The sequence below is a fragment of the Bos mutus genome, chromosome 11, assembly GCF_027580195.1.
Source record: "Bos mutus isolate GX-2022 chromosome 11, NWIPB_WYAK_1.1, whole genome shotgun sequence".
NCBI classification, from domain to species: Eukaryota; Metazoa; Chordata; class Mammalia; order Artiodactyla; family Bovidae; genus Bos; species Bos mutus.
The window spans coordinates 22,695,021-22,839,199 of NC_091627.1; the positions used below are offsets into that span (position 1 = coordinate 22,695,021).

The following is a 144,179-nucleotide window of genomic DNA, read 5'->3' on the forward strand; positions in this document are numbered from 1 at the left end:
CATCCAAACCAACAACAGTAATTTCAGCACCAATCCCAGTACGCCCACTAATGTAAAAACTGAGATTAGTGGTTCAAATAGCCATGGACCTCCCTGGGCCATTTCAAAGTACTTAGCAATCAATGCTTCAATACCAAAAGATATGGAAACACTCTCAAAAGTCTGACAAACAGCCTTGGTTTTCCCTTCTCTCTCTCCATTTTTCTCTTCTTTCTCTCCTTTTTTAAAAAATTTGAACTTTAAAAACCTTGGTAAAAGTCAATAAATCAAAAATAACAGGGGCTTCCCCGGTGGCTCAGTGGTGGAGAATCCGCCTCCCAATGCAGGGGCCACGGGTTCAATCCCTGGTCCGAGAAGATCCCACATGCTGCAGAGCAACTGAGCCCATGTGCCATAACTACTGAGCCCTAGAGCCTGTGCTCTGCAGCAGCAGAAGCCATGAGGACCTTCTCAACGCAATGAGAAGCCTGCATACCACAACTAGAAAGTCACCCCCATTGACCACAGCTAGAGAAAAGCCTGCGCAGCGACGAAGACCCAGCATAGCCAAATAAATTAATAAAATTATTAAAAAAATAAAAATAATAGAGGTCAAGAAAAATTTTAGGTCAAATTTTGAGCTGAACTATCCACAATTAAGATGCTCTCTAACTATAGGGTCTTCCGCTCCTACAGTGTTGACATAAACATATACATGAACAATAAGAAGAAATCCATCCATTGATTGGGTTCTTGCCTGAATCATTTACACAAGTGTCTATCTCATGGAGTGAGCTTCAGGATTCTTTAAGCCCAGAGCAAAGACTGGCATCTGGGCCTCTGGTGTGATCCATGATGGATGCTCGATTCTCAGAACCCATGGGGATGCTGAGCAGGCAGGGTAGAACTGACAGGAGTTTCACTGAGTGTTACCAACAAAGCATGGCAGATAAGGCACACATTCTACATCTTTACCTTTTCCAGAGTGGAGTGCTGTGTCACTGATGGCTGGGATCAGGGGAAAGAAATCAGATTAGCAGATGGTGGTGGCTCTATCAGTTACCATTATGGAGGCAATGCCCCTCTCATTCTTACTACTGTAGGAAAAAAAAATGCCCGGGGACCTTTAGCAATGCTAAAGGTCTAAATGCCTATAAGCTCTATGTATCTCCAGGAGCTAGCTTACACAGAGTCTGGTTTATGGTTAAGAATTAAATAAAAATGTGTTAAATGAATGATTATAAAGATCACAGTATGTTGATATCCTGACAATATATACTTTACATATTTAAGTATTTTTTGAATATTAGATATAATCAGTATGGTTGTAGAAAGATGAGGAATTGGCTATGAACATTATGTGTCCATGTATCCATTTAATCACATTACAGTTAATATTTTACAATCTGAAAAGAATTAGAGGTACCAGTGAATAAATTAATAATTATGAAGTTCTTTAGATGAGTGAGAAAGAAATGGAAAAGTATTGCTATTTTCAATATCTATTCTGTCTGGTCACTGCCCTAGATTAGCTCTTTTAGAGACTGCCATTCACTTAAACTTCATAATAGCCCATCAAGGTGAGGGTTATCAGTTGGCCAGGGCGGGCAAAGTCCCTCCTGAAGCTCTGCTTCCTACTATATACATACTTTTTTTTTTCTTGACTGCACTGCCAGGTACAGTCTTAACCACTGGACCACCAGGGAAGTCCCTATATATATTATTTTTAAAAATCATCCTCATTTTTATACCTTCGGCAATGCAAAGGAATTCTTTGTGGGTAATATATTCTTAGAAAGTATGTTCCGTCTTCCTATGACATTAGTAATGAAGTTGAATTCTAATTGCATGAAAATTTAAACTGTTTTAATTCACATAAGTCTTCTGAATAGGAATGTAGAATCTTAGTAGCTTTATAAGGTTGAAAAGCAAGAGGTCTTTTTTTCTAGTTTAAACTCTGGCTTGGAATGTCTCTAGATTTTTTTTAAAGCTAACTTTATCATTATTGCAGACAAAAGTATCTTAAATAAAATATATAATTGAACAGTTTTAGTGGGGCTAAGAATTCAAGTTTCTCAACTGTCAATCAAAACAGATGTGAGATGGATTGTTGGGATGCAACTGCATCAAATACACCCAATCTGTCCCACATATTTTTATGGGAGAAAGTGAAAAATAGTGCCGAGGATAGCAAGATACTCTATGGTAAGCTAGCTCTATAGACTGAATAGATTCTCCAAATTATGTTTAATTATTCAGAGAAAAGAACATTGTCCTGGGCATGAAGAAGTTGAGTTATTAAAACTACATCTACTACTCTCATGTTGCTCGGTGTCCACAGTGTCTTTTCTCCCTGAGTCTCAGTTATCTTCTCCACTGAACATTGCACATTAGCCCTGAGCTCTCTGAGTTCAGACTCCACATGCCTTTATGCTGGGCCCAGCACAGATGTTTTAAGGAGTGCCGTTGATTTGAACAGTCTAAAGATGAGACATATATATATGGAAACGTTAACTCCTCTAAGGCATACAATTAACTTAGATAAAGTTTAACTTATCTATGTTTACCATTGTTTCAGGTTGGGTATTACCACTTTAGAATATATCTTCCACAACACATATTTTGGGAAAAAAACAAAACAAAACATATTCAAAGGACTCTAATCAGACACATGAAACAGAATTCCAGGCAGAAAAGGAGAAGGAAAGAAAACAAGTGAGCAATAAATTCAGCAAAATACATGTATATGTGTTTGTATATAGAAGCTTCTCTGTCATTAGAAAGCTTTCATAAGCCTCTTATCCTTATCCCTCAGAGGGCTGACAGGATGAAAACTATAATCACAGAAAACTAATCAAACTGATCACAAGGGCCTCACCCTTGTCAATGAAACTATGAGCCATACCACATAAGGTCACCCAAGATGGACAGGTCATGGTGGAGAGTTCTGACAAAATGTGGTCCACTGGAGAAGAGAATGGCAAACCACTTCAGTATTCTTCCCTTGAGAACTTCATGAACAGTATGAAAAAATGAAAAAGATATGACACTGAAAGATGAACTCAGGTTGGTAGTTGCCCCATATGCTACTAGAGAAGAGTGGAGAAATAACTCCAGAAAGGATGAAGAGATGGAGCCAAAGCAAAAAAAAAAAAAAAAGCCCAGTTGTGGATGTGACTGGTAATGGAAGTCCAATGCAGTAAAGAACAATATTGCATAGGAATCTGGAATGTTAGGTTCGTGAATCAAGGTAAATTGGAAGTGATCAAACAGGAGATGGCAAGAGTGAACATCGATATTTTAGGAATCAGTGAACTAAAATGGAGTGGAAGGGGTGAATTTAACTCAGATGGCCATTATATCTACTACTGTGGGTAAGAATCCCTTAGAAGAAATAGAGTAGCCCTCATAGTCAACAGAAGAGTCCAAAATGCAGTGCTTGGGTGCAATCTCAAAAATGACAGAATGATCTCAGTTCGTTTCCAAGGCAAATCATTCAATATCACAGAAATCCAAGTCTATGCTCCAACCAGTAATGCTGAAGAAGCAGAAGTTGAACAATTTTATGAATACCTATAAGACCTTCTAGAACTAACACTTGAAAAAGATGTCATTTTCATCACAGGGGACTGAAATTCAAAAGTAGGAAGTCAAAAATACCTGGAGTAACAAGAAAATTTGGCCTTGGAGTACAAAATGAAGCAGGCCAAAAGCTAAGAGAGTTTTGCCAAGAGAATGCACTGGTCATAGCAAACACCCTTGTTCAACAACACAAGACAGGACTCTACACATGGACATCACCAGATGGTCAACACTGAAATCATATTGATTATATTCTTTGCAGCCAAAGATGGAGAAGCTCTACATAGTCAGCAAAAATAAGACCAGGAGTTGACTGTGACATAACTCCTTATTGCCAAATTCAGACTGAAATTGAAGAAAGTAGGGAAAACCACTAGATCATTCAGGTATGACCTAAATCAAATCCCTTACAATTACACAGTGGAAGTGACAAATAGATTCAAGGGATTAGATTTGATAGAGAGACTGCCTGACGAACTATGGACAGAGGTTCATGACATTCTACAGGAGGCAAGGATCAAGACCATCCCCAAGGAAAAGAAATGCAACAAAGCAAAATGGTTGCCAGAGGAGGCTTTACAAATAGCTGAGAAAAGAAAGAAGCTAAAGGAAAAGGAGAAAAGGAAAGACATAAGCATCTGAAGGCAGAGTTCCAAAGAATAGTAAGAAGATATAAGAAAACCTTCCTCAGTGATCAGTGTAAAGAAATAAAGGAAAACAACAGAATGGGAAAGACTAGAGATCTCTTCAAGAAAATTAGAGATACCAAGGGCACATTTCATGTAAAGATGGGCACAATAAAGGCCAGAAATGATATGGACCTAACAGAAGAAGAAAATATTAAGAAGAGGTGGCAAGAATACACAGAAGAACTATACAAAAAAAGATCTTCATGATCCAGATAGCCACAATGGTGTGATCACTCACCTAGAGTCAGACATCCTAGAATGTGAAGTCAAGCAGGCCTTAGGAAGCATCACTATGAACTAAAGTAGTGGAGGTGATGGAATTCCAGTTGGTCTATTTCAGATCCTAAAAGATGATGCTGTGAAAATGCTGCACTCAATATGCCTGCAAACTTGGAAAACTCAACAATGGCCACAGGACTGGAAAAGGTCAGTCTTCACTCAAATCACAAAGAAAGGCAGTGGCAAAGGGTGCTAAAACTACTACACAATTGCACTCATCTCACACGCTAGCAAAGTGATTGATGCTCAAAATTCTTCAAGCTGGGCTTTAACAATAGGTGAACTGTGAACTTCCAGATGTTCAAGCGGAATTTACAAAAGGCAAAGGAACAGAGATCAAAGAGCCAACATCCGTTGGATCATCGAAAAAGCAAGAGAGTTCCAGAAAAACATCTATTTCTGCTCTATTGACTATGCAAGAGCCTTTAACTATGTGGATCACAACAAACTGTGGAAAATTCTTCAAGAGATGGAAATACCAGACCACCTGACCTGCCTCCTGAGAAATCTGTATGCATGTCAGGAAGCAACAGTTAGAATTGGACATGGAAAAACGGACTGGTTCCAAATCAGGAAAGGAGTACATCAAGGCTATATATTGTCACCCTGCTTATTTAACTTATATGCAAAATACATCATGAGAAACACCAGGCTAGGTGAAGCCCAAGCTGGAATCAAGATTGCTGGGAGAAATAACAATAACCTCAGATATGCAGATGACACCACCCTTATGGCAGAAAGCAGAAAGAACTAAAGAGCCTCTTGATGAAAGTAAAAGAGGAGAGTGAAAAAGTTGGGTTAAAACTCAACATTCAGAAAACTAAGATCATTGCATCTAGTCCCATCACTTTAAGGCAAATAGATGGGAAACAGTGAAAACAGTGGCTGACTTTATTTTGGGGGGCTCCAAAATCACTACAGATGGTGACTGTAGCCATGAAATTAAAAGAGGCTTGCTCTTTGGAAGAAAAGCCATGACCAACCTAGACAGCATATTAAAAAGCAGAGATATTACTTTGTCAACAAAGATCCATCTAATCAAAGCTATGTTTTTTCCAGTAGTCATGTATGGATGTGAGAGTTGGACTATAAAGAAAGCTGAGTGCCAAAGAATTGATATTTTTGAACTGTGATGTTGGAAAAGACTCTTGAGAGTCCCTTGGACTGCAAGGAGATCCAACCAGTCAGTCCTAAAGATCACTCCTGGATGTTCATTGGAAGGACTGATGCTGAGGCTGAAACTCCAGTACTTTGGCCACTTGATGTGAAGAACTGACTCATTTGAAAAGACCCTGATGCTGGGAAAGATTGAAGGCAGGAGAAGGGGACATCAGAGGATGAGATGATTGGATGGTATCACTGACTTGATGGACATGAATTTGAGCAAGCTCCAGGTGTTGGTGATGGACATGGAAGCCTGGCATGCTGCAGTCCATGGGGTCACAAAGAGTCGATCATAACTGAACAACTGAACTGAACTGATACAGAAATATACGTAGACAAATATACACATAGATGCATGTATATAAAGGATTGATATATAATTTTTTATTTACCACTAGCTCATTTTTATGTAATTGATAAATAAATTCTGAGATGCTTTAAGTTCTTCAAGGGCAGGCATTTCGTGAAATGTCCTCACTGATGTATCTATATCACTTAGCATCATAACTTATGTCTAAGAGATATTCAACAAGTATCATAACACAGAAGAACAAAACATATCATCAAGATTTTCTATTAGTAGTCTGATTTATCTCAACAAAACCAAGAAGTTTATGTGATACCAAAACATTTCAAAAATCTAGTTTAGACTATTAGCATTACTGGTCTCTATTCTTCACATCCTTTTGTCTACATACCAATCATGGCCTCATTCTGTACAGAATATACTTTTCTTAATTACAAAAGAAACAATTCATCAAGAAGACACAATTACAAATGAATATGTGCCTAATATCAGACTCCAAAAATGTCTAAAGCAAAGCGATAATTTTAAGAAGTGGAATAAACAATTTCACAATCAGAGAAAGATATTTTAACACCCTCCTGTAAGCAATTGTTAAAACAACCAGACCAAAACCAAAAATGAAACATATCTGGACAACACTGTCAATCTCCTTGATTTAATTGATGTATGTAGAAGATTACATTCAACTTCAGGCAAATGCACATTATTTTCAATAGTTTATGGTACATTTGCCAAAAGAGACCATTTACTAAGCCAGAAAAAAAAATCAATACATTTAAAGATTGAAATATAGAGAATATATTATCTGACCAGAGTGGAACTAAATTATAAGTTCATTGAAACAAGCTAGGTAAGTCAGTCTCAACATTTTAAACTAAAATAATTGTAAGTAAGTCATGAATCAAAAAGTTATTAATAATTAGAAATATTTTTAACTGAATGATAGCACAAAACAATTTCTCTGGGATGCAGCTAAAACTCTGCATAGAAGGGAACATAATTTTACATTCTTACATTAGAAGAGAACATATATCTAAAACTAGTGGATTCAGTTTTCACATTTCGTAGACCACAGTGAAAAAAGAAAAGAAAAGTAAACCAAAGTGAGGCCAACGTAAATAAAAGATACTGAAATAAGATAATAAGTTTTTGAAAAAATTAGAATAAGGACAGAATTAAAAATTTAACAAATCCAAAAATTGGTTCTTTGAAATGATCAAATGAAATGACCAACTCCTAACTAACTTGATTAAACAAGAGAAAAGGTGAGAAGTGAGAGAAAGAAAAGGTAAAAGGAAGAAAAGGAGAGACCACATAAACATAAATCACAGTATCAGGAATTAAAGTGAGCTTATTAAATTCAGATTTCAGAGGTTTTAAAAGTATATGAGTAAGGAAGATCATGAGCAACTTTAGGCTGATCAGATCAGATCAGTCGTTCAGTCGTGTCCGACTCTTTGCGACTCCATGAATCAGCACGCCAGGCCTCCCTGTCCATCACCGACTCCCGGAGTTCACTCAGACTCACGTCCATCGAGACAGTGATGCCATCCAGCCATCTCATCCTCTGTCGTCCCATTCTCCTCTTGCCCCCAATCCCTCCCAGCATCAGAGTCTTTTCCAATGAGTCAACTCTTCCCATGAGGTGGCCAAAGTACTGGAGTTTCAGCTTTAGCATCATTCCTTCCAAAGAAATCCCAGGGCTGATCTCCTTCAGAATGGACTGGTTGGATCTCCTTGCAGTCCAAGGGACTCTCAAGAGTCTTCTCCAACACCACAGTTCAAAAGCATCAATTTTTCAGCGCTCAGTCTTCTTCACAGTCCAACTCTCACATCCGTACATGACCACAGGAAAAACCACAGCCTTGACTAGACGAACCTTTGTTGGCAAAGTAATGTCTCTGCTTTCGAATATGCTATTAGGGTGGTCATAACTTTCTTTCCAAGGAGTAAGCATCTTTTAATTTCATGGCTGCAGTCACCATCTGCAGTGATTTTGGAGCCCAGAAAAATAAAGTCTGACACTGTTTCCACTGTTTCCCCATCTATTTTCCATGAAGTGATGGGACCGGATGCCATGATCTTCATTTTCTCAATGTTGAGTTTTAGCCAATTTTTTCACTCTCCACTTTTACTTTCATCAAGAGGCTTTTGAGTTCCTCTTCACTTTCTGCCATAAGGGTGGTGTCATCTGCATATCTGAGGTTATTGATATTTCTCCCGGCAATCTTGATTCCAGCTTGTGCTTCTTCCAGTCCAGTGTTTCTCATGATGTACTCTGCATATAGGTTAAATAAACAGGGTGACAATATACAGCCTTGACGTACTCCTTTTCCTACTTGGAACCAGTCTGTTGTTCCATGTCCAGTTCTAACTGTTGCTTCCTGAGCTACATACAGATTTCTCAAGAGGCAGATCAGGTGGTCTGGTATTCCCATCTCTTTCAGAATTTTCCACAGTTTATTGTGATCCACACAGTCAAAGGCTTTGGCATAGTCAATAAAGCAGAAATAGATGTTTTTCTGGAACTCTCTTGCTTTTTTGATGATCCAACAGATGTTGGCAATTTGATCTCTGGTTCCTCTGCCTTTTCTAAAACCAGCTTGAACATCAGGAAGTTCACGGTTCACGTATTGCTGAAGCCTGGCTTGGAGAATTTTGAGCCTTACTTTACTAGCGTGTGAGATGAGTGCAATTGTGCGGTAGTTTGAGCCTTCTTTGGCATGGCCTTTCTTTGGGATTGGAATGAAAACTGACCTTTTCCAGTCCTGTGGCCACTGCTGAGTTTTCCAAATTTGCTGGCATATTGAATTCAGCACTTTCACAGCATCATCTTTCAGGATTTGGAATAGCTCAACTGGAATTCTATCACCTCCACTAGCTTTGTTCATAGTGATGCTTTCTAAGGCCCACTTGACTTCACATTCCAGGATGTCTGGCTCTAGGTGAGTGATCATACCATCGTGATTATCTGGGTCGTGAAGATCTTTTTTGTACAGTTCTTCTGTGTATTCTTGCCACCTCTTCTTAATATCTTCTGCTTCTGTTAGGTCCATACCATTTCTGTCCTTTATCTGTCCTTTGCATGAGATGTTCCTTTGGTATCTTTGATTTTCTTGAAGAGATCTCTAGTCTTTCCCATTCTGTTGTTTTCCTCTATTTCTTTACATTGATCCCTGAGGAAGGCTTTCTTATCTCTTCTTGCTATTCTTTGGAACTCTGCATTCAGATGTTTATATCTTTCCTTCTCTCCTTTGCTTTTTGCTTCTCTTCTTTTTACAGCTATTTGTAAGGCCTCCCCAGACAGCCATTTTGCTTTTTTGCATTTCTTTTCCATAGCAATGGTCTTGATCCCTGTCTCCTGTACAATGTCACAAACCTCATTCCACAGTTCATCAGGCACTCTATCTATCAGATCTAGGCCCTTAAATCTATTTCTCACTTCCACTGTATAATCATAAGGAATTTGAGTTAGGTCATACCTGAATGGTATAGTGGTTTTCCTATTTTCTTCAATTTAAGTCTGAATTTGGCAATAAGGAGTTCATGATCTGAACCACAGTCAGCTCCTGGTCTTGTTTTTGCTGACTGTATAAAGCTTCTCCATCTTTGGCTGCAAAGAATAATCAATCTGATTTCGGTGTTGACCATCTGGTGATGTCCATGAATAGAGTCTTCTCTTGTGTTGTTGGAAGAGGGTGTTTGCTATGACCAGTGCATTTTCTTGTCAAAACTCTATTAGTCTTTGCCCTGCTTCATTCCGTATTCCAAGACCAAATTTGCCTGTTACTCCAGGTGTTTCTTGACTTCCTACTTTTGCATTCCAGTCCCCTATAATGAAAAGGGCATCTTTGGGGGGTGTTAGTTCTAAAAGGTCTTGTAGGTCTTCATAGAACTGTTCAGCTTCTTCAGTGCTACTGGTTGGGGCATAGACTTGGATTACTGTGATATTGAATGGTTTGCCTTGGAAATGAACAGAGATCATTCTGTCGTTTTTGAGATTGCATCCAAGTACTGCATTTCAGACTCTTTTGTTGACCATGATGGCCACTCCATTTCTTCTGAGGGATTCCTGCCCGCAGTAGTAGATATAATGGTCATCTGAGTTAAATTCACCCATTCCAGTCCATTTCAGTTCGCTGATTCCTAGAATGTCGACATTCACTCTTGCCATCTCTTGTTTGACCACTTCCAATTTGCCTTGATTCATGGACCTGACATTCCAGGTTCCTATGCAATATTGCTCTTTACAGCATCGGATCTTGCTTCTATCACCAGTCACATCCACAGCTGGGTATTGTTTTTGTTTTGGCTCCATCCCTTCATTCTTTCTGGAGTTATTTCTCCGCTGATCTCCAGTAGCTTATTGGGCACCTACTGACCTGGGGAGTTTCTCTTTCAGTATCCTATTGTTTTGCCTTTTCATACCGTTCATGGGGTTCTGAAGGCAAGAATACTGAAGTGGTTTGCCATTCCCTTCTCCAGTGGACCACATTCTGTCAGATCTCTCCACCATGACTCACCCATCTAGGGTTGCCCCACAGGCATGGCTTAGTTTCATTGAGTTAGACAAGGCTGTGGTCCTAGTGTGGTTATATTGACTAATTTTCTGTGAGTATGGTTTCAGTGTGTCTGCCCTCTGATGCCCTCTTGCAACACCTACCATCTTACTTGGGTTTCTCTTACCTTGGGCATGGGGTATCTCTTCACGGCTACTCCAGCAAAGTGCAGCCATTGCTCCTTACCTTGGATGAGGGGTATCTCCTCACTGCCACCCTTCCTGACCTTCAACGTGGGATAGCTCCTCTAGGCCCTCCTGCGCCCGCAGAGCCACAGTTCCTTATGGCAAAATAAATTTTATCAAAATTCATGTAAGATGCAGCAAAATCTGGCTAGTCTTATAAATATTAAATAAATGAATTCAGAATCAGAAACTTTTCCAAAAAGAGTTCTCCAAGCTCATGTAATTTCATTGTTGGGTTACATCAAACTAGAGAAAATAACAATAATTTTATGCAAATATTTTAGCAAAAAAAGAAAGAAAAGAAAAGGAAGGAGATGGCATGATCCTAATACCAAACCTTGGCAAAGACATACCAGAGATAAAATTAGAATGAATATTCCTCAGATACACATTCAAATTTTTTTCAAATATAGAAAGCTATATCTTCAGATTATGTAATGTCATCATAAATTATAGTTTACCAGTAAAGAATGATAATCTGAAAAAAAAAAAAGAAAGCTATATCCAAAACTGTTCAGTGGATCAGAACTCAGTATTATACAAGAAGCTTTGTTTCTCTTTTATGTCATATATTGATATAATAGAAACTATCCAAATTAACAATTATTACTCTCTCATTTCTGTGGGTTGACCAAAATCTCTAGTTATCATTTGGTATATCTGGCTGCTGTCAGCTTTTGACTGGTGACTGCAGTCATCCAAAGGCTGTCCAGAGCATCCGCCAATACCAGTTGTCGTCTGGGACTGTTGATTAAAACACCTGCATAATATCTCCATTGGATTGTGCTTCTCACAATACTGAAACTGGGGTTCAGGTGAGGGATTCCAAGAGCAAATGTTCCACGATGCAGTATGCAGAACCCATGAAACCAAGGGCCATGGCTGAAAAGAATAGTGTCTTTCCAACATACTGCACTCTTCAGTGAAGTCACAGGTCTCGCCCAGATTCAAAAGGCAGAAGAAATAGACTCTCGTTCTTAATGGTGGAGAATCAAAGTAACTTGGTAAGTCAGCATGGTGGATAGGAGACACTGTTTCAACTATCTTGGGACAATACAGTCTGCCATAGTTTTGTGGTTCAGCTGGTAAAGAATCCGCCTGCAGTGTGGGAGCCCTGGGTTCGATCCCTGGGTTGGAAAGATCTCCTGGGGAAGGGAAAGGCTACGCACTCCATTATTCTGGTCTGGAGAATCCCAAGGACTACAGTCCACGGGGCCGCAAAGAGTCGGACATGACGAGCAATTTTCACTTTCATAGTTTACTCTGTGGGCACAAAAATCACATTCTTCTCATGTGCTAAATACACTCACCTTCTGCCCCTAAGAATTCTAGATTTCATCTTATCATGGTATAACCTCAAAGCCTAGTATCTCATCATTTAAGTCAAGTCCAGATGAAGATAGGTTCCCCAAGTGTGGTTCATCAGATGTAGTTCTCCACGTGTAGTTTCTTTTGATACCAAGACCTGCTAACTAAAGAGAAAAGACATACACTCTACCCTATGCCTTCAGTATAAAATGGTGACAAAATGATAACCACCAGTACTTCTGTTTAGAAGGGAGGGAATCGGAGGTGCCTAGTATTTACCATCTACAGCAAATCTGAAATTCAGGTGGACATATGATCACTTGCTCAATTTATCAGCAGCTCTGCTGCTTCATGGCTCATTGCTCCACCCTTTGGGCTCTAAGCTCTGCTCTCTGAGTCATCCTTTTTATCAATTAAAAATGAGCTAAAAACGTTCCATCTCCCTAGGAAATGAGCTGAAATGCAAATCAGATTGTAAAATGATATCCATACAAACCAAAGAATCTTACTGGTGTTATGGTTGAATTCTGTGACCCCAAACCCATATGTTGGAATCCTAATTTCCAGTACTTAAGAATGTCACCTTATTTGGAAATAGACTTATTGTAATTAGTTAAGACAAGGTCACATGTTAAGTGATTATTTTTCTTTTCCATTACAGTTTATTAGGACATCCCTGTAGCTCAAATGGTAAAGAATCTGCCTGCGATGCAGGAGACCAGAGTTCAATCCCTGGGTAGGGAAGATCCTCTGGAGAAGGGAATGGCAATCCACTCCAGTATTCTTGCCTAGAGAATTCCTTGGACAGAGAAGCCTGGCAGGCTACAGTTCATGGGGTCGCAAAGAGTCAGACACAACTGAGTGACTGACACACACACACAGTTTATTACAGGATATTGAATATAGTTCCTTGTGAACAATAGCACCTTGCTGTTTATCCATTCTACATATAATAGCTTGCATCTGCTAGTCGGAAACTCCCAATCCAACCCTCCCCACCTGCTTTCACTCTTTAGAACCACTAGTCTGTTCTCTATGTTGAGGTCACATAGTGTAGAATGAATGACTAGTGTCCACTAGGACTACTGTCCTTACAAAAGAAGAAATTTGGAGACAGTCACACACAGTGACAATGCTATTGAATTTGGAGGAAACAATCTGGGTGATGTATCTACAAGCGAGGGATTTCCAGCAAACCACCAGAAGGTAGGAGAGGTATAGATCATATTTTTCCCACATACCCCCAGCAGGAATCAAACTTGCCCACACCTCCATGAATAGACTACTAGCCTCCAGAATTGTAAGGCAATAAATTTCATTGTTTAAGCTACGCAGTTTTCGTTACTTCATTACGGCAGTTCTAACAAACTAATGGATCTGGAATCAAGCTTAGGCTTTCAGGAGTCTCAGAAAAAACAGAGATGACTGAAGACAACTCACCTAATGCCCCAGGTCCTTCCTTCTCTTGGCAGATATTCTCTGTCCCAGATTAACTGATGAGATCCCAAAGTGAAATTTTACAGGTTATTATCTCATACAACAGGGAGCATTTAAGTTATGGAATCTCTCTATTTTATAGTGCAAGTATAGAGCATATGAGACATTCTTCAAAAAGCATGACTCTCTGAGTCTGAATTTATTGACCATAGGTAATCCTTGCTTGAGGACATTCTAAGCAATCTTTCTCTTAGAAATTCATGCTAAGTAGCTCAGTCATGTCCAGCTTTTCTGTGAACCCATGGACTATAGCCTGCCAGGCTGCTCTGTCCATGGGATTCTCCAGGCAAGAATACAGGAGCAGGTTTCCATGATCTCCTGCAGGGGATCTTCCCAACCCAGGGGTTGAACTCATGTTTCCTGTGGTTCCTGCATTGCAGGCAGATTCTTTACTGCTGAGCCACCAGGGAAGCCCCTCTTAGAAAATATTATTAGTCAATTACCTTAAGTTCCAATTGGTCAGGGCTATTGGCTTAAAACTCAACATTCAGAAAACTAAGATCATGGCATCCAGTCCCATCACTTCATGGCAAACAGATGGGAAAACAATGGAAACAATGAGAGACTTTATTTTCTTGGGCTCCAAAGTCATTCCAGATGGGGACTGCAGCCATGAAATTAAAAGAGGCTTGCTCCTTGGAAGAAAAGCTATGACAACCTAGACAGCATATTAAAAAGCAGAGACATTACTTTGTCAAAAGAATGTCCATCTAGTCAAAGCTATGGTTTTTCCAGTAGTCATGGATGTGAGATGGGAGATATGGATGTGAGAGTTGGACTATAAAGAAAGCTGAGCACCAAAGAATTGATGCTTTTGGACTGTGTTGTTGGAGTAGACTCTTGAGAGTCCCTTGGACTGCAAGGAGATCCAGCCAGTTCCATTCTAAAGGAAATCAGTCCTGAATATTCATTGGAAGCACTGATGCTGAAGCTGAGACTCCAATCCTTTGGCCACCTGATGAGAAGAACTGATTTATTTGAAAAGGTGGATGCTTGGAAAGATTGAAGGCAGTAGGAGAAGGGGATGACAGAGGATGAGATGGTTGGATGGCATCACCGACTCGATGGCCATGAGTTTGAGCAAGATCTGGGAGTTAGTGATGGACAGGGAAGCCTGGCATCCTGCAGTCTATGGGGTCTCAAAGAATCAGACATGACTGAGCAACTGAACTGACTTAGACTGGATCACCTGCCTTTCTTCCCTCAAAGGTGACCCCCAATAAAGAAAGTGAATGTATGCAAAGCCCTCTGCCTTCTCTAGTTCCTCCTCAGGAAATGGCCCTTGTTGGCAGCTGTTTTCTCATTTGGTTTCCTGTCAGTAAAATGTGGGGTCCCTGGGGTTTCTTCTCATTTTAAATTACTCTTTGTCCATTTCATTCCAAGCGGGTGGTGCTTCAACCACTACAGTTCTATTAAATTGTTGATTGGTTTCTATGCATCTTAATGGTCCTTGCTTGATTAGACAGGGGCACACACACAAACAGACCTCACCTCAGAGACAAATCTCTTTATACCTTAGGCTAAGATGGATGGTACTTTCAGACAATACTCTGAAGTTGCTGAAAAGCGTTTTCGTCTAATTTGAAAAGAGTCTACAAAATAAAGCTTTAAGGTTCTTAGAAGTCATATTCCCTAAGAAAGAAGTCTTAAGAGCCACCCTTAATTATCTTAGAAGCCCTACCAGGTATGTGGTCTCAACACAGTATGTCAGAGAGGTATCTTGAGATTGCATTTTACTGGCAACATCCTGTTTTAAATAATTGTTCTCACCTTGTGGGTTTTCATAGGAGATACAGGGGGGTGAGAAACAATGTTATTTTTGAAACTCTCTAGTCCCAACTCCTTTATATTTTATACAAATTATAACTTAAAATGAACAATTTCTTTAGTTCCCTTCTCTACTTACTCTTACACAGGAAGATAGACATTACCAGTTGGCCCTTACAACATTATGCCTGGAAATCTCTTTAGCCAGATGGGCTAAATTTGGCGTTTGGTGACATTTTGATTGTGTCATTTTAGGGACATTTTCCCAGAATATTTCATCCACTTATTACACGTGTCACTCTTCTTCCAGCTTTCAGTAACAATTTCCTCCTTGCCTTCTAATTTCCAGTAACAGTCACCTTGAATCCCTTTCAGTTTTCAGTCTCCTCAAGACGTTTCGAGACTCTGACTACCCTCAGTTTCAAGGCCAAGGCCAAATGTTTTATGTATAGCAGAATCTCTGCTCCAGGAACCAGTTTCTAATCCAGGTACCTGTTTCTGCTTAAAAGCCAACCATAAATTTAGAAGAAACCAATAACTACTTTTTAAGCTCACAGTTTTGGTGGGAATTCAGAAAGGGTTTCGTAGTGACCGCTCATTTCCCTTCCACGGTTTCCAGAGCTTCAGTTCGGATGACTCTTATGGCAGAAAAATTATACAGCTATGCTTTAAAATAATAAATGCATATATATTTTACCCAAAACTTCCTGGAAATCTTTTTTTCAGGATATCTGTTTACTAAAAAATCTTTAAAAAGTTATTTTGGCAATCAACTGCACAAAATTCATGCTGGTTGAATAAATTATCTTAGCTCCACACTATAGAATATTATGCAGCTATTAAGTACCATGGAGTGGGAACTGTGCTAGTCATCCTGGAGAGATTTTCATAAGATAATATTGACAGAAAAATCATATTCATAGAACTATATTGAATGCCATTTAATTTTTTCCTAGCATACTACAAAGAATATTATATCTAACAAATGCATGTGTTATATGAATATGGAATAGAAGATAGATGCTAGACAGTTGACTTGGGTAAGAAGGGAGGTTATTTCATGAGTGGTGGGAAAGACTAGAGATAGTAACACAAGCAAAAAAGATAAACTAAAAATAAAAAAACATAATGCCCTAAACACACAACCATATAGACTGTGTATATTATATAGTCACATGTAGAACTCCATGTATTTAAACAAAATAAAATTAGAAAATTACCTATATTTACATTCCTGTATGTCATTACTTATTCTTAAGAAAAATATCCAGTTCTCATGTTTATTTCTAAGACATTTCTGTATATATATATATGTAAATGCTTTTATACACTTTTATACATGAGCACAGAGAAATATGTGCAAGATTTCTGAAAAGAAGGCAATAGAATTGAGGAGGAGATAGGATGAAATTTTATATATAAATATGTTATTGTTTCACTTGCCACACATACATATATAATAAGACAAGACATCCACAGTTCAGTTCAGTCACTCAGTCGTGTCCAACTCTTTGCGACCCCATGAACGCAGCACGCCAGGCCTCCCTGTCCATCACCAACTCCCGGAGTTCACTCAGACTCACGTCCATCGAGTCAGTGATGCCATCCAGCCATCTCATCCTCTGTCATCCCCTTCGCCTCCTGCCCCCAATCCCTCCCAGCATCAGAGTCTTTTCCAATGAGTCAACACTTCGCATGAGGTAACCAAAGTACTGGAGTTTCAGCTTTAGCATCAGTCCTTCCAAAGAAATCCCAGGGCTGATCTCCTTCAGAATGGACTGGTTGGATCTCCTTGCAGTCCAAGGGACTCTCAAGAGTCTTCTCCAACACCACAGTTCAAAAGCATCAATTTTTCAGCGCTCAGCCTTCTTCACAGTCCAACTCTCACATCCATACATGTGCACTGGAAAAACCATAGCCTTAACTAGACAGACCTTTGTTGGCAAAGTAATGTCTCTGCTTTTCAATATGCTATGTAGGTTGGTCATAACTTACCTTCCAAGGAATAAGCGTCTTTTAATTTCATGGCTGCAGTCACCATCTGTAGTGATTTTGGAGCCCAGAAAAATAAAGTCTGACACTGTTTCCACTGTTTGCCCATCTATTTCCCGTAAAGTGATGGGACCAGATGCCATGATCTTCGTTTTCTGAATGTTGAGTTTTAAGCCAACTTTTTCAGTCTCCTCTTTCATTTTCAAGAGACTTTTTAGTTCCTCTTCACTTTCTGCCATAAGGGTGGTGTCATCTGCATATCTGAGGTTATTGATATTTCTCCTGGCAATCTTGATTCCAGCTTGTGCTTCTTCCAGCCCAGCGTTTCTCATGATGTACTCTGCATATAAGTTAAATAAGCAGGGTGACAATATACAGACTTGATGTATTCCTTTTCCTATTTGGAACCAGTCTGTTGTTCCATGTCCAGTTCTAACTGACCACAAAGTCATTTAAAAAGGGAAATTCGTTGATACATATTGCTGAAATTTAGAAAGAAGTACTCAACTTCCTTCTACTATGAGATCAAAATTTTTAATATTTGAGCTTGTGTCTTTTCCAAACACATGCATGTGTGTGTGCATACATGCACACACGCGCTTGTGGGCGCACACACACACACGCATTTACTGTGACCCTTTGATTAGTTCATAATATTTAGATGTTATGGCCAGGAAGAATACTTAGCCTCTGTCTGCTGTGATTAAATGGATTGATAGATACTGTTTCTTAAAGATGTTTTGTTACTACTCTTAATACCAGACTAACAGGAATGAGCAATGTCTCACTTTAAAGATAGGTTGACATTTTAAAAATAGTCAGAAGTGGATAGCACTTAGATATGATTTAGTTGATAGGAAAATCATGATCATCTCTTAGATGATAACATTAGAACTGATGCAAATATTGGCCAATACTTTACAACTGAATTTGGTATACAATTCCACGACTTTGAGAGTAATTCTTTTCCTCCAACATATTAAATTTGGGAATAAATCTTTGAGAATAAGTTTTAGTAGAATGATTTCTTTTTCTGTGATAACCAAAACTATGCTTATAAAATTTGTAACAAGGATCATTTTCAACATGTCCATACCAATGGTTATACAACTCAATGAATATTCATTGTCAAGCCTATCAGTTTATTGAATATCTAGATGTGTTTGGCACCATGGTGAATTCAAAATATATAAATATTAGTGAGACATAACGCTTGTCTTTGTTCAATATCCCTTTTTATCCTCAAAACACCCCCATGAGGTAGGAAGTGCATTTCTTTTTGTTAACCTAATACAATAAGGCAACTGTGTCTAGACACATTAGTAATCTAAGTGAAGAGCTTAAAATCCTGCATCTCACCTCGTAACATGCAGAACTTGATACGAATCCTATTATTCTCTCAACTTGTACTTTATTTCTGTTATAACGAAAGTTGACATTCTTCAACATCCATTGACTGTAACTCTCAAATTGGGTTTCCATATTTCAGAAAGTATTCAGGATTCCCAGGCAATGGCAACAATGGCAGCAAAACCACTGAACTATTTGTAGTACAGGAATATATGGTAGATCTTCCTGTGATGATGAAAATATTCTGTATCTAAACTGTCAAGCACATATCCACTAGCCACATATGGATAATGAACACTGGAAATGCAGCTCATTCACTTGAGGAAATAAAATGTTAATTGCATTTGATTTGAATTATTTTATATGCAATTTTTTATTGCCACATGTGGCTAGGAGATGCCTTAATGGCAGCAGAGCCAGAGCACCACATTTACTTAAAGAATCATAGCAGAGGGGGAAATCACATAATTTTATACCAAACAAATGGATAGGTCATGAAATCAACTAAGCACATTGAATTAATGTTAAACTTTAAAAGCAGAACTGCTAAGCAAGTGCTCATTTGCTGCTGCTTGAAATAGTCCCCAGATCCCTGAGGACTCTCCTTTGATCGCTGGGAACTTGTATTGAAATATTGGAGAAAATTTGAATACAATAAGAATTAGAATTTTTATTTATGAATTTTAATCTCTGATACTCAACAATTAATAAAAAAACAGCAAGTGCAATCATAAATCATAGTACTAAAGGTTAATTCAGTCAAAATAAGTAGGGCCAGAGAAAATTTACCCATTATCTAGTTCCTTGACTTATTTTTGGAAGTAGAATGTCAAATTCAGAGAAGTTATTGACTTCCTCATGTCTAAATAGCTAGTAAGTTGCACAGTTGAAAGGTCAGGTTGAGAGGTCAGAGCTCCAAGATCTTGGGTCAGAATGTTTTAGATTATCCCCAGTACTTTACTGACATTCAGGCATGTCACACCCAGTTAAGCTTCTTGTCAACATTTCTTTCAAAAAAATAAAAGACATTTTCTTCTGTCATTTTTCCCTTATATATTGTGGCAGGTAAGCAGAGCAATGGGGAACATTTAAAATGTGGAAGAACAGATGAATTCAGTAAAATTGCAGGATACAAAAGCAACATAGAAAAGCCAGCTCCATTTCTATACACTAACAAAAAGCTACCCTAAAAAGAAATTAAGAAACCAATCCCATTTACAATAGTATCAAAAGAATGAAACACTTAGGAATAAACTAAACCAAAGAAATTATGGGTCTGTACTGAGAATTATAAAACTGTTGAAAGAAACTGAAAGAACAGACTTATGGACATGGGGAGAGGGTGAGATGTATGTACAGAGTAACATGGAAACTTACATTATCATATGTAAAATAGACAGCCAACAGGAATTTGCTGTATGTCTCAGGAAACTCAAACAGGGGCTCTGTATCAACCTAGAAGGGTGGGAAAGAGAAGGAGACAGGAGGGAGCTTCAAGAAGAAGGGCATATATGTATACCTATGGCTGATTCATGTTGAGGTTTGACAGAAAACAACAAAATTCTGTAAAGCAATTATCCTTCAATTAAAAAAAATAAATAATTTTTTAAAACAGAAAGAAACTGAAGAAAAGACAAATATATAGAAAGATGTCTGTGCTCATGGAGATGAAGAATAAATATTGTTGAAATGCCCATGCTACCAGAATTAGTCTACAGATTTAATGCAATCCCTATAAAAATCCCAATAACATTTTCATAGAAATAGAAAAAGCAACAACATAAAATTCATATGGAACCACAAAAGACCCCAAATAATCAATCATATTTGAGGAATAACAATGCTGATGGTATCATACTTCCTGACTTCAGAATACATTACAAAGATATAGTAAATAAAACTGTATAGTGCTGGCCTGGACAGACATATAGACCAATGGAACAGAATAGAGATCCAAGAAATAACTCACACATAAATGTTCAACTGAACTTTAACAAGGGTATGGAGAATATTCAATGCAGAAATGATAGTCTCTTCAATAAAGGGTGTTAAAAACTGGATACTTACATGCAGAAGATTAAATTTGATGTTTGTTGCTGCTGCTGCTAAGTCACTTCAGTCCGATTCTGTGCGACCCCATAGACGCCAGCGCACCAGGCTGCCCCGTCCCTGGGAGTCTCCAGGCAAGAACATTGGAGTGGGTTGCCATTTCCTTCTCCAATGCAGAAAAGTGAAAAGTGAAAGTGAAAGTGAAGTCGCTCAGTCGTGTCCGACTCTTAGGGACCCCATGGACTGCAGCCTACCAGGCTTTTCCATCCATGGGATTCTCCAGGCAACAGTACTGGAGTGGGGTGCCATTGCTTTCTCCAAATTTGATTTTTATTTCACATCATATACAAAAAACAAGCCAAAATGGATTAAAGATTTAAACGTAAGATATGAAACCGTACAACTCCTGACCTTTGTGTTGGCAGTGATTTCTCAGATCTGGCAGACCAGAAACTTATAGAAACATAGTAGAGTGGGATGGGAGAGGGGAAAAGGGGGAGTTGGTGATCAATGAGCAAAAGTTTCAGTTAAGCAAGATGAATGAGCTCTAGAGGTTTTCTGTGCAACACTGTGTCTCTAGTTAGCAATGGTGTACTGCACACTTAAAAATGTAAGATGGTTAAGGGTTCTTACCAGAACAAAAAATAAATAAATAAAATGTGAAAGAAAAGTTATATTTTATTTTATTTTTGTGGCACCACAGAGCTTGCAGGATCTTAGTTCCCGCATCAGAAATCGAACCCAGGTCCCCTGCAGTGGAAGCATGGAGTCCTAGCCATTGGACAGCTAGAGAATTCCCCAGAAAAGTGACATTTTAAAATGTACTCCTAGACACAGGGAAGAAAGATAACTGGTGTATTTAGCTCACCCAACCCTTAAATAGGAAACTCCCTGTTTCCATTTGTAACTGTGGTAAGTTTAGAAGTCTAGTTAGGACTCAGAGAAGACTTGTGATGATTTTATTGCAAATAGATTTTATGGTATCTCTGCAGACCCATTATGAAATAGAAACGATCATTAGCAGATGTGATTTAACTAATTTGGAAACAGGCATCAAATAATTTACGCTGTTCACATGGGTTAGCATGAGTCTCAGGGGCATTGCCTTGGATTTCTGAGTAAATAAGTCTTTTTAGGATTACCAAAGTAGCTGCTCCAGGAATTCAGGACACAAAGTGAAGGACATATTCCATTGAAGCTAGCTATATTTTTAAAAATAAGACTGTCACCCCCACAGATGTCCATAATGTTAATCTCATGAGAAAGAGATTAACAAATCTGTGCCCCTATGCTTTATTCCCCTTTGAAATATAAAAGTGTGTTGTGACATAAGAAAGCAGGGAATAGTATGGGCTAATATGCACAGGCTATTTATTCCTTTGACTTCTTTTACCTATCTGGGTACCAGTGTTTATATTCTATGACCATTGTTGTCCTTCAGTTGCTAAGTCATGGTCATTAGGATAAAATAAAATATTGTCCATGTCCCCATTCCCAAATCAGCTCTTTTAGCTGGCAAACCAAAATGCCCAAAATTACTCACTGCTATCAGAGTTAACAAAGTGATAGTTTTGTCAAGTCACGCTCAAAAACATCAGTGATCTTAATAGATAATATTAGCAGTATCAGACTTTACTTATAACCCCAAGGATACAGGCAATAAAAACACTCAGGCAAAGCAGAGAGGGGCTGAAATAACAAGGTAGCTTCCCAGATCTGTCTTTCTGTACCAGGCCTGTACTCTCTGGTTTAGAATAAGAGATGGGATCTCCAAGTGAGGATTAAAGGTTATCCTCCGAGTGAAGAATGTCTAAGTTATGAAGCATCTTCATTTTATACTCCAGAGAGTGGTACCACTTAGGTGACCTTCTCCAGGGAACTAAGTCTCATTGACTCTAAGTTTATTCACAATTAGTAATCCTTTAAACAGGGAAGATCCTGCTAAGGGCTTTTATTAGATATAAACTCTCCCACCAAGCAAATATTATTAGTCTTTTTAACTGAAGATCTATTGACAAGGAGACTAGATGCCATCATCTGCTTTTGTTTTTTTTTCTTTTACTTACTCAAGTAAGTTCTGACCTCAAAGAAAGAGAATGGGTCACATGAAAGCTGTTTAACACCTTCCTTCTAGACAGCAAGAACAACAAATTGTATCCAATAAGATAACTAGTATTTTTAAACATGTGTATATCTTATAATTGTATATTTTAGAATATATGTATTATATATATACACACATACAAGAATAATATATATTATACATTCTTATATATTATATTATATACTATAGACTATAATATATATGTGTATATATATATATATATACACACACACAGATATATATGAACTTGAGCAACTCTGGTCGATAGTGCAGGACAGGGAATCCTAGCGTGCCACAGTCCATAGTGTCACAAAGAGTCACACACGACTTAGCAACTGAACAACAACAACAACAACAAACACAGATTTACATGTATGTCTAACATCTGTCTATACAAATACAGATGTGTATATATATGTATGTGTGTCTAACATGCAGAGATTATGATTTGGTGGATCTCTGATGGGACACAGGTCGCTCAGCTGTGTCCAACTCTGTGACCCCATGGACTGCAGCATGCCAGGCTTCCCTGTCCTTCAGCATCTCCTGGAACTTGCTCAAACTCATGTCCATTGAGCTGGTGATGCCATCCAACCATCTCGTCATTTGTTGTCCCCTTCTCCTGCTGCCTTCAATCTTTCCCAGCATCAGGGTCTTTTTTAATCAATCAGCTCTTTGCATCAGGTGACCAAAGTATTGGAGTTCAGCATCAGCATCAGTACTTCTAATGAATATTCGGGACTGATTTCCTTTAGGATTGACTGGTTTGATCTCCTTGCATTCTGATGGGACTAGCTCTTTCTTTCTTTCTTTTCTTTTTTTTACATGTTGCTGCTACTGCTAAGTCGCTTCAGTCGTGTCTGACTCTGTACGACCCCACAGACAGCAGCCCACCAGGCTCCCCCATCCCTAGGATTCTCCAGGCAAGAACACTGGAGTGGGTTGCCATTTCCTTCTCCAATGCATGAAAGTGAAAAGTGAAAGTGAAGTCGCTCAGTCATGTCTGACTCTTATATATATATATATATATATATATATATATATATATATAAAGTCTCCTGTACTAGGTTCCTCTGAGAACCAGAACCAATAATATATGTGCATGGATTGACACCTAGATAGAGTTTAAGGAGTTGGCTTATGTGATTATGTAGGTTGGCAACAGGACTAGAAATTCCAGCAGGAACCATATAAAAATAGAATCCCTTCCTCTTTGGTGACCTCAGGTTTTTCTTTTAAGACCTTCAATTGATTGGATGAGTTTCACCCACATCGTTAAAGGTAATCTGCTTCACTCAAAGTCTACTGATTTAAATGTTTTTCACATTTAAAAATATGCCTTCACAGAAACATCTATGCTGGTATTTGACTACTCAAATGGGCACCGTAGCCTAGCCAAGTTAACACATAAAAGTAGCCATTGCCTGTATGCTCAGTCATGTCTGGCTCTGCAACCCCCAGGGACTGCAGCTCCCCTGCACCACCCCCCCTCAGGCTCCTGTGTCTATGGGATTTCCCAGGCATGAATACTGCAGTGGGTTGCCATGTCCTACTCTAAGGGATCTTCCTTGCTGCTGCTGCTGCTAAGTCACTTCAGTCGTGTCTGACTCTGTGTGACCCCATAGACGTCAGCCCACCAGGCTCTCCTGCCCCTGGGATTCTCCAGGCAAGAACACTGGAGTGGGGTGCCATTTCCTTCTCCAATGCATGAAAGTGAAAAAGTGAAAGTGAAGTCACTCAGTTGTGTCAGACTCTTAGCGACCCCATGGACTGCAGCCCACCAGGTTCCTCCGTCCATGGGATTTTCCAGGCAAGAGTGCTGGAGTGGGGTGCCATTGCCTTCTCCAAGGGATCTTCCTTACCCAGGGATTAAACCTGTGCTCCAGCACTGGCAGGTGGATTCTTTCCCTCTGAGCTACCCGGGAAGCAACGAAGTATTCATAAGGTTTGATGGCTCCTTAACCTGGCAAAAGCTGTCAGGATGCTTCACAGGTGAGATGGTACTGATTGAGTCTTAAATAACCAGAAGGAGCTCAACACAGAGAAATGGAACCCAGGTATTTTAGCTGAAGGGAACTGCTTCTGAGTCTGAAAGTGCTTGACGGTATGCTTTAGAAAGGTTAATATGTATTTCTATATACTAGCATATTGGGCATGTTTGGTGAGAAGAAAGTGGGGACAGAAAGGGAAATGAGGTTAAAAGGCAGAAGTCAGAATAAAGCATTTTAAGCGCCATGATGAATTTGCTAATTTTCTAAAGGAAAAGAAATGTCTATCGATGTCTCTTTAGAAAGGATGACTATTTGAAGGGGCAGCAGTAGCTTAAAAGACGTGGCAAGATTTATACATCAGGAATATCATGGTTGCTGTCATGGAGAGTTTGTAATTGAGAGAGAGAGAGACCAGGGTTGGGGAGATGAATTGAGGGGCTGTTGCAATACTCAAGATTTTTTTTTTTAATTTGTAAACCACAAAAGAATCAGAATGGCTGCAAGGTTTCTGCCATTATGTCTAGATATACGACAGGTCTCCATTTGGAGATCAAGTTTGCATAATGAGCTGAAGAACTTTGGAGGAAAGAAAAAGAAACACAGGTCATATTGAGCTTGAGTTGCCTCTTAGAAATCCATGAAGCATTTCACAGAGAGGTGAGGGAAATACCTGGGGTCTGGTGGTTAGGACTCCATACTTTCACTGCTGAGGGCCCCAGGTTCAATCCCTGGTCATGGAACTAAGATCTTGCAAGATTCATGGTATGACCAAGTATTAAAGAACAGGTTTTTAATAAACAGGTTTGTAACTCAAGAGTGAAATCTAGGCAATAAATACAGTCTGTAAACATATGACACAAGTGATGGAAGGGAATCAGTTTTTAAAACCTTGCTTTATAATGATGCCACCAGAAAACAGTAAAATCCTGCAGAAGTGAGTCAAGAACTGCTGAATTTACCATGGATGCACCAGCTCTGCATACCAATACTTTATGAGCTGCCACATCAGCTATGCTTTGTCTAGCAGGAGAATTAAGTCTTCAGTGACAGAAAAATAGGCTAATACAGTCAATTTCCCTTGACTCGTTTTAACCTTATTTGCTAACATATTTGCATTGTCTTTTTATCAAAACACCAGAACAGTTATCTGAAAGAGAAAAGAAAAAGAAAGTAATTTCTGGAGGTGAGGGGAGTACTAGCCATATAATCACAGAGTAAGAGGTTTAAAAAAAGCAATCAGAATAAGAGAAATAGTAAAGGTTATTAGAATATCCTGGGAGACCTTCATATTCCACATCATGAAACATTCCATGTTGTATGAATGTTCTAAGCTCTTTATCTCGAGTAAATCATCTACTCTTCACAGCGTCCACATGCTACAATTAGTGTGTTCCTTCCCATTTCACAGATAAGGGTGATGAGGCACAGAGAATTTAAATCTACCAAGTTCATCCAATTATTAACTTAAGGGGCAGGATGCTTTATCATGATATTTAACTGCCTCCTGGAGAAGAAACATGGTTTCTGGACTAATCCTACACTATCTCTTGATTAGCATTGGAGATGGTGAAATGGGAAAAAATGTGAAGGAAGAAAGTATTAATTGAGTCCCAACTGGCCTACGTCCTTGCTGCATGACAGAATTAATTTATTCCTTTGAGTCTCAAAGTTCTCATTTCTAAAATATACTGGAGTTTCTATGCTATGTTACATAAGAAGTGGCATATGGCATTAATGTAGTACTGCATACACATCCCTTCCTTTGCTTCTTAAAAAGGATCTCTGATCTGAGATCCCTGGATATATCTTGTATATCCCATCAAATTACATATAATAATGTATGTCTGCATCTATTTCCATGTATCTTACTAAAAGGACCATTCTTTGCCAAAATATTGTTTATTCATAAGATTACAAAGAGAAAGAAAGAAAATAAATACTACCCTAAAGTATTATACTAAAATTAAGACATGTGACACAGCACTCTGAAAATATTCTTTTTTCCATTATAGTTTATTATGAGATATTAAATATAGCTCCCTGTGCTGAAAATGTTTTAAAGAGCCAGAAAAAAAAAAAAAAACTCTTGAAATATTTTAATTTACCTTCATGGGAAATCATTTTAGATGTAAAATGTGTTACAGAGATAATGACATAATGGATTCTAACCTGTGGTTATTAATTTGGTAAAAATGTATGTAAGTTTGTGTGTATATGTGTCTGAATGAGAGAAAAAGAGAAAGAGAAAATGAGAGCCCCTCAAAAGTGTTTTCCAAGTTCTTGGACGCAAGGAAAAGTATTCAAGTTTAGACCTAATTGGTAGGGTCCTGTGCTGTTGAGGGAGTTTTAAGCTCTGTGTTTGATTCTGTGCATGTATGAAGAAATATAGCAATTGTCATTTCTATTATAAATCAAAAGTAATAAAAATGGTCCGGTTTTATGGGAAATGAGTGCAGTGTGTGCTGTTTCTTTATGGCTTTTATGTTTCTAGCTGGCCAAAAGCACCCCTTATTTCATGCTATACAGCTGTCAGCCCGGGAAGGGCTGAGCAGAAGAACCACAGAATAAATGTGCACTGCATCTGGCATTCGTGTCCTTTTGCTGGAAAAGGTGAAGCTGGGTTAAGATCTCTTCTTTGTGTGTGATGAAGAGCTCAGAATGAGGTCTTTTTGCAACAACAATACTCCAGACATCCTCTTCAAGAGAAGAGCCATTTCTTCCTGGGAGGCTCTTCCCTGAGAGGACGCAGAAAGGACTGGAAGAACTGGCTGTCAAAAATGAGTCAGGTTAAAAAAAAATGGAAATGGACCAGGTAAAACTGCGACCAAATTGAGAGGACAGGGAGACAGGTTGAAAAGTTTCTCTGCTCATCCATCCACCTGTTGTCTGATTCAGAGCATCACTGAACAGTAATCTGAAGGTCCAAGAGGCTTGAGAATTTATCTAATTCAGAAGCTCACAAACTTAAGCTGTAACATTATTTTACAAAATGTTTTTAAAGGGTTCCTTCTTCTTCCCTCTTGGAGTCTTATATTATTTCACAAAATAAAAAACAGGAATTAAAATTTTTGCACTGATTGAAAAAGAACATGGCATTCCAGGGGGGCATCCTCCATATTTGCCCCACTATCTGAGCCTCTAAGCCAACATTATATACTCTTTTGTTTTTATGAATATAGATTTAAAATCACTCATTTAGTCCAAAGTCTCTCAAGTTGTTTTTAAAGCCAATATGCTCATTGACAGAAGTCTACATTTCAGGATTCTCTTCCACAGCCTTCCTGATTAAAGACTTGTCATCCTATATTTTAATACCACTAACAGCACAATATTTGATATCTTTTCCATTACTATGAATTTTTAATCATCAGAAAGTTCTAACATTCAACTTAAATCATCATCCAAGTCACCAACTATAAATTCTCTCTACAGGGAAAAAATTTGCATGTTTGTTTTTAAAAAACTTGAAATCTTTTCAGTTTCAGAACTTTTTTATGTGGTTGCTAGAACCGTCTGTTTTGGCCACGCTCCTCTGAATTATCTTTATTTCTACATATTTAAAAATATGTCATGTCATCAAGAAATACAGAAATAGTGTCCTGTCAAAATTCATATAATTTTAAAGATGCTATCTGGGGCTATATCAATAATTAATTAAAATGTGAATAATTGAAAAACTTCAATATATTTGAATACCTAACATTATATCTTACACTGATATTATTACACATGCTCACATATGTTATTTCATTTACTTGTAATTGAATCCTTGGAGGACAGGTAATATCTACATTGGGCTAGTTAAAAAAAAAAAAAAGCCTGTTCAAAGGAGGCAGGTCACCATAGAAGCAATTAATTAGAATGTGACATGTCTAGAGATAAAACCTTAACTAATATCCCCCAAGTATATCAATTCTAGATAAGTGAATATAAAACCCAGGGATTGAACTTGAGCCTCCTGTGTCTCCTGCCTTAGCAGGTGGATTCTTTGCCACTAGTGCCAACTGGGAAGCCCATAAGAGGGCTGTTATTCACTAAATAACTATTATATTTTCACCACAACATGAAGTATCAAAGAGGGTGTTAGGAGACACAGAATAAAAAGTTGTGAAAAACCTACCTGTTGACCATCGGGGAGTTTCACTCTTGCCAAGACGACATGAGGAGCTGCATGAACCTGCTCTGCAGCAAAACAGGTAAATTAAAAAAAAAAAAATTAAAGTCTCTGAAATTGATCCCCCAAGCATACATTATGTAAAGAGATATTTGTTCAAGAAAATATAGAAATATGAGAAGTGAGAATATGAGACGTGGCATGTGAATTATGACCCATTCACTCCCTGTCTTCCCCACTCAGTGGGATGGAAGCAATACTTTCCACCAGTACAGGCAAATTACATAGCTATCTGTATCCCCCGGTCCCAATTGGAGAGCAGTAAAGAATCCACCTGCCAATGCAGGAGAGACAGGAGATGTGGGTTCCATCCCTGTGTTAGGAAGATGCCCTGGAGAAGGAAACAGCAACCCACTCCAGTATTCTTACTTGGGAAACTCCATGGAGAGAGGAGCCTGGTGAGCTACAGTCATCCTTGGGTGACTGTGAGCTTATTCAATGCCGTAACCCATCAGAAGCATCATCAGAGGCTTCACACCGCAGGAGTAGAGTGGAGCGGAGACTTTTCTAAAATAACAGAGTTACTTATTAACACTTTTGTTTTGTTTAGTCACTAAGTTGTGACCAATTCTTGTGAGCCCACAGGCTGTAGCCCTCCAGCTCCTCTGTCCATGGGATTTTCCAGGCAAAAATACTGGAGTGGGTTCTCATTTCCTTCTCCAGACGATCTTACCCATCCAGGAATTGAACCTGTATCTCTTGCACTGGAAGGCAGATTCTTTACCACTGAGCCAACCAGGGAACCTCTACTAAACATGCACACCTGAAAATAATATAAACAAGCTCAGCCATGTATACCTGTGTCCAGAGTTGCTACTGTATTGTCTAAAATATTCATTTTTAACAAAAATTAATGACACACAAAATGAGAAACACACAAAATACATCTGTACACACACACACACACACAATCAAATAGGTAATGGAAATGGCCTGTGATAATAACTAGATGTTAAATATAATAGACAAAGTTTTCAAAATAGCCAGTATAAATATATTAAGAACTTAAAGGAAACCATGATCAAAGAAGTAAAGGAAGAGATGATGAGAATGTTGAGTCAGATAGAAAATATAAATGAAAATAAATTTTTAAAAATTTGAATGAAGCTTCTAAAGTTGAAATGTATAGGATCTGAAATGAAAAATTTACCACAATGGCTCAACAATAGATTTGAACACCAAGAGGAAGAATTGTTGACCTGAATATATGTATTAATAGAGAGTACGTAATTTAAAGAACAGAAAAAAATGATAAAAATAGAGCTTCAGAGAAATATAGGTTGCCAGTAAGTGCACCAACAAATGCATGATAAATTGATGGAAAAAGATGAAACAGAGAAAGTACAAGGAAAAATATTTAGAGAAGTAGTGATTGAAAACCTGAATTTATTGGAAAACATTAATCTACTTATTAAGGAAGCTCAATAAACTCTAACTATTGATAGAATAAATATCATTGAATCCACAAAGGGGTTCATCATAACAAAAATACTGAGAGTCAAGAAAAGGAAAATATTAAAAGCTGGTAGGAAAAAAGGACTCACTATTTAGAAGGTTAATGAATAACACTGAAAATGTTCAAAAGGGAAAAAAACTGTTAACAGAGGGTCGATGTATAGCAGGACTATTTTTCAAAAATGATGGCAAAAGACTTTATCAAATAAAAATTGAGATTGAATCCTATTTGCTTATTTTTCTTTTGTTGCCTGTGCTTCTTTCAACTTCTTAGTCATTTAGTTGTGTCGGACTCTTTTTGACCCCATGGATTATACAGTCCATGGAATTCTCCAGGCCAGAATATGGAGTGAGTAGCCTTTCCCTTCTCCAGGGGATCTTGCCAACCCAGGGATCCAACCCAGGTCTTCTGCATTGCAGGTGAATTCTTTACCAGCTGAGCCACCAAGGAAGCCTCAAATTATGTGAACTAACAAATATAACAAAGAATTGTTGGGTTGGTGACATATATAAAATTAATATGAATAATAATATTACAACAAAAATATTGTGGGCACCCAGGCAAACTTTTCTATGAGAAACTTCTCTTGACCCTTTAGAATGAGCTTATGGCCCAGTAAAACCCCGAGCCTGCCTCTATGGTATCACTTACCATGTTAAATAGCTTTTGTCTTATTACATGTTTCATTTTTACTTGAACATACTTTTCCTTGTAAACTACAGATTGATAGATAGAATTATGATCTTTCTAGTGTGAAAGCCTAGAAAAGCATCAGAACTTCATAAAAAAGGTCAGCAAGCATTTATGGAATTAAACAGGCCAGTTTCTCAGACAAGCTCTTTTACATACTTAGTCTATAGTGCCAGAAGAGGATACTGTGTGTGTGTGTGTGTGTGTGTGTGTGTGTGTGTGTGGATGTATGTGTGTGTGCATACACAGGCTGTATTGACACAGGAATGACACTATATATTAATATAACTAACATAATTGAATCCACAATCTGTGTCCATTCTAATCTACTATCTACACTATTTCACACTTGTCACATTTCATCTCTCACCAGTCACTGTAATTTGAGCATAATTTGATAGAATTATTTTTAATCTCAAAAGGAAACAATTCTGACACACACAGTTCATTTCAATGCTTATGTTTTGACCCATTTGTTAGAAAAGCAGTCCCATTACATTGAAGCCACACTTCAAAGATATACACTGTAAGTCTGTCAGATGCAATTAGAAACTTTAGAAAAAAACAACTAAAAAGATCGTCAAGACAAAGCAGGGTAAACTCAAATTAGTCACACCAACTTTTTATAGGGGCATAGTACCCATCTGTGAAAAATTATGACCTATTCGAAATGGAAATGGATAAGTTACAGAAGAAAGGAGTACTAATCAAATATTCCAAAAGTGAAAGCAAAATCTCTGAGCATTAATTTATTTATGGCATGAATAATTTAATATCCACCTCAGATTTAATTACAAGCCATGGTCAATTAACTAATTTAGTAACAATGTGTAAATAATGAATAATTTCTATGCCCTAGATGAAACTTTTAAGAATTGCAGTAACATCAATAAGTGATGGGATTTTCTTTCCAAGCATTTCTGACAATAAAAAAGAAATTTTTAACTTTACAACTGGGATGAATGTAAATATTATCCACAGATCTTAATTCCACATTCAGGAAAAAGTTAAAAAGAAATCAATGTCTCCATTTATCTAAACTCTCTGTGGTGGATACCTATAAATATACACTTGAAAGCCAATATGCAGCTTAAAACATGAAAAGCATTGCTCTGACAGATTTTCATTTATAAATTCATTAAATTCCTATAACAAAACTACAAGGTAAATATCATTATAATCTGTAGTTTTCAGTTCAGAAACCTAGGCACAGACAGAATACAATTTTTCCACTTTCAGAGAATAAAAAATAGTAGAGCTGGGTAAACTCAGAAAATCTAGTCCCAGAACCTGGCCTCAAAAACTGTTGGACTTTACATGGAACAACAAATGTGCTTACTTAAAATTAAAAAAAAGATAAATAAAAATAAAGAAAGAAATGATGATATGCTGATCAACACTAAGAGATACTTTAAGTGAGGCAGTTACCAAAATGGGTAATTATCACTCTAACAGAAAATTAATCTATCAATTAGGAAGCTTCATTATTTCCCAAGTGGAACCCTGCACTCCTGGGAAAGATCTGTGCTTAGCAGAATATGAATCTCTGACCTCTAAGTCTCTTCTGGGCTAATTTCCTTCTTTCTTTATGCCCAGCAGAAATTAGCAATGTGACAATAGGAGCAAGTGATGCTTTAGAGAGGAGGGCATAGCTACCCACTCCAGTGTTCTTGCCTGGAGAATCCCCATGGACAGAGGAGCCTGGTGGGCTACAGTCTGTGGGGTCGCAAGTGACTAAGCACACAATGCTTTAGAAATTGGTGTCTTGGCTTTATCACTTGAAACTTTGGTGGAACTATTTCCTTGCTCTATGCTTCAATCTTATTCTGCTAAGTGGGGATAATGATCAGCAATTTATAGTTTGAAAATTACATGAATTGCATATGTAACTCTGCCAGGCATGGGGGATGGCTGAATACATTTCAGTTGGTGTCCAATATAATTTAGCTTCCTTCTCACATGGTAGAAATGTATAGGAAAGAAAAGTAGTAAATACTATTGCTTTGCTCTTTAAACCTTGCAGTTATGAGAAAGTAAAAAAAAAAATGCACTTATTTGCCATAACAGTACAGGGCAGTTGTAGTTGACTTTTTAACACTGTATTGATTTCTGATATAGTTTTTGTTGCATAGTTTACACAATAACTTAAAATGAATTTTAAAAAGAGTTTCTTACTGGTTGGTTTAGTTTTATCCTCTAAAAATATCCTTAATTACATTCCAGAAAAAAAAATCAACACATTGCTAGTGAAAAAAAGAAAATGTTTATTAAATGCTCATTTGAATCAAGGCATTGAACAGAGTTTAGTTAACTTACTAGTTAATCCCTTTTTTATCTATGTCACCCCACATAGCACGTTATAACCAGGACTCAGTATTTTGTAGAAATATTTGTTGTTTTTATAAGTAAATATATATCTTATGCCCTCAATATCATTGTAGCTAAGAAAAGTTTGCCCAACCATACCATTGAATAACTTGTGTCTGAATAAACTAACCCCAAAATGTCATCATTGAGATCCAGCAGATATCTTGTGAGGAATTCTGTTGAGAATACCTGCCTCCCCCAGAGAATAAAATTACAAGGCTTTCAAATAAATGTCCTGTATGTTAGATTGAATTTCTCCATCCATGTGCAGATACTAAACTGATGCTTCAGCCACAATGGTAAGGAGAAAATCAAATACCATGTATTTAGCCATAAAAACATTCTACCTTGGACAATGCCTTATATAGGGATGCTTGTTCAATCAAGTAAATTCACTTAGAAATTTACACACATATATACATATATAGTTATAGATGTAGATGCATAGAATGAAAATTAAAAGTATTACAAGTATTTGCTTCTAGAAAATGGGCTTCTAGCATTTGTCCTTTCTTAAACAGGACATGTCTAATATCTAACTCTAATATGTATCATTACATACAACAAGAATTCTAATTAGACTCTGGTACATGTTATTAAAGTGGTTCACAACAACAGAGAGAAGAAATATGCAATGCAGCTTAGAGTAGAATTTAAGAATATGGGATTTTTGAATAGGAACTAGTGGGTGTAAATCTTACTTTGTCATACAAAAATATTCAAACTCAGCAAATTATTCAACCAATATTAATCTCAACTTCATGATGAATAAAATGCACATAATAATAACCTGCAAAGGTCCATCTAGTCAAGGCTATGGTTTTTTCCAGTAGTCATGTATGGATGTGAGAGTTGGACTATAAAGAAAGCTGAGCACTGAAGAATTGATGCTTTTGAACTGTGGTGTTGGAGAAGACTCTTGAGAGTCCCTTGAACTACAAGGAGATCCAACCAGTCCATCCTAAAGGAAATCAGTCCTGAGTGTTCATTGGAAGGACTGATATTGAAGCTGAAACTCCAATCCTTTTTGGCCACCTGATGCAAAGAACTGAGTCATTGGAAAAGACTCTCATGCTTAGAGAGACTGAATGCAGGAGGAGAAGTGGATGACAGAGGATGAGATGGTTGAATGGCATCATTGACTCAATGAATATGGGTTTGAGCAAGCTACAGGAGTTGTTGATGGACAGGGAAGCCTGGCATGCTGCAGTGCATGAAGTTGCAAAGAATCTGACATGACTGAATGACCGAAATGAACTAAAGTAATTAGCATAGCACCTTTCACAGAATAAACATTTAGTAAATATTATCTATTCAATCTCAGAAGGAAGCTGCCTCTTCTTGAGAAATCTGTATGCAGGTCAGGAAGCAACAGTTAGAACTGGACATGGAACAACAGACTGGTTCCAAATATGAAAAGGAGTACGTCAAGGCTGTATATTGTCACCCTGCTTATTTAACTTATATACAGAGTACATCATGAGAAACACTGGACTGGAAGAAACACAAGCTGGAATCAAGATTGCCGGGAGAAATATCAATAACCTCAGATATGCAGATGACACTACCCTTATGGCAGAAAGTGAAGAGGAACTAAAAAACCTCTTGATGAAAGTGAAAGAGGAGAGTGAAAAAGTTGGCTTAAAGCTCAACATTCAGAAAACGAAGATCATGGCATCCAGTCCCATCACTTCATGGGAAATAGATGGGGAAACAGTGGAAACAGTGTCAGACTTTATTTTTCTGGGCTCCAAAATCACTACAGATGGTGACTGCAGCCATGAAATTAAAAGACGCTTACTCCTTGGAAGGAAAGTTATGACCAACCTAGATAGCATATTCAAAAGCAGAGACATTACTTTGCCAACAAAGGTCCGTCTAGTCAAGGCTATGGTTTTTCCTGTGGTCAGGTATGGATGTGAGAGTTGGACTGTGAAGAAGGCTGAGCGCTGAAGAATTGATGCTTTTGAACTGTGGTGTTGGAGAAGACTCTTGAGAGTCCCTTGGACTGCAAGGAGATCCAACCAGTCCATTCTGAAGGAGATCAACCCTGGGATTTCTTTGGAAGGACTGATGCTAAAGCTGAAACTCCAGTACTTTGGCCACCTCATGCGAAGAGTTGACTCATTGGAAAAGACTCTGATGCTGGGAGGGATTGGGGGCAAGAGGAAAAGGGGATGACAGAGGATGAGATAGCTGGATGGCATCACTGACTCGATGGACGTGAGTCTGAGTGAACTCCGGGAATTGGTGATGGACAGGGAGGCCTGGCGTGCTGCGATTCATGGGGTCACAAAGAGTCGGACACGACTGAGTGACTGAACTGAACTGAGCTGAAATATAATCTATTCAATCTCAGAAGGAAGCAGAACAAAAAATTTTGGAGGTTATAGCACTGTAACTCACTGGGCCAGAGTGAGCAAGTAATAATATTAAGAAGGGCATTTAAGAGAAACACACAGTATTTTAAAAGTCCAGAAGAAAGGTTTATGCTGAATTTATGCAATATATGCAGTCCATGGGGGTCTCAGAGTCGGACATGACTGAGCGAATGAACTGAACTGAACTGAACTGACGCAATATATGAAGTAGGCAATCAAGCTAGATAGCAAAGCTCCTAAATAGAGACAGAAAAAGCTTTAGAGCATATTATTCTATCAGCTACAAAAATCTCCATTAAAATATCCCCTATAATTATATATTTACCTATATCTCATTATATTTTTCATATTTTAGGTCATATTATTAGGAACATATATTTTAGTGTTTTAGATCCCCTTTGTTAAACTCATCATCATTATGATGTTATCTCAACCAGAAGAATACTTTGCAATTACTTTATCTTTTGTATATGTTAAACTACAAAATATGTTTTAATACATTTTAGAATAATTAAAATCATATGATATGTTCTCTAAAAACGTGGAGTTAAACTAGAAATCAGTTTTGGAAAGACAGATATCTGGAAAATTTCCAAATACTTAGAAAATAAACAGCATACTCTTAAGCCGGAGAAGGCAATGGCACCCCACTCCAATACTTTTGCCTGCAAAATCCCATGGATGGAGGAGCCTGGTAGGCTGCAGTCCATGGGGTCGTTAGAATCGGACACGACTGAGCGACTTCACTTTCACTTTTCACTTTCCTGCATTGGAGAAGGAAATGGCAGCCCACTCCAGTGTTCTTGCCTGGAGAATCCCAGGGATGTGGAAGCCTGGTGGGCTGCTGTCTATGGGGTCGCACAGAGTCAGACATGACTGAAGCGACTTAGCAGCTGCAGCAGCATTCTCTTAAGCAACTCATGGATCAAAGGTACAATTACAAATGTAAATTACAAAAGTCAATTATATTTCAATACATTAGCAAAGAAAAAATAAAAATTTGAATCCAATAAATAGTATAAAAGGAATGAAAAACAAGAACACATTAAACAACATATGTTTATGTTACATATAATGAAAATTACAAAAAATGCTGATACATCTTAATAAAACTATCAATATACTAAGTCCTTGGATCAGAAGGCACAATATTGGTCTGGGCAACCCTCCCTAAATTGATCTTTAAATTCTGTATGATCCCAGTCAAAATCTGAGCAGGCTTTGTAGAAATTGGTATGGATAAGCAAAGGACTTTGATGAACTAACACAAATTTTCTAAGATAAGAACAAAGTTGGAGGACACACACTACCTGATTTTAAGACATTATGAGTATCCAGTATTGACACAATTATTAGCATACAGATGAATGGAACTGGAAAACAGAATGCAGAAATAAATCTATACATATGAACTACTAATATTCAAAAATGTTACTAAGGTAGTTCAAAGTAGAAAGGATAGTTATTTCAACAAACGATGATGAGACAATGGTACATCCAATTTGAAATATGGATTTCAAAGAAATAAAATATTAAATAAAATATTCTCTGAAAATAATAAAACCACACTAAACTTTTTAGATTATAACTCAATGTTTGAAAATAAAAAGCATAATTTAAATAATTCCAGAGTCAAAAAATATTAATTGGAATTAAATTAATTTGAATGTTAATAGAAATCTTTTGATAATGATATAAGGAAATGTTTTAAAGGAAAACATTTTAAGAGAAGTCCAACTTGAGAAAAATAGGATCTTTCCTTAAGACTATATCCAACAAAAAGAATCTAATACATATAGATTCATAAATATATTAAATATTTCATATAACTGTTATGATTTTCTCTCAATTTATACTAAAAAATGAAGCCCCATTTTCTGGGGAAAAAAAACAAAAAACAAAAACAAGGGAGCTTAGTCTTTCAGTTTCAAAAGGAATTTGGTTGATGGATAAAAGCATTCTAGATCATCGTCTCTTTGGTAGATAATTAAGTATCTAGTGTGCTTAGTAGGGATTGAGACTCTTTTATACCTGCATATGTTGCTTACTGGAGCTTCCCTGGTGGCTCAGCTGTAAAGAAGCCAACTGCAATGCAAGAGATGTTGGTAGATCCCTGGGTGGGGAAGATCTCCTGGAAGAGGGCATGGCAATCCACTCCAATATTCTTGCCTGGAGAATCCCATGAACAGAGTCAGACATGACTTAGAACACACATATGTTGCTTACCAGGTAGCACTAGTGGTAAAGAATCTGCCAGCCAATGCAAGAAAAGCAAGAGACATGGTTTCAATTCCTGGATTGGGAAATTACTCTGGAGAAGAAAATGGCAACCCACTCCAGTATTCTTGCCTGCAAAATCCCAGGGACAGAAGAGCCTGGAGGGCTATAGTCCAAAGGGTCACAAGGAGTCAGACTTAACTGAGCAACTAATCACATGTTGCTTACTGGTTAACTTATAGCAAATCGCTTCATTCATCACTATTCCTGTTCCTTCTTCTCTCTAAAATTATGTTAATAGATCTCCAAGCTTTAGAAGTTAAATGACAACCTGGGTGTGAAGACTCAGAGTGCTTTGAGATATGGTATTATACACATGATAAGCCTTTGTATACAGGTGTCATATGAAAACAATGTGTAAATGCACATTTAAATAATTAGTTTTTGTTGTAAAAATACTACAAATGAATAGAAAGCAAAGCCACCCTGTTCCTATTCCTCCAATGCCATGAAAAGAATCCCAGGATGAAAAATAGGTCTGTTTTAATCTTATAAAGAGGGTAGTGAAGTTTGCCTGTTAAGGAGAATTACAAAATGTATATAGAAATTTTAAATTTTTATAGGAATCTTTAGAATGTACCTATTTTGTAAAATGTTTCTATATATCTACACTTTAATAAATATATATTTGCACATGATTTTATGTACAAAAACATTAATATTTGATGGAAACTAAAACAAAATTTGAAAAGTTGAATTTTCTCACTAGAAGAAAGACATCTCTGCAATATATTTATGCGGGACAGAGGCAGTGAGCTATAAGGGTTCATATTAAACTCAGTTGTTTTTTTTTTTATCATCTTTAGTGCCTCACTCAGTACCTGGTAGTTCATCAGTTCAGTTCAGTTCAGTCGCTCAGTCGTGTCCGACTCTTTTCGACCCCATGAATCGCAGCACGCCAGGCCTCCCTGTCCATCACCAACTCCCGGAGTTCATAGATGCTCAGTAATTACATGTTAAAGAGGGAATACCTGAGTAAACTCACTCTTATTATTAACAAAACAGTTGTTAACCGTAACTCTTATGACAAACTGAATTTCCAAAAATTCCATACAGAAAGCATGTACTTAATATATGGCATTTGGCTAAATGTCCTCTAGGTTTCCTAATTTAATGGTTAGATTTTATGATCCTATGTCAGGTGGGTATTCAAATAGGTAATCAAGTAAAGAGAGAAGAGTGGGGAGTCATGAACAGAAAAACTTGAATGGGTCCCCTGGAGTTAAGAGTCAAGAATATTCTGTAGACCAAGATCCTTAGAAAACATCATTATAGCTATTAATGCAAACCATTATATGTTCAGATTAACATTCAACAATGGATAAAAGTATAACTAAGTACCTGAGCTTAGAAAACAGTATGGGATACAGCCCTATTTCTTTTTGTTCTCTAAGTGAAATTCACTTATTTCTTGGAAGAATCATGCTGACAATGGAAACTTTCATTAGAACACTTGTAGTACTGTGTAAAAATACGTGCAGCAAAAATTGATAAATAAATCATGAAATAGAGTCTCTACATTTCCAATAACTGACATGCATAGGAAAAGAAACTTTGTTGCGTGAGAAATCTACATATTTTCAACATGATTCTCTTTCTTCTTATGATACCAGAACAAAAATTGGCAGAAGATTCTTTTAATCTGGCATACATTTCATTAGAAATTCTAACAGGCTTATACATGATTCACTGGAAATATTGAAAGTCAATGTGCAGAAGATTCTGACTTGGACTAATATGACCTCTGTTCCTTCTTCCAACAGAGATTTTCAAAAAATTCCATCCATACCTGTCATGAGGATACAACCGAAAATTGTCATTTGTTCGTATTTAGATGTCCTTGATTGGCTGCCAAAACACCTTTCTCAACACACATATAAAAATAATAATAAAAATAAAAATGATTAAATAAGACAACCACTGAATTTAATTCTCCTTTTCTTATTTGCTTTCCATAAAATGATAAACATGTATTCAAGAATTTTATCATGTGTACATCTTTACCAGTAAGCATAATCACACAATATCCTTCTTCAGAGAGACATTTCTAAGAACTCCCATCCCACTGATCATATTTCTGACCCCAGTTTATAAAAAATCACACTATGAAGCAAATTGATGTTTGTGTCCAAAAGGGGCTTACAGTTAGAATAACAACAGAGGCATCATTTCACTTTCTGATGGAAAAATGTGTGGGTTATTCCATAATTTAATCATTCTGTTCATAAGACCTACTTTATAAATATAGTTTGATTAATCATTTAATCATCAGGCTAGAAAAACAAATTGGAAAATTTGGAAATTATCTACTTTTCTTGTGAAGTTCATTTATTTAAAAGTGCATACTAGGTAATAGAACACTGCAAAAGCTACAATCTGGTTATAGCAATGCATAAAACATGGTCCCATCTTTAAGTATCTCACACAGTAGAAGAGAAGATATACCAGTAACTTATGAGAGTACTGTTAAGAATAAATTTACAGGAGTGGAAAAGCAGACAGCAAGTCCTATTAAAACTTCTGGGTTTGCCTGAATGTCAGAACATTTCACAAGTCATTTTGTTCACTCTAACATGTTTGCTGAATTAACTCTTTAATTATAAAAGTAAGATACATGTTTAGACTATATATCCTCTTCGTTAACATTTCACATAAGCTTTAAAAATTTATGTGAATTTATTACATTTCCTGGTGGTTCAGATGGTAAAGAGTCTGCCTGGAATACAGGAGACTCAAGTTCCATCCATGAGTTGGGAAGATCCACTAGAGAAGGAAATGGCAACCCACTCCAGTAGTCTAGCCTGGAAAATCCCATAGACAGAGGAACCTGACAGGCTACAATCCATAGGGTCACAAGGAGTCAGACATGACTGAGCAACTTCACTTAAAAATTTATAAATTAAAAACAAAAGATGTTATACACTTTACTTGTTGCCACTGTGATACTTATCTATATACTGAATCTTTATGTATGGGCATGTGTATGTGCTGTGAGTGGGCATATGTGAGTGTTCTATCCTTTCCTAGTTTTGAAGTTTAGATGGCATATAGAAATATAGTGAAATGAAAAATAAATGTTTTAGAAATAAATGTTTTAGAATATTGAATCAAGAGTAAAGACTGGTAGTGAAGTAAAGTAAGCTAAATGCAAATAAATGGATGTCATAAAAATCTTTATGGTACAAAGGTAGGGTAGACTTTAAATTCCCTAAGAGCCACATCAAAGTGTCATGTGATCATTTATAAGAACTGCTAAGCTCAAAAGGCAAATGAGACAGAAAAAAAAAATTCAGCTCAGAAAAATCATAAATGTACTTTTATAGTGCACATCAATTATTTGATATAAAAACCATATGATAAATCTTACAAACTTCTTACAAATTCATTGATATGACTATACTTGTGTATACTAACGAGAGCATTTCATCTCTCATGGCTTCTCCCGTAAACAAGAAATATGTTTGCATGTATTCAACCATTCATTTAAGAAATATTTAATGAACGACTACCACGAGGTCAGATGCTCTCTAAGCACTGAAGTTATCACAGCTATTTTTCTCACATGTGCTTTCAGACTAGTGGTAAAAATTAGGCAATAAACAGTCAAATCATTGTATGTTAGGTGATAAGAGAACCATGGGACTTCCCTGGCGGCTCAAATGGTAAAGAATCTGACCACAGTTCAGGAGACCAAGGTTTGATCCATGTGTTGGAAAGATCCCCTGGAGAAGGGAATGACTAGCTGTTCCAGTATTCTTACCTGGAAAATTCCATGGACAGAGGAGCCTGGTGGGCTATGGTCCCTGGGTCACAACTGAGTGGCTTAACACAAGAGAACTATAAAGCAGAATAATGCAGGTTAAGTAGAAGGAGAATAAAGGAGGAGGAAGCATGGGACTGAGCACAAGTATTACACCGTGTGTTTAGTAATGGTCTCAATGATAAGAGAACATGTACCCCAACAGGACAATTGAGAGACAAAAATCAAGACTTGGTATGTAAAGGCTAAATAAGATTAATGGCAGTGTGTGTGCTGGAGTGGATTTCTGCGAGCTGGTGTTTGCTGCTAAGGGCTGAACACTTTGAGTGTATTTCTCTCTTCCCAGCTCTGTTGTGGTCACTTGAAACAGGCCATAACAGGAGTTTCTATACCACAAACCTTGAAAACGCTGTAAGCTGAGATATTTTCTTTTCCTGGAGAGCTGTCGTTAGACGTTTACCAGTGCACCACTGAATCTGGACTAACCCCTTGTGCAGATCAGCAAGGGGGAGAGGAGTGTATATTCACAGAGGCAGAGGGCAAGAGAAAGCAAGTGGTGATTCAAGCGCAGTGTGTTGTCTGGGAGTCCTCTCAGGGATTATGCTGGTGCCCCAACATGTGGGTGTGAAACACTCTGCATAGCCTGGAAGATGTGGTTGGTGGAACAGGTAGCACCAGGGAGGTCGGTAGGCAGGGAGCCAGGTCCAAGGTGAGGATTGAAGACTCAGTTCCAAAGAAGGGGAGTTTGGAGGGTTATTGGGAAAGAGAAGAAAGACCTTAAGTTCTGGGCTTTAGAGAGACCCTCAGATACAGGAAGTCATTTAGAGATGTTGTTACCAGAACAACAGCTCTGTCTCTGCACGACATCCTTTTAAGAAGTTGAGGTTTCCAATTAAAATAAATTAATTTAAAAAAAAGAAAAAAGAAATTGAGGTTTGGTTTTAAGTGCCTTGTGAACTTCTTTATGACTCACTTCTGCAAAGTCTGCTTCATGATCCCAAGGAACTGAAGCTTCTTCCTTTTGCTTAAACAAATCACCTTGATTTGTAAATACATTCCCCAGAAGGGAAAGACTACCCACTCCAGTATTCTGGCCTAGAGAATTCCATAGACTGTATAGTCCATGGGGTTGCAAAGAGTCAGACAGGACTGAGCAAATTTCACTTTCACTTTTCCCAGACCTGGAGTTCCTCTAGGGCACTGACACTCCCTTCTGTTTCCCCAAAGCCTAGCACAGAATCAATTGTTCAGCAAGTACCTGTAGAACGAAAGCTCATTGAAAATCACTTGGCCCCATGAGAGAGCCAGTGGTCAACATCCCTCGTTGCTTCCTGTTTGTTTTCTCTCTCTTGGAGTTCTGTGATTCACAGGAGCCACAACCTTGATTGCTTTCTTTACTGATCCAGCCTTAATGCCCAGAGTAGTGTCTGGCATGTGGTAGGCATTAATACAAGCCTCAAGCTTCTTTTTTTCTTTTTTTCATTTTTATTTTATAGTGGAGTATAGTTGATTTGCAACATCGTATTAGCTTCAGGTTGACAGGAAAGTATATAACTACAATTATCTGTATTGTTGTTAAGCTACTAAATTGTGCCCAACTCTTAGAGACCCCACGTACTGCAGCACACCAGGCTCCTCTGTCCTGCACTGTCTCCCAGAGTTTGCTCAAATTCATGTCCATTGAGTCAGTGAGGTCATCTAACCCTCTCATCCCCTGCTGCCCTCTTCTTCTGTTGCCTTCAATATTTCCCAGCATCAGGGTCTTTTCCAATAGGTCAGCTGTTCACAGCAGGTGACCAATGTATTAGAGCCTCAACTTTAGCCTCAGGCCTTCCAATGAATATTGCAAGAGTTGATTTCTTTAAGATTGACTGGTTTGATCTCCTTACAGTCCCAGGCACTTTCAAGAGTCATCTCTAGCACATTTCACAAGCATCAATTCTTAGGCACTCAGTCTTCTTTATTGTCCAGATCTCACATCTGAACATGACTACTGGAAAAACTTCAGCTTTGACTATTAAGACCTTCATCAGCAAAGTGATGTTTCTGCTTTTTAATATGGTGTCTAGGTTTGTCTTAGTTTTCCTTCAAAGGAGAAAGCATCTTCCCCGCTACCGCTCCCCGCCAAGGGCTAGAACAAGATTTTCTTTAATTTCCAGTTAAGCAAGGACTTGTAAGTATAAATTCTATACAAATATACAAGAATCTTACCAGTGTCTTTGAGCCAGAGTAACCCACTCAATGTCTTTCAACTGAGCAAAATCTCCCCAATATTTTTATTTAATTTATTCATTTTTAATTGGAGGATAATTTCTTTACACTGTTATATTGGTTTCTATGTTACAGCAACATGAATCAGACATAGGTATACACGTGTCCCCTTACTCTTAACCTCAACTCATCCCATCCCTCTAGGCTGTCACAGAGTACCTCAAGCATCTTTTAATTTCACATTTGCAGTCAGTGTCCAAAGTGATTTTGGAGCTCAAAAAAAGTCTTGCAATATATATATTCTTTTTCAGATTCTTTTCCCATTTAGGTATTATTGCAGAATAATGGGTGGGCTCCCCTGGTGGCTTGGAGGTAAAGAATCTGCCTACAATGTAGGAGATCTAAGTTCAATCCCTAAGGGTAGGAAGATTCCCCTGGAGAAGGGCATGGCAACCCACTCCAGTATTCTTGCCTAGAGAATCCCATGGACAGAGGAGCCTGACAGGCTACAGTCCATGAGGTCACAAAGAGTCAGACACTACTGAGTGACTAAGCACATAGCACAGCTCAGAATACTGAGTAGAGTTCCATGTGCTATATAGTAGATTCTTGTTAATTACCTATTTTATATACAGCAGTGTCAATACAAACTTCTGAAGCAAACAAAACACAGTCATGGGCCACAAGGTCAGAGCTCTGATAGGTAGTCATGGGAATGCTACTAATTTTGACATGATGCACCTGAACTCCCTAAATTCCATTTGCTTGAAGGTGGAGGTAGTTTCAGACCCTTGGGAGACGCTGAACATGTGGACAGGAGCTAACAGCCCATTCCTACATGTAAAGAAAGTAGGCTTATTGGTCCAGTAACACGGTTGATCTTATTGTGCATAGTGCCCGTGCTAAATCACTTCAGTGGTGTCCAACTCTGTGTGACCCTAAGGATTGCAGCCTTCCAGACTCTCCAGGCAAGAATACTGGAGTGGGTTGCCATGCCCTCCTCCAGGGGATCTTTCTGAACCAGGGATCGAACATTATGTCTCTTACCTGAATTGGCAGGCAGGATCTTTACCATTAGAGCAACCTGGAAAGCCCCTGGATCTTCAAGTGTTAGTTCACAAACTTGAGTGTACAATCAACTCTTCTGGGGGAGGATTTGAAACACAAATTTGTGGCTGATGGGTGTTTGCATAAGACAGCTTGGCTGAATTTATCAACAGAAAATTATATCCCCCCCCATTTTTCCCCTTCATTGAGCTGTGTGTCATTCTGAAAGAAAATTTGCAGCATGCCTGGAAACAGGTGCCTACCCCCCTTGATAAGAAGACAAAAAACAATCAGTCCCAAATGAAATGATGCATTTGTTGCAATAAACTCGCCTCCAGGGATAATCAGGTGCCACCATTTCCACAAACCACCCGTCAGTTCTGACACTCCAGCCAAGAACTGTTCTACTTTCCTGACATTCTGAAGTTTAGCATTTTATGGTCTTCCTATAATAAGATCATCTTGTTTCAGAGTCATTTGTATTGTAATTGCTTTAAAATTTCAAAGAGCTCTGAATTTCTATACCTCATTAAATTGGATTATATGAGAAATGCTAGGTATTAAAAACAACAACAAAAAAGTGACCTTTATTTGTTCCATTGCCCCGCCATATAGATTTCTGTGGTCCTGTTTTCACTACTAGACCCTGCTGGGCTCTCATCCGTAGACTTCAGAAATTTCAGAGGATGCTATGTAACTCTCCTCCTAGATCTGCCACATTCTTTCTTGTCATCAGATTAAACACACACACACACACACGCACACAAGTCACCTGTGGGCTTGGTTCTGAACTCTATTAAGGGATTTCCCAGGTCTAACTAATTTATCTCATAATCAATCTTGGAAACAGGAAACCAAATGTTCTTTAGCCTCCTCAGTGTCTAAAATATTAGACAAGGTGATAGGAAGAGGATGGAAAGAAAGAAGAGTTTCCCCTCACCTCACCTTCCATAGTTACATTTTCAATTATTTTTTTCAGCAAGCTAATAACTTTTAATGCTCACCAGGTGCCAGCCATCAAATTAGATTATTTATACACACTGTTTTAGACTACTGCACATTAGCACTATTACATGGAAATTGCCCAAAGAAGTCAGAGCTGGTTACATGACTCCAAAGCCTGGAAATTTCCACTACATTATGATAAATGACTAGAAACAGCATTTTTTACAGGTACCATAGAGTTTTGTGTGTACAGCGTATATGGACAAACATGCAGCCATGCTCTCTGGACTTCCCAGGGGGTGCAGCAGTAAGAATCCCCCTGTCAGAGCAAGACACACAGGAGACATGGGCTCAGTCCCTGGGTCGGGAAGATCCCCTAGAGGAGGAAATCTCAACCCATTCCACTATTCTTGTCTGGGAAATTCCATGGACAAAGGACAAAGGACCCTACAATCAAAAGGGCTGCAAAGAGTTGGACATGACTAAGCATGCACACACACACACCCACATTCTCAGGAAGTTCAGAGTCTAAGTAAAGAAAAAAATATCATATTTCATCAATTTTGATATGCATATGGATTCACAGTTTTAATATCTGAGATAATGATCTTATTAACACTGTTTTCAAATTGCAGGCATGATGTGGCCATTATGTCATATCTATCAGTGCGTATGTGATCATGAATTTGGCTATGGTTCTTCATCTGGTCATCACTTCCAGTTCTAAATCATTCTAAAAGCCTTTTTTTTTTAAAGACTGATTGCGCCGCACATGCTCTTGGCACTCGAGATCTTTGTTGCCTCATGTGTGCTCTTAGTTGCAGCGTGCAGGATCTAGCTCCCTGTTGCTATTGTTTAGTCACTAAGTCATATCCAACTCTTGTGACCCTATGGACTGTAGCCCACCAGGTTCCTCTCTTCATGGGATTTCTAGGCAAGAATACTGGAGTGGATTGTCATCTCCTTCTTTAGGGAATCTTCCCGACCTAGGAACTGAACCCTCGTCTCCTGCATTGGCAGACGAATTCTTTACCACCGAGCCACCAGGGAAGCCTAGCTCCCTGACTAGGAATCAAACCCAGGTTCCCTGCATTAGAAGCACAGAGTCTTAACCACTGGACCACCAGGGAGTTCCCTAAAGGTTTCTTTTGATAAGCATAAAATAAGACTTCTAAGTGACAAGAAAGCATGCCACCCTAGTTTAATTGTCAGAGTTTTTCTTTTGCAGGAATATATGAGATAAAGTGCAATTTACTATTGTCTCAGTTTCCATGGAATATGGCACTTAAAAATTAAAAATGGCTTCTATGTATGAAATTCTAAGTGTAATGGGACTGTAGAGAAGGAAGAAATTGTGGGGTGAAGAAAATCTGGAATTTTTTTGTTGAAAAGAACTGAAAAGTGGTTTCACTAGCTGTACACGAAGCTCTCCATAAATCATCCCTAATGTGACACCCCCCCCCCATATGCCATCATTATTTACATATTTGGGACAAAAGCTTTGAAGAAGTTAGCATGTTTTTCAGTGTCCACACACTGCATTAGCATAATCCAGTTAAAGCTGTTGAAATGTAGCAGAATCCATACTGCTTGTGTTGTTTTGGGTGCACACTGAAAGATATTTCTCCCCCAAGAAGTGTTTTTTTTATAATTTTATTTATTTATCTATTTAGGCTATGCTGGGTCTTCATTGCACACGGTTTTTTTTTTTTTCCTCTAATTGCAGTGAGCAGGGGCTACTCTCTAGTTGCAGTCCACAGGCTTCTCTTTGAGGTAACTTCTGTCTGTTACTAAGCAGGGGCTCTAGGATCCACAGGCTTACCGCTCCCAGCCTCTAAAACACAGGGTCAGCAGTTGTGGAGCGCAGGCTTAATTGCTCTGTGACATGTTGGATCCCCCTGAATCAGGCATGGAACCTGCGTTTCCTGCATTGGCAGGTGGAGTCTTTACCACTGAGCTGCCAGGAAAGCCTGCCAAGAATGATTCGCCCAAAGATCTTTCTATCAGTGCCCACATATTTCTGAATCCATGCTGGTGTGCTGCTCAAGATCTGCTTCATGAACACCAGTTCTTCCTAGATGTTTTGCTCTTGTTGTATTCATATATTTGCTTTGTTTTTACTTTTCAGTGAAATCTTAACTGGAAAAGATGTCAGGCATATCACTAGGAGGCCTCTAGGTGAAAATGAGAGAACTGTGATCACATTTGGTGATTAAGAGTTACTGACCACATTGGAAAAGGCAGAAGTTTAAGGATATCAGCTGTATGTGCTGACTTGGTGAAAACTCAATCTCCAATCTATGTGTGATGATGCCATTTAGATTACCAGTGCACTTCAGTTCAGTTCAGTCACTCGGTCATGTCTGACTCTTTGCGATCCCATGAATCACAGCATGCCAGGCCTCCCTGTCCATCACCAACTCCCAGAGTTCACTAAAACTCATGTCCATCGAGTCGGTGATGCCATCCAACTATCTCATCCTCTGTCATCCCCTTTTCCTCCTACCCCCAAACCTCCCAGCATCAGGGTCTTTTGCAATGAGTCAATTCTTCACATGAGGTGGCCAAAGTATTGGAGTTTCAGCTTCAGCATCAGTCCTTCCAAAGAACACCCAGGACTGATCTCCCTTAGGATGGACTGGTTGGATCTCCTTGCAGTCCAAGGGACTCTCAAGAGTCTTCTCCAATACCACAGTTCAAAAGCATCAATTCTTCGATGCTCAGCTTTCTTCACAGTCTAACTATCACATCCATACATGACCACTGGAAAAACCATAACCTTGACTAGACGGACCTGTGTTGGCAAGGTAATATCTGCTTTTCAATATGCTATCTAGGTTGGTCATAACTTTCCTTCCAAGGAGTAAGCGTCTTTGGAATGTGCTAAATCCAGATCATTCACAATGAATATGTCTCATGTGTGGATCTAAGAAATGGAGAAATATGTTTCTAATGATTATACACTGAAATAATATTTAGACACATTGGATTAAATAAAATATGCTATTAAACTATTTTCAGTTGTTTTTTAATGCAGCAACTAGAAAATTTAAATTTCCTTTTGTGGCCTGTATTGTATTTTTATTAGATAACACTGTCCTAAACAATGTACAGGGCACTTCCCTCAAAATACCCTGTAAAGAGCATTACAGTATCCATTTTAAAGGATGAGTCAACTGAGACAGAGAGGTTAGGCATTGCCAGTCATCAGCTTCTATCCCTTGTGATTCAGACAGTAAAGTATCTGGTGTATATAATTCAGGAGCTACAAAAGATCCAAGTTTGATCCCTGGGTGGGTAAGATTCCCTGGGAGAGAACATGGCAACCCACTCCAATATTCTTGCCTGGAGAATTCCATGGACTGAGGAGGCTGGCAGTCTACAGTTCATGGAGTCGCTAAAAGTCAGACACAACTGAGTGACTGACACACACACAGAGTCTCTGTGGTGTTTTGGCTCTAAATCTACTGAGGTCTTTTTCTAGCACAGCAGCTTCTCCTTTGTAGCAAATCCTTCCCTTCCAATCACAGACTATCCATCCGAGTCCAAGCAGCAATGGTGCAACCTCCTTAAATTGACAAGAACAAGAAGGTGGAAAGCTAGGGCAGAAGTTGTGAAACCCACACTGTAGTGAAACGGAAAGTTGCTCAGTCATGTCTGACTCTTTGAGATGCCATGGACTATACAGTTCATGGAATTCTCCAGGACAGAATACTGGAGTGGGTAGCCAGTCCCCTCTCCAGGGATATCTTCCCAAACCAGGAATCGAACCCAGGTTTCCCACATTGCAGGCAGATTCTTTACCAGCTGAGCCACCAGGGAAGCCCCACACTGTAGGGAAAGAAGCAAATTAGCCAAGATGGCATGGTCAGGCTCTCTAACCCCACACCCTCTCCCTCACCCCACATTTTGTAAATAATGATTTTGTTTAACGGCTGAGCTCACTTATAGCACTCCGCATGCATGTCATGATGTACCCACTTGGTCACGGCCCACCTTTGCTCTGTAAGCATATAAGTTCCACCTGAAAAAGCCTATCTGGCTACCTTATGGCTGCATTGTGGCGGTGAGTCTGCGTTAGGTCTGTATCTGCTAGGTCAACCACGAGAGGCGAGAATACAGCGTGTGTGCTACTATGCCAGTCAGGAGAGAATGCACCTGTTTGCAGTTCCTATGACTCCTTCAGTTTTCTTCCAGCTTCCCTGCTCACGCCCTACCTACCCTGAGTGCATAGAGTGAGAAGTGAGACACACAGTAAGTCTCCTTGGTCCCACACTGGGCTGGGATGAACATGGTTCTGATGCGCCTCGGAGGCCTGGGCCAGCATGAGACCCCAAGAACTGACAGCAGTGAGGACTATTTGGGCTCCAGGCCACACCTCCTTAGGAGACATCACCTTAGAAGATGCACATGCTGGGGCCCTGGCCAATCTCCAAATAACTGTCTTCCTCCCAGCCCTACCTTCTGTAGAAGGATCTGAAGTGCTCAGGGAAGAACGTGGACTAAGAGGGCGCAGTGAACCAGTGAAGTGTTCAGCTCTAACTGTCGTGTCCTAGAAAATGATGTGACAAAAAGGATCCCAGGGTTTTGCAAGTCTCCTCTGAAGCATCCAAGCTGGTCTGCCTGTATTCACTGGGAAAGGAGTATGTGCATCATGGGAGCCATGCTTTGTCAGTTACTGCTCCTCCAGGCAAGGACCATCTCCATTGCACATGCGCAAAGGAAAGCTGTCTAGAGAGCTGGGCTGAGTCCCGAGCAAAGGATAGCTGGGCTCAGGTGTGCAGAGGTCGCCCCAGCACCTCCATGTGATGAAAAGGGGCCGTAGCAGCAACACTGGAAAACTGTCAGTGTCCTCAGGGCAAAGTGAGAAAGTGAGTTCTGGACACTGTCCCTGGAGGCAGGGTGGAAAAAGGACAGAAGAACAGGTATCTAAAAGATAAAAGAAGAGAGAACAAGTTGTGTTTGAGTCCTGGATTTTACTGTTTATTTTTCATAAAAGTGAGAGAGTCAATTCCTAGGCAGGTTGATAAGAAGTCCGGAGTCCCCAAGGAGAAGAAAGGGGTCTGAGGCTCTTGAAGTGGAGATAGGGGTCTGGAATTCTCAAGGAGGAGGAAAGGACAAATATCTTTTTTTTTTTTTTTCCCTCTACATTCCTTAGTCTTAGTCACATAAAACACTTTTTTCCCTTTAATCCCAGAACTGATGATTACATAACAAACAACTCAGTTTAAACTCTGTACTAAGGATTATATAACAATAATGTATCCTGTTTGACCAACATAGACAGCCCTGGTGCCTCAGATGGCAAAGCATCTGCCTGCAATGTCGGGAGACCCAGGTTCAATCCCCAGGTCAGGAAGATCCCCTGGAGAAGGAAATGGCAACCCACTCCAGTATTCTTGCCTAGAAAATCCCATGGATGGAGGAGCCTGGTGGGCTATAGTCCATGGGGTCGCAAAGAATTGGACAGGACTGAGTAACTTCATTCATGGAGACAGCATATTAAAAAGCAGAGACATTACTTTGCCAACAAAGGCCCATCTAGTCAAGGCTATGGTTTTTCCAGTAGTCATGTATGGATGTGAGAGTTGGACTATAAAGAAAGCTTTTTGAACTGTGGTGTTGGAGAAGAAGACTCTTGAGAGTGACTTGGACTATAAGGAGATCCAACCAGTGCATCCTAAAGGAAATCAGTCCTGAATATTCATTGGAAGGACTGATGCTGAAGCTGAAACTCCAATATTTTGGCCACCTGATGTGAAGAGCTGACTTATTTGAAAAGTCCCTGATGCTGGGAAAGATTGAGGGCGAGAGGAGAAGGGGATGACAGAGGATGAGATGGTTGGATGGCATCACTGACTCAATGGACATGAGTTTGAGTGAACTCCAGGAGTTGGTGATGGACAGGGAGGCCTGGTGTGCTGCAATCCAAGGGGTCACAAAGAGTTGGACACTACTGAGCGACTGAACTGAACTGAACTGATCCTGCTTGAGGGTAGTTTCTCCTTCCTGAAAATCTTCTGGCTAATCCTGTTATCTTAAAATGTAAATTATGGGAGTGGGTCTAGTCAGATCTTTACAACTTTGAGACATTCTTTTGACTTATTGTAATAACTAATTAAACTATATAACTCCCTTGCTAACACTAGTGAGGGGGGCATTCCCCGCCCTCCCCCCTTCTGATGTCTATGTCAGAACCTTTCTCTGTCCCTTTTTCACTTTAATAAAACTCTGCTACACAAAAGCTCTTGAGTGATCAAGCCTGGTCCCTGGTCCTGAAGCTAAACCTTTTTCAGTGATCATGAATCGGTCATTGTTCACTGTAAGCAATCAAAGGGAATCATTTAAATTTTCTGTCTTTTTTACAAGGATACCACTGTTTCTAGTATCAAGTTGTTGTAATATACTTTATAAAAGGTCTGGCACTTAACAGATTGCAAAGATGACTGTGGCTTGGAAAAGCTGCTGTGCAGAAGTTTCATTCCTAAGTGTAGTCAAAAAAAAAAAAAAAAAATCAAAGGGAGAGAGAAGATAAATATTTGGGGCGGGTGAAGGGCATCCATGTTGTTTTTCCTTACTTCTATTGTTTTTATAAATGGAGACAATTTACACGATCAACTTATTTACTTTAGAGCAGTTCCTCAGGAGTTATTGAGCTTAAAGTCCTTCTCTAATGGTTAAAGAGTCAATATTCTGTTCCATAATCTTGCTAGCTGAGCCCAGTGCAGGAGATGAGCCCGGATCAGGTAAGTCCATTATGAGACTGTAATCAGTGTTTTTTTGTTGTTGTTGTTGTGTTCCTGAAAGAACATTGGGGGCGTTCATATGTGATGGATCTTTAAATGTTCTTGTGAGATTCTAGAACAGTGTGAGTAGTAACCACGGGTGCACTGTGAGACAGGAAAGAAAAACGAATACCTGAGTGTAGCAGTTGGTATCTGCTAGTGTAACTGACTGTCCCCAGGGCAACCCCCCACCTGACCCCCCAATGCCCAGTGTTCACTGTTGCCTGGTGAAGCTGCTTATTGGGAACACTGGGAGGTTTTTCTTCACCAAAGCAGAGTGAACAGGAAGTTCCAGAGGGTGAATATCCCTGAAAGAAGTCCTCAGGCAATGATGGACATAGAATCTTTGCACTAAAATTCTTTAAAACTGCATTAAAACTGACTTGCATTTTATACTGTCTTATAGAATTCCCTAGAACAGCAGTCCCCAATCTTTTTGGTGCCAGGGACCAGGTTCATGGAAGACAATTTTTCCATGGATCAGAGGGTAGAGAGTTGGGGATGGTTTTAGGATGATTCAAACACATTCCATTTATTGTGTATTTTATTTCTATCATCATTACATCAGCTCTACCTCATCATCACGCATCAGATCCCAGGGGTTGGGGACTCCTGTTGTAGAAAATTCACATCTCAGTTTCTTTTGGTGTTAATTCCCTCTTAAATCTTGTATGGGGTTTCTTCCTTTCCCAGTCTCATTTCCACATTCCTCACTCTGTGTTTCCTAATGTCATCTTCTGTTAAACCTGATTGCTCTTAAGGCTTGTCTCAGGAGCTGCCCCTAGAGGGACACACTCAGACACATTTTGGCTTCTTCCAGGTGATTGCAATGATGAGGTAGTGTGTGGCCTGGAACCTAGAGATTTTACTGGGCTCCCCAGGTGGCTCAGTGGTAAAGAATCTGCCTACCAATGCAAGAGACATGAGTTTGATCCCTGGGTCAGAAGATCCCCTGGAGCAGGAAATGGCAACCCGTTCTGCTATCCTTGCCTGGGAAATCCCATGGAGAGAGTGTGGTGGGCTACACATCAAGGGGTCCCAAAGAGTCAGATATGGCTGAGCAACTCAGCACAGCACACACACAGCAAACGTACACCGGACGTGAAGTCATCCAAAGGGACAGAATCCAAATCCCCTAGCACGTCTAGGTAGTGGCCTTCATCACAGCTGGCACCTGGATACCTGGTCAAGAAGACAGAGCACAGCACTGGATATAAAGAGGGAGAGTCTAAATCATGGAACTGGAGGGAAGAGGCACTCCTTATCCGGATGACATATAAATGGTATGAGTGTCCAAGAATGCCAGGCTGGTAATCGGGGTTTATCAGAAGCACAGGGTGCCGTCTTGAGGTAGCAGATGAAGTCATTCGACGTAGAACTGATGTGGCCTGAACCTGCCTGACAGTAAGTTTCGGTACTCAAGCCTGACACTAAGCTTTTTGCTTAGTACTGCTTCTTTTAATTCTAACAAAGATAGTGACATATGGTGTTATCACCTCTATTCTATAGGTAAAAAAAAACTGAATTTTTTGTTGTTAATTTATTTATTTTAATTGGAGGCTAATTACTTTGCAATGTTGTAGTGGGTTTTGCCATACACTGAAATGAATCAGCCATGGGTGTACATGCGTTCCCCATCCTGGACCCCCCTCCCACATCCATCCCCTTACTTTTTCAAAGTCATCTTCCTGGAAAATGGTGGAGGGACCCACTTCTGACTAATTTCATAGTTCATGCACCTTTTGGTAAAAATACAAAGCAGAATCTCCTGGACTTCTGTGGGTACATTTCCTCAAGAGGATGGGCCATAAAGTGATGTGGGGACTCCAGGGATTTATACTCTCTTTATTATCAGATCTCATGTCTATACAGAAGATCCGTAGGAGGGGCTAAGGAATTAAAGTGCAGGTTCCCAGGTGGTGCTAGTGGTAAAGAATCTGCCTGCCAATGTAGGTAGACATAAGAGACCTGGGTTCAATGCCTGGGTCAGGAAGATGGCCTGGAGGAGGGCACAGCAACACACTCCAGTATTCTTGCCTGAAGAATTTCATGAGCAGAGGAGCCTGGCAGGCTATAGTCCATGGGGACACAGAGTTGAACAAGACTGAGCACACGTGTTGTTGATCACAAAAGAGGTGATCACAAAAGCCAGAGAAGTTGTAGAAAGATGATGTACAATTAGTTGTGCATACATCGCTTCTTGGTGCTCAGATATTAGGGCAGTCTCCAAATTAACCCAGGATCCCCTTGATTGGGAAGACAATAGTGTTATTTTGTTTAAAGAATTTACTTTTCATTGTGAGGCATACTATATAAAAAAGCACATACAATAAAAAATATTTTGCTTACTAAGGATTGTAAAGTGAGCATTCATGAAACCTCTATCCAGATCAAATCATTGAATTTTACCAATCCCTAGACACCCCACAGTTACCCTCAGATTTATAACTCCCTTCCTTCCCTACTGTCTTCTCAGTAGCTAAACTGCATCTGACTGTAGCCTGCCAGGATCCTCTGTCCATGGGATTCTCCAGGCAAGAATATTAGAGTGGGTTGCCATTTCCTTCTCCAGGGTATCTTCACAACCCAAGGATCAACCTCATGTCTCCTGCTTGGCAGATAAATTCTTTACTACTGAGCTACCAGGGAAGCCCTCCCATCTGCTAGCCACATCTTTATACAAAAATATGGTCCTATTTTTGTCCTCACTGCCTTTCTTTCTTTTTAATAATGTTTAATAGTTGTAATGACCACTTATTCATGTGAATATGATAGAGCTTAATTTCTGCTTTTGAGCTTTATATAAATGCTGTATGCAGACTTTCCAGCATTCTGTCTCACTGTGCCAGTATGAACTGACCATTAAAAAAAAAATTTAACTACAGTGTTTTAGGGATGTTGAAGAAAGTGTGCCAATTTGTTCAGGTTTATCCCTTAGAGGACTTATGTTCAGAAAACATATTATATGTCATGGAGAATAAATAGAGACTTTAAAAGCCACTTGGCAGGTCATATAGTTGTCATGGTCACTGAAGAGGATTTACATGGTTCCCTATTAAGCACTTCTCCTTCATAGGTCAGGTCACATAATTAATGCCTGGATCAACAACAGATTCATGAACAGTGAGGTCATTCCATTGTCAGTCGTTTTCTCACAGGAGAAACTAGAGGATGTTCTTAAGTTTTCTTGCTCCAGGAATGAAGATATTGAATTGCAGCTTTGGTACTTTGATTCATACCTCCTTTCCTAGAGCACTTTGCTTTGGCCCCTGGAAAATTCTTACTTGGTCTTCAATGTTCAGCTCAAATATCACTTCTCAGATGAGACTTTCCACTGTCTTCCCTCCGAGGAGGAGATAATCTCCAGAAATTCACTGCCTTAGGGAGTGCTTGGGAGGAGAAAATGGCAACCCACTCCAGTATTCTTGCCTGGAGAATCCCAGGGACGGTGGAGCCTGGTGGGCTGCCATCTATGGGGTCACACAGAGACCGACACGACTGAAGGGACTTAGCAGCAGCAGCAGCAGCAGCAGGGAGTGCTTGAATCTAATTCTGTTGCCAATAACACAGCAGCAGCATTACGTTTACATGCTGGTCTTCTCTGCTCCACATTAAGAGACTTGGGAAGAGGGACAGTACCCATTTATCTTCTCCCTTCTCAGTGATGAGCATATAGGCATCCACTCACTTTTGTTGGATCATTCAGTCAATCAATCAATGAAAGGATAGATAAAGTCCTGTAGAGGGAAATTAATTAATGGCAGAGACTCACTGAATCTTAAATCAGAAAGACACGGCAAGGTTATAAATTATAATAGTCAAGGGGAGCTGGAGAAACTTTCAAGAAGTGATGAATGGGGAAGATACCACAGGATGGGTGACATAGATGCTTAATCCAAGAACACAGAGCATGTCAGAGATGTGGTGAGATGGTTATCATTTTAGCCAGAGCACTATTCATCTGGCCTAAAAGGAGGCATGCCAGACCATGATGATCTCTTTCATAACCTGATGACATTTGAGTAATACTGGAGTGGGTTGCCATTTCCTTCTCCAATGCAGGAAAGTGAAAAGTGAAGTCACTCAGTCGTGTCCGACTCTTAGCGACCCCATGGACTGCAGCCTATCAGGCTCCTCCATCCATGGGATTTTCCATGCAAGAGTACTGGAATGGGGTGCCATTGCCTTCTCCATATTAATCTTAAAGAAAGCGTTATTTCCATAAAAACATAAATGTCACACACACACACACACACACACACACACACACACGCAGCATGTGTGCATGCTCAGTCACGTCTGGAGCTGGAGTGAGTTGCCATTTCCTACTCCAGGGGATCTTCCCAACCTGGGGATCAAGCCTGCCTCTCTTGCATCTCCTGCACTGGCAGGTGGATTCTTCACCATATATGAGTAAAGAGAGCTCTTTGTGGATATGGAGAATATACATGACTAATTGGTTGGGGAAATTTGGAAACTTCTACAGGTTATTTACTTTTAAATACTTGGACAAAACACGCTTTTGTAATGGAAGCTATTTTAAGTTCAAAAATTTCAGTTCATCTTCCTGAAGGTTTCAGGAGCCTACCTGTTTAATCCATGCAACACAGAGTGGTGAAATGATCATTTAACATTATGGTGTACTTGGAGGTGCCTTAAAAGTCAAAACGCAGAGCTTCTGATTAACAACATTCTTGCTCATGAACCTGAGTGTTTCTGGGATCAGATGCCCTTGCTGTCAAAAATCAGTGCTGAAATCCCTATTCAAGTGTTTGTTTCCTTCTTCGTTCCATTACTAATAACATTCCCCTGCCCACCTCATAATTCTAAGTGATACAATATAGTGTGTAACAACCACGAGCTACTGGGTCTTCCCTGGGAGCTCAAACTATAAAGACTCTGCTTGCATTGCAGGAGGCCTGGGCTCAATCGCTGGGTCAGGAAGATCCCCTGAAGGAGGAAATGGCAACCCACTCCAGTATTCTTACCTGGAGAATTCCATGGACAGAGGAGCCTGTCGGGCTACCGTCCATGGGATCACAAAGAGATAAACACAACTAAATGACTAACATTTCCCTTTCTACTTTCATAGTGATAATAACTATGGTAACATTCATAAATGCATTTGTTTCTATCCAAACAAAGGTGCTATACAAATATAGAAAATGGTTATGACTACTAGTTATGGAACTTGACACACCAAAATGTTGCAGTTGCATGGTCAGGAAGCTTTGAAATGAAAAAGGAGAATGTCTGATTTTTTTTGAGTGAGGATCGAGATGGTAGCTTTTATTTTATATTAGAATATAGTTGATATATGGCAAAACCAATACAATATTATAAAGTAATTAGCCTCGGATTAAAATAAATAAATTTAAATTTAAAAAAAAGAATATAGTTGATTGACGGACTTCCCTAGTGGCTCAGAGAGTAAAGCGTCTGTCTACAATGTGGGAGACCTGGGTTCAATCCCTGGGTCGGGAAGATTCCCTGGAGAAGGAAACGGCAACCCACTCCAGTACTCTTGCCTGGATGGAGGCAATCCAATCCCATTGATGGAGGAGCTTGGTGCAGGCTACTATCCATGCAGTCACAAAGAGTCAGGCACGACTGAGCGACTTCACTTCATTTCACTTGTCGTTGATTGACCATGTTATGTTAGTTTCAGGTGTACAGCAAAATGATTCAGTTATACATGTATATATCCTTTTTCAGATTCTTTCCCCGTATAGGTTATTTCAGAGTCCTGAATAGAGTTCCCTGTGCTACAGCAGGTCCTTGTTGATTATTTTATACAAAGTAGTGTGTATATGTTAATCCCAGCCTCCTGAGACAGCAGATGTTCTAACCTAAGTCTTAGGTTTGGCATTGCTCTTCCTGGCAGATATTTTTATTTTCTGTATCCCAAATCCTCTCAAATATGCATTTCACTCTTTCACACTAATACATATTTGGGTGTTCATTCTGAATCATGGTCAACTCTCTCATGCAAACCCAAGTTTGCATCTAAGAGGTCCTAGTCGAACCAGTGACTTGAGGATGGAGAGATGGATCTCACTGTTTCCTTCTCTGTGCTCTTCATATTGATAAAATGAAGAAGTTGAATGAGGTGATCTCTTAAGTTTCTTTCAGCTCAGAAGTTTTTAAGTAACATGAAATGTCTCTTGTCTAAAGGCAGAAGAAGATTGTTAAGTTACATGCAGCTTATCAAAACTTATCCCCCCCCCTATATATTCTTATACATTTAAATAAAAATGGCCATGTAAGGTGTGGTTTGTGGAGAAGGCAATGGCAACCCACTCCAGTACTCTTGCCTGGAAAATCCCATGGACAGAGGAGCCTGGTAGGCTGCAATCCATGGGGTCGCTAAGAGTCGGGCACGACTGAGCGACTTCACTTTCACTTTTCACTTTCATGCATTGGAGAAGGAAATGGTAACCCACTCCAGTGTTCTTGCCTGGAGAATCCCAGGGATGGTGGAGCCTGGTGGGCTGCCGTCTATGGGGTCGCACAGAGTCAGACATGACTGAAGCGACTCAACAGCAGCAGCAAGGTGTGATTTGAGGGTTAATTTTTAATGACTTTATTTTAGGCATTTGCAAATGTTCTCCTTCAGGTGAAGATAAAGGATGCATCTATCTGAATCCTATTCAGAACTTCTTTCATCATCTTCCTTCATAGCTTTGACCTCTCTTTTAAGTTTTGAGCCTCCTCTGTGCATCACACTTTTAGCATCCTTATCAGTTCTATATCAGATTGTTTTTCTTCCTGTCAAAACCTTTGGATAAATTAGAGCATGTTTCAGTCACTTTCCCTCTAGTAGCAGCACTAAGTACATACACATTTTGGGTGGTCTTCGGGCATATATCTTGGTTTAATTTGATCTATATCACATATCCCAGGAAGGAGAATGGACCAGGCTGCTGTATATTTTTCCCACTGCTCTCAGCAAGCCATTCATCAGTAGTTATTATGCACCTACTTTGTAGGGCGTAATTCTATGTAGCTCTTGGCTGGAGCTGAGATCCAGTTGTGAGGTTTTAAGGGATTTCTACATCTGGTTGTTAAACACAGCCATTGCTAAACAGTAGATGATAGAAACCAACAGTTAAATAATGCAGGTAAAAAGGAAAATTAATAGATACTACAAATCATGATTTGAGTATTTTACCAACCTTACTATTGTATATGCTCAAGAGGTGGCTGAAGTCACTGCATTGTGTGCTGTGATGCAAATGCCATATATGGATATTGCTCATCATCCCTTTACAACTCTGCATGCGTTGATACCATGTTGGTTGCTTGAAACTGGCCAAAAGACTTCCCAGGTGGTCTAGTGGTTAAAAATTTGCCTTCCAATGTAGACGATGCAGGTTCCTTCCCTGGTTGGGAAGCTAAGATCTCACATGACTCCTGACCAAAAAACCAAAACATAAAACAGAAGCAATAGTGTAACAAATTCAATAGAGACTTTAAAAATGATCAACATCAAAGAAATTGCTCAAAGTGGGGATATTTCCACTACAAAATTTGGCAAATGCTACAAGTGGGCCCTCCTGCACCCCTACCCAGCCGACTGAAAACACTTAGCACATCACTGCTTCTAGGTGATGTATAAAGTCTGAGTTGAAAAGTAACCATAGCGTTTGGGGAAGTGCAGCGTCCACGGGTAAGCTGGGGCAAAGGTGTCAGAATAGCACATTGAATGCTAGTGCTGATTCATAATTAAAAGATAAGTCCAAGATAATTAAAAGGTAACCAAGAGAAACATCCTGTGCTTTGGGCCGAGTACTATAATTAAGCTCAACATACACTTTACCTGCTGGAATAGAGTAGGAAGCAGGTGCTGCGTCTTCTGAATGCAGTGAAAAATGCAGTTGGGGAGGTTTCTGATGGACTTTGTTACAAAGCGGATAGCTACTCTCTCTCTTTGTCAATAAAAATTAGAGGGATAGAAACAGTTTTACAAATCCAGAACGCCTGAGGTTTAGCTATAAAATATGTCTCCCAACTTTTATTTGAGGTTGATACAAATGTTTGAGCCAGTTTACTTTTAATACTCTTGAATTAAAGACTTACAAGTTATTCAGCAATTCTCTGGTGTTATGAATCACCCCTCATTTATAAGGAAGGCAACTGGCATTAACTAAGCATCAACCATGTGCCAGACAACTTCTTAGATACTTAATATAGGCAATTGTCTTGTCTCCTGTGCTCTGTAAGGGAGGGATGAACAGGGAAGAGAGAAAATGAATACGTAGTGGACACATGCGTATTCTGCGCGTACATTGTCTGGAATCATTGCACCAAGTTGAAAAGATATTATTTATGCTCATTTTACAGTAACATTGAGCTTGGAAAAAATTTTAAAGAAACCTTTCTAAATTGACATTTCAAGAAAGTGACAGAGCTAAGATTTTTTGAACATATATATATAGACTTTCTATTAAACATTTTTTTTTCTTTTTCATTAGGGTTTATTTCAGAATACTGAATATAGCTTTCTGCGCTATAAAGTGGGCCCTTGTTGTTTATCCACTCTATATATAATAGTTTACATCTGCTAATCCCAAACTCCCAATCCATCCTTCCTTCACCTTGTCTCCTTTATGGCAACCACAAAGCTGTTCTTTATTTCTGTGACTCTGCTGAATGGATAAAGAAGATGTGTACGTACATGTATATGTATATACACATATATAGAACGGGATACTCAGTTCAGTTTAGTCGCTCAGTCGTGTCCGACTCTTTGCGACCCCATGAATCGCAGCACGCCAGGCCTCCCTGTCCATCACCAACTCCCGGAGTTCACTCAGACTCACGTCTATCCAGCCATCTCATCCTCTGTCGTCCCCTTCTCCTCCTGCCCCTAATACCTCCAAGCATCAGAGTCTTTTCCAATGAGTCAACTCTTCGCATGAGGTGGCCAAAGTACCAGAGTTTCAGCTTTAGCATCATTCCTTCCAAAGAGAGCCCAGGGCTGATCTCCTTCAGAGTGGACTGGTTGGATCTCCTTGCAGTCCAAGGGACTCTCAAGAGTCTTCTCCAACACCACAGTTCAAAAGCATCAATTCTTCGGCACTCAGCCTTCTTCACAGTCCAACTCTCACATCCATACCTGACCACAGGAAAAACCATAGCCTTGACTAGTTGGACTTTACTGCTCAACCATTAAAAAGAATAATGCCATTTTCAGCAACAGGGATGGACCTAGAGATTATCATACTAAGTGAAGTAAGTCAGAAAGAGAAAGACAAATACCATATAATATCATTTAGGTGTAGAATCTAAAATATAGCACAAACGAAATTACGGATCAACCAACATTTTTAAAAATGTGTATTACATGCTAGGGGATGATCTGGATGAAGGAAAATGTTTAATGTTGTGCCATCTCTCTATTTATAAAGTTTATACATCTTAGGAGGGGAACATACATAATTATCGTCACTTGAGTGAATATTATTATGAGCCCAGCACACTAAGTTCATCAGAAGCCTACTCAGCATGGTCCTCAGAGCTCAGTGCAGGCATCTGGGAGCACTCTAGATTAAGCTTAAAGGACATACAGGAATTTGGCAGATGGGATGGAATGGAGTGGGTTAACAGCATTCTAGACAGAGGGGAGAGCGTCTGCAAAGGACTGGATTCAGAACGACCAAGGCAAGTCAATCATACTAAGAGCTCAAATACTTTCAATCCTTGTAATACATCTCAGAGGAGACTTAGCTATCATAAATGAGGTTGTTCAAGGTGATGAAGTGACTAGATCATGCATTTCTATATAATTACATGAAGTTTGGCTTTTTATCTTGAGGATAGTGCTCCAAGCAAGGACACAATATTATCAGGCTCTTTTTTTTATATGTGTAACAAATAGAAATCTGACTAGTAACTCTATTATTTAAAGTCTGTTGTTCTGTTTTTTCTTTTTTTGTAAGAACTGAATGGTTCATGGTCAAAATCTAAGTATAGTGCCTGAGGTGAAGTAAGTCTCAGTTGACGCTATCTTTCTGTTTGTGTAATATTTCATGGGCTGTCTCTGGCTCTCCCCCAATCTCATCTTTAGCTACTCTCATTTTGGGATTCAACATACCACCTGCTCGGAGAAGGCAATGGCAAACCACTCCAGTACTCTTGCCTGGAAAATCCCAAGCTGCATGGGGTCGCTAAGAGTCAGATACGACTGAGCATCTTCACTTTCACTTTTCACTTTCATGCATTGGAGAAGGAAATGGCAACCCACTCCAGTGTTCTTGCCTGGAGAATCCTAGGGATGGGGGAGCCCGGTGGGCTGCCATCTCTGGGGTTGCACAGAGTCTGACACGACTGAAGCTACTTAGCAGCAGCATACCACCTGCTTGGGGTATTTTCCCACATGAAGCATCACTTTCCTGAAGTTCACCAAGTGAGGTCTTGGTAGATTTTTTTAACAACAAAGGCTAGAACAGAACCAATAGCTGGAAGCATAGCTTTTATCATATTGCAGGAATAACAGTTAGAGGGGTTCCCAAGACGTTCCAAATGATTCATTGAAGAATTAACCAAAGAAATTGTTGGCTTGGAGGGGGAGTGGGGACTTAGTGTTTAATGGGGACAGAGTTTCAGTTTAAGAAAGTGAAAAAATTTGGAAGATAGATGATGATGAGAGTTGGACAACAATGTGAATGTATTCAGTGCCACTGAACTGTACAGTTGAATATGGTTTAAAGAATATTGGAAAAGACTCTGATGCTGGGAAAGATTAAAGGCAAAAGGAGAAGAGGGTGGCAGAGGTTGAGATGGTTAGATAGCATCACCAACTCAAGGGACACGAACCTGGGAAAACTCCAGGAGATAGTGGAGGACAGAGAAGTCTGGTGTGCTGCAATCTATGGGGTTGCTGAGTTGGACACAACTTAGCAACAGAACAACAACAACAAAATAGTATGTTTTATGACTTTTACTACAGTAAATAAAAACATTAAAAAAAGACAAAGTCAGCATGAAAAAATTTAATTCTAAAAAAAAAAAATCACATGGCCTGGAGATCATGAGATCTTATGATAATGTGAAAAACTTTATGACCTCTTCTGCTCTGTTTGCTATCCACTTTTAAGCCATAGAGGGATAGCAAGAGCAGTGTGAGTAGGGGAATAGAAAAGAGAGGAAAGAAAAAATTAGATTCTTTCCACTTTTCTAATTAAGGAGAAAAGAGGCTTTAAACTAGTAATAATGTATTCAAACTATATTTAATATCTGGAAGAATATTTTTTAATAGAATTGAGAATGTGATGACAATTAAAAATGACCATGGAACTTATCTATTTTCTATGAGTAATCATAAAATTTGCAGAACTGCTTTAGTTTTTATTAAATGGCGGTTGGAAAAAAATGTCCTTACTGAATATATTTTTTATGAGAAAGTAAGAAACAAAATAAAGTTATGTATTTATTATGTTATATTAATTGTATTCTTAAATTAGTCCTAAAATAGCCCTAAAATAGAATATTTGAATATCAAATTCAATGGGCTTAGTTTGAAGTGGGAAAAAAATGAAAAAAGATGATAAATTCTGAGACACATAGCAGTCAGGTGAGACCTGAATTTTCTTCAAATGATTATGTTGGAATGAAAAAAAAAAGGGAAATGCATAATTCATGCATGACTCACCATGACTGCATTAAAGATTAATCATAGAGGTCACAAACCAAAGAAGCAGTGATTGGAATTCTGATAAAGATGGAGAGTTTGAAGCTGTTTACCTTTTTACACATCTTGCTTCATATACTCAGGACAACCCACCTTTGCAGGTCCTTCTTTTCATAACTGGATTTCAAATGATTTTTGGAGTAGGTCAAGCCTCAGTAGCTCCTATAACTTTGCAGTGTTATCTTTGGAAAATTTAATCACCTTCCTAATCCTACCTCCAAGCCCACATGCTGCCCCATTTCAAAATAACCCAAACAAGATCTTCATATCAGTTCCCCTGGCAACTCACTGCTCTTAGCCTTGCCTGACACACTGTTCCCTCACACTGTTCCCTTCACCGGATGTATTTTCTCTCTCACTGCTGCGATTTCATTTCTTAAGACTCCTCTTTCTATTCTTGTAACACTGTTCTCATTTACAATGAGATAGCTTGCTACTTTGTGTTATAACAGGGTCTTTCTGCTTATGCTCCTAGACTGTAGGTTTCTTTGTGTAATTAAATGTAGGGAACAGGGCTAGACTTCTATTTATAAACACTTCCTATATGGCTTCCCTGATAGCTCAGTTGGTAAAGAATCCACCTGCAATGCAGAAGACCCAGGTTCAACTACCCACTCCAGTATTCTTGGGCTTCCTTTGTGGCTCAGCTGGTAAAGAATCCGCCTGCAATGTGAGAGACCTGGGTTCCATCCCTGTGTTGGGAAGATACTGTGGAGAAGGGAAAGGCTACCCACTCCAGTATTCTGGTCTGAAAAATTCCGTGGTGTGTATAGTCCATGGGGTCACAAAGAGTTGGACATGACTGAGTGACTTCCACTTTCATGTGTCAGGGACTAGGTTAGATGCCTTGCAAAATATCTTACTTCATCTTCAAAGTTACCCTATCATCTCCATTTTTTAGATGAGTTAACCAACTCAACAAGTTAATTAACTCCTCCAAAGGGTTACTGCTAGGAAGGACATAAACTGGGCCATTTCTGACTCAGTTACTGTGATGCCATTGCATACCGAAATCAGGAGTCAGAGTTTCTTCATTTTTCTGCCCAAACTTTGTGCTTTCTGAGTGCTGCCCATGGATCGTTGGCTCCATCTATCTCTGTGTGTGCTTTCCTGTCTATCTCTTCTGGTTATTTATGTCTCCTTAAGAATTTTCTTAAGATTTCACCCTACGTATGAGTGTATAAGAGGTATTCACCATGAAGAATGGTGGGGGAGGCACCAGGGGCAGACATGATGGTATGAACAGACATGGATAGGGACTTGCTGCATTAATGACCAGCCAGTAAAACAACTTGCCAGTGTGGTGCCAGCGAGCTAATTCAAAGGGAGGACTATGCATTCCAGCCCGAAGTGAAGTGTTAGTCCCCTGGTTGTGTCTGACTCTGTGATCCCATGGACTGTAGCCTACCAGGCTTCTCTGTCCATAGGATTTCCCAGGCAAGAATACTGGAGTGGATAGCGATTCCCTTCTCTGGGGGATCTTCCTGACCCAGGGATCGAATCTGGGTCTTCATGTTTCTTCAATTCAGTTCAGTCGCTTTGTCATGTCCAAGTCTTTGTGACCCCATGAATTGCAACATGCCAGGCCTCCCTGTCCATCACCAACTCCTGAAGTTCACCCAAACTCATGTCCATCGAGTCGGTGATGCCATCCAGCCATCTCATCCTCTGTCGTCCCCTTCTCCTCCTGCCTCCAATCCTTCCCAGCATCAGAGTCTTGGGACCTTTATACCTGTAAGTATGTAGCAATGACATTTTTGTCCATATTTGTAGTTGAGGGAACTAAAGCCTTGAGAGAGAAGATGGTGCTAAAGTCATGGAACAAGGCAATGGCAGAGTTGACGTATGATCCCAAGTCTCTTGACATTCAGTTTAATCTGGCAGTCAGATTCTTTACCGTCTGAATCACCATACATCTAAACAACAGGAGGCACTGGGAAGGTAAGGCAGCCTCTGTAACTGTGTCACAGGTCAAGCCCATCATCCAGGATGCTCCTGGAGAACAAAGCTCTGTTAAGATGGTCTGTGTTCTACTAGTCCCTGAAGCCTACAGCCCTGTTAGCTGACCCTACTAAACCATTCCTCAACTACCTTCATGTGGGGAGAGAGAATGGTAACTATTCAGCTTATAAGCTTATGCAGACTCTCTGCAAATCACTTTTCTCTCTTGCATAATGAAATTATGCAAGATTAGCCTTGGATTTGTTTTCTTGGCCCTCCTTCACCCCCAGTGAAGGAGGTCCTCTTCAGTAAATTGCTAGGTTATTTATTTTTTTTTGAAGTGGACCATTTTTAAAGTCTTTCTGTTTTTTTGGCCCCAAGGCATGTAGGATCTTAGCTCCCCAACCAGTGATCAAACCCACACATCTAGCATTGAAAGGTAGAGTCTTAACCACTAGAATGCCAGGGAAGTCCCTGGCTAGTTTAATTTTAAATTCTATTTTACTGGAAGGAAAATAGTAGAATCTCCCATCTCTATAACACCATGTTTCTTAAAGGGCCTTTATACCTGTAATTATGTGACAATGGCATTTTTGTCCATATTTTTAGTTGAGGGAACTAAAGCCTTGAGAGAAAGGATGATTCTGAAGTCATGGAACAAGGTAATGGCAGAGTTGATGTATGATCCCTGGTCTCCTGACATTCAGTTTAATATTCTTTGTGTTGCATCTTTGTTGATTAAAAGGAAAAAAAAAAAAAAGAAATGGTACAATCATCCTGCTCGAGTGTTTGACAGGCTGATACCCTGTGGATTTATTAGCTAGAAGCTGAACACCTGGACTATTTTTGATCACTTGATGGCCCTGGTGACAAGAGTTTGAACCGTTCAGAATGAGACTGGTTAGGGGAACAGCATCTCTTTTTACATAAATTACAGCCTTGAACACTTTCAGCATTTGCCTGTATCAGGCACACACACCAGAGAATCATATGAAAGCTGGTGTTTTGTAAGCCCTCTCTGAATATACGCAAAAACTGATGACTCTAAAAGGACATGGCTTTTCAAATTAAAAGCTCTGAAAAGAAGTTGGAAGGGCATTTTACTCACGTAGAAAGAATCCATTAAAAGTCTGTTTCCTTATTTTCTCAGCATATTTGATGATAGTGTTCACATACTTAGTTTCAAATGAAGTACAGAAAGTTGCCACTTTACAGATCCACACACTGGAAGCTTTAGACTTCGGCTGACATTCAGACCAACAATAGAACTGTCTCTGAGATGTAGCTCTGTTATTTGTGACTGTGCATGTCCTCAAGTTCCCTGATCCTCAGCAGTCACCTTTCTACTGAATATCTAACTGCACAATCAGAGCTTCTATGCTGTGGACCTGTAACGGGTCCCATCTTTGCTTCCACATCACCAGTCAGTTTTGTGGCATGGTTATAAGGTGATATTTCTGCTCGACCATGAAACAGTCAAATAAAGACATAAAACAGGTGCTTTGTGTCCCTGGGCCCCATGATTTATCTGCTTATGTTTCCCCATTCCTGGTTTAGTTTGGATCTTCTCTATCATTAGTGATTTCTATTTCTAACTTTTCTTCATATTATAGTCCAGAACAATTAATTTTATTTTTCATGCTAGAGAGGTTTTGCAATTGTCTTATGCTATTTGTGCCTGTCTTTGGCAAATATAGGAAATCTTATTATTGCAAGTGGAGAAGAGTTGATAATTGGGAACACATCTTTAACTTGCCAAGATTATCTACATCAATTTCAACTCTCCCAGGCTTGATCAAGGGCTTATCTTGCTCACTATACAATCTTGCAAAGAAATAGAGGATCAATGCAAAGAAATAGAGGAAAACAATAGAATAGGAAGGAAAAAAGATCTCTTCAAGAAAATTAGAGATATCAAGGGAACATTTCATGCTAAGATGGGCTCGATAAAGGACAGAAATGGTATGGACCTAATAGAAGCAGAAGATATTAAGAAGAGGTGGCAAGAATACACAGAAGAACTGTACAAAAAAGATCTTCACTACCCAGATAATCACAATGGTGTGATCACTCACCTAAAGCCAGACATCCTGGTATGTGAAGTCAAGTGGGCCTTAGGAAGCATCACTAGGAACAAAGCTAGTGGAGGTGATGGAATTCCAGTTGAGCTTTTTCAAATCCTAAAAGATGATGCTGTGACTGTGTGGCACTCAATATGCCAGCAAATTTGGAAAACTCAGCAGTGGCCACAGGACTGGAAAAGGTCAGTTTTCATCCCAGTCCCAAAGAAAGGCAATGCCAAAGAATGCTCAAACTACCACACAATTGCAGTCATCTAACACGCTAGTAAAGTAATGGTAAAAATTCTCCAAACCAGGCTCCAGCAATATGTGAACCGTGAACTTCCAGATGTTCAAGCTGGTTTTAGAAAAGGCAGAGGAACCAGAGATCAAATTGCCAACATCTGCTGGATCATGGAAAAAGCAAGAGAGTTCCAGAAAAACATCTATTTCTACTTTATTGACTATGCCAAAGCCTTTGACTGTGTGTATCACAATAAACTGTGGAAAATTCTGAAAGAGATGGGAATACCAGACCACCTGACCTGCCTCTTGAGAAATGTGTATGCAGGTCAGGAAGCAACAGTTAGAACTGGACCTGGAACAACAGACTGGTTCCAAATAGGAAAAGGAGTACGTCAAGGCTGTATATTGTCACCCTGCTTATTTAATTATATGCAGAGTACATCATGAGAAATGCTGGGCTGGAAGAAGCATAAGCTGGAATCTAGATTACCGGGAGAAATAGCAATAACCTCAGATATGCAAATGATACCTCCCTTATGGCAGAAAGTGAAGAGGAACTAAAGAACCTCTTGATGAAAGTGAAAGAGGAGAGTGAAAAAGTTGGCTTAAAGCTCAACATTCAGAAAACGAAGATCATGGCATCTGGTCCCATCACTTCTTGGCAAATAGATGGGGAAACAGTGGAAACAGTGTCAGACTTTACATTTCTGGGCTCCAAAATCACTGCAGATGGTGATTGCAGCCATGAAATTAAAAGACGCTTACTCCTTGGAAGGAAAGTTATTACCAACCTAGACAGCATATTCAAAAGCAGAGACATTACTTTGCCAACAAAGGTCCGTCTAGTCAAGGCTACGGTTTTTCCAGTGGGCATGAATGGATGTGAGAGTTGGACTTTAAAGAAAGCTAAGCACCAAAGAATTGATGCTTTTGAACTGTGGTTTTGCGGGAGACTCTTGAGAGTCCCTTGGGCTATAAGGAGATCCAACCAGTCCATCCTAAAGGAGATCAGTCCTGGGTGTTCATTAGAAGGACTGATGTTGAAGCTGAAACGCCAATATATTGGCCACCTGATGCGAAGAGCTGACTCATTTGAAAAGACCCTGATGTTGGGAAAGATTGAAGGCAGGAGGAAACAGGAGGAGAAGGGGACAACAGGAGATGAGATGGTTGGATGCCATCACCAACTCAATGGACATGGGTTTGGGTGGGCTCTGGGAGTTGGTGATGTACAGGGAGGCCTGGCATGCTGCGGTTCATGGGGTCACAAAGAGTCAGACACAACTGAGCAACTGTACTGAACTGAACTGAACTGAACTACAATGTTGGATTGTATCTCAATTTTACCTACTTTTTTCCCCCTCTGGAATTAATTTTATACTCTGATTTTTGTTTTCCCTATAACTTTTTTCTGTAAATAGCTTGATGGTCACTAGCTTTAATTGAGACAAGTTTGCTAATTTCAGTTCTCTGGCTCTGTGTCAGTCAAGATTCAGTCAAGAGAAAATAACTGCATAGTATTTGGTACTAATAAATTTAATATAAAGAATTGGTATTGCTCATTAGATAGAGGAAACCATAAAGAGGCAAGAGTTAAAGGAATATTAAAACATGGAGATAATAGACGTGGGAGGGGGTGAAGAGTTACTTTCTAAGACTAGGATTCACACCCCACAGGAGAAGGCATAGTTGTTGGGAATACACTTTTTTGCATATGCAAGCATTCTCTATGTTTCTCTGGGCCATCACTGCTCAATAGTCACTGGACAAGCAGAAAACACTTCTCCTGGGTGCAGGAAAGCTGAGGCTTGGGAACCAACTGCTGGGTTGCTTGCAAGGGTCCCTAGAAATTTATCTACAGGGAGCCACTGAGACCCACAGAGAAAACTTTCATCTTGCTAGTTCAGCCCCAAAGTTAATTTTGCTTATCTTAACATCCCTGTTCCTTTATTAATACTTGCCACAGGTGCTAGAAGGAGTCTCTCTATTCATTATCCATTGTCTCTCTCTGTTTCATCATGAACCATTTAAAGAAATGTTCATCATTTTTTTTTAACAGAAGGCAAAGAAATAGACAATAAACATGCTGTGGAAAATGTCTGCTTCACTCATTCAAAGTAGCTGGGAATGGTTAAAGAAAAGATTTGATCTTCTGAGAGCAATAAAAGCTCTATCTTTAGTCATTCCACTTTGGCCCATGAGAATCCGCTGTAGTCAACTAACCAAGAAGCATTTACTTTTTGTAGAATCATAAAGTTACTGTTTAGGACAAGGGGGAAATAAAGATATCAGCCAACTAATTTAACCAAATCTGTCATCCTTCAGAGCCTGCATTCTTCCCTAAATGCACAGCTAGAATTTAATTTTTAAATCAAGAATTTCACATTAGGAGGATAATGATTTCCCCTTCCCCTTCCCTCTCCATGTCAGGATATCTCTAGGTCTTTATTTATACTTTATTTCCTGTTATCACAGAAGTGATACTGCCTATGGAATCTTATCAGGCTTATTGGATTGGGTTTAGGGTCATTATTGGCAAGCGTCTAGCTGTTTTGTCTTGAACAAATCAATTTATGTCTCTAAATCTATTAAATGGGGAACTTATATATAATTCTTTGGCAACAGTTATTGTCACATATTGTTAAGAGATAGTCTTTATTTCCCATGCTAATGTCTACCAGGAACCTCAGCATCTTCAACTACAACATAAAGGAAAGAGGTTGGGTTGAAAGATTTCTATTTTATCATGAAGTAGTAGAAAATGAACTCTAAGCAAACTGAAAATTATAAATATTCCTAATCCTAAAGCAACTACCAAAAATGCAAAAAAAAAGTATAGTTAACAGTCAAATAGATAAATTAGAATGGACTTATGAAAATATTCAAATACATATGAAGGCGGAAGGGAAGAACAGAGAAACAAAATCAAGATGACTAATAATAAAATTAAAACATGATTTCAGCCTTATCAGTGATACAAATAGATTAAATAGCCCAGAAAGAAAACATTTACATGAAAAAAAAAAAAAACAACAACAAACCTCAAGGCCCAGATTGTTTATCTGATGAATTACTTCAGTTCATCCTCCTCTTAAAAAGTGGAAAATGAGGGAACACTTCTGGACTCATTTTAAGAGGCCAATTAAGTCTGATGATAGCACATACATTATAAACAAAACACAAGAAAGAAAATAAAGAAAAACAAAAGCAAACGTCTTTCACAAACACACTTTACAAAAATCCTACAAAATAGCAAATAAAAAACATCAGGTTTACTATCTGTATATAAAACAGATAGTAAATCAAGACCAGAAGAGTTTCTCATAAGAATGTTGTTTTAACTTTTGAATAATTAGTTTAATTAATCATCTTAACAAACTAAAAGATCTGTTGGAAGAGCAACATCAAGATTAAAAAAAGAACTAAAAAAAATGCAAAAAAAAAAACAAACAGTAAAAACAAAATCTCAGCAAAGTAGGAATAAGAGGGAAGTTTCTCAGTCTAATAAAAGATATCTACAAAAAAGCTACAGCTAACATCACACTCAATGGATATTCTGTTTTTTTCCTAAAGATAGCATCCCTTTTTAATCTTCCTTTCCCTCAATTCTATGCCCTTTCAATTAATCTCTCCTTTTTTATTAAAGAAGTCTCTCAAAATGTTAGTTTATATATTTTGTATCTGTTTTCATTATTTTCCCTCTGCTCCTTGAAGTCTAGCATCTTTACCCATCAGTTCATGCTGGAGAGCTCAAACTTGTCTAATGCTCCATGGCATTTATTTTGACAATCTCTAGGTACTGGCTGCTCCTTCTCACTTGCCCTTGGCTCTGGAATTATCTAGGCAGGTTCTGGGGTTTTACTTTTCTGAGCTCTAGCCATACCTCCACATCTTTGTCCTGAAACTTTTTCTAACCAAAAGGAAGGGAGAGCTCAGTAAGATCAAACTGACTCATCTAGTTGAAGCTGTGGTTGTGTGATGTCAAGCAACTGGACAAACAGGGTTTCTTTCTATTGATTTGAACTCTCCCCATTCTTTGCTCCTACCTAGTCGACATTCCTTCTAGATTTTTATATAGATCTGTTGTCGTTGTTTAGTTTCTAAGCCCTGTCCAGTCGCTTTGCAACCCCATGGACTGCAGCCCGCAGGGCTCCTCTTGAGTATAGGATTTCCCAGGCAAGAATACTGGAGTGGGTTGCCATTTGCTACTCCAGGGGATTTTCCTGACTCAGTGATCAAACCATAGTCTCTTGCGTCTCCTGAACTGATGGGCAAATTCTTTACCACCTATGAAGTCCATTCAGTGACTATGATATGTTTATCATTATACTTGATAAACTAGTTGTTATTCAGAAAGGGACTATCTATCTACCTGTCTTTCTGTCAGCATTTCTGCCTTTCCTTGTCTTGATGACTTCTTAAGGACTGCTGGCTTACCTGATTCTCTTACCTGAATTACTTGGATTCCCTGCTTCTCACTTGCTTACTCCTCTGTTGGTGAACACCAGCTCTGCCTGTTTGTTCCCACAGCCTGCCTTGATCTTCTGACCCACATTCTTTGGAATAGTTCTTATCAACTCAAAGGCTCTTTCTCACCTTCAAGGTCATGTTTTTTTTGGAGGCACTTGTTTAAAATCTTCAGGAGAAGGAGCTGGCACCTGAGACACACTCAGAGCCACTTTCCCAGACCTCCGGTTTCCCCACTTGCAGTTGCAGCAGTATGGCACGTACACCCTTTAAAGCACTATCTCAGCCCAAATGAGGAATCCAATCCCATATGTCGAAATCTCACTAGCTCAGCACGTAGACCTTGCATATCTAATTAAGATGAAGCTCTTGGGACTGGTATGAGCATCTCAGAGTTTCAGGAGCTCAGCCAGTGAGTGGGAAGTGAGCCGTAGAAAGTTGATATTGTTAATGATAAAGGACAGAGCCTTTAAGAGCATCTGAGGAGCTCAGTCTTAAAAGGCCTTCTTTTCTAATATTTTGTTTTATAAGAGAGGTTTTAATTATAATAAAGTTAATTGTTAAACATTTAAATCTTCATTTGTTATACTTACTGAATGTGGAAACACTCTGGGAGTTTTCTTTTTCTCTACTCTCTCAGAAGGCTATCCACGGCATCAGAAAAATAAATAAAAACCACAACAAGCAAACCTGAGGATTTGTGATCATCTGAAGTACAGAAGCCCTACAAACAACATATTAGAGTTGTGCTTATGTTTATATTTCTAGTAATAAAAATAACTAAAATCTACAAGACTCTATCAGTAACATAAGCTTGAGCAAGTGCTGAATTTTTTTTTTTTTGTCTTCAGTTTCCTCATCTATAAAATGACACTATAACATCACTCCCATATAGAAACGCTATGAGAAGTAAAGTAGTTCGCATATGTAAGTACTTAGAATACTGTCTGCTATTTTCCTGCTTTCTTTTATTTACAAGTCTGGCATTTCTCATCAGGGTGTCGAACTCATCAAATATGTTCATTTTGGCTTGCCTCTGACCCTGGCAGGAGGCCTTTACACCAACAACAAATCGTCCTTCAGGAAAATGTGCACAAATCGTCAATTAGAATTTGCAGTGGCTCTTCCCTGCTGTGGACCTGAGCCTGTGTTCTATCTTTAGTTGGAGCATATGTTGTGCTTCTCACAGGCTTTCAAACCCCCAGATGCCCAAGGAACATTCAAACAATTAGTTCCCTTTCTTTTCTTGGGTGGTTGTGTAATAAATATACTGTAGCTAATAAGCACTAAGTAGAGATCCACCAGATAAGGCTCTGCCAATAAGTCTTTATTTTGACTCTTTCAGAACTTCATTTCCTCTAATGTGAAACTGAGAGTCCATGTCATGCACTTACACAAAGGCTTTGAGTATCAAATGCAATCATTACACAGATGCAATTTAAAAATAGTAATATTTTGTATAAAACTGAAAGCTGATAACAATGACTGGTAACACTGTAAACTGTTATTATTACAAATAAAGGCCTTTCTTGGTGACTTAGATGGTAAAGACTCCACCTAAAATGCAGAAGGCCTGGGTTCAATCCCTGGGTTGGAAAGATCCCCTGGTGAAGGGAATGGCTACCCATTCCAGTATACTTGCCTGGAGAATTCCATGGAAAGAGGAGCCTGGCAGGCTACAGTCCATGGGGTTGCACAGAATTAGATACGACTGAGTGACTAACACATCCATATATACATACATTACAATTAAAAGCAGAACACACATTACCCAGTCTATACTGAGGGTGCCTATAAGTTGGATTTTTTCCAAGTCTGGAGACAGAGTGTGATGGAAGGATGTTAGTTTCTGAATCAAACTCTGCCACAGTGACAGTAGAGCTAAGACCACAAAGAAAACATATGGATCATGGTGTTCTGATCCTTCCAGGAGAGGTAGAAGCTAGAAGTATGCATTATGCACTTCTCTGGAGGGAATTCTGATCAACCATTCCCCTATAGCAATTAAAGGTAAAGTTGGGTCCTGAGAGGAACACCAGAGTTTGTGGAAGCTGAGCTTTTTTACTGTGATGCTAAGGACAGAAACAATCTGCTACCATGTGGGGTCAAGACTGGATGACGGAGCCCTTTCAAACTGTTACATTTTTGGATGCAGTAAGTTTATACTGTGAAACGCCAGTGACAACAACTAGTACTTGGGCACCACTTTTGTACTGAGAGCTATTTTGAGAGCTTTGCACATTACTCCTTCAATCCACACAACAACCCTATGAGTCAGGTACTACTAGGATCTCATTTATAAATGAGGAAGTGGATGTACAGAGAAGTTAAGAAACTTGCCCAAGGAACATAGTCATCAGCAATAGGGCCAGAATTTGAATCCAGGTAGATTGGCTCAGAGTCACAGTTTTCACCACATTTTCCAGTCTTGAGGTCAAAACAGAATCTTTCCATCCAAAGTAACTTCACCTCTCCTTTTTCTACTTCTTTGCTCAAAGCAAAGGTAGATCAGATCATCGTCAAAGAAGTCCATTTCCCTAAGAACATGCTGCTTCCAGGTCTGATGTTATCACAATGCTCCAGAAGTACATCCTTCTAAATAAGCAGCTTCAACCATTAATCCAACAGATAGTGAGCCCTGGTTTTCTCAGTTACTGGATTAGGAAGAGAGGAATAAACAGGAAATGCGAATGCTTCTCATGACACACATATCCATAATGGTAGAAAGAAAAAGTACAATTACAGTAGAGAATTAGTGGTACTTATCACACACACAAAAAATCATGTTTTTACTGTCATAAAGACCTCAAGTCCATAGCACTCTGCCACTCATGGAAATGTGCCAAGACGGGAGTGAATTTACCCACAAGCGTTCTCCCCTTGGCAAGTCTGTCTAGTGTGAATGACCGCACTTTTGTAGTGATGAACTGGTCCTGGAGAGCTCATCCTTGAGATTCAAGGAAGCCCCAGGTGAAATTATTGTTCAAAAATTGAAGAGAGCATTCTCTAAATGAGGCTTATCCCAAGCAAAACTCATCAAAGTGTTATGTTGCCTTTGTAATTTAAGACAAATTTGAGAAACTTCAAGCCATTGACTGTGTGGATCACAACAAATTGTGGAAAATTCTGAAAGAGATGGAAATATCAGACCACCTGACCTGCCTCTTGAGAAATCTGTATGCAGGTCAAGAAGCAACTCTTAGAACTGGACGTGGAACAACAGACTGGTTCCAAATTGGGAAAGGAGTGCATCAAGGCTGTATATAGTCACCCTGCTTATTTAACTTTCATGCAGAGTACATCATGCAAAATGCGAGGCTTGATGAGGCACAAGCTGGAATGAAGATTTCCAGGAGAAATATCAATAACCTCAGATATGTAGATGACATCACCCTTATGGCAGAAAGCTAAGAGGAACTAAAGAGCCTCTTGATGAAAGTGAAAGAAGAGAGTGAAAAAGCTGGCTTAAAACTCAACATTCAAAAATCCCAGATCATGGCATCTGGTCCCATCACTTCATGGTAAATAGATGGGGAAACAGTGGAAAGAGTATCTGACTTTTTTTTTGGCAGCGGGGGGGAGGCTCCAAAATCACTGCAGATGGTGACTGCAGCCATGAAACTAAAAGGCACTTGCTCCTTAGTAGAAAAGCTATGACCAACCTAGACAGCATATTAAAAAGCAGAGACATTACTTTGCCAACAAAAGTCCATCTAGTCAAAGCTACGGTTTTTCCAGTAGTCATGTATGGATGTGAGAGTTGGACTATAGAGAAAGCTGAGTGCCAAAGAATTGATGCTTTTGAACTGTGATGTTGGAGAAGACTCTTGAGAATCCCTTGGACTGCAAGGAGATCCAACCAGTCAATCCTAAAGGAAATCAGTCCTGAATATTCATTGGAAGGACTGATGTTGAAGCTGAAGCTCTAATACTTTGGCCACCTGATGCGAAGAACTGCTCATTGGAAGAGACCCTGATGCTGGGAAAGATTGAAGGGGAGAGGAGAAGGGGATGACAGAGGATGAGGTGGTTGGATGACATCACTGATGCAATGGACATGAGTTTGAGCAAGCCCAGGGAGTTAGTGATGGACAGGGAAGCCTAGCGTGCTGCAGTCCATGGGGTTGCAAGAGTTTGACACGGCTGAGAGACTGAACTGAACTGAGATACTCCAGATCCAACAATCTACATTAGGAATAGTCAGAGAATCACAGAACTTTTATCTCTGCTTGATTTCCAAGTTGACCTCATTTAGTATCAATGAAAGCATGCTGGCAATTTATATATTCTCTGTTTGAGGTGGTTTAATATCTAAAAGATGACTTTTTTGTAAACTGTTCTTGGATATACTTAAGTTTTAGAAATTAGTATATTACGATGAGGCAATATATTTCTCTCTCTAACCTAACTCTCAGACTCTGAGTCTTCTTCGGTTGAAATAAATATCTTTCCATTTTCCTTCCTTCTCATTTTTATACTCCCCACCTTCCAAATCAACATTTGACTTATTAAGATACTAATTTATACATTCATTTAACACACAGGTATACATGTGTTAAAAGTCTATATAGTTAGTATGGATGGAAGTGGAAGATGGACAGAGTCTTGCTTCCCCCAGGGAATTTAACAGCTTTGTATCTGATTCTGATTTTTTTTTTTTTTTTTTTTTTTGAGGCAAGGAAAGTATTGAAAGGGTGGAAAATGTCACAAGTGTCAGACAAAATAGAGAAGTCTGAGTGACATGCCATGGGTGAAAGTGGATGAGGAAGGACTCTGGGAATTTAGAAGGATAGTGAATGTGCCCCCCGACCCCCGAGTTCTGTACCATTGTCATAGACCTTTTTGGAAGCTGGGGGATAGTCCTTTTGTTCTCATCACAAAAATGTGTAAGCATTTTAGCCTTTGTCTGACTATAGCTCTCACAATCTGGTCCAAATGCCATGACCTTAATCACAGAAGGTTCTACCTCAATATTTTATCTCCTGACTGTATGATTTGGTTATAATGCACTTGGGCCTAGGGTACCTTAGGTGGCACGTAAGGCCACCTCCAATCTGGAGGATAGAAGTTTCTTTATTCACAGTGAAGTCACATACCCAAAATGGGACAACTGAAATGACTCTTGAAATTCATTGCTTCACTTGAATCTCAGTTTTTCACTCCTGGCTTCTTTGTTTTTGGCCAGAAATCTCCAACTTCATTCTGGATTTTGCTCAGCTCAAGTACTGAATCTAGGAACAAACACACACACTCCCACCCCGACCCCCAAGGAGTGTAAGTATACTTCAGATTTTCAATTTTATTTAAAACAAAAAGCAACGTTATTTCAGTATTGGCTCTCAGTATTTGATAGTTTTCTTAAGTAATGACTATTTCTAGAATTAGTACCCAGTATGATATGGTGACGGAGAAGGCAATGGCATCCCACTCCAGTACTGTTGCCTGGAAAATCCCATGGACGGTGGAGCCTGGTAGGCTGCAGTCCATGGGGTTGCTAAGAGTTAGACACGACTGAGCGACTTCACTTTCACTTCTCACTTTCCTGCAATGGAGAAGGAAATGGCAACCCACTCCAGTATTCTTGCCTGGAGAATCCCAGGGATGGGGGAGCCTGGTGGCTGCTGTCTATGGAGTCCCACAGAGTCAGACACGACTGAAGCGACTCAGCAGCAGCAGCAGCATGATATGGTGAATGCATGACTCTGGTATTTAATGCGTGATTCTTTTTTTTTAATTTTGAAAAGTTATAATTGATTCTATTGTTCCTTGGTGGAATTATATAACACAAAGCTTTTGACCCCTTCAGTTGGTTCTGCCTTTTTAATTGAGGGATTTCTGCTCCTCATCCCCTTCATCCCTTTCTCAATTTGGCAATTTTACAACTGGAGTGAAGACAGGAATTACTGTTTTGAAATACTGCATCTACAACTTGTTCATAACACAATTCATCAGGCAGAAGGAAAGGTCAGATGATTTAAGGCTTGCAATTTGGGTACCTAAGTGCTCTAAGTTGAATCCCCTAAATTGTACTGGTCCTTATTTATTACCTATTAAGGCCTGACATGATTGAGCCATCAAATGACATCTTTTAAAGCTTAGGATCTCCTGTAGTGAAAGGTCAGGGGATTCACAAATGAAGTGAGTAAAATGAAAATACACCTGGATATTCCACATCAGCAGCAGCATAGGTCCAGTGACTAAATGGCCGTGTCTCCAGGAAGGTTTTGCTGAATTTGCTCTCTTTATCTCATCCTCACTGTCTGTCTTCATTCAAGACTTTTCATTTCTTAGATTGGTAAGAAATGCCAATACTCCCTTTCTTCTGTGTCACTCTCCATTTAATTTTCATATTGCTACCAAATATTTTGAAATTCCAATTCTAGTGACTTGCTTACCTTCTTAAAGCTATTGAATGGTTGTTTCCTTCATAGTAGAGTTAAAACCCTTAGTAGAACACAATATAGGGTTATTTTATTTCCTAATAGGCACTTGACTCTAATCTCTTCGTGTCCCTTTAAGCATCTTGAATTCTAGCCATGCTGAAGTAGTCCTCAAACATCCCAATCTCCTTGTGTCTCTGTGCTTTATGTATGCTGTAGCTCAGCTACTTGAAAATACCTAATCCCCCTTTTCCTTACCTAAATTCTGTGGATCTTTTTGATGAAATTTAAAATGTATTGTCTTCTTGTTTTCTCCTTCTGAAAGTTCATTATTAGTGTATAGAAAAGTAATGGATTTCTGTATATAAATCTTGTATCCTACAGCTTTAATGAATTAATATATTAGTTCTAATAGTTCTTTCATGGAGACCTTAGGGTTTTCTATATATATTGTCATATAACCTACAAATAATGATAGTTTTACTTCCTTCTCTTCCAATTTGGATGCTGTTTATTTCTTCTTCTCCAATTGCTGTGGTTAAGTCTTCCAATACTGTTACATAGAATTAGCAAGAGTGGGAATTTTTGTTTTGTTCCTGATTCTAAAGGCAAGACTTTCAGTTTTTCATCCCTGAGAATGACGTTAGCTGTATCTTTGCCATCAGTTCAGTTCAGTCACTCAGTCGTGTCAAACTCTTTGCGACTCCATGGACTGCAGCACGCCAGGCTTCCCTTTCCATCCCCAACTCCTGGAGCTTACTCAAACTCACATCCAACAAGTTGGTGATGCCATCCAATTCATATCTGAGGTTATTGATATTTCTCCCGGCATTCTTGATTCCAGCTTATGCTTCATCCAGCCTGGAATTTGACATGATGTACCCTGCATATAAGTTATATAAGCAGGGTGACAATATACAGCCTTGACATACTCTTTTCCCAATTTTTAACCAGTCTACTGTTCCATGTCCAGCTCTAACTGTTACTTCTTGACCTGCATACAGATTTCTCAGGATGCAGGTCAGGTGATCTGGTATTCCCATCTCTTCAAGAATTTTCCACAGCTTTTTGTGATCCACACAAAGGTTTTGGCATAGTCAATAAAGCAGAAATAGATGTTTTCTGGACCTCTCTTGCTTTTTTGATAATCCAACATATGTTGGCAATTTGATCTCTGGTTCCTGTGCCTTTTCTAAGTCCAGCTTGAACATTTGGAAGTTCATGGTTCATGTACTATTGAAGCCTGGCTTGGAGAATTTTGAGCGCTGTTTTGCTAGCATGTGAGATGAGTGCAATTGTGTAGTAGTTTGAACATTCTTTGGCATTGCCTTTATTTGGGATTGGGATGAAAACTGACTTTTTCCAGTCCTGTGGCCACTGCTGAGTTGTCCAAATTTGCTATTTAGAAATAGCAAATTTGGAGTGCAGCACTTTCATAGCATCGTCTTTCAGGATTTGAAATGGCTCAACTGGAATTCCATCACCTCCACTAGCTTTGTTCATAATGATGCTTCCTAAGGCCCACTTGACTTGGCATTCCAGGATGTCTGGCTTTAGGTGAGTGATCACACCATTGTGGTTATCTGGTTCATGAAGATCTTCTTTGTATAGTTCTTCTGTATATTCTTGCCACCTCTTCTTAATATCTTCTGCTTCTGTTAGGTCCATACCATTTCTGTCATAAATGTCAAAAGGTCCATCTTTTTCATAAATGCCTTTTTGAGATATTTTCTTTATATATCAAATTTGGTGTGAGTTTCTGTCATGAAGGAGTGTTGAATTTTTTTCAAATGCTGTTTCTATGTCTATTGTTATGATCATGTGAGGAAATACATCTTTTATTTATAATTGCTACTGGCAGATTTTGGACTGGCTAAACAGTTCATTTGGTCTTTTCCATTACCTCTTATAGGAAAATCCAAATGAACTTTCTGGCCCACCCAATAAATATGTTGATCATAATGTAGTGATGTTAACCAGAACTGAGCTAAATGTAGTCTTTAATCTGTAGACATATATCATTTATGAAATGTTTTCATTTAAATTTTCTCATTTGATACCAGCAACTGTCCTATGGTAAATAATATCCTTTTCTAGGCTTTAATTATGCTCTCCTTTTCATCTGGGGATCAAGAACTCAGAAACAATAAGGAATTGTACAGTGTTTATTGTTTTACCATGATCTTTTGATACCTAATACACACTTCCATTTTCAAAGATGTTGTAATATAGCATTAACTGTACTAATAGGAAGTAAATAATAGTAAGAAAATAGTATATATTTTATTGTTACACCAAAAAAATATTATTGTTATACATGCCATCTTTTTGCTTTTGTGCATTGTACACATATATATATATATATATACACACACACACATATATACACATCATGTTTATGGCAAAGACAAATATTAGTGAGACTTTTTCGGTTTGTTTTCCTTTGTTCATGTTATCGTCACTTTGTAGCATTATTTCAGTGATCTTTTCACACAATAGAGTTGTAGCTCCAGAAGTCAGTCATAATATGAGTTGTTTGTACAATAGAGGTTCTATTTAATAAATATTTGATTTGGAGCATTCCAAAACTTGTATAACAAAAGTATGAATTCATAAACAAGAGAACAATACTCCAAAAGCTTGTATAACTTCAATATATAAAAGGAGGCTTCATTCAGAAATTATTGATTCTTTGTTGGCACAAATTCTAGAAACTTGGCTTCCAGATTTCCTAAACCATGTCTCACTTTTTTTTATTTTTTAAATTTATTTATTTTAATTGGAAGCTAATTATGTTATAATATTGTAGTGGTTTTTGCCATACATTGACATGAATCAGCCATGGGTGTACATGTGTCCCCCATCCTGAACCTGCCTCCCACCTCCCTCTCCATCCCATCCCATTCAGGGTCATCCCAGTGCACCAGCGCTGAGCACCCTGTCTCATGCATCAAACCTTGACTGGTGATCTGTTTCACATATGATAATATACATGTTTCAATGGTATTCTCTCAAATCGTCCCACCCTTGCCTTCTCCCACAGAGTCCAAAAGGCTGATCTTTACATCTGTGTCTCTTTTGCTGTCTCGCATATAGGGTCATCGTTACCATCTTTCTAAATTCCATATATATGTGTTAGTATACTGTATTGGTGTTTTTCTTTCTGACTTAGTTCACTCTGTATAATAGGCTCAGGTTTCATCCAGCTCATTAGAGCTGATTCAAATGCATTATTTTTAATGGTTGAGTAATATTCCATTGTGTATATGTACCACAGCTTTCTTATCCAGTCATCTGCTGATAGACATCTAGGTTGCTTCCATGTCCTGGCTATTATAAACAGTGCTGTGATGAACATTGGGGTATACATGTCTTTTTCAATTCTGGTTTCCTAGGTGTTTATGCCCAGCAGTGGGATTGCTGGGTTGTATAGCAGTTTTATTTCCAGTTTTTTAAGGAATCTCCACACTGTTCTTGATAGTAACTGTACTAGTTTGCATTCCCACCAACAATGTAAGAGGGTTACCTTTGCTCCACATCCTCTCCAGCATTTATTGTTTGTAGACTTTTTGATAGCAGCCATTCTGACTGGGGTGAGATGGTAAACCATGTCTCATTTAAAGCACAACATGTGTCAATGATAACTGTGTCATTTTCACTGAGTATTTGTTGATTAGTTGACATAGATGAAGCCCTATAGTATACTCTGAAGCTACAAAAGTGTAGAACACATGGTCCTATTTTCAGATATCTCAATGAAAAGTTAGAGAAACTTGGCATACATAAAAAAAGTAGTAACAATAAAAAGGAGAACACTCAGAACATAAAAAAAAAAGCTTCAGAAGAAAGTTTCCAGGTTTTAAAAGAGGGAATAAAATGGATAACTTAAAGTCTAAAACCAAAAGAGTGACAGAGGAAACTGGAACAAAAACAAAAGACAGATATAACCAACACAGCACTGAAATATGAGGCCACATTGTTTTCTTCCATTTGCTGAGAAATAACTTGACCTCAGCTGTTTCACCTCAGCTATTTCTAAGCATGTCATCATAAAATTTACTTACAGAACTTGGATAACTAAAGATAGTTAGGCTCATATAGCAGAGAAAAGCCCAACTCCATAGTAACAGTAATCTAACAGAGTGGCTACAAGGATCAAGGATGGGCTCAAAAGTCATCCTGCCTGGGATTGAAGCCTAGATTGATCAACTGCAAACAGACCAACTTCTATCCTGTTTGTGTCTTGATTTATTCAACTGAAAGGGAGAGTAGAATAAATTCATAATAAAGTTACTGTGAGGATTGAAACAAAAATTATAAAGCACATAAAGCAGTATCTGATATATTGATAACTTTCAACATATACTATTACTTAATAAAAGCAACTGTGTCAATAACATTTACCTATGTACCAGGATTCCCAGATGGCACCACTGGTAAAGAACCCACATGTCAAGAGACGCAGGTTTGATCCCTGGGTCAGAAAGATCCCCTGGAGGAGGACATGGCAACCCACTCCAGTATTCTTGCCTGGAGAGTCCCATGCACAGAGGAGCCTGGCGGGCTACAGTTCAAAGGGTGGCACAGAGTCAGACACGACTGAAGTGACTTGGTACACACACATGTACCAGGTGCTGTTCTAAATTTTTTACACACACATACATATATATGTGTGTATACATACAATATATATATATATATATATATATATATATATCAGATCAGTCGCTCAGTCGTGTCCGACTCTTTGTCACCCCATGAATCGCAGCACGCCAGGCCTCCCTGTCCATCACCATCTCCCGGAGTTCACTCGGACTCACGTCCATTGAGTCAGTGATGCCATCCAGCCATCTCATCCTCTGTTGTCCCCTTCTCCTCCTGCCCCCAATCCCTCCCAGCATCAGAGTCTTTTCCAATGAGTCAGCTCTTCGCACGAGGTGGCCAAAGTACTGGAGTTTCAGCTGTAGCATCATTCCTTCCAAAGAAATCCCAGGGCTGATCTCCTTCAGAATGGACTGGTTGGATCTCCTTGCAGTCCAAGGGACTCTCAAGAGTCTTCTCCAACACCACAGTTCAAAAGCATCAATTCTTCGGCGCTCAGCCTTCTTCACAGTCCAACTCTCACATCCATACATGACCACAGGCAAAACCATAGCCTTGACTAGACGAACCTTTGTTGGCAAACTAATGTCTCTGCTTTTGAATATGCTGTCTAGGCTGGTCATAACTTTCCTTCCAAGGAGTAAGCATCTTTTAATTTCATGGCTGTTTGAAATATAATGGTTTTACAATGTTATGTTAGTTTCTGCTGTATAACAGTGTGAATCAGTCAATATATACACATATATCCCCTCTCTTTTGAGCCTCCCTCCCACACTCCTCATTCAACCCCCATAGGTCATCACAGAGCACTGAGCTGAGTTCCCTGTGCTATACAGAAGCTTCCTGCTAGCTATCTTTTAATTCACTCAGTCCTTACATCAGCCATAGGAGGCAGTTACTGTTTTTATTCCCATTTTCCACTTGAGAAAACCAAATCTCAAAGCTGTAAATAACTTGATCAAGGATATACCTATTTAAGTAGAAGAGCTACGATTTTCACCAAGTGATTTGTCCCTCAAAACCTCTTTAATGTTGCCAACACAATACTGTTCATAATGAAAATGTAAATATTAGAGTGACCAGAAAATACATTAAGCCATAATGTACTGTAGTGCAGTGATCATCTTGTCATCGAAGGATTAAACAGAAAGCATCCCATTAAGAGGCTGGACTATATAGACTGTGTAGTTGCTAATTATTTATTTAAGTTAATGTTGGGTCAGTTAATCAGTTTAGTCACTTAGTCATGTCCGACTCTTTGCAACCCCATGAACTAACTGCAGAACGCCAGGCTTCCTTGTCCATCATCACTCCCGGAGTTTGCTCAAACTCATGTCCATTGAGTCAGTGATACCATCCAACCATCTCATCCTGTCATCCCCTTCTCCTCTCGTCTTCAATCTTTTCCATCATCAGGGTCTTTTCCTAAGAGTCAGTTCTTCTCATCAGGTGGCCAAAGTATTGTAGCTTCAGTTTTAGCATCGGGCCTTCCAATGAACATTCAAGACTGATCTCCTCTAGGATTGGCTGGTTTGATCTCCTTGCAATCCAAGGGACTCTAGAGTCTTCTCCAGCACCACAGTTCAAAAGCATCAATTCTTTGGTGCTCAGCTTTCTTTATGGTCCAACTTTCACACCCATACATGACTACTGGAAAAAACCATAGCTTTGATTAGATGAAATTTTGTCAGCAAAGTAATGTCTCTTTTTTTTTAATATGCTGTCTTGGTTGGTCACAGCTTTTCTTCCAAGGAACAAGAGTCTTTTAAGTTCATGGCTGCAATCACCATCTGCAGTGATTTTGAAGCCCCCCAAAATAGTCTCTCACTTTACTGAGTTGAGTCATGGTTAATCAAAAGTAAAAGAATGTTCTATTTTTATTCTTTAAGGAGGTAGATATATTTATACCCACTGAAGAATGTATGCTCTCAGAAATTGCTTAAATGTGGTATGTAAAGCTCCAATTATCCTTCAGAAATATTTCTATCAGTTCAGTTCAGTTCAGTTCAGTCACTCAGTCGTGTCCGACTCTTTGTCACCCCATGAATTGCAGCACGCCAGGCCTCCCTGTCCATCACCATCTCCCGGAGTTCACTCGGACTCACATCCATCGAGTCAGTGATGCCATCCAGCCATCTCATCCTCTGTCATCCCCTTTTCCTCCTGCCCCCAATCCCACCCAGCTTCAGTCTTTTCCAATGAGTCAACTCTTCGCATGAGGTGGCCAAAGTACTGGAGTTTCAGCTTTAGCATCATTCCTTCCAAAGAAATCCCAGGGCTGATCTCCTTCAGAATGGACTGGTTGGATCTCCTTGCAGTCCAAGGGACTCTCAAGAGTCTTCTCCAACACCACAGTTCAAAAGCATCAATTCTTTGGTGCTCAGCCTTCTTCACAGTCCAACTCTCACATCCATACCTGACCACTGGAAAAACTATAGCCTTGACTAAATGGACCTTTGTTGGCAAAGTAATGTCTCTGCTTTTCAATATGCTATCTAGGTTGGTCATTTTCTATATGATTTATATAAATGCTATACATTCAATTATATGTAAATATTCATTCTCCATGTATACAGAAAAAGTTTCTTCACCAATCCAGAAGGTACTTTAGTATATTGATTTAACACATAGGCTCTAACATTAGATTAATCTGGGTTTCTTATCTAGCTGCATCAACTATTTTTGTAAAATTATCATGTGAAATGGGGGAAATCACAGTATACACATGATAAAATTATTTCTAGGAGTCATTGAGAAAACAGCACATGGTAAGTGGTAAATACTCACTAAGCATTATTATTCTATTTGTAATGAAATATTAATTTGTTAGTAGGTGCAAAGGCAAACACACATTGGATATTTGTCATTAAACATCAATTTAAAAATGAGCATTATTCTTATTTTTATTTTTTATAACACAATATCAAACCCATGCAAAAAAGTAGACAAATCATGAATGTACAATTCAATGATTTATTGAAGAATAACTGTGGCCAAGAAACAGAATTTTCCAGCTCAAAAGACTTTTTATGTGTAGAAATTTATGGAAAGCTGAATTACTTTTCTGGCTACTTTCAGGAAATACAAATGGTCAAGTCTGATATAGAAATCCAAAGTTTGCACTTGTGCTAAATGTTGTCTTATCCAACGGTTCTGACAGGGAAGTGATGACGGAAGGAAAGAAAGAGAATGCTGCATGGTTCCATTGTGATTGGCAGTGCTGTGAGCGAGTTTCAGTCTCCCTGAGCTTGGCAGGTGTTTATTAATCTTTCTCACACAGGAGCATGTTTGTTGATCTTCTGAAACCTGTTTCCCTTCTCACTAGGAATCACACATGCAGTTCCCTTAATGCTGGCAGACACATTTCCTTCTGTCTGCTCTCTTACAACTTGTGTGTCTTCTGAACATTCAGCAGTACACATTCTTCACACTGAGGTGTCCTCAGCCCTTAGGGTGCCCTGTTTGGACAGGAGCTTCTGCAGAATACAACAACAAATACAATTATGTCAGATATTCTCACTTTCTTTGATTTGACAAACCCAGAGCGGCAAGCCACTTGGTCTGTCATAAGCCTGGCTAGCCAACCAGAGGCCGTATCATCTTTGGATTTCTCTGCCTCTGTCCATGGTCAAAATCCAACTCATTCTGCTTCTCAAGTCAGAGGGAACAAACAGGTCATCCAGTTGGTGCCTTCAGAATTCCTCCCCTAGGCTTGAGGTGGGGCGGGCACTCCTGCCCTTCCCTGCAAAGCTAATCTTTCTATAAGAGTATTTTTCCTATTCTCAGCTTCTCCAATCATCTTTAAAGGCTGGACATGAGAGAAGGAACTGTCATTTCCCCAAAAAAATTACATTTGCACATCTCATATGTTGGTCTTACATCATACTTTGGTACAGGGCGTCTATTACCTTTTAGAAAGAACAAGTCCTGACACCATCAGTTTTTCATTTTACCTTCATGAAAAACCCTGATATAGTCATTGCTTGTCCATTTTATAGAAAAATGCAAAGTATAATATTCAGTAAATTTCACAAGGAAACAAATTAAGCCAGTCCACAAAATATTTAAAGGTGTGGGCTCTCAAAGGCTCTCATTCTTTATTCACCTTCAAGACAACTCAGTAGGCTAGAGACGCAGCAGTGGGACTTTGATGACTGGAGTTTCCTAAAGCTGTCAAAATTCAGAACCAGATGTTACACACATGCTATGTGCTTGGGAACACATGGCTTTAAATTTAGGGAAAGTTAATCCGTTATGATCAAGGGAAGTGAGTTAGATGTGAGGGGGAAAAAAAAACACACAACAGAGATTCTTTTTCCATGGGAATCCTGAAATAAGGCAAAGTGTAGGAACAAAATCAAATCAGGGGAAATCCAGAAGATCCAAGAAAATGACTTGAAGGGACCAGACTGGACAAAACGTACTTGGCCAGAAGCCACTGGAGAATATGGAAAAATCAACTCAGTTGCTTTAAAGTGTTAGGTGACACCAGGGACAATTTTCTCATATTCATCTCATGTCTCTTACAAAAGTAGGTTTTAAAATAAATTGAATTTCAGAAATAGAGTTTTAATGATGAGATGGTATCTTGGCTATGGTCTGCAGTGAAATTTCACAGATCTGATCAAGGTGTGATTTAAAATAAGTTGTGATCACACTAAGAGCAATCTTGAGACTATAATCACCTTGGATATCTCAGCTCAGTTAAATCTATAAAGGGGATGTACCAGAGCTTTTCAGTACTTTACATTTATTTCCTCCTTACCATGGGCCAATACCTGAATTCTGATACCAGGCATGACCGTTGTCATTCACACACAGAGAAGGAAACTGCAAAGTATTGTATTGGGATGGCAAGAATTTTAACAATTCTCCAAAGAGGCTTGTTCTTCTCCAAACTTCCATATATCTTATCTTAGAAGAATTATTTGTATACTGAAAAGAAAAGAGTGAGGGGGTGAGAATTCTCTCTTGAATTAAATCGCTGGGTAGAAAATAATCATATTGTTTTCAGATCAACATTTCTATACCTTGAAAATGTCAGTGTGTGTGTGTGTGTGTGTGTGTGTGTGTGTATGGTAGGGGTTGGACATGGAAAGAGATCCAGTGGTGTGAGAAAAGCTTTAGTCTGAGAATCAGGAGGTCTGAATCCAGATATTAATCTGTCCCTAATTCACCATGGGACCTGGAAGCAATCACTCTCCCTCTCTGAATAGTTATCGTATCTCTAAAATGAGAGACCTGGGCAGGTTGATTCCTATGACCCCATTCCTCTTTCAAAGTTCTGGAACTATACTTAGTGGTCATGAGACAAGAGAAAAAATAAGTTTAATGTGTATACAAAGGCTAAAACTAGTTTAGACAGCACAGTGGATTCTTGAATTTTAAGTTAAATGAAAGGATGTTTTTTGGCCATTGCTCTTCTCATTTGAGAACTTAGTCCAGTTAAGTTTCACTTGGAAAGTAGTCTTGGCATTTAGGTCAGGTCTGAAATTATTATGAAATCATATTTTCATGCCAAAGGGTAAAGAGCTTGCCAAGATAGAGCATTGCCAATGATATCCTAATAAATATATGCAACCCAATCAGTGAGTTTTAACCCCGTCAAATCCTTTTTAAAACTTGACTTTGCTTTCAGTGTATTGTAAAATTAGTTGTTTATTCCCCTTGATAATGAATTCTTTTCATTGCTGTTTTATAGCTAATCTAATGGAAGTTAGAGGTCAGTCACAGAAATATGTTTGTAATATTAAGGCAAGATGATATATCATTTTGCAAGCTAATAAATCACTTTCCTTAAAATATTTTTTAAAATGTGTATTTGTTGGCCTAAAAAGAACATTTATTTTGATGGAGGGGTAATTAGGATTGTCAGGGGATGCTCTGTTGCATTCCACTATTTACCCCTGAAGTGCATCTTTCTGTTTCTTTCAATTTCTCTGTTGGAATTTCAAAAACAAATATAAACATAATTATATGCATAATTGACACACAACAAATTTTACATACTAGAGTATGTAATTTGATCAGTTTTGACAAATGTATAAACCTGTGAAGTCATCACTACAACCACCGTGGTGAAGATATAGGTAGATCCCTTTTGAAGTCGCCCCTCACCACTCATTCCCTGCTCTTCCAACCAGGTAAGGATGATCTGCTTTCTGACAGTACAGACTGGTTTGCGTTTTTTAGCATTTCCTGAAATGGTGTCATATTGCATATACTTTTCTTGTCTAATTTCCTTCACTCAGCCTAATTATTTTGAGGTTCATCCATGTTTTGTGTGCATAAATAGTTCATTCATTTTTATTGCTGAGTAGTATTACATTGTATGGATACACCTGTGATTTGTTTAACCGTTCATCTCTTGTTGGCTATTTGAGGCTTTTTCAGCTTTCATTACAAATAAAACCTACTATGAACATTTATGTATAAGTATTTGTGTAGTTACACACTTTCATTTGTCTTGGCTAAATGCCTAATAGTGGGATGGCTGTATTGTATGATAGCTATATGTTCCCTCCAAAAAAATTATTGTGGGACTTCTTGGTGGACCAGTGGCTAAGACTTTGTTCTCCCAATGCAGAGGCCTGGGATTTGACCCCTAGTCAGGAAACTAGATTCCACATGCTGCAACTGAGAGTTCATATGCTGCAACTAAGATCCAGTGTGCCATAACTAAGACCTGGCACAACCAGATACATAATTCTTTTTAAGAACTAACTCATTTCCTAATTCATTAAAAACATTGCGAGTAAAGGTAATTTTTTTGTTTATTTTCAATCTGAGTGTTTTAACTTGATTATTATATTTTTTCTTTATTTCACTGATTTAAAACTTCCAGTGCAACGCTAAATGGAAATGGTGAGAGAAGACATCTTTGCCTGTTACTGCCCTTGGAAAAGCATTCAGTCATTCTCCATGAAATTTGAGTTTGCAGGCATGAGTATGCTAAGTCGCATCAGAAGTATCTGGACTGTAACCCTCCAGGCTCCTCCATCCATGGGATTCTCTAGGCAAGAATACCAGAGTGGGTTGCTATGCCCTCCTCCAGGGGATCTTCCCCATCCAGGGATCAAACCCGCATCTCTCAGGTCTCCTGCATTGGCAGGCGGGTTCTTTACCACTAAAGCCACCTGATAGGTTGTCCATAGATGCTCTATGTCACTTTGAGGAAAGTTGTTTCCATTTCTAGTTTTATGAGAGTCAGTATCAGAAAGATAATACCTTTTTGATAAACATTTTTCCCGCATTTATTTGAGGATCATATGGGTTTCCTCTTCTCTCTCTTTCTCTTTTGGAGAGGTTGTTAATATGGTGACTACATTGATTTTTGTATGCTATACCAACCTTGTATTCCTAGGGTAAACCTCCAATGATTATGGTGTATTGTGCTTTTAATACACTTGTTAAAACTTTGTTAAGAATTTTTACATCTCTAATCATGAAAGATATTGCTCTGTAGTTTGCTTTTCTTGTAATATCTTTGTCCACTTCTGTTATCAGGCTTATACTGGTCTCATATAATGAGTGTGAAGTATTCCTTTATTTTCAGTTTCTGGCATTTTGTGCAGAATTGGCATTGTTTTTTCCTGTTAGATAGAATTCACCACTGAGGCCTTCCGTGTCTACAGTTATTTTTACTGATAGGTTTTAAACTACAAATTCAACTCCTTTAGTATGTTTAGAGCTAATCAGGTTATCTAATTTTTCTTGAATTAGCTTTCATGGTTTGTGTTCTTCAAGGACATTTTTCATTTCATCTCAGTTATCAGAGTTATTGGCATTCATTTCTTCACAATATTACATAATTCTCTTCTTAATATATGTAGCATCTGCAATGGTATCTCTTGTTTCAAATCTTGGCAATTTGTGTCTTTCTTCCTTATCTTTTCTGATCGATCTGATTATATGTTTATCAATTTTATTAATTTCAGAAATTCATCTCAGTTTAATTTATATATCTCCTATATATGCCTGATTTCCTATCTTAGTTATTTCTGTTTTGATCTTTATTACTTCCTTTCTTTTCTTACTTTGTGTTTAGTTTGATTTTTAAATTCAATTCCTTAAGGTGGAAATTGTAGTCATTAATTAGAGGTATCACTTCTTTTTTAGTACAGGTGTTTGTTACTATAAATTACCCCTTATGTTTTTTGCTATATGATAAGAAATAAAAATGAGGTTATAAAATAATGAATGGTAAAGAATTAAAATATATAATTATTCTGGGAGAATGATCATAGAATTAGTTTATTTGGGGAAACTCCTTGACTTAAATTTCTGAGGTTACTTATAGTAGATCTGATTACAAAATGAAGTTTAAAATGTGTTCAAAACTATTACACTTCTTTAAGGTGGAGGAATCCCCAGAAGTAAATGAAACAGGATTAAATACCAATAAAGGAAGCACATCTCAGTAAAATTAGGTCTTTTAAAAAGACCTTTTATGATTTTTGCTAAAACTCATTTTTATCTGTGTATGTTTCAATAATTGTATATATTTTGTGAATATTAAAGGCAAGCTGTTATTTCCATCTAATTCATCTATACAAGAGTAATTGTCTAAAAATTCCTAAACAGAGTCCAACCTAACACACTTGTCTTAAATATGTCATTCTCTAAAATAATTGATTAATAACTTAAGATATATGATTCTTATCAAAGTTGCCCATTTAAATTTGCTAGTTAAATGCAGTAGTGTTAGGGAACCATTCCCTTTTCCCCCCAGAATTATGAGAACACACAAAGTAACTTAGAGGCCAACTCATGCTGTGATGAATTAAGACAAACTCATGGTGTGATGAATTAGGACATCACACATATGATTCTCAAACCAATTTTCAACCTGCTGCTGAAACATTAGACCAATTAATTACCAGTCTGATCACTGGGAAGAGTCTTCACTCTTCACTTGGATCATCATTTACATTCCTTCAGTGATAAGATGTTCACCATCCCCACCTTTGGTCAACTCTGAAGGTCAAGAGTTTCTCTCTTTAGTTTTAATCTCCACTTTTCCTCCATGAAATAAAAATATTAATCTTGACTACTGATTTATTTTGAGACAATAACTAAGTTCAGCCTCAGATTTCAGAGTCCACTGAAATTTGTGTGAAAGGACAGAACTATGAGGAAGGATTTGAATGTTGCAAATTATTACCATGGGAGTGTCTTACTGCTCAAAGTCCAGAGGTATTTGATTACTAACCTGAGTGTGTTAGGCTACAGAAACATAGCTTAGTATTTCTAACTCCTCATTTGATACTGAACAAGGAAAGAAATGTCACACAGGAAGAGATGTGATTACAAGAACAGAAAAAATTGGGGCAACTTTTTCTCTTGTTTGTGTCACTGGCCTCATTTGTTTCAGAGCTGTGGTATAAGATATTTAAAGCACTTGAACAATTTTTTTCCTTGATCAATTTTTAAATGTTTTGAGGTGTAAACAGAGTAGCTCTGAGCGACAGTCTATGAGGATGTTTGCCTAGTCACTAACTCCAGTTGGTTCCTCTCTAGAGTAAGTTCCTGCTCAGGTATAGACTAAATTTCCCTTATTTTTCACCTGAAATGTGCCTTGGAAACACTTAGTCCACTTTTTGTATTACTTCTTTCTATCAGTCTTCTTTTTAGGAAGGTAATCCCACAGCAGGGGGCATCGCCTTACAACCTGGCTCTGTGTATGTTTTGGGGGTGAGGAGGTGAGACTTTAGGACAGGATTTGGACCATTTATGTCCAAGAAATCTTGGTTGTCATTTTTACAAGCAATTATTTTTACTGTTATGGAGAGGGCATTATATAAAATTTGCAGACTTGTTGAGCAAGGTTATATAAAGCATGTCATGCAGAATACATTGAACCGTCTTGGAAAAAGGACTTCCCTTTTGTAATTGAAGTGTTCTTAATTGTTTGGTGTAGTAGTACAGAGCTTAAAACAGCCTCTTCTTTTCTCTTTTATCTCCATCTATTGATTCTGGTGCCTTCTGGGGTGAAAAGATATATCTAATTCCCCTTTGTTGTATGAATCTTTAGAAGCTTTGTGGAGAGCCATTTGTCAGTTTCCTCTGTTTCCGATTAGCCGTGGACAAAGGAAAAAGAAGGAAAGTGAGAGCAGAGGGATCAGGTCACCCTCTATTGGAAAATGGCCCCTGTTTCTCAACTGAGTTTCTTTTGATTGAGATTCTTACAATGTATTTAGGATTGGACTCCCAGGATACAGAGTGATGATCCTTTGTCGTTGATAATTAAGTAATTACCATTTTGCCTGAGCAGAGAAGAGCCCAAACATTTGCTGGGCACCTCAGGAGGAGTTAGTGGGTGGGTTGGCCATTCTTCTTGAAGGCCACTTCTCCACAGTGGGGTTATAAGAGTAGCTCATGTGTGGGTTCTCATGGGCACTTGAAAAATTCTCCAAAGTCTTTGAAAATGTGTGTGTGTGTTAATCACTCAGTTGTATCTGACTCTTTGTGACTCCATGGACTGTCGCTTGCCAGCCACCTCTGTCTACGGGATTCTCCAGGCAAGAATACCGGTTGCCATTCGCTTCTCCGGGGGATCTTCCTGACCCAGGGACCGAATCCAGGTCTCCTGCATTGCAGGCAGATTCTTCTGAGACACCAGGGAAGCCCATTTGAAAAAGGTATTTTCCCCCATTTTAAAGGACAAACTCCATATTTTTATTTCTGAGTCACATGGGCACACTGAATATTTTTTCTCCAATATGAGGTAGCAAAATTATTCTCTAAGCAGCAAGATTATGATTCTATTTGTTCATATTCATCATGTTGGAATTCCTTTCTTGCTTTCAGTGTAATTATTTTGGTCTGGTTTGTGGATGCTGAGAAAATATCTAATAAATATGGACTCTAGCAAGCATTTTAGAAATGCTGATTTCTCTAAAATTCTAACATTCAAGGAAGCCTGCCTCATTCTCCCTTCCTTCTATCATTTAAGAATAAGGGCGGTGCTTCCACTCACTACAGTTTTAGCAGGAGGTCTGCTAGCAGCAACTGCTTCTCAAGTTATTTATAGCCTCACCAAAAAATGTGCTATGGCTGTGGTAGGTACATATCAATTTGTATAAGGGTAGAGACACAAATAAGTTTTCACAGACACAAATTAAAAAAAAGCAGTTCAGGATGCAGGGACTTACAGTAGAACAGACTCACCAGCATCCAGTGATGTGGAAAGATCAATGAGCTGGAAGTCTCGATGAGCTGGGTTGGGCAATCAAGTCTGCCATTAATATGTGATGTGAGTTTGGACAAGCAACTTGACCTCTTAGCCTCAGTCTTGGCATTTATATACTAAGGAGATACTATTGTTGCCCTGCTCAAATCCTCTCATATGCATTTTACCATTCTGGACAACAGTTTCCTAACCTTCTGCTTGCTTTGCTTTGCTTCTTCTAAGCTACCTGCCACTTACTATAGAGGACAACCTTTGGCTCGTGGCATCTCTTGCTTCATCCTTACTCACAGAAGTGCCAGGAGTTTACGTGTCCCCAGGCACCCCAAGCCTTTACTCAGTGATAGGCTGATCTATTGGTATGGAAGCCAGGCTACCTTGCCTTCAGAGTGACTGCATTCTGAAGGTGTAATGTCCTCCAGGACTTCCTATGTTATTGCTTGGACTGTAATTGAAATCTCAACTTTGTCTCTCTGTCTCCCTTTCCTGTTCTTCTCTCACTTCCTTACTTGCTTCTCCAGGGAATATTTAAAAACCACTTGCACCTAAACCCACCTTTCAGGATCTGCTTCTTTAGAACCCTACCAACCGACTGTTCAAAGTTAAATATTCAATCATCATAGTCTTCTTGCTGTTTATTATTTGTATAGTGCTTTAACAGTTGCATAAGGTCTTATAATGAGATTATGTAGTTCTTCAGAATACATGCCTGTGTTAGTGAGGGTAGATATATTTGAACCCTTGAGGTCCAGATTGAAGTGAAAAGAATGTTACTCTTCCAGTTAATGTTTACTCATTTAATCATAGCAATCACTTGTAGTAGAAAGCAATTCCTGTTGCATTTTCTAGAAGACAAAGCTAAAACTCAGAAAGGGCACATGTATAAGTGACATCATACAGTATTTGTGCTTCTGTGATTAGCTTATTTCACTTAGCATACTGTTCCCAAGGTTCATCTATGTTGTTGCAAATGACAGGATTTCCTTCTTTTTATGGTTAAATAATATTCCATTCTATCTACCTATCTATAGATTTATTATATATATATATATATATATATATATATATATATCTATTTTTTTAGATACTTCTTTCTTGAAGTATCTAAAATAGTCCGATTTACAGAAGCAGAAAACAGAATGGTGGTAGCCACATTTGGGGTGGGGGGAGAGAGAGATGGGAATTGACATCATTTGATTGGTATAAAGTTTCAGCCATACAAAACGAATAAATTCTAGGTCTACTGTATCACATTTACTGTATCATATATCACATCATATTTCAGCTAACAATACTGTGCTGTACACATACAAACTTATGAGAGAGTAGATCTCTTACCACAATTAAGGAAAAAAAAAGGAATACATCATTTGTCTACATGTCCACAGAACTTGGCTGCAGTATTGGAGCTCAAGTATCCCAGCTCTGAACTAGAAGTCTTCCCCAAAGGAGACAAAGCTGTAGGTAATTTTTTTTCCTTGAAACTTCTTGATTTCCTCATCCCACTTCCATCTGCTCAGCACCAATTCCACTAAAACCTCAGTGTTACATGTAATTCTGAGAAACTTTAAAATAGTAACTAAGATATTAGCTGTTAGGGACTCAAGGAGCATCAATAATTTAAGGGGGTGCTTTAAGATACCCAAAGCTTTATTGTTCAAACGTATCAAATCTGGAAAGATGCTGGACAAGGTTTTTACTCAAGTTCTAAAATCATACCATAGATGTAACAGAAAGAGCATGGGAACCATATTTTTGCCCATGTTCATGTTTGAATTGAGGTTCATTCATCTTTAGAAGGAAACAGTTTGGCCTTTTCTTTTATGACAAAACCATGATGATTTTGTTTCTTCTCCAATGTCAACTTTTCTGAAGCAAAACTGTCTGTCACTTTGAAGAAGCCAATTTGCAAAATAAAGATATTTTCATAAAAAAGAGTGGAGAGAGTCGGTTAAGGTTCAAGGAAACCTTTATTTTAACTAGAGTCTCACAGCAGGAATAAAACACTCAAGGGGTTTAGGTTCCAAGAAGGGAATCATGCAGGCTTCTCAGACAGAAAAGAAGAAAAATTAAACTTAGAGTTGCTTAGAGGTTTTGAATGGGTAATTAGCATCTTTCTTCTCTGTAACTGACAACCAACTGACTTCCTAATCAACCCAGATATCAGAAAAAAAGATAAAGGCTTTAAAGCATTGGCTCTACTCTTAGAGTATGAAGATTTCCTGGGGAAGTTGGTTTCTAAGGCAGATGCTGGGCCAAGTGTCTGCAAGTTCTGTTTTCTCTTGTTAGGTGTATAGTCCAGGAATCAGCATATGTGACAATCTTGGGGATTGTTTCCATGTTCCTCACATCTGGAAACAAAGTAGATGACATATTACTCATGCATGCTCAATCATATCAGGACTCTGCAGCCCCATGAACTGTAGCCCGCCATGCTTCTCTGTTAATAGAAGTTTGGGGGAAAAAATGCTGGAGTGGGTTGCCATTTTCTTTTCTAGAGTATCTTCCCAACACAGGGATCGAACCCACATCTCTTGCATCTCCTACCTTAGCAAGCAGATTCTTTGCCACTTAGCACCACCTGGGAAGCCCTTGAAGTGAAGCTGACATTTCTAGTGAAGTGACAGTTGCTCAGTTGTGTCCAGCTCTTTGCAACATGGACAGTATAGTCCATGGTATTCTCCAGGCCAGAATACTGGAGTGGGTAGCCTTTCCCTCCTCCAGGGGATCTTCCCAACCCAGAGAGTGAACCCAGGTCTCCTGCATCACAGGTAGATTCTTTACCAGCTGAACCACAGGAAAGCCCAAGAATACAGGAGTGGGTAGCCTATCCCTTCTCCAGCACATCCTTTCAACCCAGGAATTGAACTGGGGTCTCCTGCATTACAGGTAGATTCTTTACCAACTGAGCTATCAGGAAAGCCCAGGAAACCCTTAATACAGGCCAGTATTCCGATAAGGACTCTTTACAATAGAGTCATATTGTTACTAAGGCTGAGGTCTCAGAATCATACCTTTGCCCCTCCCTGGAATAGAAACTAGTTACTCTTGTCTGAGTTTCAGGAAGAAAGAAAGTCGCTCAGTAGTGTCCAACTCTGTGACCTCGTGTACTGTAGCCCACCAGGCTCCTCTGACCATGGGATTTCCCAGGCAAGAATACTGGAGTGGGTTGTCATTTCCTTCTCCAGGGGATCTTTGTGACCCAGATATTGAACCCATGTCTCTCACATTTGCAGGCGCGTTCTTTACTTCTGAGTTTCAGGAGCAAGCTACAAAGAGGAAAAAACAAGAACTGTTTAGAACCAACTGGGCCAAAGATGGCAGAAGATTTGACTTCCAGTGGACCTTGAGCCTCATTATGTGCTCATTGTAATATATTAGGTAAATGACACACCAACCGGCCCCAGGAGGGTTGACAGTTGCCATGACAGCTACCAGAAAAGCCATACAATGACTGAAAATAAGAGTTGCATCAGTTCTGAGTCCAAACCACATCCCTGTTCTCAGATGACTCATGAATATCACTCCCACTCTTTCCAAATCCCTCCCTTTTACCTTAAACCTCTGATAGATTTGGGGTCTCCACCTGAATTGGGTTGAGAAGTTGATTTGTGAATTAGGATCAGGCTTCTCCTTTCTCTGGCCATTGACTAAAATTTGTGGTTTTGGCTCCAGTTTCAGCATCAGTTATGTTTTTGGCTGCAGGAATGTATAATTGAGTCACTTTGATGTACAGCAACATACTTGTAAATCAACTATACTTCAGCTAAAAAAAAACCTCCCTGAGACAGGAGGTCTTGCCCAGTTAGGACTAGGATGTTGGTGTAGGTCCTGTGGATCAATTCAGTAATAATATGATGTTTTACTGTTATTTTCCCTCTTAATGTCTTATGATAACTTAAATATTTTCCCAAGGAAGACAGATGTGATGGAAAACTAAAGTGCTTATGGTGCGAAGACTTGAGTGTTATCTGAAAAGCAGTTGAAATAAATGAAGATGCACAGAGAAGAAAATAATTCTGAGCAAAAGCTAACTGCCATCAAATAATACATTTAAATGAGCTACTATTGAAGAGGGAATTACTTTTATTTTTCTGGGTCGCTTCAAGAGAAAAATTAAAGATCAGTGAGTAGAAGTAATGACTCTTCAGAGATACGGATTTCTAATAGAGTTGTCCCAGCTGAACTGCCTCAAATAAAGTGAGTTCCAGATTCCTGGGGGATTTACAAACGTTGAATAACCAACGTTTATTGGAAAGGTGAAATGATAAAAGGCCCACTGGTAATTCTCGCTCTGTCACTGCATATGTGTCCTTCAAGGCACCAAGACAGTGGGCATATCCCCAACAGAAGAATGGCGCCCATTCACATCCTACTGCATGGGATTTACTTCTCTTTTGCTCTCTGTAATTGTGTCTTTTTCTAAATTTATTGAGAAATCATAATTTCCAGAAATGCAACAAGATCATATATAAAAAGTATTTACATGGCAATACAGTAAAAATTAACTTATAATGAAGTACCACTTACATCCATCAGAATGGAAATATTTACAGCTACTACAATATTTATTTTTGTCGTGAGTGTAGAGAAAATGTACTTTAACACATGCTGGTATAAATATATATTGCCACATCTTTTCTTATTAAGCAATGTTAACCACATTCCTTGAAATGTATCTTATAGAAACCAAAGGATCAGGAAGTAAATATCTATGTAGAAAAGACTTTCCTGCATTTTTATCCATGTAGAAATGTATAAGGAAAAATGCCCATCAGTGAAGAAATTGTTATACGAATCGAGGTATATTAACACCAGGAAATAAAGCCAATAGAAATGGCTTAGAATTATTTCTCTTTACTGTGAGGAGTATTTATTAGATACTGAGTAAAGTAAGATGAAGAAAAATGTGTATAATATACATTCAGGTTTATGCATTTTTGTGTATATACATATAGATATATAATATACATTAGGACTTCTGTGGTGGCTCAGTGGTAAAGAATCCTCCTGCCAAGCAGGAGAAGCAAAATTCAACCATGTGTCAGGAAGATTCCCTGGAAAAGGAAATGGCAACCCACCCCAGTATTCTTGCCTGGGCAAAAGCCATGTGCAGAGGAGCCTGGCGGGCTACAGTGCATGGGGTTGCAAAGGATCGGACATGACTTAGTGACTAAACAACAGGATAGTGTAATGGGCTTGCTTGGTGGCTCAGATGGTAAAGAATCTGCTTGCAATGTGGGAGACCTGGGTTTGATCCCTGGGTCAGGAAGATCCCCTGGAGAAGGGTATGGAAAGCCACTCCATTATTCTTGCCTGGAGAATTCCATGGACAGAGGAACCTGGTGGGCTACAGTCCATTAGATTGCAAAGAGCCAGACAGGATTGAGCACACACACATATAGTATAATATATGTGTATAGTATAGTATAGTATAATAGTATAGTATAGTATAATATGTGTGTGTGCGTGTGTGTATGTGTGTGTATCACAATCTGGAAAATAATTGAGGAAATTACAGGATGGGGGATTTAGATGCATTTTTGCAATTATGTTTATAAGCAATAACAAAAACCTCATTTTGGGTATTTGACAAGGCACTCATGACTGAAGGGCTTATGTATCCAAGCAGAATGTTATCAATATTTTTGAGTTGGGTCTCTTGATGAATTGACCTCATTTATCTCTATGATAGAGCAAAGAGATTTCTTTCACTTGGACAAACATTAAGGCATTTTTGGGTATTGTCAAACTCAATAAGTCAATGGTAATTTCAGGGGAAAAAACATTTATTTTCATTGAATCCTAGCATAGGACTTAAAGGAAAAAAGGACTACAGCATAAGAAATTAATTGCCTCAACCTTTCCATCTTCAGTTTTTTTTTTTAATTTAACACTTCAGTGAACTTCCCAGTGGTAACATTCTGCTTCGTGACCCTTCTAGGTCATTTACAGTTTTCACTAAATACCACAAATTAAGGAGTTCACTGTGGGTCACGATATATTATTTCTACAACCTTAGAGATGGATCTGATACTCACTTATCACGAAATCTATCAAGTAAAAAGTATTTCCCCAGAGTTACTAAACACAAGGGCATTTTCAAAGCGGCTCTGCATGCACTGATGTCTTTTAGCCAAAAAGTTTCAGACAGAAATGAATGATCTCCTACGGCAGTGAGGGTGTGTACCCTCGCCTGTCAATTCCACCTACTTTCCAATTATTCTAGCAGGCCTGCAAGCTCTCCCTCGGGAAAGGACCTGTCTGTCTTTCACCCTAACCCCTTCTCAACAGAAGTTCTTCACTCAACTGCAGAAATCCTCCCAAGGTGAAACGTATCATGAAGTCTTCCAGTCCCAGATGTAGATTTCAGAAGCATACTTCCTCAGATTTGGATAGAGGACATTTAACTAAAGGAAAAAAAAAATTTTTTTAATCTTCAATTGGAGCCAGAAATGCGTTGCCAGTTGAGGAAAATAGGTCAAATATTGATGAAAACTCCAAATGTTGGTTTTCCTTGTAACTTTGATCTTTCCTTCCATCCTGCTTTCCTTCTTTCTTTCCTTCTTCCCCTCCTTCCTTCCTTCCTTCATCCCACCTGCCTCCTTCCTTCCCTTCTGACATTTAACAAGCATGGATGCCAGATTCTAAACTGCTGCTGCTGCTGCTGCTAAGTCGCTTCAGTCATGTCTGACTCTGTGCGACCCCATAGACGGCAGCCCACCAGGCTCCGCCATCCCTGGGATTCTCCAGGCAAGAACACTGGAGTGGGATGACATTGCCTTCTCCAGATTCTAAACTAGTTACTGAATATACTATTTATTTTACTGCTATAACAAATTGCCACAAGCTTAGTGGCTTAAAACAACATTTTTTTTTCCTATACAGTGGTAGAATTCAGGTGTCCAGACTGAGGCATAAATAGCTAAGTGAAGGTGTCAGCAGGACCGTGCTCCCTTGGGTGGCTCCAGGGGAGAATGGGTTCCCTGTTGCCCCTTCCTGCCTCTGATGATGGCTGAAATTCCTGGGCTTGTCGCCGTGTCCCTCCAGATCCTGCTTCTCTTGTCACGTTGCTTTTTGTTCTTCTGTGTCAATTTTCCCTCTGCCTCTCTCTCACAAGGACATTTGAGATTGTGTTTAGAGTCCACCCTAGTAATTCTGAATAATATTCCAATCTCAAGGTCCTTAATTTAATAGCATCCACCAAGTCATTTTTGCCATAGAAGGTAATTTTTTTGTAGGTTTTAGGAATTAGGATCTGGTTGTGTTTGAGGGCCAATATTCAGCTTATCATACTAGATATACGTGAAACACAAACCATGCACCTGTCCTCCGGAAAACCCAGGTGATAACTGTGTAAACAGATTACCGATATCTTAGAATGCATAAAGTTAGACATAGACTCTGAAATCATACTATTTTCCTGCTAGAAAACAATTAGAGTTAACTGCTTTCCAATTACTAAATTCAATATCAGTCTGAATAGGGATCAATGCTGGCTTAGTACATGAATCCAAAATTAAAATTCACTGCAGACAGAGAAGTTTTCATGCCTATGGTAGGCTAGATAATGAACCCCACAGATATCCAGGTCCCAGTTCCTGCAGCCCGTGTCTATTGCTTTATATGGTAATGGGGACATTGCAGCTGTGATTAAACAAAAGATTCTGAAGTGGGGATATTGTCCTGGATTATCCAAGTGGACCCTGTATATAATCATAAGTGTCCTTATAAGAGAGAGGCAGAGGGAGATCTGAAAACAGATGAGAAGGTGAAATGATGCTGAAACAAAGAAATATTTGAAGACGCAAAGCTGCTGGCTCTGAATGTGGAGTGAAAAGGGGGTGGCTGTGAACCAAGGAGCACTAGGAAGCCAGCTCTAGAAGCTGGACATGGCACGGAAAGGGGTTCTTCCCTGAAGCTTGTGGAGGGTGTATGGTCCTGTGGATACCTTTACTTGAGCCCAGAGAAACTGACTTTGGTCTCCCAACTTCTAGAACTGGAAGTGAATACGTGTCTGGTGTTTTAAGCTGCCAAATTTCTGTTAATTTATTAAAACTACCATAGGAAATGAATACGGCTTCCTTGGTGGCTCAGCAGTAAAGAATCCACCTGCAATGCAAGAGATGCAAGAGACTCGGTTCTGATTCCTGGGTCAAGAAGATTCCCTAGAGAAGGAAATGGCACCCACTCCAGTATTCTTACCTGGAAAATCCCATGGATAGAGGAGCCAGGAGGGCTATGATCTGTGGGGTTACAAAGAGTTGGACAGAATTTAGTGACTAAACAATAGGAAACTAATGTCTCGTTTATAGGCTCTGAATGTTTTCTGCAACAGAGCTTGGTCTGAGAGATTGGAGACAGAATACCAGAGTGGCCACTTACTAACTAGGGACCACAGGCAACTGCCTGCACTGTGACCCATGACCCCCTCTCATGTTCTAACATTATCTACCTACCTAAAAGTAATCTATATTTAAGCTCCTACACATAATAAATATCTAAATATCCACTCCTATATTGCAGGCCAATTCTTCACCAACTGAGCTATCAGGGAAGCTGCAAATATCCACTCAGGAAATATCAAATTATGACAATAACATTGATATGATGCACATAATCCTGGATCAGATTCTGGACTAGAAAGAGGACAAGAGAGAGTCTGTCTAGAGTAGAGTACCTCACCTCATCATTGCCCTTTTTCTAGATCATAATCCAGTTTAGAACACATTTTGCATTAGCTTGTCATGTCTTGTTAGACTCTTTTAATCCAGAACAGGTCCTCTGACTTTGTTTTTGTTTTTTGTTTTTTTTTTTAATTGTTTGGCATCTTTAAAGAGTACCGCCCAGTTGTTTTGTGCTATATCCCTCAGATCAGGTTGGTCTAATGTTTCCTTACGATGGCTCTTAGGTTATGCGATTTTTGGCAGGAATCTCACAGAAACAACACTTTGTCCTTCTCAGCTCACCCTATCAGAATGCACATGTTGTCAATTTATCCTATTTAGGGAACTGCGTGAATGGTGTATGGGAATTCTTTGCAATTTCTTGTGTCTAGGCTTCCCAGATGGTGCAGTGGTAAAGAATCCACCTGTCAATGCAGGAGTCATAGGAGATATGGGTTCGGTTGCTGGGTGGGGGAAGATCCCCTGGAGGAGGAAATAACAACCCTCTCCAGGATTTGTGCCTGGAAGATCCCATGGGCAGAGGAACCTGGCAGTCTACAGGTCAAGGAGTTGCAAAGAGTCAGACACCCCTGACTCTTCCAGCACACAATGGAAATGCATGCTTAGATGAAAAAAATTCAGCCTCTAATTAAAATAAATAAATTCAAAAAATTAAAAAAATAATTAAAAAAAAAAATCCCTACACTTCAGCATTAGGATATCAATTTAAAAAATTGGATAGCTTTAAATGTCTAATATATTATGATAAAAGTTGAAGCAGTTAATGCCCCTCTAAAATGGCCTACATATTAGCATTGTAAAACCTTGGATATAGAAACAGTGGAGATGTTTCAGGAGCACAGCATGATGGGTAAGAATCAGGAATCCATCAGATCAGACATGCTGATTTGATCTCTGCCATTTAGTTGCACTCTGATCCCGGCCAATACATAATAATAATGATAATGATAATGGCAATGATGTTTAGTCAGTTTACTGAGAATTACCATACTCTAGGTGTTGTTTTGACAGATTTTTCTTAATTCTTGCAACAACAAGTGAATTTTATATTATTATTATTTCTACTTTTAGATTAGAAACTGTAGCCTAGAGAAGCCATGTCTGAAGCTAAGTCTTTTCCTCAGTATCCAACAGGTAGGAAGTATTAAAGCCAAATTCAAACTTATTCTGCATCAAGACCTGTGCTTATTACCACTTTATTACACGTCTTCCCTAAAATTGCTAATCACAGTTTTCTTATCTGGAAAATATAGATGATAATCATATCTGTGTTATAATTATCTGTGATTTAGTAAAAGGAAAGATTTAAATTTATGCCTCATGGTAAGTATATATAGAAATCAGTCTTATTGTCTCATACTGATTATTGTACCTTGACTTTACTGATGGGACAAAAATAGGTTCAGAGAATTTAAGTAATTGCCCACACTAATGTCGTGAGCAAAAGTGGGTTAAAACCTTAAACCACTGACTCATCCATGCTTCATCATACATGACCTCTCTTGAAAAATGATTATTATACTAAAATCAGAGGGCAGATGCTATCATACTGATGTATATACATTCAGTTCAGTTCAGTTGCTCAGTCATGTCTGACTCTTTGCAGTCACATGGACTGCAGCATGCCAGGCTTTCCTGTCCATCACCACCTCCCGGAGCTTACTCAAAGTCATGTCCCTTGAGTCAGTGGTGCTATCCAACCATCTCACCGTCTGTTGTCCCCTTCTCCTCCCGCCTTCAATCTTTCCTAGCATCAGGGTTGGTATAAATTAAAGACATAATTACCTGTAAGCTCATTAGAGATCACTCAGCAGCCAGTTACTGAAGAGGCACTAGTAGGAATTTGATTCCAGGCGCAGCTTCAGAGCAATTACTGTCAGTCTTGCTGCTGGGAGAGAAACGTGCCTTGTTGATCACTCACCAACCACCCATTCTCCAGGGAGCTCTGACTTGGCACCCTGTCTTAAGAAAGTGGCAACAGTCAGCGTCCTATATTCTGGTGAGACGCTAGTCAGGATCCCATATCTAGAAGCAGTCAGTGCCCTAACACAAGCCATTTCCATTCTTGGGCCTCACCTGCCTTAATGACAAAATGAGGAAGTCTGATGAACTTTTTGGAGAAATTCTAATACCCTCACAGCTTAATTTTAGATATTCTGGAATGCTTGATTATTAATTTTCCCATTAGTTTGACTTTTTAGAGAAGGCATTTTAGATATCAATCAACTAATAATTAATCTTGTGCTTGCTACAGTGTTAAATATTCATGTATTTCATAAATGAGCGTTTTGGATGGAAAGTCTAGGATTTTTAAATACGCTTTCCCTGTGCTCACTTGTCATGTGGCTGATTTATTGCATTGTGCACACTCGGTCTCTGTCTGTCTGCTTGCTAAAAAATCCATGTCATCTGCAGATTCTCAAGTGACCTTGTATTGACCTTGTTTACCATAAAGTGAAAGTTATGTTCATAGAAAGTCTCCGTGCTCTTAAAGTACTTGTTAGCTTTCCAGAAGGGCATAAGAAGTTCACATCAGTGTTCAGTAAAGTGCTGTTGTTTTTTTATTTTTGATTGTTTTTATATGTCTAGGTATTCTAAAGACCGCAGGAAGAAAGCGTTTGCTGTGAATTTCCACCATATGCCACACATTTTAACAAGATGAAAAAAAGAAGCCCGCATAGGACTGAGTAACAAGAATATATGGCTTGCTCTTATCCTGACTAGTATGTTTCCAGTCTTATTAGCTTGAAATGTAACACTACCAAGATCCCAAATACACTGAACTATTGATGACATTTCAATGCAATTGTTCTGCTGCTGCTAAGTTGCTTCAGTCGTGTCCGACTCTGTGCGACCCCATAGACGGCAGCCCATCAGGCTGCCCTGTCCCTGGGATTCTCCGGGCAAGAACACTGGAGTGGGTTGCCATTTCCTCCTCCAATGCATGAAAGTGAAAAGTGAAAGTGAAGTCGCTCAGTCGTGTCCGACTCTTAGCTACCCCATGGACTGCAGCCTACCAAGCTCCTCCGTCCATGGGATTTTCCAGGCAAGAGTACTATTATTCTTCAACAAATAGCTCAGTAAACAGTTCAAACAACTCCTCTTTAGTATGTATTTAAACCTGAGTTTTATTCTAAGAAATTTTCTTGTTGAAAAGTTCAACTGAGATATTTTCTTCTATACATTAAACTCTTGCTTTATTTTTATTTTTTAATTTAATATTGTTCCCATACTAATACTATATTAGTTGCAGGTACATAGTATAGTGATTCAACACATGGACATTATGAATTGATCACCATGACAAGTCTAACAACAATCTGATACCATGCAAAATTATTGCAATATTATTGACTCTATCCCTAATCTGTATTTACATCCCTGTGACTGTTATACTTCTTAATGAGAAGTAAAAGTTAGTCATTCAGTCATGTCTGACTCTTTGTGACCCCATGGACTGTAGCCTACCAGACTCCTCTACCCATGGAATTCTCCAGGCGAGAATACTGCAGTGGGTTGCCATTCCCTTCTACAGGGGATCTTCCCAACCCAGGGATAGACCCAGGTCTCCTGCATTGCAAGCAGATTCTCTACCATCTGAGCCACCAGGAAACTCTCTGTACATCTTAATATTCTTTATCTATTTTGCTTATTCTTACACCACACTGTCCTCTAGCAACCATCAGCTCTTTATATGTGGATAAGTCTGTTCCTGTTTTTTTTGTTCATTTGTATTGTTTTTTAGATTCTACATACAAATGAAATAATACGGTATTTGTCTTCCTATGTTTGACTTCATTTAGTATAATACCCTAGAGATGCCACCATGTTGCTCCAGAATGGCAAGATTTTGTTATTTTTATGACTAAAATTCCATCATATAAATTGTATACAATTCCATCGTATTGTCATACGAGTGTATGTTCCTTGGCTCTTTGTCTCGTCATAACAAAGATTTGGAGTGACGGACATTAAAGCCCCCTCGGCGTGTCACAGCTCTCGGGTCTTGGATAGACCGTGCTATAGCTCTCAGTTATCACATGGACCGTGTTATAGCTCTTAGACAAATCAGTGTTACAGCTCAGTGTTACAGCTCTATTTTATTTAAAAGATAGCAGGAAAATCCATCTTCGAGGCGTGAGGGCACGTTGATCCAAAGACAGGAGGAGAAGAGCACCCCAGCGTGCGGGGGAGAGAGAGAGCAAGCTAGCTTTGGCTCCTCTATTTATATGTTTATCTCTCCCTGGGCCTGTCCTATGTAAATTGGGCCAGCCAGGAGTGTTGTTTGTTTTACCTGAGGTCCTCACTCAGGTCCTCGGACCTTCTTTTGTTCTATTTTCACGGGCTTTTCCCTTCCTTGTCTTTTAGCCACCGCGATTTTGGACTCCTTTTCCCTATTTTACCTACCTAACAATATCACAGTGTATGATGCTTTGATAATAATTTGTTGAGCACTTTTGCATCTCTGTTTAACAGTGACATTGTCCTGTGGTTTTATTTTCAGGATATCTTTGTCTGGTTTTGTAATCAGTGATGCTGGCCTCAGAGTTCATTCAAAAATATTCCTTCTTCTGCAATTTTTAGGAATAATTTGAGAAGGATATGTGTTAATTCTTTAAATATTTACAGAGTTCACCTATGAAGCCATTCAGTCTTGGACTTTTGTTTGTTGGGAAGTTTTTATTACTGATTCAATTTTTTTTATTGGTAGTTGGTCTGTTCATATTTTTGTTTCTTCTTGATTCAGTCTTGAGAGATTGTGCATGTCTAGGAATTTGTTCATTTGTTCATTTCTTCCATGTTGTCCATTTTATTAGTATATTGTTCATAATAATCTCTTATGATCCTTTGTGTTTCTGTGGTGTCAGCTGTAACTTCTCTTTCATTTCTGACTTTATTTGGACCCTCTTTTTTTTTTAATGCATCTGACTAAAGGTTTATCAATTTTGTTTATCTTTTTAGAGACTCAGCTCTATGTCTCATTGATCTTTACAAATATTTTAGTCTCTATTTATATCTGTCCTGATGTTTATTTCCTTGTTTCTTTATAAACTTTTGGTTTTGTTTGTTCTTTTTCTAATTACTTTGTATGTAAAAGTTATGCTGTTTATTTGAGATATTTCTTATTTTCTGAGGTAGGCTGTTTCCCCTATAAACTTTACTTTTTAAAAAGAGCTTTTGCTATATTTCATAGATTTAGGATCATTGTTTCCGTTTTCCATTGTGTCCAGGTGTTTTGTTTAATTCTCTTTTCCTTTTTCTGTTTTCTCTTTTCTCTGTTCTTTTTTCTTGCTTTACTACTATGTCTTCCAGATCACTGATCAATCTTTCTGCATCCTCTAATATGCTATGATTCCCTCTGGTGTGTTTTCAATTATTGTAGTCTTCAGTTATGATTGGTTCTTTTTTATATTTGTATTTCCTTGTTGATGTTCTCAGTGACTTTCATTCATTTTCTCCTGATTTCAGTCATTCCCCCCTTATGACTATTTCTTTGAACTCTGTATATGGTAAATTGCCTATTTCTATTTATTTATTTTTTTATTCTTTTCTGAGTTTTTGTCGTATTTTCATTTGGAAGGTATTCCTTTGTCTCTTCATTTTGCCTAACTTTCCACTTGTTTCTACCTGTTGTGTGTATCAGCCACATCTTCCAGTCTTCAAAGACCTATAGAGAAAGTATCCTGTGGGGCCCAGTGGTACAACCCTTTCTGGTCACTCCAGATACTTAAACTGAGGGTCACCCAGGCACTCCAGGAATAGTCCTTGTGTGGACTGAGTGCACTCTCCTGTTGTAATTGAGCTGCAATTTCTGTAGGTTTATTGGTGGGTGGTGTTGGCCCCCAGTGTGATCCTCTTGCTTTCTTTAATGAAAATATTTATTGATGTTTCAATTTAATGCAATTTATGAATTGGGCCCTAGTCAGTATTAAGATTTCCAAGTCTCATGTATTTATTTGGCAAACAATATAAATACTCATTTTTATACAAAGAATTGCCTATATTATGTTTTATGTATAGAACATTCTATTAGATCTAGGAATTGGGGAGAACAAGGGATGGGCTCAGAACAAGCAGCAATTTTGTGGCAAATTTGCTGTCATCCAGTAAGAGAGAAAAGCTGCGTGTAAATTATTTTAATGCTAGGTAGTGTAACTTGAGAGGTTCATGGAGTATTTTGAGAGTTTAAATGGAGATCAAACTGTTTCTTCTTGGCAGACAGGAAAAGCTTTGCATGTGAACAAACAATTGAGTAGGGCTTTGGAAAATACAGCAGAAGTCAACTTAGAAAAAGTCAAGGTAAGGACAGGGATGATAGATGGCTTAAGAAGAGGCACAAAGGGATTCAAACACAGGGATTGTTTTGAAATTGGGGTTTACAGTTGTCCTCCTCCACCCTGATCCACAGTTTCACTTTTCAGTTTCAGTTGATCAATTCACAGTCAACTGGGGTCCAGAAATGTAACAGAAATTTTCAGAAATAAACACTTGTAGTTTGAAATTGTAAGCCATTCAGAATAGCATTATTAAGTTCAGTGCTTTCCTACTCTGTCCTGCCTGGGGTGTGAATCACCTCTTTGTCCAGTGCATCCTGACAGTTAGTTACTTGGTAACCTTCTCAGTTATCAGACTGACTGTCATGATATCGCAATACTTGTGTGTGGGTAACCCTTATTTTACTAAATAATGGCCCCAGTGTGCAAATGTACTTAATGCTGACAATTCAGACATGCCAGAGACAACCCATAACACTTTTCCTTTAAGTGAAAAGATGGAAGGTTTTGACTTTATAAGAAAAGAGTTAAATTGTATGATTAAGTTGATTCAATATATAAAAAAATCTTCTTTCCATGAACTTGTGAAGAAGCATAAAGAACTCCTTGTTACTTTTGCTGTTGCATCTCAAACTGCAAAACACTGGTGAAAGAAATCAAAGAGGACACTAATAGATGGAGAAATATACCATGTTCATGGACTGGAAGAATCAATATAGTGAAAATGAGTATACTACCCCAAACAATTTATAGATTCAATGCAATCCCTTTCAAGCTACCAACGGTATTCTTCACAGAGCTAGAACAAATAATTTCACAATCTGTATGGAAATACAAAAAACCTTGAATAGCCAAAGCAATCTTGAGAAAGAAGAATGGAACTGGAGGAATCAACCTACCTGACTTCAGGCTCTACTACAAAGCCACAGTTATCAAGACAGTATGGTACTGGCACAAAGACAGAAATATTGATCAATGGAACAAAATAGAAAGCCCAGAGATAAATCCACACACCTATGGACACCTTATCTTTGACAAAGGAGGTAAGAATATACAATGGATTAAAGACAATCTCTTTAACAAGTGGTGCTGGGAAAACTGGTCAACCACTTGTAAAAGATTGAAACTAGAACACTTTCTAACACCATACACAAAAATAAACTAAAAACGGATTAAAGATCTAAACGTAAGACCAGAAACTATAAAACTCCTAGAGGAGAACATAGGCAAAACACTCTCCAACATACATCACAGCAGGATCCTCTATGACCCACCTCCCAGAATATTGGAAATAAAATCAAAAATAAACAAATGGGACCTAATTAAACTTAAAAGCTTCTGCACAACAAAGGAAACTATAAGCAAGGTGAAAAGACAGCCTTCAGAATGGAAGAAAACAATAGCAAATGAAGCAACTGACAAACAACTAATCTCAAAAATATACAAGCAACTCCTACAGCTCAATTCCAGAAAAATAAATGACCCAGTCAAAAAATGGGCCAAAGAACTAAATAGACATTTCTCCAAAGAAGACATACAGATGGCTAACAAACACATGAAAAGATGCTCAACATCACTCATTATCAGAAAAATGCAAATCAAAACCACTATGAGGTACCATTTCACGCCAGTCAGAATGGCTGCGATCCAAAAGTCTACAAGCAATAAATGCTGGAGAGGGTGTGGAGAAAAGGGAACCCTCTTACACTGTTGGTGGGAATGCAAACTAGTACAGCCACTATGGAGAACAGTGTGGAGATTCCTTAAAAAACTGGAAATAGAACTGCCTTATGATCCAGCCATCCCACTGCTGGGCATACACACTGAGGAAACCAGAATTGAAAGAGACACGTGTACCCCAGTGTTCATCGCAGCACTGTTTATAATTGCCAGGACATGGAAGCAACCTAGATGTCCGTCAGCAGAAGAATGGATAAGAAAGCTGTGGTACGTATACACAATGGAGTATTAGTCAGCCATTAAAAAGAATACATTTGAATCAGTTCTAATGAGGTGGATGAAACTGGAGCCTATTATACAGAGTGAAGTAAGCCAGAAAGAAAAACACCAATACAGTATACTAATGCATATATATGGAATTTAGAAAGATGGTAACAATAATCCTGTATACGAGACAGCAAAAGAGACACTGATGTATAAAACAGTCTTTTGGACTCTGTGGGAGAGGGAGAGGGTGGGATTATTTGGGAGAATGGCATTGAAACATGTATAATATCATATAGGAAATGAGTCGCCAGTCCAGATTCGATGCATGATACTGGATGCTTGGGGCTGGTGCACTGGGACGACCCAGAGGGATGGTACAGGGAGGGAGGAGGGAGGAAAGTTCAGGATTGGGAACACGTGTATACCTGTGGCAGATTCATGTTGATATATGGCAAAACCAATACAATATTGTAAAGTTTAAAAAAAAATTATAGCTACAGTGTATGATATGCACTTCATTAAGATTTAAAAGACATTACATTGATATAATAGGGTATTTTGAGAGCAAGAAATAGACCAAATTTACCTTTATTATTACATTGTTATAGTTGTTCTATTACAGTTATTGTTGTTAATCTCTAGTGAAAGTGAAAGTGAAGTCATTCAGTCAGGTCCAACTCTTTGTGACCCCATAGACTTTAGCCTACCAGGCTTCTCTGTCCATCGGATTTTCCAGACAAGAATACTGGAGTGGGTTGCCATTTCCTTCTCCAGGAGATCTTCCCGACCCAGGGTTTGAACCCGGGTCTCCCTCATTGTAGGCAGAAGCTTTACCATTTGAGCCACCAGGGAAGTCTTGTTACTCTCTTAGTGCCTAATCTATAAATTAAACTTCATCCTAACTATCTATGTATGGGAAAATACACAGAAAATACAGGATTCATTACTATCCATGGTTTCAGGCATCTGCTGTTGGTCATGAAACATATTCCCTGCACATGTAGGGACTATAGTACTTTAATGTTATTAAAACATAAATGGGTGGGATAACCACTATGAAGAACAGTATGAAACTTCCTTTAAAAAACTAAAAACAGAGCTACCATATGATCCAGATCTCAATATCTTACTCTTTAGCATTTATCTGGAGAAAACTTTACTTCAAAAAGATCCATGTACCCTAATGCAGCACCATATAGCAACACAATTTACAATAGACAAGACGTGAAAGTAATCCATCAACAGAAGTATGAATAAAGAAGATGTGGTGCATATATATAATGGAATATTACTCTGACACAGAACTAATAAAATAATGCCATTTGCAGCAAATGGGTGGACCTAGAGATTATCACACTAAATGACGTAACTCAGAAAGAGAAAGACAAAAAGACAAACATCATATGACTTATGATTGCCAAACGGGAAAGGTATGCAGGAAGGGATTAATTGTGGGTTTAGGATTAATATGTATACACTACTATATATAAAACAGATAATCAGAAAGGACTTCCCATGTAGTATAAGGAACTATATGCAATATTCTATAATAACCTATATGGGAAAAGTATCTGAAAAAGAATGGATACACACACATATATAATATATGTGTGTGTGTATGTTTAACTGAAACACTTTGCTGTACACTTGAAACTAATACAACATTGTAAAATCAACTATCCCCTATATAAAATAAATTAAATATAGAAAATAGGTCTAAAGATAGATCCTAGGCAGTGGATGGGGAAGGTTAAATACATACATGAGAGGCAGTACTCAGGAACCAAATGATTAGAAAGAATATAAACTAACCCCAAATTTTATCCTCAGCCCTGAAACTGTGCTTGGTATTATCCAATTGGAAATATTTATTTGACAGAAAAGGGAGAGCAGTATACGTAAAAGCAGATAGGATGGGTATGATGCATGATTTGGGCTACCCTAAATTTTCATGTAGAGAAAACTTCTTTATAAAACACAGGAAAGCAGGAATGCCTTTTTAATACTCTTGTAGGTGGAAAGAGTATAGAAAAGAAAAAAGCAAATTCTGGAATGATGATTATTTGCAAACCAATGTCAGTGGAATCGCTCAGAAAGTGGAGTGTTTATTTTTGAAAGATGCTCAATGAAAGGAAAAGTCAGAATGCAATTTCAAAAGGAGAATAGGTTTTGTGAACTCTGTCATCACTTCATTTTGCCTCTATGCAAAGAAAATTGTATCTTATGTTCCGAGTCACAGTACATTTGTCCTCAGATAGTTTTATGCCATAGTCACCACCACCAATTTTCTGTCAAAATGTTTGCATTATCTGTGGGTCTATTTCAGAAAGTGACAAAACTGTTAGGCTGAAGGAAAGAAATTTCATTGAGTTTAGTGCATACTTTGGCTTCCTTATCAAGTCCAAATGTTGTTTGCAAATTATATCACATTGCAGTATTATGCCGGTTACATGACTTGCAAGATATATTTGAGAATATAAAATTTAATTATTTTGTTCTTCAAATATTTGCAGACATTGATGTTGGAGAAGGCTCTGACTGGAGACTTCATTAAACTCAGGAAGTTCCCAGGTAAGACAAAACACTTCCATTTTTCTCACTTTTTTTTCTGACTTTTACTGTAGATCCATCTTTGTTTATGTTGATTTTACTATGAGGAATGGTTTATTTCAGGCTAACTTGTGACAAATAAGCTTTTCATGATTAAAATGAGTACTTTTTAACCTTAGGCTATGGCAGATGGGTGCATAAATATGAAACAAAGCTAAGCCAAAGACTGACTTGTTTGCTTCTTAATCCGTTTTACTCTTTAAAAATAAAAACTCAGTAGTTCTTAAGAACTCTAGCTTAGGCTTTGGAACAAAAATTTGAATTATCCGAAGTTTTACATTGGTGATGACATGAACTGTTGAATTTACTCAAGAGGATTGCTTCTCTGAGTATATATGTAATCCTGACTGTGCTTGTGTGCTATTCACATGCTAATTGTTATAACCCTGGGCATCAGTTCAGTTATGTTCAGTCTCTCAGTTGTGTTCACTCTCTGCGACCCCATGAACTGCAACACACCAGGCTTCCCTGTCCATCAACAATTCCTGGAGTTTACTCAAACTCATGTCCATCGAGCCAGTGATGTCATCCAACCATCTCATCCTCTGTCGTCCCCTTCTCCTCCCACCTTCAATCTTTTCCAGCATCAGGGTCTTTTCAAATGAGTCAGTTCTTCACATCAGGTGGCCAAAGTACTGGAGTTTCAGTTTCAGCATCAGTCCTTCCAATGAATATTCAGGACTGATTTCCTTTAGGTTGGACTGGTTGGATCTGCTTGCTGTCCAAGGGACTCTTAAGAGTCTTCTCAAACAACACAGTTCAAAAGCATCAATTCTTTGGTGATCAGCTTTCTTTATAGTCCAACTCTCACATCCATACATGACTATTGGAAAAACCATAGCTTTGACTAGACACACAGTTGTTGGCAAAGTAATATCTCTGCTTTTTAATATGCTAAGTTGATCGTAACTTTTCTTCCAAGGAGCAAGCATCTTTTAATTTCATGGCTGCAGTCACCATCTGCAGTGATTTTGGAGCCCAGAAAATTAAAGTCTGTCACTGTTTCCATTGTTTCCCCATCTATTTGCCATGAAGTGATGGGACTGGATGCCATGATCTTAGTTTTTGAAATGCTGAGTTTTAAGCCAAACTTTCACTCTCCTCTTTCTTATATATCTTATAACCCTGGGCATATATCTCTTCTTATCAGTACAAGGAAGGACTCTTCCAATTTGAAAATTATGGGACAACCAGAAATAATTAAAAATACCCTTTTAATATCTGTATAAGATTGGCCTATGTTGTATTTTGTGTAGAATATCTTTAAATATCTTTAATGGTTTTTGTAATCATGATTATTTCTTATAGAAGGAGCCATGTGACATTATTTGGATAATCGAAAAGCAAATTCCGTAAAATGGGAAATCTTTGTTCATTAAAAAAAAGTATTAAGTGAGAAGAGTTAGGCTCATATCACAGAACAGTAGCATATATATTCTGAAGCACTAATTTATGTAAAGATGCATACAAAAAACTTGAACATATGTGAGAATCAACAGGAATGTAATTCCAGTTTCTGTTGATGGGTGGAGCTGTGTTCCCTTCCTGCTATTTACCTGAAGCCAATCTATGGTGAAGGTAATGAAGATAATGGTGACCTCCCTCAAAAGATCCCAGGCATGTACTATTACAGTCCGTGCCCCCAACCCTGCAGCAGGCCACTACCGACCCACGCCTTCACCGGAGACCCCCAGACCCCCCCAGGCAAGTCTCCTGTGGGGTCACTGTTCCTTTCTCCTGGGTCCTGGTGCACAAGGTTCTGTTGTGCCCTCCAAGAGTCTTTCCCCCAGTCCTAGGTAAGTTCTGGCAACTTATGGTGGGGTTAATTGTGACCTCCTCCAAGAGGATTTACGCCATCCTCTGTCCAACCAGAACCCCTGTCCCGGTGGCAGACTCATACCTCAACAGGAGGCTCTCAAACACAGTTCTGCCTCAGTCTCTGTGGGGTTCCTGGGTCCTAGTGTGCACGAAGTTTGTTTGAGCCCTCTGAGCTTCTCTGGTGGGAACGGGGTTTGATTCTAACCATGAATTCGACCCTCCTACTGTCTTGCTGGGGCTTCTTTGCCATTGGACGTAGGGTATCTCCTCACAGCCGCTCCAGTGCCTACTGTCTTACTGGGGTTTTTCTGACCTTGGATATGGAGTATCTTCACATGGACAGTCCAGTGAAGTGCAACCGCCACTCCTGACCTTGGATGTGGGGTGTCTCCTCTTGGCCACTCACCCCTCCAGCGCTGCACAACTGCCCTGAAGACATTAGGGACTTGAATCCTTTCTGTTTCTTCCATCTGTGTCACTGTCAGAGCGAAGCTTACCCACCTTCTTTAAGAGGTAGCAGGCATGGGGCCACCCAAGCTGGCTCCCCTGGCCTGAAGACAGCTCCCTCAGGCTTCATCTAAAGCTCAAATGTTCAAGCTGGTTTTAGAAAAGGCAAAGGAACCAGAGATCAAATTGCCAACATCTGGTGGATCATCAAAAAAGCAAGAGAGTTCCAGGAAAACATCTATTTCTGCTTTATTGACTATGCCAAAGCCTTTGACTGTGTGGATCACAATAAACTGTGGAAAATTCTGAAAGAGATGGGAATACCAGAGCTTCTGACCTGCCTCTTAAGAAATCTGTATGCAGGTCAGGAAGCAACAGTTAGAACTGGACATGGAACAACAGACTGACTCCAAATAGGAAAAGGAGTACATCAAGGCTGTATATTGTCACCCTGCTTATTTAACTTGTATGCAGAGTACAGCTTGAGAAGAGCTAGGCTGGATGGATTGCTGGGAGAAATATCAATAACCTCAGATAAGCAGATGACACACCCTTAAGGCAGAAAGTGAAGAAGAACTAAAGAGCCTCGTGATGAAAGTGAAAGAGGAGAGTGAAAAAGTTGGCGTAAAGCTCAACATTCAGAAAACGAAGATCATGGCGTCCAGTCCCATCATTTCATTGAAAACAGATGGAAAAAAACTGGAAACAGTGGCTGACTTTATTTTTCTGGGCTCCAAAATCACTGCAGATGGTGATTTCAGCCATGAAATTAAAAGACACTTACTCCTTGAAGGAAAAGTTACGACCAACCTAGACAGCATATTAAAAAGCAGAGACATTACTTTGCCAACAAAGGTCCATCTAGTCAAAGCTATGGTTTTTCCAGTGATCATGTTTGGATGTGGGAGTTGGACTATAAAGAAAGCTGAGCACCAAAGAATTGATGCTTTTGAACTGTGGTGCTGGAGAAGACTCTTGAGAGTCCCTTGGACTGCAAGGAGATTCAACCAGTCCATCCTAAAGGAGAACAGTCCTAAATGTTCATTGGAAGGATTGATGTTGAAGCTGAAACTCCAGTACTTTGGCCGCCTGCTGTGAAAAGCTGACTCATTTGAAAAGACCCTGATGCTGGGAAAGATTGAAGGTGAGAGGAGAAGGGGAGGACAGAGGATGAGACAGTTGGATGGCATCATCGACTCAATGGACATGAGTTTGAGTAAACTTCGGGAATTGGTGATGGACCAGGAGGCCATGTTGTGCTGCAGTCCATGGGGTCACAAAGAGCCAGACATGACTGAGCGACTGAACTGAATTCCAGTTTAAAATTTTATTCCTCTTTCCTAGGTTAATTAACAGTGAATAAAGCCATATTTCTTGAATGGGTTTAGTCTAGAACTAAACTTTTGCCACATTGCTTGAATTATCTTTGGTTCTGGGCCACATTATCTATTCTGTTGTCCCATTCTGGGGAATGCCAGATGACTACAACTGGTATTAGGAACTCATTGCTGTGATTTCTCTGACTCTTTGATTGTTTAGGGTTCAGTAATTAGTGGTGATGGACAGGGAGGTCTGGCGTGCTGCAATTCACGGGGTCACAAAGAGTCGGACACGACTGAGCGACTGAACTGAACTGAACTGAATTAGTATATGGAGATATTCTACCACTGATGCATTTCTATTGCCCTGGATCTCTTTAATTCAGTTCTGGATTTCTGTTGTAATTAGTCTTGGTATGGTGGTGGTGGTTTAGTTGCTAAGTCATGTCCAGCTCTTGCAACCCCATGGACTACAGCCTGCCAGGCTCCTCTGTCCATGGGATTCTCCAGGAATACTGGAGTGGGTTGCCATTTCCTTCTCCAGGGGATCTTCCCAACCCAGGAATCGAACCGTGGTCTCCTGCATTGCAGGCAGATTCTTTACCGACTGGGCTATGAGGGAAGCCCAGTCTTGATATAGATCTCTTCAAATACATTCAGATGACTGTAAAGCTTCTCTGCTGTTTGGAGGTTAGAATATAACATTCCCATGGGACCAAAGGCAGAAAAAGACTACCCTCTTACTGAGTATTCCATGTATGACCCGTCTTTGTCTTTTAAAAACCCTCTTGTGTCTGCTTACTTACATAAGTACCACCTGGACTGTGGACGGCTGCACGGAAGAAGGCTGGAGTTGCCAGTTTTAGCAAAGCAAACAAGAACACCTCAGAGCAGCAGAGACTGGGTTGTTTTGTGGCATGTCTGAGCTATCCATTAGATTAGCGTTCCTCAACCATTTTGGCATCAGGCACTGATTTCATGACAGACACTTCTTCCACTGGCCTGGGGTGGGGGTGGTCTGGGGGTGATCCAAGGACATTACATTCCTTGTGCACTTTGTTTCTAATCTAATGCCACTGCTGATCTGACAGGAGGTACCGGTTCACAGCCCAGAGGCTGGGGACCCCTGCATTAGATATCCAACTGAAGATGTTGAATAAAAATTGGATATCTGAATATGGACATTGGGCAATGATTCTGCTCACATTGCTAGTCACTGGAATATAGATATTTGAAGCTTAAAGCCATGAAGCTGGATTAGCGCTCCAAGAGATGGAGTTTAGATAAGAGAACTGAACTTTAGCTCAGAACAGCAACTTAGAAGGCTTTGAATGTGTGTGACTGTTAGTTTGTTATGTGTTATAAACTTGTAAAAGTTTGTATATTCACATTGGCCCAAAACCTTATTTTCCTTTTTTTTTTTGATCTTGCCTGGAGAATCCCAGGGACTGGGGAGCCTGGTGGGCTGCTATCTATGGGGTCGCACAGAGTCATACACGACTGAAGCGATTTAGCAGCAGTATTGGGAAAATAGAGGATCAACTTATTTGGACTTGCTTTCTATACTGAGACATGTGGTAATGCTTACCTTATCAGGATGGTTTGTGTGAGAGGTGGGGCACTGCAATGAGTTCTTAGCAACCTGAACCTGTGTGATAAAGGGCTGGATTATAGCAGGTTTCTGTTGTGTACCTGGTGCTTAGTCATATTCTATAGGAAAGGGAAGGCTGGTTTTACTAACGGGGACTTTTAAGTAATTTTTCTGTTTTTGAAGCACCAAAACCACCTCACTTATATTATTCATTCAGTAGCTTTTTCCCTTTCTGAAGGGAAATGTCTTGGCAAGTGTAAATGTGCTTCCATTTTCTTTCTTGCTAATTCTTTTCACATGATAAATTGCAGGGAACCGTACTGAAATCCCTTGAAATTGAAAAGTCAGCCTACATGAATGCTGAGGAGTGGTTTTGAACAAAATAAGTCCGTAGACAGTCCGTGGAGAAAATTTTCAGGAAAGAGTTGCAGTCGAATGCTGCCTTTTACGATTCATTTGCATACTTTTCAATACTTGCTCAGGTGACTTGTTTAGGTGGTCAGTCTGAACCATCTAAAATGATTGCAGAGCCTTCCAGAATGATTTCAAATATGTGAAATTGTCTGAAGTTAAAGTCATTCACGAGGTAATCCTTTCTTTAATATTCAGTAAGTGAAAACAAAGATATATTTTTGAATTTCTCCATATTTCCAGCTATAAAAGAATGAACTATATCTGTTTCCAACCTAATCTGTATGCCCCTGTGTGGCCCTGGTCATGACAGAGGTCCTCAAGTCATTATTTTCTTTCATTTAAAGATGAATGTATGTTCATAAAACATATAAAGCACTTTCAAACTATTTCAGCATTTTGGACCTTTCATTAATTCACAAAAAATTTTCATGGATAATTTAAAAATATCAAATTATTTTGACTTCACAGTTATCAGAAATCCAAGTAGTAAAAGTGTAGTATGCACTTTTGTATGTGCATATTACAAATTAAAAACAGAAGCAAAAATAACTTACACTGCTGAATGCATGTTGGGAAAAGAATATTCACATAATTTCAAGTAATTGCCCCCCAAATTATTAACTATGAGGAAAAGCATCTTGGAAATGAAGAGATCTGGTAGATACTAGCTTAACTGAGGATAAAGCTACATATTACTAAAAATGGGCAAACTGGAACTGTGCTCTTTCTGATGAAATAGTCTGGAAAGCATCACTGCTGAAAATGTATAAAATCTAAGCATAATGAAACATCAGATAAGTCCATGTGTGGATACAGCATACATGGCTTATCTCTCTAAACACTAGAGATGATGTTAAAGAAAAAAAAAGAGAAAGAGAGGGGTACTTTAGATTAAAAAAAAAAAAAGAAACACTGAAAGGTCACATACAACCATTCATTAGACTCTAGATAGAAGCATTTGAATACAAATTGTCTGTTGAGTATTATTGTATCAACATTGGATTTCTGGTTGTGATAATAGTGTTATGGTTACATAAGAAAATATATTTGTTCTTTAGAGATATATTTAGGGATGAAATAGAATAATATCTGCAGCTTATTTTCACAAATTTATAAATGCATACAAACTCCCATGCATATAGAGAGGGACAGATGAAGAATATGTGGTAAAAATCTTAATAATTGATTAATATTAACAATATTGGTGAAGGATACAAGAGTACTTATTCTATCATTCTTTCAGATTTATTGTAAGTTTGAGGTCATTCAAAAACTTCAGAAATTAAATTATATGAATTTGAAAGGAAAACAGAATTGGAAAACATATGTCTCAACATCAGTTCAGTTCAGTTCAGTCTCTCAGTTATGTCCGAATCTTTGCAACCCCATGAATTGCAGCACACCAGGCCTCCCTGTCCATCACCAACTCCCGAAGTTCACTCAGACTCATGTCCATCGAGTCAGTGATGCCATCCAGCCATCTCATCCTCTGTCCTCCCCTTCTCCTCCTGCCCCCAATCCCTCCCAGCATCAGAGTCTTTTCCAATGAGTCAACTCTTCGCATGAGGTGACCAAAGTACTGGAGTTTCAGCCTTAGCATCATTCCTTCCAAAGAAGTCCCAGGGCTGATCTCCTTCAGAATGAACTGGTTGGATCTCCTTGCAGTCCAAGGGACTCTCAAGAGTCTTCTCCAACACCACAGTTCAAAAGCACCGATTCTTCGGCACTCAGCCTTCTTCACAGTCCAACTCTCACATCCATACATGACCACAGGAAAAACCATAGTCTTGACTAGACGGACCTTTGTTAGCAAAGTAATGTCTCTGCTTTTGAATTGTTATCTAAGTTGGTCATAACTTTCCTTCCAAGGAGTAAGCATCTTTTAATTTCATGGCTGCAGTCACCATCTACAGTGATTTTGGAGCCCAAAAAAATAAAGTCTGACACTGTTTCCACTCTTTCCCCATCTATTTCCCATGAAGTGATGGAACCAGATGCCATGATCTTTGTTTTCTGAATGTTGAGCTTTAAGCCAACTTTTTCAGTCTCCACTTTCACTTTCATCAAGAGGCTTTTTAGTTCCTCTTCATTTTCTGCCATAAGGGTGGTGTCATCTCCATATCTGAGGTTATTGATATTTCTCCCAGCAATTTTGATTCCAGCTTGTGTTTCTTCCAGTCCAGCATTTCTCATGATGTACTCTGCATACAAGTTAAATAAGCAGGGTGACAATATACAGCCTTGATGTACTCCTTTTCCTATTTGGAACCAGTCTGTTGTTCCATGTCCAGTTCTAACTGTTGCTTCCTGACCTGCATACAGATTTCTCAAGAGGTAGGTCAGGTGGTCTGGTATTCCCATCTCTTTCAGAATTTTCCACAGTTTACTGTGATCCACACAGTCAAAGGCTTTGGCATAGTCAATAAAGTAGAAATAGATGTTCTTCTGGAACTCTCTTGCTTTTTTGATGATCCAGCAGATGTTCACAATTGATCTCTGGTTCCTCTGCCTTTTATAAAACCAGCTTGAATATGTGGAAGTTCACGGTTCATGTATTGCTGAAACCTGGCTTGGAGAATTTTGAGCATTACTTTACTAGCATGTGAGATGACTGCAACTGTGCGGTCGTTTGAGCATTCTTTGGCATTGCCTTTCTTTGGGATTGGAATGAAAACTGACCTTTTCCAGTCCTGTGGCCACTGCTGAGTTTTCCAAATTTGCTGGCATATTGAGTGCAGCACTTTCACAGCACCATCCTTCAGGATTTGAAATACCTCAACTGGAATTCCATCACCACCACTAGCTTTGTTCATAGTGATACTTTCTTAGGCCCACTTGACTTCACCTTCCAGGATATCTGGCTCTAGATGAGTGATCACACCATCGTGATTATCTGGGTCATGAAGATCTTTTTGTACAGTTTTTCTGTGTATTCTTGCCACCTCTTCTTAATATCTTCTGCTTCTGTTAGGTCCATACCATTTCTGTCCTTTATCGAGCCCATCTTTGCATGAAATATTCCCTTGGTATATCTAATTTTCTTGAAGAGATCTCCAGTCTTTCTCATTCTGTTGTTTTCGTCTATTTCTTTGCATTGATCACTGAGGAAGGCTTTCTTATCTCTCCTTTCTTTTCTTTGGAACTCTGCATTCAGATGCTTATATCTTTCCTTTTCTCCTTTGCTTTTCACTTCTCTTCTCTTCACAACTATTTGTAAGTTCTCCTCAGACATCCATTTTGCTTTTTTGCATTTCTTTTCCATGGGGTTGATCTTGATCCCTGTCTCCTCTACAATGTCACGAACCTCCATCCGTAGTTCATCAGGCACTCTATCAGATCTAGTCCCTTAAATCTATTTCTCACTTACACTGTATAATCATAAGGGATTTGATTTAGGTCATACCTGAATGGTCTAGTGGTTTTCCCTACTTTCTTCCATTTTAGTTGAATTTGGAAACAAGGAGTTCATGATCCGAGCCACAGTCAGCTCCCAGTCTTGTTTTTGCTGACCGTATAGCGCTTCTCCATCTTTGGCTGCAAAGAATATAATCAGTCAGATTCTGGTGTTGACCATCTGGTGATGTCCATGTGTAGAGTCTTCTCTTGTGTTGTTGGAAGAGGGTGTAGCTATGACCAGTGTGTTCTCTTGGCAAAACTCTATTAGCCTTTGCCATGCTTCATTCCATACTCCAAGGCCAAATTTGCCTGTTACCCCAGGTGTTTCTTGACTTCCTACTTTTGCATTCCAGTCCCCTATAATAAAAAGAACATCTTTTTTGGGTGTTAGTTCTAAAAGGTCTTGTAGGTCTTCATAGAACCGTTCAACTTCAGCTTCTTCAGCGTTACTGGTTGGGGCATAGGCTTGGATCACAGTGATAATGAATGGTTTGCCTTGGAAACGAACAGAGATCATTCTGTCGTTTTTGAGATTGCATCCAAGTACTGCATTTCGGACTCTTTTGTTGACCGTAATGGCTACTCCATTTCTTCTAAGGGATTCCTGTCCACAGTAGTAGATACAATGGTCATCTGAGTTAAATTCACCCATTCCAGTCCATTTCAGTTCACTGATTCCTAGAATGTCGATGTTCACTCTTGCCGTCTCCCGTTTGACCACTTAATTTGCCTTGATTCATGGACCTAACATTCCAGGTTCCTATGCAATATTGTTCTTTACAGCATCGAACCTTGCTTCTATCACCAGTCACATCCACAGCTGGGTATTGTTTTTGCTTTGGCTCCATCCCTTCATTCTTTCTGCAGTTATTTCTCCACTGATCTCCTGTAGTATATTGGGCACCTACTCTCATGGAGAGTTCCTCTTTCAGTATCCTATCATTTTGCTTTTTTATACTGTTCATGGGGTCCTCAAGTCAAGAATACTGAAGTGGTTTGCCATTCCCTTCATTACCGAATTTTTAAAAATTTTTTGGCAAACAAACTTTTGAGATTTACTGTGTTTCAGATAACTAGTTTTGAACACCTTTGCTATTTACTAACAGTACTAATAAGCCCCTCTTAAATGAACCAACTCCATTAATAGTAAAATGTAGATTATCTATGCACATTGTACTGGAAGGAAAAACTGGAAAGACAAAGTCAAGTGAGCATTGTGTGGATGCTAATAAACCAAATTATATCAAGAATTAGTAATAACTGATCTTTTTTTTTTTCTTTTAATGCTCCAGTAACAAAAAAGATACAGGACTGCTGAACAGTGGCTGTGTTTGTAGCCATAAAAGAATTCAGTGGAAAAATGGATAAAGAATCCTGAAGTATAATTCACAAGAGGGAAAAAAAAAAGAGGTAAACAAACAAATGGAAAAATATTCAACCACACTGTAAGTAGTTAAATATATTTTGTTGTTGTTTTCAAAAAATGAAGATACATTTTCACCTGCTTAATTAGCAAAAGTTTTGAAAAACTAATACTATTTTTTTCTGGCCTTCCATGAAATGGATCCTTTTATATGTTGCTTCTTTGTTGGAAGATTAATTGGAAAACATCAAGAACTTCAAAAATGTGCACCTTTCTAATCCAAAAATTAGATTAAACATGTATATTCTAAGTACATAATCTATAATCGTACAAAAGACTTTTGCACACAGGTGCTTGTCCCATAATTTTTGTCAGTACAGGAAATTATAGAATTTGATAGTGTATCCACTATTTAGGATGTTTACTTTGCCCACAAAGGTCCGTCTAGTCAAGGCTATGGTTTTTCCTGTGGTCATGTATGGATGTGAGAGTTGAACTGTGAAGAAAGCTGAGCGCCGAAGAATTGATGCTTTTGAACTGTGGTGTTGGAGAAGACTCTTGAGAGTCCCTTGGACTGCAAGGAGATGGATCCAGTCCATTCTGAAGGAGATCAGCCCTGGGATATCTTTGGAAGGAATGATGCTAAAGCTGAAACTCCAGTACTTTGGCCACCTCGTGCGAAGAGTTGACTCATTGGAAAAGACTCTGATGCTGGGAGGGATTGGGGGCAGGAGGAAAAGGGGACGACAGAGGATGAGATGGCATCACCAACTCGATGGACATGAGTTTGAGTGAACTCCGGGAGATGGTGATGAACAGGGAGGCCTGGCGTGCTGCAATTCATAGGGTCACAAAGAGTCAGACATGACTGAGTGTCTGAACTGAACTGAACTATGATTTAAAATAGTGGGTAGAAAGAACAGAAGAATGGTCAAAAGATCTGAACAGAAATTTACCCCCAAAATGAATAATACATATATGAAAAGATGCTCAAGCTATGTATTGTTCAATGAAAGAAAATGAAAGCATAGAGTACTATTTTTTAAATACCATATTTCAAAGACCAAGAAGCAGTGTAATATATATTGTTCTTAGGGCTACAGGGAATGTGGTATTCTCATATATTATAGATTGCAGTATAAATTGGTACAACATTTTCAGAGAGCAACTTGTCAGTACCAATCAAATAAAAAATATATAAAACTGCTGATCAGCAAATTCTACTTTTAAGTTAACTCTCATACTGAAAAACTCAGAGTTGACAAGGATGTTTACTACAGCCTTGGAACATCAGAATTCTGGTGAGAACTTTAGTGTCCATCAATATGTCAATTATGTTACAACCATATTGAGGAATATTGTACAGTCATTGAATGGAATGAGCTCAGTTTTACCTACTAACATGTAAGAATATCCTTGATGAGCTATTGAGTTAAAAAGCAAATTGTAAGTTCATGCATAGAGCAAGATCCAATATTTGTGCTTTTTTTTGTCTCTGTCTCTTGGTCTTTCTTATCTATCACTCTACTCTATATATCTCTAAATATTATCTATCTATTATCTGTTTCTATCCATCCATTACTATCTGGAAACTTACACTAGAACCAGGAAGGTGAAAAGTTAAGGGATTTCACATTGCATTCTTATCTATATAATTTTATTAAAAATAATTTGAAATGATATTCTAAGGAGAAATGTATAATGCAATGCTTAAAGATTATATTATTAAATGTAAATTAAGATGTCAAACTGTTAAGTACATATAGAAGGACACACTATTTCACACTGTATTAAGGCTGCAACTACATAAAAGTAACAAAATTATAAACATAAAAAGCTGCACATATACCTGAGTACTAAACATGCTTATTTCTGCATCATGGATATAGAAAATTATGGGTATTTTTTCTTTCTGTATTTTCCAAATATCAAATAATGAGCCAGCAAATACAACATTTTATGGTGATAAAAAAAAAAAAAAAAAACTTAAAACAGTGTTCACAAAGGATTTATTTAATTTGTAGAATGCCTTGGTTTATTCGGGCTGCTATAACAAAAGCTACAGATTAGGTGACTAATAAGTACTGGAAATGTTTTGCTTAGAGTTCTGACCTCTGGAAAGGTCAGAAAGCTAGAAATCTGACCTCTGGATGCCAGCAGTATCAAATGAGAGCTCTCTTCTGGGTCCTGGACTTCTTGTATCCTCACACATCAGAAGAGGCCAGGGACCTCTCTGGAGCCTCTTTTTAAAGAGATAATCCTATTCAAGATGACTCTACCCTCCTGATTTAAGTACTCCTCAAAGAAGCTCCACCTCTGAAGTATCTTTCTTTCACAGGCCTCAAGAGTAAATAAGATAATGGTTGGGAAGAGAATTTTGTAAAACTTGGTCCACAAATATTAACTATACTGTTTGTTCCCATATTATTAGTAAGTATATGGAGACTCTATCATTCCCAGAAATAACGAGATAGAGTAAAAAAAAAAAAAATACCAGTTATCCTTAAAAATATGGTGAGACTGAAGATCCATTCATTGTGAAAATTCAGGCTGGGAAATGTAAGAAGAAACTACCACTGTTTGGAAGACCAACTTTAGACTCTTCACTGAGACAATAGACCCAGTCAGATGGCAGGTTGGGGTGAATAGTAAAATTTTATCCTAAATTAACCTGCAGGCTAGTCCAACAGAATTCTGCATGATGATAAAATCATTTATTTCTTCAATGCTTTCCTTGTTTGTTCTTTTTCTATATTTTCTTCCATGTCTTACACTTAAGGATTTTGATCTAAATGTATTCCCTCTTCTTAACAAATTCTCCAGATTTTCTTTCAACTATTTTCTTTGGCAACTCTCATCCAAGACCTCATAGCTCAGGAGGTAAAGGGCTTCCCTCGTAGCTCAGTCGGTATAGAATTTTCCTGCAATGCAGGAGACCCCTGGAGAAGGAAATGGCAACCCACTCCAGTATTCTTGCCTGGAGAATCCCATGGTCAGAGAACCCTGACAGGCTACAGTTCATGGGGTCGCAAGAGTCAGACACGACTTAGGGACTACTCAACCACCATCAAAGACCTAAATGATTCACCCTGACAACTTCAGAACCAAATGACTTTCTTGTCTCAGTGGGGTGGCACTACCAACTTAAGATTCTCAGAAAATCTTCCAAAAATTATTAGAAACAACATTGTGGGTTACATACACCACTGGCTTGACTGAATAAAGCATTTATTTACCTTTGCGGATCTGAGAAGAGCAATCTCTTTCATTACAAACTGTGGCTTGAACTTATTAAGAAGATGTTCTCTGATTCTCTTTCTGTAGCAATTAAATTTTCAACTTACCTAGAAGTGGTTCGTGAAACTCAAGGTGTAATGAAGGGCGAAGGGCAATCATTAATTTACTCTGAAGCGTCCCAAGAACCCACGTCAATATTCCTACTTTGGAGACAGGAGTTTTATGTGTTCCATTTCATCTTTTTGGCAGTGAATAATGGGAAAAGGAATCTTCTGACCTGTTAGGCTTAGACGATGGCATTTACTCTTTCTGTGATAGGAAGGAAATTGATGTTTGTGTATTGGTCAGAGGTCGAAGTCCCATTGAATTAACTCCATGAAGCCATTTTCCCAAAGACTGGGCAGAAGAATAGCTATGGTCCACAGAAAATAAACAGAGCTTTGAGTGACTTGAACTTAATGTCTCTTGGATTAAACGTTTAACCCAGACAAGTCGGTAGCCTCATAAGGCTATAAAAAAAGAGAGGGTGGGTTTTAATTCTTCACTGGGTTCCAGGTACTATGAGCAGAAGGACAAAGGAATGAAGTGTAGTGTAGATCTTGTACTCTACATTGGTGATAAACTGTTATTGGTTCTTGCAAGTTTTAATTTATCTTCATAAAAAGTTATAAAAGCTGTATTATCATCCATTTCCTGAAATTATAAAGTAGTCATAAAGTAGTGATCAATGGTGGTAAGGAAGAGGTAGTAACTAATATAATTTGAAACAATAAGCATCATATTTTTGTGATTATATATTTATAATATTTAGATAATACATTAACTTAATTCTGCTTATATTGGTCAAGCACTTTGCAGTCTGAAAACATTTTCAGATATATCCTGTCATTCAGTCCTCACAACAGTCCATGACGAAAGCAGTAGTGCAGTAAATATCACCGCCGTTCAACAGATGAGCAAATTGAGAAAAAGGGATCAGTTGATCTTTCCATGTTCCTTTCACAACTTGGGTTTTAGGATCAACCCAACAACCTCCTCTTGCAGAAATGGTTGCCACAAGAAATATAACAAGTCATGGCTGATTCTCATTTCTACAGTGCTGTCTTGGCTTCTTATGCTCATCACTAACTTTTCTCTAAACAGCAGACAGTGTCATGGGAGGGAAAAAGTCATGATGCCAAATAAGATTTCTAATGTGTGTAAGTTTCATAAAGCAAAGGGAAGTCTGGGCATGTAGAACATAGCCGAAGATGAAATGGGACACTTACTGAGATGGATGTCTTTTTAAATACAACAGAGGCACTCTGTGTGTGTTTCTATTCTTATATGTGGGTGTATATAGCAGTGTAAAAAATACGATCCTGAGGATGACGAACTCCCAGGTCTCATTAAATGCAAGTTTCTGAAATATACTGATGTGCCATGAAACACAAAATATTCATGTATCTCTGATGGAAAGTATCATTCTTTTGAGTGTGTTGGGTAAACATGATGCTACAAATCCAGGGTTCCCCAAGTAAGATTTTTCCAGTGGGTTAGTAGACAGGAGGGGAATCTGGTCCATTGTGATTTTATTTGCCCTTGGAAATGGGAAAAAAAAAAAGTTTATATTGCTCAAAGCTCTTGGGCACATAAATGGAAAAAAAAAATGAATTACACCATTAGCAGCCCATGTAGCAAACTCACAGGTTAATAAAAGAGAAATACTAGCAGTGACCAAAGAATAGACATTTGATTAGGAAGGTGGGAGGTAGGTTGTTCAGGGCTAGGAGGGGAATAAAGTTGCCTTGGTGGGCTTACGAGCTTGAGATGTGTGGGTTAGGAGACTGTGGTTGTATTTTCCTCCAGTGTACCGCCAGCTGCAATTCTTAATGAGTTATTACCTCTTGGGCCAAGTAGGCAACATGGCACATTAGGAAACATGTTAAAGAAAAATTCACTGTCTTGTAGAGTTTACATTCTGAAGAGGCTAGAAAAAGCCCGAAAGACCTTTCTTGAGAGGTTAAAATAGAGAGACTTCCTAGGAAAAACCAAAGTGATTTTTATCAATGATCTAAAAGCTGAATTGGTTTGCCAGTATGGAAGGAACAGTTACAAGTTCTTCCCTCCCTCAGAAGGTTATTGTAGCAATGGATGCAATGAATAAGTGAGCACTGTTGAAAGGAGGAACTCCATGTCCAAAAACAAGCTGTGTGTCATTCTGATTGTTAATTAATTTTTTTAATCAGTAGTTTTTTTTTTTAGTGAAGTATCATTAATTTATAATGTATTAATTTCTGCTGTATAGCAAAGTGACTCAGTTATACATATATGCATTTTTTTAAAATACTCTTTTCCATTATGGTTTATCATAGCATACTGAATACAGTTCTCTGGGCTATGACAGTAGGGCCATTTTTATCTGTTCTTACATCTGCTAACCCCAACCTCCCATTCATCCCACCCTTCCACCCTCCCCCTTGGCAACCTCAGTCTGTTCTCTATGACCCTGATTCTGTTTCATAGATAGGTTCATTTGCATTATCTTTTAGATTCCACATGTAAGGGATGTCTCTTGGTATTTGTCTCTTTTTCGGACAACTTCACTTAGTATGATCATCCCTAATTGTATCCATGTTACTGCAAATGGCATTATTTGATTCATTTTTATGGTTGAGCAGTATTCCACTATATTTATGTACCACATCTTCTGTATCCATTCATCAATTGTGGGACATTTGGATTGTTTCCATGTCTCAACTACTGTAAATAATGTTGCTATGAACATACAACACTGTGTATCTTTTTGAATCATTGTTTTGTTTGGATAGATGCCCAAGAGTGGGATTGCTGGATCATATGATAATTCTATTATTAATTTTATGAGATACCTCTATACTGTTTTCCCACAATGGCTGTACCAATTTATATTCCCACCAGACTATTCATCAATTTTAATATTTTTAGCATTGATGGCAGAAGATGCTCCCAACAGGTGTGCATTAATAAAAAATATTGAAAAGGTGAAATAAAGTCTGGCTTTTGAAGTGTCTCAACTTCCTGGATTAATGTTGTACCTCTGATTTAGCAGGAAGCTAGAGAAAGAAAGAAGCACTTTGAAACAACTATTAAGTGGGAAGTAGTATCATTGCTTTTTTAGATCTTAGCCATTTCCTCTTCTCAAGACTCCTCAAATATGCAATTTTAAAGTCTATTCTAAAGCAAGAATTTGAAGCAGAGATCATTGAAGCAATCCAGATCTCTGTGACTAAAAATTGCTGTGTTCCTTCTGTCTCACCATCATTCTAATGTTTATATACTTTCTACAAAGCTTTTTTTCTTCTTTTTGTTTTTCTTCTGCTAAATATCTATTTGATTTCAACAGTCATATGTTTAGATTATAGTGAAGTCAAATCTTTGAGTGTTAGGAAACACTCCAGGAAGACATCCAGGAAGTCACTCATGCTTACATGTATCCTGAGCATCAGAGCTCCATCCATGCTCTCCAATTGCGTCTCTCGTCCTCCTCCCCTTCTTCCTCCTCCTTTTCTCTCTCAATGGGGAAAGTGAAATCGTGTCGCTCAGTCGTGTTCAACTCTTTGTGACCCCATGGACAATAGCCTTCCAGGCTCCTCTGTCCGTGGGATTCTCCAGGCAAGAATACTGAAGTGAGTTGCCATTTCTTTTTCTAGGGGATCTTTCCAACCCAGAGAGCAAACCCACATCTTTGTCATCTCCTGCATTGGCAGGTGAATTCTTTACATGCTGAGCCATCAGAGAAGCTCAAAAATGAAAGTGTTTAGTTGCTCAGTTCTGTCCAACTCTTTGCAACCCCATGGACTGTAGCCTGTTAGGCTCCTCTGTCCATAGAACTCTCTGGGCCAGTATACTGGAGTGGGTTGCCATTCCCTTCTCCAGAGGATCTTCCCAACCCAAGGATAAAACGCAGGTCTCCTGCATTGCAGGCAGATTCTTTACTAACTGAACACCTACTTAATGAAATTGTTTGCAAAGTGTAATGCCTTAGTATATGAAAAGTACTTGTAAGTATACCTAATCTATATTTTGAGAGTAAAAAGCTAACTGGGGCACTTCATCAATGTGGCCCCTGTGCTCAAATGCACTGTCCTCCTCTGAGTTTAAATGCCCAGAAGAGTTTGCTGTGGGAAAGGACTGACAACCCAACTGGTTCACAAGCTGCTCCTTAATTAATCAATTTGGGAAACACTCAGGAAGCCAGCTCAGCCCACTGTGTCTTGGCTTCAGGTTTCCTGCAGCTGCGGGATCTTCCTCTGTGCGTGCACAGAGCTGGGTTTTCCTCCAGGTTTTGTTTTAGCAGTCTATACTTGATGCTATTTACTTCATCAGCATATATTCCAGGATGTGTTTACACTTGTCTTTCTCTGATGATACTTTATTTATTTATTTATTTATTTATTTATTTTTTGGCCATCCCTGTTTCTCTCTCTCTCTCTTTTTTTTTTTTCCTTTTTTCATTTTGGGATAATTTTACTCTTACAGCATGGTTGAAAGTATATATGAAGAAAACATTCATCTCACTTAATTTTTCCATATTCACTTACAATTTTCTCTATTCTGTCATATTTTCTGAACCATTGGAATATAGGTTGCATCCATCTTTATAGCTATTCTCATTGTGTTACCTCAGGGAATTACTTCTCAGTACGTTCTAACATTCAGAAAATACAACATTTACAGAATTTTTAATCTGAAGTACACCTTTCAGTGTGTTGAATTTTTCCACTAATGCCTTTTATAGCATTTCCCCCACTCCAAATCATATAGGGCGCTTAGTATTCATATTTTTGAGCTTTCTTTAATCTGTAACAGTTATCGGCCTTTCTTTGTCTTTTATGACTTTGACATTTTTGAAAAAACACAGCAGTGATCATGTCAGCTGTTTCACAATTTGAGCTGTCTGATGCTTCTTGATTGGATTGAATATCCAGCTTATTTGGCAAAACTGCTCTATAGTGATGATGTGTCCTCAGAACATCACATCAGGAGGTACCTGATCATGTTTTGCATCTTGATGGTGAGACATGTCATCCATTTTCTTCAGTGTACAGTTGCTATTCTTTCTTTGGTTACATAATTTGCAGAAATCTATAATGAGACTATATGTAAACCTAAAAATCATCCATAGGTTTGTCATCTATTGGTTATTAATTCATAATTCAGTTCTACTATGATGATTGAAAAATAGTAATTTTCTAATTTCATCATCCTTGTGTGTTTGTTAATTGGCATTCTGACTATAAAAAAGGATTTTTCTTGTCCTGTGTTATCTCACATTTTTATTTATTTGATTTTTCTTTAAATCAATGAACTGTGTTTCTCTGCTGTTTTATTTTCCCAGAATCAGCCAGAATGAGATGCTTCAAGGTGACTTCACTATCTTCTTGATAAATACTCATCTTTTTTAAATTTTCTTTTTTTACTGTTCTGGGTCTTAGTTGCTGACTGTGGCTTTCTCTAATTGTGGTGCGCAGGGCCTACTCTCTGGTTGCAGTGCTCAGGCTTCTCACTGTGGTGGCTTCTCTTGTTGCAGAGCATGGGATCTAGGGCACTCGGGCTTCAGTAGTTTCAGATCCAGGGCTCCGGAGCACAGGCTCAATAGTTGTGGTGCATGGGCTTAGTTGCTTGTGGGGTTTTCCTGGAGCAGGGATTCAAACCAGTGTCTCTTGCGTTGCAAGGTGGACTCTTAACCATTGGACCGCCAGGAAAGTCCCATCCTCATTTTTCCCCCGCTTGGAGCACTCTTACTTTCTAGTGAAACAAGATGTTTCATGTTCATCCTGTATTTTCTGTTCCCCAAACCTGGAGAAGGCCACTTCTTCAAAGACGCCTGACTTGTCTTAATGGCCAAAGCATTTAGAAACTGAACTCTGAGCAGCAGTTGCTCTCATTAATCCTGGAATGTTGTGCATCTAGTTCTGCTCAGTAAACAGACCTGAGAGAACTTCCTCCCATTCTATTTCAACCCAAAAGAGTTCTGTACTTTGCGTCATTTCATATTTGTGCCTGTCTCCTTTCATAGAGAAAAACTTGATTGTCCGCAACACCAGTATATCCCTTCTTCAGTCACCTAATACACTGAAAATCATTTCAGAATTGCTTTCCTCACACCAGTGCGAAAAGCAAAACTGCTAACAAGAATTCAGGGTTTGTTTGCTTTTCCTGAACTTTTACTTCTGAGTGTGAATAATCGAAGGATTGAATTCTGAAGCTTTTGAGCTGTGTCCCCCCTGCCAACCTCAGAGTGTGATACTGTATATACACAGTATACATATTTAGTACTATCACTCATGAGGGAATCAACTCTTTAATTAATTAAATGTATTCCAAGGGGAGGTCTCAGAGTCACTGGTGTAGATTCCAGCATGGAACACACCTTTCTTCCTCTTGATACGTCCCAGAGAGCTTCCTGGTTTTATACTTTAAGGATGTGATTCTCCCACATGAATTTGTTCTCATCTCTGTATCCTCGAATCATTCTTGGACTTCTCTCCTAGTACAATCATCTGGCTTAGTAGTCTCTGCGGATGTTGTGAGCAATTCTCACGCTAGGATTGCCAGGTCTGAAATGACTTTGCTTCTCCAGATGTGTAAAGGAGAGACAAGGTAGTTCTCAGGGCAGCTCAGACAAGTGGGGTGTTCAACACTCCAAGAGACTCCTGAAATAGCCTTTGTGGGTTAGGCTCTTCTTTGTACTGCATGTCTTAATCTTATAAACTGTTTATAGATATGATGAGAGAGAGGGAGGAAAAGAGAATGTTTCTTTCTATGCAATCTCATGCTGTATATTAACTTGCTTTCAATGTTTGTAAAATTCCCAAATCCTTAAACAAACCTTGCCTCTCACTACAGAACTTGAAAATGTTCTAGTTCTAGAACATTTTCTAGATGTCATCTAGTCATCTCCGCAGCCTTTCTTTCAGCTTTGCTTGCAACCCTGATTTATGACCCAGATTGTGCCAAACAGATTTGACTGATCCAGATTTTGAATCACCAGCTTTAGATGAAAAGAACTAGAAATTAGAAAGAATTTGTTTCAGTGAGGATGAGGGTGGTTGCCACGCATCAGATTTCTAGGGATGGTAAGGGCTGTGGTTCTAGAAGGACCTGTCCACAGTCCAGCAGGCAGAATTGCCAATACAAACTAGGTCACAGTGGCCCAGCAGAGGAGACAGCAGTATTTCCAGTGGACCAGTTCTATGACACAATTTTGGATATTGCCCCTGATTATTTATCTCAAATATGGCTTTTGACTTGTCCAGAGAGCTTCTCAATACCCCTTTGCACAAATTAATTAATTTGAACAAGTTTTTCTTATTGGCTTCTGTTGCTTTCAACTAAGAATGTTGATTTATATACTGGATGAGTCTCTTTATATCTTTAAGACTCAGTTTCCCCTTCTGTGAACTGGGGTGGTTTGTGTGTATATTTCAGTAAGTCAGTCCAGCAAAATAAGACAATTTATCAAAGACTTATTATGCTTGAAGTTAAATAAATAATAAGAGTTTTCTGAAGTAGAGATAATGAACCAAAGAATGACTTATTTAGACTTTTCAGAAACTAAATAACACTCATTAGTTGTTTTCTAGTCCCCAAATGATTAATGACCTGGCAGTGAAATTTTCATTTCATAGCGTGAATTTCTGCTTATGGAAAAAATGTGTTGATCACAGAAGGAAAACACTTATGTTCTTAAAAAGTATTGAACTACAGTTATTTAAAGGGGATTTCATTTTTTTTAAGGGATGTGCAATTTGCATTGTGAACAGAATACCGTCTTCCATGGGAACTGCAATATACAGACAGAAGAGATAATAAAAAGAACCTAGATGTTTTCTGGGAATGAAAAGAGCTCCAGGGGAAAAGGGACTGCTAGTCAGAATATATAAACTGAACATTCAGTTATTTTCCAGGGGAGGGAGAATTAACTTTTTTTTTTTTAAGAACAAAATACTTTTATAAGACCATTGGTTTTGGGGAGGGAAGATATTTCAAAGTATTTGACATTAATAAACCTTTATGGGCAGTGTGAAGTATTTTTTAGGTTGCCAGAACATAAACATATTTCAAACAGTGAAAGCAGTTGAGCTATCTTAAACTTCGACATAGATTTTATAATGTATAAAACATGTCATTGTTTTGAAAACATTCAGATTTAGAAGAAGCAAATGAGTTTGTGCAGAGAGCACCAATAAAAGCTCTTTAGAGGCTGGGAGAAACTGAATGTTCTTTTTAGAACAACATGAAATTTAAAAGGTTAATTCCCCTTGGGTGATTTCAGGATGCTTCATGACAAGACAGAAAAAAAAAAAGGCAAAAGCAAGCTCTTCCAATCACCGGAAAAATTGCTCTGACATTTTTATGATGAACTGGTTTGATGTTACCATGTCCATGTTCTTTCTTAGTAACCTGAAAATGTTGATAGGAAATGAGAACATTTTCCATCCACTCACCTTAAACATTCATTGGAATGGTGAATGCACATGAATTTTCTGGTGTTTGTGACTGATGGGTCCTTCTTTGGATTTGCTGTTGGTCTGGATAGTGTTTTATCTCTGATTAAAAGCCCCTCAAAGCCAAGGACTATGCTTTTTGCTTCTTTTCAATAGTGATGTTGAGAACCCTGGGTCTACATTAGCTATTTGATGATGTCTTTCATGTACTTTAAAATGTATTTGCATTTCAAAATCTATGAATACAAGCACTGGTAGCAAAATTGTATGGAATTGGAGATCTAATTATTGAACTTTTGGTAGGCAGAACAATTTTTCAGAAATACACCCATTTACTTAACATTAAATTTACTGGGTACCTACTGGTATCAGGCAAGGAGATGAGATACAGTGGCGAGCAAACAGATCTTGACTCTAGTTTCATGTCTAGTGAGAAACATATATTAATCACAAATTATGCCAAGACCAGTAAAATGGGAACTGTGGGAAAATAAAATTGGAGATGTTCAAGACATGTTTTATGTCCTAGTCACCTTTATATACTCAAGGACAATCAATTGACTGGCAAATATTCCTTCATGAATGGTCAGTTTAATTATTTCCACCATCCATCAAGACCTACTGTATGAATTTATAACAGTGTGGATAACCTGGTTAAAGAGACTGGGGACAATTTCCCTAAGAAGTAACTTTTGAACTGAGAGCTGAAGAATGAGTCTGCAAGAACTAAGTAAATAGCAGAAGGACAAATGCCTCAGCACTTATATGACTTCTGTAAACATGCAGGCTCGCTGACTCCCGGTGTTGTGATGCTGGTTGCAAGTGGCTGTAACGTACTACTCACACATAGTATCCCACCCCTCCCAAGATCCAATGACTACACATTCATTTCACAGTATCAACATACAGCCCTTCAATATAAACTTTAAGAGAATCAAATGGAAACAGTGCCTAGGTAAATGAAGAGTAAATTTAAAAAATTCCTTTTGCAGTGTTCTTGGGGAAAGAGATGGCTCAGAAAAAGCAGTCTGTTTCATAATGAATAACAGACAAAGATGATTCATCTATTAATAAAAGAGTATACCAAACAGGCCACTGCCTACAGTAAAGAAAGTGAAAGTGAAGTTGCTCAGTCATGTCCCATTCTTTGTGACCCCATGGACTGTACCCCACCAGGCTCCTCCATCCATGGGATTTTCCAGGCAAGAGTACTGGAAAGGGCTGCCATTTCCTTCTCCAGGGGATCTTCCCAACCCAGGGACCGAACCCAGGTCTCCTTCATTGCAGACAGACGCTTTACCGTCTGAGCGACCAGGGAAGCCTACCTTAAAGGAAGACAAAATTCATAATGAAGATGAAAACTAAAGTTGTTAATGGAAATAATCAAAGAGACAAAGAACATATTCAATAGATATGACTGAGCCAAACTGTCAAACAAAATAAATCTTAATTTACAATAATAATTGGAGAATGAATAAGAGTGGACTCAGAGGTCTGCCCCACCCCCAGTTTTTCCCCAGAAAGGACTTGCTGCTGGAGCTGGTCAGGAGGGTTGACAGCAAAGTGCTGACAGCGTGGGATTGCCTCAGCTACAGGGAGTCCACCTGACTCTAATTTAAATCCTCCCCAACATCCAGTGACTAACCAAGGTAAGGTTATGAAGGCCTGGCCATTTTGGCCTCACCACCAACATCGCTAATGAGTCATTCAAGCTCCAGAACTCCCACTGAGATTGGCTGAAATGCTATCAATTGGAACTGCCCCAGAGTTTGATCTCTCCTTCTGCCCAATCCCAGTTTATTCCTCTACTCTTCCCACATGTTGGTCCCAAGACCACTTCCTAATAAACATCCTTCACACTAAACTCCATTTAAGACTCTTTTTGCCAAGGAATCCAACCTGAGACAAAAGGCAAGCTATCCCATCAGTTCAGTTGAGTTCAGTTCAGTTGCTCAGTCATGTCTCACTCTTTGCGACCCCATAAATCGCAGCATGCCAGGCCTCCCTGTCCATCACCAACTCCTGAAGTTCACTCAAACTCATGTCCGTTGAGTCGGTGATGCCATCTCATCCTCTATAATCCGCTTTTCCTCCTGCCCGCAATCCCTCCCAGCATCAGAGTCTTTTCCAATGAGTCAACACTTTGCATGAGGTGGACAAAGTACTGGAGTTTCAGCTTTAGCATCATTCCTTCCAAAGAAATCCCAGGGCTGATCTCCTTCAGAATGGACTGGTTGGATCTCCTTGCAGTCCAAGTCACTCTCAAGAGTCTTCTCCAAAACCATAGTTCAAAAGCATCAGTTTTTCGGTGCTCAGCCTTCTTCACAGTCCAACTCTCACATCCATACATGACCACAGGAAAAACCATAGCCTTGACTAGATGGACCTTTGTTGGCAAAGTAATGTCTCTGCTTTTGAATATGCTATCTAGGTTGGTCATAACATTCCTTCCAAGGAGTAAGCATCTTTTAATTTCATGGCTGCAGTCACCATCTGTAGTGATTTTGGAGCCCCCAAAAATAAAGTCTGACATTGTTTCCACTGTTTCCCCATGAAGTGGGATGATGCCATGATCTTAGTTTTCTGAATGTTGAGCTTTAAGCCAACTTTTTCACTCTCCTCTTTCACTTTCATCAAGAGGCTTTTTAGTTCCTCTTCACTTTCTGCCTTAAGGGTGGTGTCATCTGCATATCTGAGGTTATTGATATTTCTCCTGGCAATCTTGATTCCAGCTTGTGCTTCTTCCAGCCCAGCGTTTCTCATGATGTACTCTGCATATAAGTTAAATAAGTAGGGTGACAGCATACAACCTTGAAATACTCCTTTTCCTATTTGGAACCAGCTATCCCATCAGTTCAGTTCAGTTCAGTTGCCTAGTCATGTCAGACTCTTTGCGACCCCATGAACTACAGCACGCCAGGCCTCCCTGTCCATCACCAACTCCCGGAGTTCACTGAGACTCACATCCATTGAGTCAGTGATGCCATCCAGCCATCTCATCCTCTGTCATCCCCTTCTCCTCCTGCCCCCAATCCCTCCCAGCATCAGAGTCTTTTCCAATAAGTCAACTCTTCGCATGAGGTGGCCAAAGTATTGGAGTTTCAGCTTTAGCATCATTCCTTCCAAAGAAATCCCAGGGCTGATTTCCGTCAGGATGGACTGGTTGGATCTCCTTGCAATCCAAGGGACTCTCAGGAGTCTTCTCCAACACCACAGTTCAAGAGCATCAATTCTTCAGCACTCAGCTTTCTTCACAGTCCAACGCTCACATCCATACATGACCACAGGAAAAACCATAGCCTTGACTAGATGGACTTTGTTGGCAAAGTAATGTCTCTGCTTTTGAATATGCTATCTAGGTTGGTCATAACATTCCTTCCAAGGAGTAAGCGTCTTTTAATTTCATGGCTGCAGTCACTATCTGCAGTGAATTTGGAGCCCCAAAAATAAAGTCTGACACTGTTTCCAGTGTTTCCCCATCTATTTCCTATGAAGTGATGGGACCAGATGACATGATCTTCGTTTTCTGAATGTTGAGTTTTAAGGCAACTTTTTCTCTCTCCACTTTCACTTTCATCAAGAGGCTTTTCAGTTCCTCTTCACTTTCTGCCATAAGGGTGGTGTCATCCTCATGTCTGAGGTTATTGATATTTTTCCCAGCAATCTTAATTCCAGCTTGTGCTTCTTCCAGTCCACCGTTTCTCATGATGTACTCTGCATATAAGTTAAATAAGCAGGGTGACAATATACAGCCTTGACGTACTCCTTTTCCTTTTTGGAACCAATCTGTTGTTCCATGTCCAGTTCTAACTGTTGCTTCCTGACCTGCATACAAATTTCTCATTCTATGAAGACCTACAAGACTTTTTAGTACTAACACCCAAAAAAGATGTCCTTTTCATTATAGGGGACTGGAATGCAAAAGTAGGAAGTCAAGAAACACCTGGAGTAACAGGTAAATTTGGCCTTGGAATACGGAATGAAGCAGGGCAAAGACTAATAGAGTTTTGCCAAGAAAATGCACTGGTCTTAGCAAACACCCTCTTTCAACAACACAAGAGAAGACTCTACACATGGACATCACCAGATGGTCAACACCAAAATCAGATTGATTTTATTCTTTGCAGCCAAAGATGGAGAAGCTCTATATAGTCAACAAAAACAAGACCAGGAGCTGACTGTGGCTCAGATCATGAACTCCTTATTACCAAATTCAGACTTAAATTGAAGAAAGTAGGGAAAACCACTAGACCATTCAGGTATGACCTAAATTAAATCCTTTATGATTATACAGTGGAAGTGAGAAATAGATTTCAGGGACTAGATCTGATAGATAGAGTGCCTGATGAACTATGGACTGAGGTTCGTGACATTGTACAGGAGACAGGGATCAAGACCATCCCCATGGAAAAGAAATGAAAAAAGCAAAATGTCTGTCTGGGGAGGCCTTATAAATAGCTGTGAAAAGAAGAGAAGCGAAAAGCAAAGGATAAAAGGAAAGATATAAGCATCTGAATGCAGAGTTCCAAAGAATAACAAGAAGAGATAACAAAGCTATCCCATAGGAGGTACTAAATTAAGAGCATGTGATGAAGTGGAAAATGGCTTCACTAAAGAAAGAAATGAAAATATATTATGCTAGAGCATATAAAAGCACATCAAATGCCACGTGCATAGAATAGAATTGTATTCTAGAATTACAAAATTCTAATAGAATTATAAATTTATAATAGAATTATAAAATAGAGTCATCTATAAGAATAGATTTGAAAACAACAACATAAAATGCACTGGAAATGGGCCAAGGGAAAAAACAACTAAAGATGAAATGAACTATATGGAAGTTAGATGCTTACAAGAAGATTGGGGTTATTAAATAAAATAGCCCAGATCATTATGAAATAGGAAAATCTAAAATAGAATTTTTTTCTTAAATAGAAGAATATATAAATCTTTAAGTGTGTAGCATGTTGACTTAATTTAAGACAAATTTTGGTGTACATACTTTATTGGAGAGTTGATCTCAGGGGATGAGGGAGGAAGAGGAGAAAGTGGGACACAAAAGGGGATAATCCAGTATGTTTATGAGTTTTCTTTTTTTATTATGAATCCCTGGATCAAAGACACAAGGTACAATACAGCTTAGAATGACCCTACCAGTAAACAAGGGGCTGAGGCACTTAGCTACTGACTCCCATCCTTCATTGTTGAGATCGTCTGATGTGGACTCTTCTCTGCCAGGCAACAATGGTGGGCAACCAAGAAAAATCTTAAATGGAAGAAAATCTTGAGAAGAAGCAAATTCAGGTTTTTGTAGTGGGGAACGACAAACATTCTGGGAACTGTCTGCATCTATGGATAAACTCAGGTGGATCAAAAGGATACTGGGCAATGTATCATTGACTTTTTTGAAAAAACGATGAAAAGTGGTGAAGATTGAGACAATTTAGTGAGATGATTGAAATTCAAGAATGAAGACAATTTCATGACCACACTGAGGAAAAATGTCACCATAGAGAGGATAAACAGATCTCTACGTACACATTAAATGACAAAAAACAGAGGAATAAGGTATGCAGTGTGTTCATTGCAGGACAATGGAACTGTCCAGTCAATAGCACGGTGAACAAAATCAACCTACTCAAACCAAGTGACTCTCACTGATATGGAATCTGTGGCATGAAAGGACTCCCAGTGGCCAATGGGTCCAGTTCGCTCATTGCACTTATCTTGTGCACCTTGCACATTGAAGGCACCCAGTTAGTACTGGCTGAAGGAATTCACATGCAAGTGAAGACTTTTCCTGTGAAATAATGATGGTAATTGTATAGGCAAAGAAAAGGTAATTCCAGTAATTCTTTTCAGAAAAATATTTTAGATATTATGCAAAATAGTATATCCTCTAATTAAAGAAGTAATAGCTCTGCATAAGGGCATGTGGTTAAAAGAAAGCAAAACCATCCTCTGTTTGACTCCCTGAACATAATCTTTACATTTTGTTTCACTTGCCTATTTGCATACACACATACATAGTCACTTTCACAAGCATGTGTATGTGTGTGTGAGTACATATGAGGAGGATGTTAATATATATTTAATCCTTAAAAATCCCAGTTAGATAAAAAAAATGAACAAAACTATAGAACAAATTATAAAATTTCAAAGTTAGGTTTAAAAGATATACTAAATTAAAATAAACACAAGTGTATATATATATGTATATATACATACATACTACCAACTTAAAATCTTATGATAAGCTCTAATGTCAAAGAGGAAATTAAAACTGCCATAGATCAGTATCTAGATAATAGCAATAATAAAAACACTCTAAATCTTATAAGGTGGAGCTGAAGCTATATTCAGAGGAAAACTATATTGCAAAAATGTTAATTTCAAACTAAATAATAAAAATAAATTAATTGAACATCCAATAAAAATTTTATAGGAGAAAAAAGGACTATGTATGGAAAACAAAATGGAGAAACCAATAAATATCAAAGCATAAATTAATGTGTAATGAAATTATAAAATAATAGATGTGATAAATGAATCTCATAAATACTAAAACTAGCAAACAATAAGCAATAAAAGGGAAAAGCAAAAAAATCCATAAAAGTAAAAATTAATTAAGAAAATAACCACAGATATATAGAATCTCATGAAAATGTAAAACTTATGTGTAATACAAAATTTTCTTTAAAAATACAACAATCAAAATTATTGATTGCTCCCCAAAAATGAAGAAACAGACATAACACATAAACAGTGCCAGACATTTTCAGAGGTAAATTATTTCAAGAAGCAGGTGATTTTAATGGCACTTAAGCTACTGTACTCTCTACAAATATGCAAATACATGAGTTATAATCAGGTTCATTGCAGATTTATTTTAATAGGAAAAGCATGAACACTATGTAGAGGTCCTTTGAAAAAGCACAGGTAAGTAAAATAAGATTTATCTACATAGAGGGGGCAAGGGGGACCAGGAAGTTGACTCATTATTCCAAAACAGTACATCAAGGAAAAGTTTTCAGGGAAAATGATATTGTAATAAATGAGCTCTGTTACACAGGATGAATGGGAGTTAGTCACACGAAGAATAAGTTAGTGTAGGCATTTTAGGGAGGAAA

General features: G+C 38.8%; 1 long non-coding RNA gene and 1 other non-coding gene across 8 annotated transcripts; both read right to left on the reverse strand.

Moving 5' to 3' along the window:
- Positions 1-47,167: 47,167 nt before the first annotated feature.
- TRNAR-UCU (transfer RNA arginine (anticodon UCU)) lies at positions 47,168-47,240 on the reverse strand. The gene has a single exon. It is a non-coding gene; the product is annotated as a tRNA-Arg (tRNA).
- A 6,353-nt stretch (positions 47,241-53,593) lies between these two features.
- Positions 53,594-73,368, reverse strand: LOC138989872 (uncharacterized). 7 transcript variants are annotated; one of them, XR_011466003.1, is made up of 5 exons: positions 73,285-73,368; positions 61,772-62,013; positions 60,975-61,111; positions 60,071-60,308; positions 53,594-59,063 (listed from the first exon to the last, which is right to left on the reverse strand). It is a non-coding gene; the product is annotated as an uncharacterized lncRNA (long non-coding RNA). The 7 variants fall into 7 exon arrangements; XR_011466001.1 differs by having other exon boundaries at positions 61,718-62,013; XR_011465999.1 differs by adding an exon at positions 59,878-59,975 and having other exon boundaries at positions 60,975-62,013.
- Between the last annotated feature and the right edge of the window lie 70,811 nt (positions 73,369-144,179).